The sequence below is a fragment of the Saccoglossus kowalevskii genome, chromosome 18 (assembly GCF_978046115.1).
Source record: "Saccoglossus kowalevskii chromosome 18, keSacKowa6.1, whole genome shotgun sequence".
Taxonomy (NCBI): Eukaryota; Metazoa; Hemichordata; class Enteropneusta; family Harrimaniidae; genus Saccoglossus; species Saccoglossus kowalevskii.
In genome coordinates, this window is record NC_140658.1 from 21,903,089 (window position 1) to 22,022,681 (window position 119,593).

General features: G+C 37.3%; 3 protein-coding genes across 5 annotated transcripts; all 3 read left to right on the plus strand.

The window, feature by feature from the left end:
- Positions 1–28,020: 28,020 nt before the first annotated feature.
- LOC144349677 (von Willebrand factor D and EGF domain-containing protein-like) lies at positions 28,021–47,408 on the plus strand. Its single transcript, XM_085492999.1, has 14 exons — positions 28,021–28,352; positions 31,058–31,248; positions 39,822–39,902; positions 40,440–40,808; positions 40,916–40,995; positions 41,484–41,547; positions 41,751–41,996; positions 42,957–43,189; positions 43,399–43,726; positions 44,173–44,331; positions 45,506–45,877; positions 46,206–46,368; positions 47,096–47,183; positions 47,348–47,408. The coding sequence occupies exons 1-14, from the start codon at positions 28,022–28,024 to the stop codon at positions 47,406–47,408; spliced, it is 2,766 nt and encodes a 921-aa protein (XP_085349125.1). The 5' UTR covers position 28,021.
- Positions 47,409–49,294: 1,886 nt separating this feature from the next.
- LOC100378251 (von Willebrand factor D and EGF domain-containing protein-like) lies at positions 49,295–81,354 on the plus strand. 3 transcript variants are annotated; one of them, XM_085493228.1, is made up of 15 exons: positions 49,295–49,631; positions 72,267–72,439; positions 73,097–73,162; positions 73,940–74,308; positions 74,536–74,615; positions 75,339–75,402; positions 75,566–75,811; positions 75,938–76,173; positions 77,180–77,546; positions 77,930–78,088; positions 78,259–78,630; positions 78,811–79,074; positions 79,337–79,394; positions 80,469–80,556; positions 80,707–81,354. In XM_085493228.1, exons 1-15 carry the CDS (start codon positions 49,307–49,309, stop codon positions 80,756–80,758), a joined length of 2,919 nt encoding a protein of 972 aa, XP_085349354.1. In that variant the 5' UTR covers positions 49,295–49,306; the 3' UTR covers positions 80,759–81,354. The 3 variants fall into 3 exon arrangements, with proteins under 3 accessions (XP_085349354.1, XP_085349353.1, XP_085349352.1); XM_085493227.1 differs by lacking the exon at positions 49,295–49,631 and adding an exon at positions 54,820–55,180; XM_085493226.1 differs by lacking the exon at positions 49,295–49,631 and adding an exon at positions 62,487–62,862.
- An 18,779-nt stretch (positions 81,355–100,133) lies between these two features.
- LOC144350680 (von Willebrand factor D and EGF domain-containing protein-like) lies at positions 100,134–113,972 on the plus strand. Its single transcript, XM_085493000.1, has 21 exons — positions 100,134–100,164; positions 100,586–100,705; positions 100,839–100,961; positions 101,972–102,091; positions 102,225–102,347; positions 103,987–104,106; positions 104,316–104,438; positions 104,875–105,065; positions 105,257–105,337; positions 105,748–106,107; positions 106,249–106,328; positions 106,507–106,570; positions 106,949–107,194; positions 107,411–107,646; positions 108,221–108,566; positions 109,410–109,568; positions 109,999–110,370; positions 110,498–110,761; positions 112,682–112,751; positions 112,999–113,089; positions 113,477–113,972. The coding sequence occupies exons 1-21, from the start codon at positions 100,134–100,136 to the stop codon at positions 113,517–113,519; spliced, it is 3,363 nt and encodes a 1,120-aa protein (XP_085349126.1). The 3' UTR covers positions 113,520–113,972.
- The last annotated feature ends 5,621 nt before the right edge of the window (positions 113,973–119,593 follow it).

The following is a 119,593-nucleotide window of genomic DNA, read 5'->3' on the forward strand; positions in this document are numbered from 1 at the left end:
CTACCAAAGAATGTTTATTCGCTATGATGAATTCATAAGTCCATTGTTTTACTGGTACAATTATTACTCGGCAATACATTAAAGAAAGTTCAGTGCTTTAGTACCTTTCGCCTAACTGTGCACGCTTCTTCAAATTGAGAAAAAATATCTACGAAAAGCGTATCTTTCATATTATAATATGTGTACCCACCTCCAGGAATCTGAAAATGCTGTTGGGATACTTCCCCAATAACTGTAATACGTAGGCCGTGTATTGCTATAGATAGTTGACGAAGCTCCGAAAGGTCCATGCAGAAAGTCATTACCGTCATCATTGTCATAACTTCCACAGAGACCACCGCCAATCCAACCGTAGTCGTCCGCAGCAGGGGAGAAACATATATTGATGTAGGACGAGTATTGATATGTGTAAACCTCTACGTACGCCCCGGTTGGGAGATGGATCTGGGAATCAATGAATGCATGCGCGTGATTCGTTAGAGGTATTAACTATCAAGGCGCCTGTAAAACACGCTGCTAGTCAGTGCTGGCATAACATATTGATGAGATGTCGAAGTGAGAACGAGAAAACACTGTAATAGACTTTCGTTGAATATGATCTGCAGAGATTATAACGGCGAGGCATAGTCGAATAAACACACCTTGGAAAGGCGGAGTTGAGATTAAACATTAAATATATATATACTTGATTGTCGGTCAAACATGATTTGATCACGATTTCCAAACTTTTCCATATATGAAACCACGCCGTTATCTAAGTTCACTTACCTTATACATCGTGCCAGAATACATTCTGATCAACTTAAATCCGGGTGTCATTTGCCCTATAGCTTTCACCTCAATATTCAATATAGCATATTTACGGTAATAGTAATATTGTCTGCCCCACCAGTAATAAACAGTCAAGATAGACACTGATTGACATTTGTCGATAATAATGATGTCATCTCCAGCTCTGACAGCAATGCCACAGTTACAAGCCACTGAGCCACATCGGGTGAGGCGGGTTTGTATCTGGAAAAATATTGTTTAGTTTCAGTATCGAAAGAACTGTATGGGAATCTTTATATCCCTGGTATATTACCCCTGATCACATTTCTTGAAGAAATGATTTTCCAAGATTATTAGTTACCTCATATGGCAGGTATTTATGCTTGTAGAAGATAAACTCACCAGGGGAGTAGACATGGAAATACCTGTAATATAAAAGAGTTGTGTAAACGAGTGCTAGACCAGAACACATTATCACTGAACCTAAAGTCATATGATAAATGTCTATATACATCTAATGTAAAAACCTTCCCATAGATTAAAATTGGTGGATATAATGCTCTCTTGTGGTATATCTACTCTTCGTCGTTAAATATTGGTAAATTCAATTATTCTGGTGTGAAAGCAATAGTTTAAAAGAAGACTTACGTGTTATCGAAAGATGTCAGGTGAGGGTCGCCGCTACTGCAGCACTTTCGTACAGGTCTGTCTCGATCATGTGTTCGTACCTGTTGGTTTATAAATGACACTCAGTTGACAGAATGAGACATTTCTTAATTATCAACATCGATTTGCAATTGACCATATTTCTTTTGGGAATATAACTATTTATACTATTCACATGCCAACAGATCTGTGGTCAAGCGACAGAAATGCTTTTCAACAACAGGTGTTAATGTCAATATTTCACTGATACGCAGCAAACAATTAATATCCAGACGTGCTAGAATAATAAAGGGTATGTTTGGGTACACGTTTTACGTGTACATCTATGCGTAACGTCACGCGTTTCTGCGGTGACGTGACCGAATCCCGAGAATGTCCTCGCTTACGCGTAAACATACCCGATAGCGATTTTTACGTGTTGACAGCTGATTCCATCTATCGTGTGCATTTAATTTCACTTTGGGACAAACAAGTATGTACACTCAGTAATTTGTTAATGTCAGCCATATGTTGGGTAACATTGTCATAAACTCAGACAATTATATTTTAGGCGTAATTCATGATTATGTAAGAAACTTGCCCAACATACCCACGACTACACGTTGGACTACACTGTCCCACCTAGGTATATTTCTATTTCATGTAGCAGGTTCACTGATTGCAGGCTGATTGATAGCAACACGAGTGTGTCACGCCCTCTCTTTTCATGTGTATTATGAATTTTCTTTTTCTTATTGTTTAACCTACTGTACCATTGACAAGTCCAGTGAGCGTTTCACAGCGATGCCAATTAACAAAAACAGCCTTGTATTTCGTAGTGAGGCTACAAAGGTGACGTAATTTTGTTTTGTAGCAGCAAAATCGCGAAATGTAATTTTTATTTTCGTAATACTCTCGTCACTGAATAAATGTATTTGTCTTCTCAAATAAAAAAAATCTGTGTAGCCGAACCTCTTTAAATGTAGGTTGCCAACGCAGCAACATTGTCATGCATTTGCATACGGTAGGATTGTTCGTTGCCTGGGATCTAACACCGAAATCGATTGGAAAGATATAATAGTCAGTCATAAGACATTTAAAAAGAACCAACCTGCACAACATCTGGTATCTTGTAGTTGTTCCAAACTCTGGAGTATGGTGTTTTGATGCTTGGAAACTCAACCGAAGTCGACCAATCACCATCATTAAAGAAGTCTCTTTTAGCTTTTAAGTATACCATATGCATACCCATGGAGTTTCCAGGCGTGAAAGTGGTACCACACTCATCTCTAGCAACCACATCTTCTTTGAAAGGCGTATTCCAACTGTTGCGGTCAGATATACTGGCTTGAACTTTCATCTGGCAAGGGTAATATGAAGGTACAGTTCCACTCCTACACACGAAGGGCACGGTAGATTCCATTTGAAATGACACCTCTCCATCGTTTTCATAGAGTTCTATAACTGACGGTGCGTGAATCTATGATATTTGAGAATATATGTATATTAATATCTTTATGTAGTAACTACACAGGTATATAAAAGAGAATTTTGATACTCGTAGAATGTAATATTAGAAACGTTATTTGTGACTGTGTGTTTTTCTTTTAGCAGCACCATTTTTTTGGAACGCGTGTTGCCGCTTTCACGGTGTATTTATGGTTATGGAGTCACTAAACTGTGGGCTAGTTCCGTGAGCAGATTTCACGCATCTTAACAGTAAATCAGCAAGCAGTAATGGCGGTACAGTGGAACCACGAGCTACATTAATGACAATCTATGAAACTGTCATGATTTATATTTCTATGTGTTTAGCTGAGGCCGTTTTTCGTAGTCATAGCGACATTCACTGATGACCCCTGGATAATCCATATCTGCTCGTAACTTGTCATGATCAGGTTCATTCGTATGTTAGGGAATTAGTAAATGGAACAACTGGCTGGTATAATGGTCGACTATGGAAGTTGATTAAGTCAACGAGGCGCCGATAAATATGAGAGTTATGTCCCGACATCGGGGCAATAAATCTAACATTATGGCGTGTTGACTACTTGACTGTTGCGTGATTGGCTATATGTGTGGAAGCCATGCCTCGAGCTCTTAAACTCATCTGTAATTGGTTAACAGTTGGAAAAGTGAATAAAGCTGATCTCAGTTAGTTTTGGCAAGCTCACGCTGAGGCACACACGTCTTGACGCGGTCTTAAGAGAGTTCCGACGTGGCGTTGAGATGAGAGGTTGAAACGATTCGATTCTCTGTGTGTTTTTGTTCGATAGAAAGGAGAATTCCCTGAACCTGGTACCTCTGACGTGAAGGTTTAATAACACTCAAATTAATCTGTCACAAACTATCGGTATATAGCGGGAACATTCAGACTAATCATAAAACTAATCACAGCTTTCACAAACGTAATTTGCCTAGCAATATTTTAGGCAATGATTAGTTGGTGGTGTCACATATTCAAGTTGCCTGAAGAACAAATCAGATTTGCATATTACATAGCTGTACGTCATCAAGATTACCATATTTCCACAATAGCAACTAGAACCATAGTGAGGGATGATTGATTACTTTACATGTACATGGACATTGCATAATTATTTAGTGAAATAAAGAAAACGTAAAATGATATATTTTGATCTTCATGCAAATTTGAATTACAGGCCACATTATACAGGTGACCATTACATAGAGGTCACTTCTTATGTAAATTACGTTGGACTGGTTTCTATGAGCAAGTAATCTTTATGCAAGGTGGTATAACTTGGCTTTGGCAATGTGTGTTATTGTCCTACTTACTACGTCATACTTACTATTATGCCTGCAAAGTAAGGATTACTTATCAACTCTCCTAGATATATACCACCATCAGTTATCTTAACTGAACACTTGATCTGAAAAATCAAACATAATCAAGTTTTGTGAATCACTGAATCATGGTTCCGGGTTTCGCTATTCTTTACATGTCCTTAAAGCGGAGAGTCGTCACCTGCACATGCGTCAGATGGCCATAGCGTTTCAATGTTTACAAACAAGCGTCTACCCATGAGCCTTTGACAGGCGCAGGTGACAACCATAACCGATGTTATAATCGAATGCCTGACAGAGTGACATAAATGGTTGACTTACGGAAGACCCCATTTTTCCTATCCATTTGTCTTCTGTTAGAACAGACTGTACTGCACCATTAGCAATGTTCTCAGTAAAAATAGTAGTGTTTTCAGCAAACCATTCAAATTCCAGATTCCATGTATCCGAGGAGTGTATAAATGTAACACCACAGGTAAATAGTATTTCATCAGTACTAGAAATAACTAGGGATGTATCTGTCAGAGGGAATTAAAAAAATAAATTACACCTCATAATACAGAAATATGTCAGTTGAGAAAACATATAATAATTGTAAAAAGGAGACAAGAAGAAATAAACAGTAAAACACAATAAAATATTTGTTTAATTTATCATTGAGGTATAGATGTATGTTTATGATCCATAAGAAACAGGTATTCTAGATGATGTTGGTGTTTAAGGTGAACCATTCTGAATCATAACGAGGACAAAGTCTTTACAGAAGACATACTAGTATTCTGCAGCAAACATGGAAGAACATTTATGTTACGGATAATTACAATTTGCTCACCAAAACATTACACCAGTTGATTATTTAAAAAAAAAAACCCTTGGCTGTGGGTGGTATAATGATAAAAATTCTCAACTAATTAACGAATGAATCACACATACCAGTTGATGAATGTAGTTCACAACACGTGCCATGGTAGTGTAATGGACATATACAATACTGAGCTGTAAGTTGACCACCATTATGACAGTTACGATTGCATGTTTCTTCCTCAGTGTCCATGATAACATTACCAATCACACAATAACGTGCGCGGATACCATGTGGACCACAGGTCGCACTACAGCTACCCCATGCATGCCAAGCACATACAACAGTTGTCTGAGCCGTGGTGGGCATGGTTGTCGTGGATCTGGTCGACTGCAAGCTTAGAGGGAGAGCCTGATGTGATTCGGTAGTACTTTCAGTTTCCTTGCTATCTTCAGCTGTTACAGTAGTTGGATGCGTACTTTGAGGTTTGTCAGTTGTATGCCCAGTAGGTCCAGTTTCATCAGTGCTTGATGCTTGTGATGCGGTTTGACGGCGGATATTTGGAGAAACTGTAGACATGTCAGTTGTAGTAAGGTTGGTTGTATCGGTTTCATACACGCCCATTAATATTGTTTTAATTGCACTAGTGCTGGAATAAGATGAAGTACCGCCTGTCTTTGTTGATACATGGGCAGTTGTCTCAGCATAGTTGCCGTTGTGCATTGTTGCAGCTTCAGTTGTAACATGTCTATGTGTCTGCAAGCTTGGTGAAACAACTAGATGGGTACCACTGGATCTTTCATCAGCTTTGCGTTCTTCCGCAGTACTCAGATGCACGCCTGTGGTTTGGCCAGATATATGTCCAGTAGTAGTTTCAATGTTATCAGTTCTTGGTGTTTGTGTTGAGGTTTGGAAAGGAATGGAGGTCGTAACTGGAGCTATGTTATTTGCAGTCATGCTGGTTGAATCAGACTTATACATGTATGTTGTGCCATAATAAGGTGAACTACTGTCAGTGTTCTTCGATGCAGCAGTCATTGTCCCAGCATTATTGTTATCACGTGTCATTGTAGCTGCAGTCATGAATGGTGTATTTGACTTATAAGTTTGATATGGATCAGTTGTACTTTCACGTGTTACGCTTTCTCCGGCTGTAGTCAGATGTATACCTTCTGTTTGATCAGTTCTATGCTGTATAATAGGTCCAGTTTCACCAGTGTTAGATGCATGAGTTGAGGTTTGAAAGGTTATCATTGGAGAAACTGTTGCAGACATGCTGGTTGAATCAGATTTATCCACGAAGCTTGGAGAAGCAGTTTGATGTGTACTAGCTGTATTTTCACTTAACTGACTTTCTGTAGCTGCAGTCAGGTGTATAACTTCTGTTTGATCAGTTTCATGCTGTATAGTAAGTTCAGATGCACCAGTGTTTGATGTTCGAGTGAGGTTAGTGGGCGAAACTGTAGATATGCCATTTTCAGTTATAGTGGTTGAATCAGATTGATACGTGCCACTTGATGTTGCTGTAGGTCTCTTCGTTATGTGATAAGATGAACTATCAACAGTGTTTATTGATGCAGAGGTCATTGTCGCAGCATTATTGTTGTTGTCATCTGCCATTGTAGTTGCAGTCATAGGTTTATTTGACTGAGAACTCAGAATTACAGCTTGATGTGTACCAGTGATATGTTCACTTGTCCTGCTTTCTTGAGCAGTAGTCAGATGTATACCTTCTGTTTGATCAGTTCTATGCTGTATAGTAGGCCCAGTTACACCAGTGTTTGGTGCACGCGTTGAGGTTTGAGAGTGGATCATTGGAGAAACTGTAGGTATGTCAGTTGCAGGCATGCTACTTGATTCAGATTTATCCACAAATTTTGTGGGATTGCCAGTGCTGTAATAAGGTGAACTATCTTCAGGTTGTGTTGATGGAGAAGAAGGCATCACAGAATTTGTGTTATAGTGTATTGTTGAAGTAGCAGTCATGATGGGTCCATTTGACTGCAAGCTTGAAGAAACAGTTTGATCTGTACCGATAGTACTTTTACTCGGCTTGTTTTCTGCAGCTGTAGTCAGTTGCATGCCTTCAGTTTGATCAGTTATATGTTGTATAGTAGATGCTGTTTTACCCGTATTTGATGCTTGTGTAGAGGTTCGAGTGAGATGAGTGGGCGAAACTGTAGATATGTCATTGGCGGTTATGGTGGTTAAATCAGATTGATTCATTTCTCTTGATATTGCAGTAGGTCTCTTCGTTTTGTAATAAGATGTACTATCAACAGTGTTTATTGATGCAGAGGTCATTGTCGCAGCATTATTGTTGTTGTCATCTGCCATTGTAGTTGCAGTCATGAAGGGTTTATTTGACTGAGAACTCAGAATTACAGCTTGATGTGTACCAGTGATATGTTCACTTGTCCTGCTTTCTTGAGCAGTAGTCAGATGTATACCTTCTGTTTGATCAGTTCTATGCTGTATAGTAGGCCCAGTTACACCAGTGTTTAGTGCACGCGTTGAGGTTTGAGAGTGGATCATTGGAGAAACTGTAGGTATGTCAGTTGCAGGCATGCTACTTGATTCAGATTTATCCACAAATTTTGTGGGATTGCCAGTGCTGTAATAAGGTGAACTATCTTCAGGTTGTGTTGATGGAGAAGAAGGCATCACAGAATTTGTGTTATAGTGTATTGTTGAAGTAGCAGTCATGATGGGTCCATTTGACTGCAAGCTTGAAGAAACAGTTTGATCTGTACCGATAGTACTTTTACTCGGCTTGTTTTCTGCAGCTGTAGTCAGTTGCATGCCTTCAGTTTGATCAGTTATATGTTGTATAGTAGATGCTGTTTTACCCGTATTTGATGCTTGTGTAGAGGTTCGAGTGAGATGAGTGGGCGAAACTGTAGATATGTCATTGGCGGTTATGGTGGTTAAATCAGATTGATTCATTTCTCTTGATATTGCAGTAGGTCTCTTCGTTTTGTAATAAGATGTACTATCAACAGTGTTTATTGATGCAGAGGTCATTGTCGCAGCATTATTGTTGTTGTCATCTGCCATTGTAGTTGCAGTCATGAAGGGTTTATTTGACTGAGAACTCAGAATTACAGCTTGATGTGTACCAGTGATATGTTCACTTGTCCTGCTTTCTTGAGCAGTAGTCAGATGTATACCTTCTGTTTGATCAGTTCTATGCTGTATAGTAGGCCCAGTTACACCAGTGTTTGGTACACGCGTTGAGGTTTGAGAGTGGATCATTGGAGAAACTGTAGGTATGTCAGTTGCAGGCATGCTACTTGATTCAGATTTATCCACAAATTTTGTGGGATTGCCAGTGCTGTAATAAGGTGAACTATCTTCAGGTTGTGTTGATGGAGAAGAAGGCATCACAGAATTTGTGTTATAGTGTATTGTTGAAGTAGCAGTCATGATGGGTCCATTTGACTGCAAGCTTGAAGAAACAGTTTGATCTGTACCGATAGTACTTTTACTCGGCTTGTTTTCTGCAGCTGTAGTCAGTTGCATGCCTTCAGTTTGATCAGTTATATGTTGTATAGTAGATGCTGTTTTACCCGTATTTGATGCTTGTGTAGAGGTTCGAGTGAGATGAGTGGGCGAAACTGTAGATATGTCATTGGCGGTTATGGTGGATAAATCAGATTGATTCATTTCTCTTGATATTGCAGTAGGTCTCTTCGTTTTGTAATAAGATGTACTATCAACAGTGTTTATTGATGCAGAGGTCATTGTCGCAGCATTATTGTTGTTGTCATCTGCCATTGTAGTTGCAGTCATGAAGGGTTTATTTGACTGAGAACTCAGAATTACAGCTTGATGTGTACCAGTGATATGTTCACTTGTCCTGCTTTCTTGAGCAGTAGTCAGATGTATACCTTCTGTTTGATCAGTTCTCTGCTGTATAGTAGGTCCAGTTTCACCAGTGTTTGGTGCACGCGTTGAGGTTTGAGAGTGGATCATTGGAGAAACTGTAGGTATGTCAGTTGCAGGCATGCTACTTGATTCAGATTTATCCACAGATTTTGTGGGATTGCCAGTGCTGTAATAAGGTGAACTATCTTCAGGTTGTGTTGATGGAGAAGAAGGCATCACAGAATTTGTGTTATAGTGTATTGTTGAAGTAGCAGTCATGATGGGTCCATTTGACTGCAAGCTTGAAGAAACAGTTTGATCTGTACCGATAGTACTTTTACTCGGCTTGTTTTCTGCAGCTGTAGTCAGTTGCATGCCTTCAGTTTGATCAGTTATATGTTGTATAGTAGATGCTGTTTTACCCGTATTTGATGCTTGTGTAGAGGTTCGAGTGAGATGAGTGGGCGAAACTGTAGATATGTCATTGGCGGTTATGGTGGTTAAATCAGATTGATTCATTTCTCTTGATATTGCAGTAGGTCTCTTCGTTTTGTAATAAGATGTACTATCAACAGTGTTTATTGATGCAGAGGTCATTATCGCAGCATTATTGTTGTTGTCATCTGCCATTGTAGTTGCAGTCATGAAGGGTTTATTTGACTGAGAACTCAGAATTACAGCTTGATGTGTACCAGTGATATGTTCACTTGTCCTGCTTTCTTGAGCAGTAGTCAGATGTATACCTTCTGTTTGATCAGTTCTATGCTGTATAGTAGGCCCAGTTACACCAGTGTTTGGTACACGCGTTGAGGTTTGAGAGTGGATCATTGGAGAAACTGTAGGTATGTCAGTTGCAGGCATGCTACTTGATTCAGATTTATCCACAAATTTTGTGGGATTGCCAGTGCTGTAATAAGGTGAACTATCTTCAGGTTGTGTTGATGGAGAAGAAGGCATCACAGAATTTGTGTTATAGTGTATTGTTGAAGTAGCAGTCATGATGGGTCCATTTGACTGCAAGCTTGAAGAAACAGTTTGATCTGTACCGATAGTACTTTTACTCGGCTTGTTTTCTGCAGCTGTAGTCAGTTGCATGCCTTCAGTTTGATCAGTTATATGTTGTATAGTAGATGCTGTTTTACCCGTATTTGATGCTTGTGTAGAGGTTCGAGTGAGATGAGTGGGCGAAACTGTAGATATGTCATTGGCGGTTATGGTGGATAAATCAGATTGATTCATTTCTCTTGATATTGCAGTAGGTCTCTTCGTTTTGTAATAAGATGTACTATCAACAGTGTTTATTGATGCAGAGGTCATTGTCGCAGCATTATTGTTGTTGTCATCTGCCATTGTAGTTGCAGTCATGAAGGGTTTATTTGACTGAGAACTCAGAATTACAGCTTGATGTGTACCAGTGATATGTTCACTTGTCCTGCTTTCTTGAGCAGTAGTCAGATGTATACCTTCTGTTTGATCAGTTCTCTGCTGTATAGTAGGTCCAGTTTCACCAGTGTTTGGTGCACGCGTTGAGGTTTGAGAGTGGATCATTGGAGAAACTGTAGGTATGTCAGTTGCAGGCATGCTACTTGATTCAGATTTATCCACAGATTTTGTGGGATTGCCAGTGCTGTAATAAGGTGAACTATCTTCAGGTTGTGTTGATGGAGAAGAAGGCATCACAGAATTTTTGTTGTAGTGTATTGTTGAAGTAGCAGTCATGATGGGTCCATTTGACTGCAAGCTTGAAGAAACAGTTTGATCTGTACCGATAGTACTTTTACTTGGCTTGTTTTCTGCAGCTGTAGTCAGTGGCATGCCTTCAGTTTGATCAGTTATATGTTGTATAGTAGATGCTGTTTTACCTGTATTTGATGCTTGTGCTGAGGTTCGAGTGAGATGAGTGGGCGAAACTGTAGATATGTCATTGGCGGTTATGGTGGTTAAATCAGATTGATTCATTTCTCTTGATGTTGCAGTAGGTCTCTTCGTTATGTGATAACGGGAACTATCAACAGTGTTTATTGATACAGAGGTCATTGTCGCAGCATTATTGTTGTTGTCATCTGCCATTGTAGTTGCAGTCATGAAGGGTTTATTTGACCAAGAACTCAGAATTACAGCTTGATGTGTACCAGTGATATGTTCACTTGTCCTGCTTTCTTGAGCAGTATTCAGATGTATACCTTCTGTTTGATCAGTTCTCTGCTGTATAGTAGGTCCAGTTTCAGCAGTGTTTGGTGCATGTGTTGAGGTTTGAGAGTGGTTCATTGGAGAAACCGTAGGTATGTCAGTTGCAGACATGCTACTTGATTCAGATTTATCCACAAATTTTGTGGGATTGCCAGTGCTGTAATAAAGTGAACTATCTTCAGGTTGTGTAGATGTAGATGAAGGCATCACAGAATTGTTGTTGTAGTGTATTGTTGAAGTAGCTGTCATAATGGGTTCATTTGATTGCATGTTTGAAGAAACAGTTTGATCTGTACCGAAGGTACTTTTACTTGGCTTGCTTTCTGCAGCTGTAGTCAGTTGCATGTCTTCAGTTTGATCAGTTATATGTTGTATAGTAGATGCTGTTTTACCAGTATTTGATGCTTGTGTTGAGGTTCGAGTGAGATGAGTGTGCGAAACTGTAGATAAACCATTTTCAGTTATGGTGGTTGAATCAGATTGATACGTGCCACTTGATGTTGCAGTAGCTCTCTTCGTTATGTGATAACGTGAACTATCAACAGTGTTTATTGATACAGAGGTCATTGTCGCAGCATTATTGTTGTTGTCATCTGCCATTGTAGTTGCAGTCATGAAGGGTTTATTTGATTGAGAACTCAGAATTACAGCTTGATGTGTACCAGTGATATGTTCATTTGTCCTGCTTTCTTGAGCAGTAGTCAGATGTATACCTTCTGTTTGATCAGTTCTATGCTGTATAGTAGGCCCAGTTACACCAGTGTTTGGTGCACGCGTTGAGGTTTGAGAGTGGATCATTGGAGAAACTGTAGGTATGTCAGTTGCAGACATACTACTTGATTCAGATTTATCCACAAATTTCGTGGGTTTGCCAGTGCTGTAATAAAGTGAACTATCTTCAGGTTGTGTAGATGTAGAAGAAGGCATCACAGAATTGTTGTTGTAGTGTATTGTTGAAGTAGCAGTCATGATGGGTCCATTTGACTGCAAGCTTGAAGAAACAGTTTGATCTGTACCGATAGTACTTTTACTTGGCTTGTTTTCTGCAGCTGTAGTCAGTGGCATGCCTTCAGTTTGATCAGTTATATGTTGTATAGTAGATGCTGTTTTACCTGTATTTGATGCTTGTGCTGAGGTTCGAGTGAGATGAGTGGGCGAAACTGTAGATATGTCATTGGCGGTTATGGTGGTTAAATCAGATTGATTCATTTCTCTTGATGTTGCAGTAGGTCTCTTCGTTATGTGATAACGGGAACTATCAACAGTGTTTATTGATACAGAGGTCATTGTCGCAGCATTATTGTTGTTGTCATCTGCCATTGTAGTTGCAGTCATGAAGGGTTTATTTGACCAAGAACTCAGAATTACAGCTTGATGTGTACCAGTGATATGTTCACTTGTCCTGCTTTCTTGAGCAGTATTCAGATGTATACCTTCTGTTTGATCAGTTCTCTGCTGTATAGTAGGTCCAGTTTCAGCAGTGTTTGGTGCATGTGTTGAGGTTTGAGAGTGGTTCATTGGAGAAACCGTAGGTATGTCAGTTGCAGACATGCTACTTGATTCAGATTTATCCACAAATTTTGTGGGATTGCCAGTGCTGTAATAAAGTGAACTATCTTCAGGTTGTGTAGATGTAGATGAAGGCATCACAGAATTGTTGTTGTAGTGTATTGTTGAAGTAGCTGTCATAATGGGTTCATTTGATTGCATGTTTGAAGAAACAGTTTGATCTGTACCGAAGGTACTTTTACTTGGCTTGCTTTCTGCAGCTGTAGTCAGTTGCATGTCTTCAGTTTGATCAGTTATATGTTGTATAGTAGATGCTGTTTTACCAGTATTTGATGCTTGTGTTGAGGTTCGAGTGAGATGAGTGTGCGAAACTGTAGATAAACCATTTTCAGTTATGGTGGTTGAATCAGATTGATACGTGCCACTTGATGTTGCAGTAGCTCTCTTCGTTATGTGATAACGTGAACTATCAACAGTGTTTATTGATACAGAGGTCATTGTCGCAGCATTATTGTTGTTGTCATCTGCCATTGTAGTTGCAGTCATGAAGGGTTTATTTGACTGAGAACTCAGAATTACAGCTTGATGTGTACCAGTGATATGTTCACTTGTCCTGCTTTCTTGAGCAGTAGTCAGATGTATACCTTCTGTTTGATCAGTTCTATGCTGTATAGTAGGTCCAGTTTCACCAGTGTTTGGTGCACGCGTTGAGGTTTGAGAGTGGATCATTGGAGAAACTGTAGGTATGTCAGTTGCAGGCATGCTACTTGATTCAGATTTATCCACAGATTTTGTGGGATTGCCAGTGCTGTAATAAGGTGAACTATCTTCAGGTTGTGTTGATGGAGAAGAAGGCATCACAGAATTTTTGTTGTAGTGTATTGTTGAAGTAGCAGTCATGATGGGTCCATTTGACTGCAAGCTTGAAGAAACAGTTTGATCTGTACCGATAGTACTTTTACTTGGCTTGTTTTCTGCAGCTGTAGTCAGTGGCATGCCTTCAGTTTGATCAGTTATATGTTGTATAGTAGATGCTGTTTTACCTGTATTTGATGCTTGTGCTGAGGTTCGAGTGAGATGAGTGGGCGAAACTGTAGATATGTCATTGGCGGTTATGGTGGTTAAATCAGATTGATTCATTTCTCTTGATGTTGCAGTAGGTCTCTTCGTTATGTGATAACGGGAACTATCAACAGTGTTTATTGATACAGAGGTCATTGTCGCAGCATTATTGTTGTTGTCATCTGCCATTGTAGTTGCAGTCATGAAGGGTTTATTTGACCAAGAACTCAGAATTACAGCTTGATGTGTACCAGTGATATGTTCACTTGTCCTGCTTTCTTGAGCAGTATTCAGATGTATACCTTCTGTTTGATCAGTTCTCTGCTGTATAGTAGGTCCAGTTTCAGCAGTGTTTGGTGCATGTGTTGAGGTTTGAGAGTGGTTCATTGGAGAAACCGTAGGTATGTCAGTTGCAGACATGCTACTTGATTCAGATTTATCCACAAATTTTGTGGGATTGCCAGTGCTGTAATAAAGTGAACTATCTTCAGGTTGTGTAGATGTAGATGAAGGCATCACAGAATTGTTGTTGTAGTGTATTGTTGAAGTAGCTGTCATAATGGGTTCATTTGATTGCATGTTTGAAGAAACAGTTTGATCTGTACCGAAGGTACTTTTACTTGGCTTGCTTTCTGCAGCTGTAGTCAGTTGCATGTCTTCAGTTTGATCAGTTATATGTTGTATAGTAGATGCTGTTTTACCAGTATTTGATGCTTGTGTTGAGGTTCGAGTGAGATGAGTGTGCGAAACTGTAGATAAACCATTTTCAGTTATGGTGGTTGAATCAGATTGATACGTGCCACTTGATGTTGCAGTAGCTCTCTTCGTTATGTGATAACGTGAACTATCAACAGTGTTTATTGATACAGAGGTCATTGTCGCAGCATTATTGTTGTTGTCATCTGCCATTGTAGTTGCAGTCATGAAGGGTTTATTTGACTGAGAACTCAGAATTACAGCTTGATGTGTACCAGTGATATGTTCACTTGTCCTGCTTTCTTGAGCAGTAGTCAGATGTATACCTTCTGTTTGATCAGTTCTATGCTGTATAGTAGGCCCAGTTACACCAGTGTTTGGTGCACGCGTTGAGGTTTGAGAGTGGATCATTGGAGAAACTGTAGGTATGTCAGTTGCAGACATACTACTTGATTCAGATTTATCCACAAATTTTGTGGGATTGCCAGTGCTGTAATAAGGTGAACTATCTTCAGGTTGTGTTGATGGAGAAGAAGGCATCACAGAATTGTTGTTGTAGTGTATTGTTGAAGTAGCAGTCATGATGGGTCCATTTGACTGCAAGCTTGAAGAAACAGTTTGATCTGTACCGATAGTACTTTTACTTGGCTTGTTTTCTGCAGCTGTAGTCAGTTGCATGCCTTCAGTTTGATCAGTTATATGTTGTATAGTAGATGCTGTTTTACCAGTATTTGCTGCTTGTGCTGAGGTTCGAGTGAGATAAGTGGGCGAAACTGTAGATATGTCATTGGCGGTTATGGTGGTTAAATCAGATTGATTCATTTCTCTTGATATTGCAGTAGGTCTCTTCGTTTTGTAATAAGATGTACTATCAACAGTGTTTATTGATACAGAGGTCATTGTCGCAGCATTATTGTTGTTATCATCTGCCATTGTAGTTGCAGTCATGAAGGGTTTATTTGACTGAGAACTCAGAATTACAGCTTGATGTGTACCAGTGATATGTTCACTTGTCCTGCTTTCTTGAGCAGTAGTCAGATGTATACCTTCTGTTTGATCAGTTCTATGCTGTATAGTAGGTCCAGTTTCACCAGTGTTTGGTGCACGCGTTGAGGTTTGAGAGTGGATCATTGGAGAAACTGTGGGTATGTCAGTTGCAGTCATGTTGGTTGAATCAGATTTATCCACAAGGTCAGAGACTTGGTTTAGAGCAGTTCCAGTTTCAACAGTGCTTGATGCATTAGTTAATGAAGAATAGATCATCGGGGAAACTATAGATATGTTATTTTCTGCCACTATGTGAAGAAAAAAAATGACTTTGTAAATAATGTTACTAGGAAGTGTGGACGAGAAGTTGGTCTATAAGTCACATAACATTTAGCAGAAGTACAAGGGCAAACGATTAGGAGGAGGAACGGGCATGGTATATGTTGAACAGGAAATGTTACAGAAATATCGAGGCAAGAATGTTCCATCTCCGCGAAGTATAATGGTTGGCCAATATAAGATAGAGGTGATTTTGAGATGTGTTGAAAGAAAAGCAATTTTCAATTAAATGATTTTGAAAAACATGCTTACAGGGAAAAGAGGTACGAAGGAATTTTACATGTAAAATTTATATCAGGGTTGGCTATTGTCCAACTATGCATCATCCAATCAACTATGTCATTTTACGCCAAGACATTCCTTTCCATTATGCGTCATGTCTTCGCTTATGCGCCACGCCATTTGACGCTACTACACGGCATTCTACCATGCGCCACGTCATTCCACAGTGTGTCATGCCATTGGAAGCAACCTCATTTACGTTTTCGCATTTTGCGTCATGTCACTTGTAGAAATCGCTTTTCATGCTTTCACATTCTGGATCGTGATTTGAGGAAACCTCATTTGACGAATGTCAAGTGTCTATAGCGATCTTCTTTGGATCGGACGAGATAATAGTGGCTCAAGTTTTATGGCATACTAATGGTGAAGGAGCTTCCCAAATATCAACATACCGTAATTTGGATCTCGAGCCCCTTTGAGTCGGTTAAGGTTCGCAGATGATTTGGTTCGACCGAGGATATCGCATTAAATTGCCATCACGCTATCACGATGGGAAGCTGGTCACAGTCCAGTCCCGAAACGTGAAACGTGATTGCCGAGGCAATATGCAATATATTCACTCTCGTCACAACTATTACTAAACAAATATCCTATTTATGATGGAACCAAATTAAGCAGTAATTGTCACATACTAGATGTGTATTAATACTCATTGAATATAGTTTATTAGTATACATCTGTCATCGTAACACAATACGTTACAGCGTGTCGCAATTTTGCGGTATTTTACGAGGTAATTTCATCCTACCATATTAGGAATGCGAATTCCAAATATGGCACGATTACGTGCGTAAGCTTCCTCTAATAATAATAACAAACATGGCTGCCTCCAGGGTTTGACCGGACACCACACAAAGAAGTTTACTCTGTTGTAAACGTTTTGGATTTCGGCATTTCCATGATGTATTCCCGGGAGGAAAAGATTTATAATAATAACTCAGACAGTACGCCGTCGCATTTACCTCCGCTGCGCGTCGGTCGATACCGCTATACTGTCTTCGTGCATACTTTTCGGTATCCTCGTAATAACCTCATACTATTTCTTGGGATACAGATTAAATTGTTAACATATTTATATTGCAACCAAAATACACATCGCTTTTCGAATAATTGATACCACCAATAATGTTTTAATATCAGATCTTTAGTTCTTAATTCAATGTGATAAGTTAGTTTAATTTCATTTTTTTTGTGGTTTGCTAAATGACGCTAGTAGCCTGGCGGATATTCCATGATTCGAACACATGCTATTTATATGTATATAACGAGTAATATGATTGGTTGTTCACTTCTCTATTTCAACTATGGCGGCACAACTAACATACACCAATTTCTAAGCAGATAATTCAAAGATAGTATGTGGAGGTAATAAAATTGGAACATAATAACTTGAAAATCTGAGATGAACCTCAGACAATTAATAAACTTAATTTTATACTTTTTGTTTTATTGTTACCCGGACCTCTTTTATGAATGTCTGTGGGCCCGCGACAATCACTAACACAAGGAAAATATGAAACTTCGGTCCGACCTTTCACGTCACTTCCTGTTGAAACGCCACAGTATCTCGAGAGGTCGTGCGTTTTCACGTGACTTTGTGGGCATTTTCTTATCTCCCCTAGTTCTTTATAAGCTTGAAACGTTGTCGCAAAAGTAAACACGAGACACACATTAGATCAAAAGAAATACCCGCATTGCCAGTCTGTTTATTAGTTATCTGAGGATGAACTCATCAATATCATGTCTTAAACGAGCGCCCCGTGCGTTGGAATACGTCTGGAGTACGTCTGATTTTCACGGCTTCGCTGTAGTCGACCATGCATGATCGTATCCACGAATATAATGGTGCGACGACGATCGAATAAGGGAACCTTGGCTGGCGAAGATGCGAGGAGGCGTTCAGAATATATATATATATTGAGCACAATAACTGACAATGCTTCATAAATCATTATTTCTCATTTACATAATGAACATTATGTGGTGCAATATAATGATTCATTCATTAATCAGTTAAAGGGCGGTAGTCGTCGCGCCACGCATGCGCGGGATATATGGGTCTCATATAAACAAATATGGCGACTTTGACAGCTGCGCAGATCAACGAGTACAAAATGAGAGGTTAATAAGCTTTAATTAGGTATTTTTATGTGATTGGAAGGTATCGATTCAAGAAGTCACCGGCTGTAATTAGTGCAAGTCGTGCCCAGATCAAACCTCATACTTGAGATTTCCATTATAAGAGCCCATTAAATTTTGGGTTTATCAATACAAATGTCGCACATGCGCAGCGAGACGACCACCGCCTTTTAACTGTACCTTGCACATTTTGCCATAGACCTTTGAAAGAGGTATATGATTTTACACACCCCGGCGAGCACCAGTGTACCCAGACCTTGACAAAATGGCGCCAGATACAGCTCAAACGCTTTCCAAGTAAAACAAAATATTATATTTTAAATTTATATTTGCCTAAAATCTGCTGAAACAGTCCGTGGGGCGATGCTCATTCTGTTCCCGCCAATGGCTATGATGTTATCACTAATCAATCAATATCCCTATGTATTGATCTATCACTCCCACACTTTCCCCTTTGAAGTTGACATTTATTGTGAAACTAGTGTCACTATAGCTTGTAATATATGACTAATATTTTCGCAGTGTCGTAAGAGAGCGCATTCGATACAAAGGCTGTCAAATGCGGTTGGTGGGAAGAACAGGTCAATGATAGACGCCTTATGGAATGGCGCGTCGGGGCATCAAAATAACATGTCCTGTCGTCAAATGGCACGGCGCATTGTAATATTGCATTTCGTGGCATTAAAGGGCAAGCCAAATAGTGGAATGGCATGTCGTATTGAGGAATTGCAATATAAATACTCAAATCTCGCATAGTGGGATCGCATAACGCAGGTGAGAATGACATAACGTGGGGTGAAATAGCATAACGCATTATAGAATTGCTGCAATATTAATATTCAAGTCTCGCATAGTGCAATTGCGTAAACGCATTACAGAATTGCAATATAAACACTTAAAGCACACAACGTAGAATGAAATGGCATAAAGTGTTGTTAAATGACATATATGTCAAGCCTTTAAAACACGAATGTGATTGGATGAGAACACTGGCGGTTTCAGAAGTTCAGTGGGGGGGGGGCTCCTAGTGACGTGGCCTTAGTAGACCTCCGATGGGCTGGGTTTGTCAATTGATTAGCGGGCTAAAGGGTGGGGAGGCGCCTGGCGCGTGAATCTAGTACTAGTGTGAAACTGGTACAAATCTCGTGGTACACTCGCTTCTGTGGGTGGTTATTCCCTAATTCTAACTGTTAAATGCGACGCCATACAGCCATCAAATAAGTTTTTTTTTTATATTCTAAGTTATAATCTGAAAGCACAATCTCCACAAGCAAACTGAGCGAAAACAAATATACGATATTATTTTCGTTATATCCCAGCACTGCGTGTTTTGCACTGGGGTCATGACCGTAAATATGACCCCCTAACCATATGCTAATTAGAATATTCTGGAAGATGGCGGTGGAAAGAAAACGTCTGTGGAATTCCCAAGAAAATGAAACCACATGTCTTAACCTAGCGCCGAACTTTGAATTCTCCACAAATTAAACAGCAGCACTATTGGGTAAGCTGACTCGTGGAACTCTGAGGCAGCGGCTATGCTAATACGCCGATCGACCTGTCAGCTCAGCCTCAGTTTCAACGCTTGTATGGACTTTATACCCCTCAAAAATATCAACATTTACTGTACTGTCCGACACAAAAATCGAATTTCACAAATGTCTAATCTGTTATTAGTTAATCACTCATTTTATGTCTTGCTGTGTTGTCCAATTAATTGTTGCCTAACTCATATAACGGTTTCATTACGTGCGGTCTAGACAGTAGCTTAAGTTGGAAATCCCACAACAATTTAACTGTATTAACATTTTCGAAGTGTTTTCCCAAACAAATTAAAATATTATTGGTGCATGACTTTGTTTGTAACTAGAAACTGCGCAAATGTGTCTGAAGAATTGCTGTGATACTCAGGCATTTTTCCTATTTATCATGTGCTTCTTTCAGGTTATTTCCGTCTTCAGTGTAATGATTAATGGGAGCCATTTCGAGCTACCAGTGACAGGTTACTTTCTCTCTTAGGTTTTCTACGAATGTGTTCCCAATTCTACTTCTAATATACGATACTACATTACATAACACCATCAGTTCAAATCTTGTTGCTTGGAAACGCGGTCATATTTGTTTTGAACAGAACGTCACGCCAATACGAGTTCAATAAGTCTTACATCTCATCATTTCATTAAGTATTACATCTTATTATCGGTAAAGCAATTAATATAGTCTCTGTTATGAAATAATCGTTGTCACGGTAAAACGATGGTCTTGCGTCTATTAATAGTTATATAAAATTTCCAGATGAATTATTTTCAAAATGAAAGATGGTACAGCCTAAGGCTGATTGTCTGGCCAATGTATTGTCCGCCCTTTTTTACCTAGTAATTTTCGATTGAATATATGAATGCATTGTTCAACTATAATATCACATCTAAGAGTATTACTACGAGGAATACAATATTGTAATTTCGGGGTTTACCCACTATTATCCATGCGTTTTGTTTTTGAAGCTGCAACATGCCCCGAATAGCAAATATTGATAATCAGTCCGTAGCATTCTAAAATTGGCTTCAATTCTGTTTAAGCTTTGAAAACGAACTAAAATGATAGGACATTATAATATATGGACAGTTCAATAAAGGGAGAGAGTTGCTTTTAATACCGAAACAATTTCAATAGACTGCCATCTTCACTGCGAGAGAGTGAGGATCGCAGTTGTCAACACATTCGTCACACCTGTGCGATGTAGTGGTGCGTACCTTGCATTTCAGTAACTGATATTTTTCAAAATATAGTTTTATCATGATCCCATCAAAAATATAATAAAATTCTTTGCAAAGAAAAACAAATAAATTTTCAAGAAAATGCTGATTGTATTTTAGTGGATAGTGGCCATTTTTGCCAGTATTATATAGTGTTTTACCACTATGGCAGAGATAATATGTCATATTTTAAATTGTAATCTGGTGACATAGGCTGATTTTGTTTATACATTATGAATGATAGGGTACTTTTTGTTGTTCTAAAATATTTCAAAAATCTTGGTTTTAAAAAGTGACAAAAAATGCAATTTTTCTTTAACAGTGTGTTTTAGGGAATTATTAAAAAAATATCGATTTTTGAAAAATATTAGAACAAGTTTCTCAAAATACGTCACTGTAACACACAAAAGTATGTTATTTAATTGTGTCATCTGACAATAGCTTCGTGATTTTACACAATAAATCAACGAAAATTGTCATACGATTTATGCCCAACTTCTCGAAAAATATTACTAGGCTACTACCTTAATTAAGGTTCAGGACAAAACCTATGGAATCTACAAACATCGCGTGGGGCGTGTATCAATTTCATGTATTTGATTTCTAGACGATCCAGCCCTGGTCGCTTGTGGCCCTGGTAAAAAAAGAACGATCCGGCCTTGGTTTGGACGTCGCGAGCGACCAGGGACAGACCGTTCTGACACCGTACACGTCACTATGGGTCCCACATCGAGCAGGAAGACGCACGACGACCACAACCCTTTAATAAATCTGATATCATGGTTCACTCAGCGGAAATATCCTCTATATATGACATCGATTTGGCTATTATATATCATAGAAATTGCTGAACGTTGTGTAGTACAATAAACTGTGTATTGAGTGTCTGACGATGACAATGCATATCTCATCAACAACGAGAACGCTTGCCGATGAGTATAAACAACGGATTCAGCGAATTCGAAATCACCAAGTATTCTACGAAATGCACAATACGTCATTCCTTTACCATTCCTGGCATAAGGCCAACTTCGAACCACTTTCTGTTCCTACTGTAATTTCAAAAAGGGGCTTTTGACCGGATTGAAACGTTATTTGACTGTTTAAAAACGATGCACCGAGTCCGTCTGTGATGTGTCAACGAAAATGTAGGGAATGTTGTCAGACAGGCGTTGTCTGTTTTTTTTTTCAAAAAAAAATTCAACTGTTCCGCAAATTTGAAATCGCGGCTACCAGCCTATGATTTTTTTCTGGTGATAATAAATAATTGTGTCAAATTTAACACGCCTCGGGATAGGCATCCAGACGTTCGACACTCTGAGCTTATATTCCGCGGTTTCGTCTTTAAATTTTTACTTTCACAAGGACTCAACTACCTCTGTCATAGAAACCAATGGTAAATGACTCAAAATTGTTGGTACTTGCCACATTTTTGTTTGCAAGTTACTGTAAAATACTTTATTTTAGCTGGAATTAATTTTCGCTGAAAAGAATTTTTGGGTGTTTTGTATGAAATTTATTTTCACTGATTTTTGACGAGTTGAATGTAAAATGTAGGACAAAAGATATATTCGCTGGATTTTATTTTCACTGAATCATCCAAGCAAAAATAAAGTATTTTACCAGGGGCGGATTTAGAGGGGGACCGACGGAGGGGGCCGCGGCCCCCCTATTTTTAACCCCCCGCGTGGCAAGATGTTAGGATTTGAGCTTCCTAGTTCGAACCCACATAGGGGCGTTACGTCTCGGACAATAACTTGAATTGGAATCAACAAGTTTACTAATAAATGCTATCAACATACCATAATTCTCGCAACAAACACCGGTAAAATTGTTGAAACATTTGCAAGCACTTCCTTCTAGAATTCCACTAATACAGTAGCGATTGCAGGCTTCTGTTTCTGTGTACGTTCCATTACACGAGCGATTCCGTACCCCACTCGGTCCGCACGTGGCACTGCACTCATCCCACGGCACCATTACGCAGCCCGCTTCCGTTGTCGACCCGTTAACACCATTAATTGGCACGAGAAGTAAAAACAAAATGAATATGAAAGCCATTCTAATCCTGCGGACATAAAGCATTCTGTTTCCAAGATGAGTCCTGAAAATTGCCGATAACATTACGTGTCAAAACTTGTGATTATCAAATTCTTGCTTCGATTCTTCGTCCACGTCGTTTTCTTGGAGTCAAACGCGTTACACTTCTTCGCGTTTAGCTTTTCTGGTAAATTCCAACTTATATTTTATAATAAACCAAACTGATCGCTAAGTTGCCTAATTTGATTGCATAGCGTAACGTGAGTGTTTTGTAATCGAACCATGCGTAATTTGAACAGGTTGTCGCTACGCGGCCGTCACAGCGAATGGTTGGAGTACGAATTGCTAATACGTGGAGGAGTGGCGCGAAGCATGGGGAAAAGCCTGCGCAGTGACCGTTATATATTGCGCCCTCTACCTTATATACGTCAAACGCGAGGCGCCGACCAGTATCGCCGACCAGTGTCACGATCATTATCAGCCGTGGTAGTGTACATGATCGTCATGTTGATTGGCCACATTGCGATCACGTGGCGGTCAATAAAACTCATTATTATCAATAATGAAAAATCCAGTGACCTCGATTTCGTATTTGCGCTTGCAATGTGGTTTACAACAGACTTCGATATTCGATTTGTTTGTATGTGTCTTGTGTTAAATTTATACAGTGTATTTAAACATATAGTTACCTCAGTATCGGTCATTAATTTTCTCTTCGGGTCATTAAAACCAAATATTGACCCTCACTATTTGTTTAATATTACATAAGCTATAGGGCATGTCACGTGACTACTTGACCAACAAGCCTTTACATGTGTTGTTTCTGTCAAAAGCATTCATAAATTATTATTTTTAAAAACTAAAAACTCGGTTTAGACAATTATCAAACAACCGATCTGAGCAACACATCTTCGAAACAAATCGCCCTTTTTAACGATGAACTTGCACATGAGGGTGAGAACAATGTATTTTACCGTATCTGTTTAAACCATTTGCAGCGCTAAAGGGATGTTTGTCAACGCAATTGACCCCATACCAGTACACAATGCGATTTATCATTCATTCACCGTTGATTTGTATATGCTAAAAAGGTCCCAGCATATCACAACATTTCGTTTCCTTATATAGATGATAAAAATCTATGTATTTATGAGATGACAATAATTAAATTAATTAGTAAATTATTTGGAAGTCCGGATTATTTGTAATTTTATAAATCATGTCAGAATGGGTTACTAATAAAGTTGTGCAATTTCCGACTTTTTTCCCCTCGTAAATTTCGTTTCGTGTTAGGTGAACGGGTCAAAGTTCAAATTTGTGACATGTGTTCAAATCAATGATTATTATGATTCCAAATCATGATATATCAGTCTACCACATTTACTAGGTCAGTCGCCCGCGCGTCTTAATTGTTATTGAATTAAAAAAAACACTTTCTCATTCTATATTCTTCAAAATGACAGAATTAGACAATGTTGAAGGCATATAACCGTATACTATTTTAATTTAAAGCGGGAGGGTCGTCACCTGCGCACGCGCGGGAATTAAGTCCCAAGCGACGATAACAACAGACGCTAAAAACACAAAGGCTCATGTGTAGACGCTTGTTTGTAAACAATGACACGCTATGGCCATCTGACGCATGCGCAGGTGACGACTCCCCCGCTTTAAGGTCGTTCGAAGTTATTTTAATATACATGTATCTTACATGGCCTTTCGAAGTGTTTTTACCAAGCACAAATCATGGTTTTAGAGAACATCGCGTGACGAAATACCAAAAATGGGCATTTTAGGAACAATTTTCATGGAATTCATGTAAAGGTCTTATTTAAAGAAAAATTAATGATAGTATTACCCAGAATTTCCTACTTATTCGTAACAATTAGAATTACCTATCTTATAACAACATACATTTTTTCACTATATTATACCGAATGGATTTTCCTCATATAAAACAATACAAATATGGCTCGAACAAAATGGCTCAAACTCTGCCGTTTTCATGGTTTTTAAACCATTTTTCCCAGCAAAAAGTAGTTCCGCCACGTTAACCACATGTTTTTACGTGACTGGTGTGAAATAAAATAAACACATAAAATAAAACCATAGTGTAAAATCTGAATATCCGATAATACCCGCGAACGACTTTAAGAGTAATACCTCCCTAGCGAGGCATGAAATGCAATGTGTATTTATAGTTTGAGTAGCCATGCGAGTGTATAGAATGCGCATTCTCATTCAGTGAGTAAAGTAGAGAGGTAAACTTCACAAGAATGTCCTCGAATAATAAAACAAGCTATGGAGAAGACATGGATTCGCCCGTCAACTTAATTGCACGGGACTTGCCTGTAGTCATGGAGACTGTTGTCTTACAGAAGACGACCTGACAACGTGCACCTTATCATAGCAGCCTTATTCAATTAATATAAATTTCGTTTCAACTACACTCACTTTGTTTGTTTCACCTTTGATCCCAACTCCGCCCCGAGCTAGTCTACGCCGCGCTTAATATTTATGATGGTGGGCGTGGCCTGCCTTGTTAAGGTGCATCCGATTACGTTCACTGTGATGTGTTATAGAAGGACTAATCTTGTAAATAATGTAGCATATAATATAACGTATCCACTCATACGGGCTTTGAGAATGAGTATTTGGTTCACACAATAGAAAAGTCGTCTTGTGGTATTCTTATTAATAAATTGGGCGATTTGTCGACATTGGAAAAGCTCATTGAACTAATTGGGTGACATTGCGCCCTCGTCAGTCAGAACATAGCTAGTTTACTACAATCCGTGGTCAGAGGACGCAACACATACATACAAGCATCACGATAACAATCTTAGGATAAGACGTATTCAACTATAGACTGTGTTTAACAAAGAATAGTGATTTTTCAGACATAAATACGAGACTAATTATTAAAAGTGTTGATATATAAGTATGTATGTCGTATATCATTCGTTTTTATTCTCATGATTGGGTCTCTTAGAACTTATTAATTTTATTACATTTATTACATAAGCTGTTTCACTGAACTAGACTAGCGAGGTAACTTTACTGATCTCTGCTTCAGATATCTTTTCTTGGTTACAAAATGTGGGGCAAAGGGTCATCCGAATAATTAGTCAACACACAACGCACCCACGCAGTAAAGCGGTATCAAATTATATATGTTGCGTACTTTAGAGGGCGCCCATTTATTCAGTTTTCATGAATAAGGTACCCGTCAACGTATTCCCACAGGGACGAGTGACGAGGACGTGGACGAATTGTGACATGTTCAATTAATTCTCACTTAATTTTGCAAAATGACGGTAGTTTTTCTTCAATCTCTCCTTCCCCAAAAATGCATGTTCATAGGCTGCTTATTGTTAAAACTGTGGAGCTTTACTATAAGCAGAATATAATAAATGAGTGCTTCACAAGAAAAAGAGAAAAATCGTAGGAGCTATTCAACTTTTAATTCCCCCATGACCAACTATTAAGAGTTAGGAAAGTGACTAATTTGCATAATCATTCGTCGATTGCCAATTTAACAGACGCTTACAGTGAAACGGTCACAATTCACGCATAAACAGACTGATTACTGTTATGTAAAAAGTTATGAATAGTAAAATACATGGAGAATCTGACACAGCTAAATTATATCATATAATTATATTATTTATGCAAATCACTGCAAATAATGCGGTGCATTACTTTCTATATATGGTATTATTATAGATCTGTCACCGTAACGCCACAAGTTACAGCGTGCCGTAATTTTGCGGTATTTTAAGGGGTATTTTCATCCCCTACCATATTAGGAAATGCGAATTTCAAATATGGAATGATTACGCGCGTAAGCTTCCTCTAATAATAATAAAAAACAAACATGGCTGCCACCAGGATTTGACCGAACTCCACGCAAAGAAGTTTGCTGATTCTGTTCTAAGCGTTTTGGATTTCGGCATTCCCATGACGTATCATTGGAAGGAAAAGATGTATAACAAATAGGGTTATTACGAGGATTCCGCTGCGCGTCGGTCGATACTGCCGCTGTACTAGTACTGTCTTCGTGCATACTTTGAGGTATCCTCGTAATAACCTCATATTATACTATTTCTATGGTATTTCCACTCTTTTGTTTTAGTATTTTCATCTTGTGCCAGAGCTCCGTAATTTTAACAATGCGAAGCCAATACTCAGGCTGTCTCCATAAAAAGGAAAAAACACACAGGGTTGCGTTTGCCAATGAACATGCATCTATACCTGAAATGAACATTTCAATTAACAATTAATGACTGATTGGAGCCTGTATATTTCAAAGTTGAAAATCCTATAGCATTTTATTGGATCTCCGATTTGGTATGCTAGAAGGTATTATAATAATTCGAAAAATGGTTTACCGGAAGTTGCGCCCTCTATCGGCGAACATTTTCTATGACGTAAATAATGTCACGAAGGCCGTTCAAAGAGTCGATTTCTTTTTGGTCTGTAGTCATCTATCAGTGAAGCATAATATATTCTAAATGTAGAACCACATTTAATCGAACGACATTGCTTTCACCATCTACATTTTGACGTCACAGGAGCTCTCCGTCTCTTGAGGGCGCACCATGTAGGAATAGTGTGTATTGTTGAGTGTGTACACTAATATTATATTCTCGACGCCCATAATGAGGACCATATCATGTTCAAATCAAAGTGGCTGAACGGTCTAAAGGTTATGTTGCTTTACATGTGGATTTCACAAGCTGAACATAGATCGCAAAGCTTTATCACTACTTCGGTGAATCTGTTCATCATTTTGAAGCGGTAAACAATTGTGACAAAACATGTATACATGAAAGATTTATACACTACACTACAAGGCACAGTCAAATCTTTTAAATTTTTGGTGATTGGAATTCTAATTTCATAATTTTAATGTAACCGTATTTGTTTGTACAATTCAAAGACTGTTTGCTCAATTCGGAGTAGTAATAATTTAGTAGCATACAGATAATCTGTTTTGTATGGCCTGCAATTTCATGGCCCTAAAAGGCTCTCTGCGTAGAATAATATGCAAGCAGCTTATCTGTCGTCATTTAACAGTGAAAGGAGTGTCAACAGGCATCTGTCAAAACACTGCATTTGACCACAAAAAATGGTTAGACATTTCCAAATTACCTGTTCGCTCATCGTTCTGAGTTTTGTTTCGAGGTTGGTCCAAACGCAAAAGGACTTCAACTTTGACGGAGCATGGCAATACGGAGAGATAGGACCATCGTGTACTTGGAGTTCGTGGTCGGAATGCAGCGCAACTTGCGGGCCAAACGGAAAACAAACAAGAGTTTGCACCGTGGATGGTAAATACGCCTACACCGAAACACAGTCGTGTTACTCAACGTGTTTCAATGGTGGAACTTTAGAGAGAGGATATTGCGACTGCCTCCCCACCGCGAGTGGAGTGTGTTGTGAGCTATCTGCAGATGCAGGTACCGATTTTAATTCAATATATATTATATAAATTAGTAAAAATAAAGGTAATATCACATTTCAAGATGTTTATGATTTGGTGATATCAGTTGAACGTATTTATATTCATTAGCCATTTCTGTTTGTTTCGTTAAAGAAGTTTAATATATATATTTCCAGTATACTTTTTTAACGCCAAATTAAGCTTGTATGCCATGTAGAGAAGAAAGAAAAATATGTCCATTTGTTCAAAGTTATCCAAAACATGACGGAAACTATATATAATACTTGCCCCAACATTTGGAAAGTTTCATTTTCCACACAACGACTTAACCACTAATTTGTTCACCGGGACGTTTGTATTATATTGAAGACCATCGGCGACTTCGGGCAATAATTACCTGAATGTGATAATGTTTTTTACAACTTGTATATCACAGATGGTTGATAATATTCAATTATGTTTTTGCTTATGGTTGGCAGGTTTGTCTTTGCTTTCCAACTATAAACTCTACCACAGATCTCAACAACAGGTTCAATGCATAACAGCATACATAAGTTAAAACAAATTTTTCGATCAAAGTATTCGCGAGGTTTGTCGTCCAAACACTGAACACACTGCCTTTTGTTAAAACTCTTTTAACGAAAGCCAAAGACACTAACATGACTTTCACTAAGTTATCAAGTAAGCACTATGGCACAGTAGACTGGCACTCCGTGTATGTGTGCCTCGTCTTCGTTGGCGCCAACTATTGTGAGTGGATACAATAATATTCATCCAAACGGGCCTGGGATATCATTGTACAAGTAGGAAAATCGACGCTATCAGGTCAATTAGATTGCAAGGAACGGATATCTGAAAGAAATTGAATCACACAAAGATTTTTATTTGTTGAAATGTGTGAACTTACTTTAACAAGAAATTAAAAAATTTAGTTTCTTTGTACCTTTTGTGGAAATGTAGCTCCGTACTAATAAAGAAATACATCGGTCACTTAATATCAATATCAATAATAATAATAATAATAATAATAATAATAATAATAATAATGATAACTTTATTGACATGCTATGCTATTCTAAAAATAATGATTTAAAAAGTAGTAATGTAACATACATATTTTAGATATGATAAATACATATATATAAATCTATTTCAGAAAATAACCCTTCCGTTAATATAAACTGCAAGACTTTATCTACGGATAAGACTGACTAAATCTGAACACCAACAGACGAATCTTCCTTTGTATACTTTTAATTACGATCGAATGGTCTTGTTTCTCCGCGAACAATACAATTTCCGATTACATCTATTTTTGTTGTTGATAGTACGTCGCCGATTGGCTGCTTCTCAGCTCTCATCAAAAGTCTATAGCAGCCATTCGTCAACTTTGATCAATTGATCAGCCTCGCTGTGGAATGTTGTTTTTTTCGTTGCGGCGAATATTTTAGCTTCACGTGATTTTATGCCGCAATGACGCTTACACGTTGACACAGTGAGTTTTTTCGTACACTTACGAAACAAATAAACCATGCAATCTGCCATTTTTTAACCGACCAGGTAACAAAGCATTGCTTGCGAATGTGACAATTCTTATGAAAGCATCGAAACGTAAACTCACCAAAGATTCTCGTGAATCTACACAAGTTCTCATTGTAGTTTTGTCACAACTGATGAGATCATGGTCTTGCGTTGTTTTAGCTGTTATAAGCAGCAATTTACACACACTTAGTTCAACATGTACCAGTGCAATCTTTCATACAAATAGCAATTTACATTCACTTTCTGACCTCAACAATATTGTTTAAATTATTACATTACCGTATTTTAATAATACAAATGTTCGAATATGTTCATTTTATTCTGTTCTGAAGTAAACTCTATATGTCATCGATTTGAATATCCCGAAATGTACAAAAAAATATTCTTTGCCCACTTCTACAATGGCATCCAGACTAACATTAAAGCATGAGTTATCTGTCATGCGTAATTCAAAGTGTTCGATTCAGTTTGTGAAAAACGCATTTTGACATATTGGAAAAAAACTAACTCAAAAAACAGAATGCGTATTTCTAATATGGGAGCCAGCATGACATTCATACTCATTTATTCCGTGTCGTTATTTCAGGTAGCCAGGTAGTCGTAAATGTGCATTTATGCGGAAATTAATGACAATCGACGAAATATTGTTTTTCTTCAATAATGATACAAAATATTAATTGTTAGATTTCACATATTCAATGAAAACTATTAGTGATCAAAACCTACCCTGACGAGACTATAATTTTAATTTTACAATGAGAACTAGTTATGATAAATACTTCACCTGTTGAGACTACATTTTCATTTCAACGCGAATTGACATTGACCTAAGCCCGACGAGACTTGAAATTTTAACTCAACAATGAGGACCTGATCAAACCTTATCTGATTTGATTATAATTTCAACTAAAAAATGAGAATTAACAACCTGGCCAGACGCGTCAATGATTTCTTCTGAACAATTAGAAGAAACATTGACAAAAAAACGTGGCTCGACGAAAATGTAATTATAAAATAAACAACAAAAACTGATAGTAATGACTATTTTTTCTTAATTTCAGCATTTTCTCCAAATAAGCAAATTACCTAGAGATATATGGTAATACGACTAAACAACTCTGATCATAGCGGATATGTAACATTGATTGTGAATTTTGACAACATTTGTGGTTGTTTCAGATATTTCTATTGAGATGATGGTGAGCAACACGGATGTCACTTTCCAATGTGACCCGAGAAACACTATCACCAGTGGCAGGCAGTTTCATTTCAAATGGTATGCAAACGATATTATTATCCGCGAAGAATCCACTTCAGAAAAAGTATCAACTTTATTTCAGACGAATTGGATTGGGTACATGGGATACTCGGTAAGTCGTATATTCATTCTGGATATGCATTGGATTCGATATGTATACAACCGAGGAAAACAGTGTGCAATTTAAAGCGCGGTGGTCGTCGCGCAGCGCGTGTTCGAATTTCATGTAAATACACAATGTATTTTACACGCGTTGTATACGTCGCTATGAGTTCCATATCGAACAGGACGCGGCACGACGAGCACCGCACTTTAATACATGATGATGGGAATATGAATGCACACACATAATCATTATCGGATATATGTTTGTATGCCAAATGAACAGCTTAATAGTCGTGTTCAGATTGACTTCAAGTACGAACTGCAAGTAAGATTTAAGCTAATCTCACATATCGGCTAAACCCAATTGCGTTCACGCGGGGGAGGGAAAAAAGCGGTTAGCACAGGCTAAGGAATACCCAAACTTGTTAAGAATATACAAATCTTCAGTCATTTTAACTATGATTACTTATTACAGTGATTGGAAAGGTATACATGTCAGTTCTACGTTTATAAAACAATCATTATACCAAAACAAATTCAGAAAGTGCAGATTGCAGGAAGTAGTACAGTGTCCCATCGTTATTTTTTTCAAGAACAATGTCCCATTGTGTTATCGCGCAGATTGTCATGTCGGAAATAGAATACCGAAATGAATAGTTATGACTATAATAGTATATCTTTTACATGAGCATTGAATACAATAGCGTTTTTGGCACTTAGCCCGACCTAAACGTTTACGCACACTTCCTTAGCACGTGCTAAGAATATTGAACTGGCTCATATAAACGGGTCAGATTTTACCCGTATTTACCGTATTTATCCGGGTAAGCGCCCAGGGTCCTGAACATGGAAAATTGGCAAAAATAGGGGTGGGCGTATGCCCGGATATTCGCGAACATTGACAATTGCGTGAATAGAATGGCAAATGAAAACATGCAACATTACACGTGTAACAAACATAATTTAATGTTTATAATGTGACAAATAAACCAAAAATAATAAAAATCGACAGTGAGAAAACATTTGAATTTAGGATTTCCCCACTTCCAATACGCGTGAACTCAAAACAAACTAAAATATCAGGGGTTAAACTGCGTAAAATTATTTCCGGTTTCGACAAATTACGGATCAACTGTCATACAATTGCAAGATCAATAGTAATTTACAAATTTACACAGTAAAAATAAGGAAAGTCATAGTTGTAGCGTTACTCAGTTTTCTTAGCACGGGTTTTGACCTGTTAACCCGTGCTAAGAAGCTGTGCGCGAACGTAACTATAGTCGACGAGTTTGGCGTAATTTACGAGCTCCATGTCTATGTTCGGTGGCAATGTTTATCACTATCAACAGTGATACAAGCTATGGAAGACTTGTGCAGGCTAGCCCAACGATTCGAATATTTTAACCCCAGTGGAGAATCGGGTAATTCATAATTGATCTCGGGATTTACCCATGAGCACGCATCGGTCGTCGCACCGCGTCGCTTTCGATACGGGTCCCACGCAACACGTACATTGTTTGTTTCACACGTTGAGTGACGACGAGGACGCTCTAATGCAATGAAGTATTTCAAAATATCTTACAAGTTCATAAAAAAATGCCTAAATTCGATAGATTGTACCAATTTCTGAAAACGAATTGCGTACTTTGAAGATTATCTACTTTGCACCCAAAGCTGATGACGTCCAGGCCAATGGCATGAATGAACTCAACTTTCTAGGTGCAGCAGCATCCCCTCCTCTGAGTTCTCGTACACATACCTTGACATTATCCACAAAATGGATCGGAATTTGTTTAGATGATTTTCGCGAAAAAGGGATTTTATAAATTATGTTAATTACTAAGATAGTCATGGAACTATGTCCCTCTTCAAATAATCAACAGTGGTCAAACTATCAAATTCGTTTCCACCATCTTAACGATTAAGTACACCAATATATGCACGCACGCATAAACTCAGACCCTGGCGTACTGCACTTTCACAAATTTTAAACGGGCTATATCTGACGGAACACATTGTTCAATGATCAACCATTCACCAAGCACTAAAATTTCGTCGTATGTATGCAACCCATTTATTTCGCTGTATTCGTCCTATTGTTGTACAACGCCTTTGTACTTCGAGTGAGCAACACTACCCCTTTCAGTACTTGACGCCACAATGGCATACGTATAGTAATGGGTCATTCCAATACACCGAGCGACATACCTAGCACTGCCGACGCGTTGTCATGTCAATGATAATCGCTCTGTTGGTGCCGTGGGAATTTGTCAGTATTACTTGTTAAACACATTGTTAATAACACTTTCGTGTTCGCTGTTCGGGTATTAGGTTAAAAAACCCGATTGCTAGGGTCGTGCATTCATCCATGATGGATTGCACAGATGCATGGCAAGTACGAATGATTGTTAGCAAGTGTATAACGCCGGGTGTTATACGTGGAACGATTGTTTTGTGTTATAGTCCAGGCGATGGGTGCGAAAATTACTCAGATGATGATAAAAGCATGAAAATTATCACAAATGTATGTCACATCATTCTAAACACTTTGAGAGGTGGAGCCAATGCAAACTGTAAATAACATAGCAATGGTTGCTAAGCAACATATTCCCCATAGCAACCGACATGTAAGATACCTGCAGACCATTTTTCCCGAACAATTTTAATGTATTTTTATTTCTACAGCTTTGATCTTCAAACTAGCACCACCCTGGAGCAAGTGTATACACATAGCAACAGTTGCTAGGCAACATATTTTCCTTAGCAACCAAGCATATTTGATGTTTGCTGATTTAAACAATTCCATGTATTTCAATATATATAGCTTTAGAATTATATCTTCACTCTGGGAAAAAGTAAACTGCACATGGTTTTATAATGGTTGCTAGGCAACGCATTTACCTGATTATATCACCATGTTGGCTTTTTTAACCCATCAATTGTTGTTGGCCTATTTTTATAGAACAATTATATAAATAGGTAATGCATGCTCCTGATGGTTTTTATTGAATCATAATCCATTAATTTTAGTGATCTTTTCAGGGCTGGAGGTGTAGTTACTTATTGGTGGTGGAAGATAGATGTCTTCAATTAACCTACTGGTGCATTCTCAGAAATGGCGAGCCCCTCACAAACTACTATCCAGACAAGTGACTGGTCGAAATGCATTGTTTGTCAACTAGACAGCAAAGAAACATTGACATGTCCCACAGATGCAGGCTATAAGACAATTGCTGAAAACATCAGTCAATTTAATGAACTTCAGTGCATGCCTGTACAAATAGATGTTACACGTTTGGACAATGGGAATGGTGTAGAATTAACATTTAAAGAACATAATGCAAAGTGGCACAAATCCTGTTATTTGAAGTTTGGCAAAAGTAAATTGGAACGTACCAAAGAGCGAAAGCAAAAGTCTAATGAAGAGCCAACAACCTCGGCAAAACGGATTTTCACACGCAGCATTAGTGGAGAATCATATACCACCCATGTGCAGAGCAAAACCCCAGTGTGTTGCTTCTGTTGCAAATCAGAAACTGTGAAGGAAAAACTTCACGAAGTCTGCACATTAAAGTTAGATTACCGTGTGAGGAAGTGTGCACAAGAGATCCAAGACGAGGCCCTTCTGGCTAAATTAGATGCAGTAGACCTTATCATGCTTGAAGCAAAACACCATGCAAGATGCCTCACAAATTTGTACAGCAGAGCACATGGAAAGATCTCACAAATTTCATGTGTATCAAGTGACCAAACATGTAAAGGTATCGCATTAGCAGAGCTGATATCCTAAAGGAGACAAGATGAAGACATAAAGGTGTTCTTACTAAGCTGTACACTGAGAGACTAGATCAGCTTGGTGTGAATGTTCCTACACGAATAAACAGTAAGCACCTTAAAGACAGAATTCTAATGGATCTCCCAGGTGTAAAAGCCTACAGGGAAGGAAGAGACGTGTTCATGGCTTATGAGGATGATGTAGGAACCCTCCTACATCAAGGCTACCAGACTGATCCAAATGAACAGAGTGTCAATATGACCCAAATTGCAGACTCAATCCGACGTGACATTTTAACACAGAAGGTAACATTCTCAGCTTGTCAGCATGCTCATCAATGGATCAAAAATTACGGATCAGACATGCAACAAGAACCTCAGTCAACCAGTGCTTACCATCGCTTTTCAACTGCATCAAGAGGCACAGAGACTACGGTAAAGTACAACATGTCTATCACGGCAAAGATCGGGAGACACCACTACCCGTCTATATGGGACTTAAGGCCCATGCATTAACGAGAGAACGACAGTTGGTTGATTGTCTTTATGCTCTTGGTATGTCAGCCTCATATGATCGAATCATGGATATAGTCACATCATTGGGAAATAATGTCTGTGAGTATTATCACCAGGTTGGCACAGTCTGTCCTCCCCAGATCCAGAAGGGTCAGTTCATCATCGTAGCTGCTGACAATATAGACCACAATCCAAGCTCAGCTACCTCCACTGGTTCATTTCACGGTACAAGCTTGTCCTTGTTCCAAAACATTACCACCGAGAGTAAAAGTGGTGATAACTACCGTGGTTTTACCCATTCAATTAAACCTTTGAAGGCACAGAGGAAGATAATGGCCTATTGTGAAATAAGACCGACAGGTCTGCCATCAGGTGATGTCTATGTTCCACTAACTTCAAGTAACCTGACATCTTCCTGCGATAAACTCAGTGAAGAGATGGAAAAAGAATACAACTGGCTGAATCATGTTAAGAATGAGAAGATGCATGCAGTTGAAATATCCTGCGAGTCTAACATATCCTGGGCCGCATACCATGCCAGTCGAATGGCAGAATCAAAGCTTTAACCACCGATCAATGCCATGCTGCCTCTGTTTGCTGAGAAGGCCAGCTCCCCATCAATGCTGCGTCACTGCTTTGATGTTATTTGATGTTGCCCGAGAATTTTTGCACGGCAAGTTCGTCATGGCCAAGTCCTTGAGAAAATTCTCCTTCATCGCAATTGATCATGGCCATGAGCAAAATAATGGTGTGATGAAGGGTGAAGGGGGAGTCATTGGACTGACACAGGATGCCGATGCTCTTTTACGATGGGCAGTAGCAGGGCCAGTCCATGTCATATCTGAATTGGAGTCATCCATGGTAGGGAAACGAGAGAGTCCCAGCCAGAGAAACCACCATGAGCAAACTGATGCTACCCAGAAGAAATTTCCTACACAGGTCGATACACTGGTCAGAATAATTGAGGGTATGGGAAGTCTGTTTGACGAAGAAAGCCAAGATCTTCTGAGACTGCATTCAAAGGACATCATGGACAAGCAGTCAATCGAGTGCCTTACTACAATACAATCAAAGGGTCAAGAACAGTATGGAACATTTGTAGACGAGCGTCTCCGGGCTAACATCAAACCAATAACAGCAACCATCACCAGGAACAAAGTAGTACTGTTCAACGTGCAAGCACACAAGTCAAAGAAGGGACACATGTCAATGTCAATGTCAATCTTCTCAAAAGCGAATCATCCCTTTTTGCAAGACTGTATGTTGCACGCCAGGCAAGAGATGGTGATTTGGACAATTTCTTCAGCCATGAAAATCATCAATTTTCACCATCCCTTTCTTCATATGGACAATTATGTTTGGGGAAAAAGTCAGATCTCATTGGCTGTCTTGAACAACATATCCAGTCTCCATGTAATTCAAGGCCAGATACGGATGTGAGCATCATGGATGGTGCTGTCCTCGTGAACATCCTTAGACCTGGAGGATGCAAGACATTTGGCGACCACGCTGCAAATGTGTTTGTTCCACACATCACAAGAGAACAGAACAAGACTCAACGAGTAGATATTGTGTGGTATCAATACTTTGACAACAGTCTAAAAGCACAGACCAGGGAAAAGCGTACTATGGGTCCTAGTCAACGTAGGCGTGTTGAAGTGTCCAGCCCCGTACCGAAGAACTGGCAGCAGTTTCTCCGAGTGAATAGCAACAAGATAGAATTGTTCAAACTTCTTAACAATGAACTGATATCAAGTGCATCAGCAGAGAACCCTCTTGTTGTCACTGATGGTGCTAATGTACTCTGTATACCTGCACAAGACACATCCAGCATTACTCCCTGCAATCATGAAGAAGCAGATTCCAGAATCATGGTACATGTTGCTGATGCTGTCAGACAGGGCTTTCACAAGACCCTTTTTCGGACAGTAGACACCGATGTAGTTTTTTTAGCAGTAGCGACTGTCCAGCAGCTAAGAAGGATAGACCTCTCTGGATTACATTTGGAAGTGGCAATAATTTTCACTACATCCCAGCACATGAGATAAGTGCCTCCCCTGGCCCACAAAAATCTTTGGTACTTCCGGTGTTCCATGCTTTCACCGACTGTGTCCCAATTTGTCCAAGCTGGAAAGAAGACTGCATGGAAAGTGTGGGAGACGCATGATGAACTCACCGGAGCCTTCTATGAACTGCACAGTGCACCAGAACAAATATCTGAAGAGACTGAGGCTTCACTAGAGTACTTCACCATCCTTCACTATGACAAGACAGCAACAAGTACCCCATTAACGAAGTCAGAAAGCTTCTATTCACACGAAAAGGACGTCAGATGTCAGCCCTTCCTCCTACCAAGGCGGCCTTACAGCAACATATCAGAAGGGCTCATCCGCTGCCTAGAAACAACCAAATTCTGTTTTTGTTTAATTGTGAGATTTGTAGTGGCTTTAGAACATGACTTAGATAGTTGTGATGCAAAAACACATAACATTATTCATTCGAAATGGATTAGATATGCTTAAACGGCTCATTGCTAGGATCAACCGGTTTCCTTGGCAACCATTGCTAAGAAACATGGTGTATCTATGGGCTCCAGTATATTCAGTATAGGCTCAAGTAAAATTGTGCCAAGTTTCATGCTTTTATCATTTACTGAGCAATTCAAGCTGTATTTTGCACCAATCGCCTAGACTATTACTGTGTGAGGCGTCTTGTCTCTGTAAGCACATGATGCGTGTACGTCGTTTCAACCTATGAACGAATTGCGTTTTTTAGTGCCACGTGGTATTTTAGCCCAAGCTCATATATAATTTGCTGTCTCGTTCGTAGAGAGTTGGTGCTATACTCACTAAAGTGAAATATCTATTTATTACGTAGCCCCATCTAGTTACCCGGCGTACAAATGTAATTAAAATAAATAGTATTATTATACATCTATCACCGTAACGCCATATGTTACAGTGTGCCCTAATTTTGCGGTATTGCACTAGGTATTTCCATCCTATCATATTAGGAAACGCGAATTCCAAATATTGAACGTTTACGCGCGTAAGCTTCCTCTAATAATAAAACACAAATATGGCTGCCATCGGAGTTTGACCGGACCCCACACAAAGAAGTTCGCTAAATCTGTTTTAACGTTTTGGATTTCGGCATTCCTATGATGTATTCCTGGGAGGAATGTATTGTGTATAATAATAAGGATACTGCAAAGTATGCACTCAGACAGTACGCGGTCGCATCGACCTCCGCTGCGCGTCGATTGATACTTCCGCTGTACTGTCTTCGTGCATACTATGCGGGGCACAATTTAGAATACGGCTCGAATTTATGAAAAAGAGGCAAACTAAAAAACTGGGTTATAAAATTTCTACAAATTTAGGGAAAATAAACGAACCATTGAGGTAAGATTAATTCAACGGCTAACGAAATTCGACCACATTCGGTGTTTTTCCGTGAAAGATTTTTTTGCATACACCTACCTGTGGGTCTATAGCTCTTCTTGTGTCGGTCTTTAGTCTTTGTGGTGATATTTTAGTCATTTCAGTGATATGTGACGGCTTTAACTCTTTATTAATCGGAAATCATTGCCACTTATTCAAACGTTGACACACATTTTAACCGAGTGCGATGTTTGCATGTTATTTCCGTGACAAATAAATTAAATTTATATCTCAGGTATGAGCTTAGATTAATATTATCGTAACCTATTTCATACAACAGTCTTGTTTAATAGACCATTTTCCGTTCACTGCGAGAATCACGCGTTATGCGTGAAATCGAACGTAAAAACAGGACAAACAAAGGTCATAGCGTCGTAGTCGCGTCAAACATCGCGAAAGTATTTCGGGGACATTTCCATGCTTAATAATGTGCTGTCCACAATTGATGATAGGCAATTTCGATTAAGTAAGGGTATTCGGAAGCAATATTCCTCTGTCGAAGATCGGCCGGTCAATGTAAGCTGCAAAATAAAGAAATTCTAGTTCAAAATCAAATCGTTCGATTTTTGCGGCAGACGTTCGACGCGCGTCTTTCATGCATCCCGCGAGATCTCGCAATAGTACGGAAAATCACCTATTGTGATCAAAGTATATTGTACTTGAGATTAATACTAGTGTATGATAGAAGATTAACTCGGTCTCACATCAAATTACGATAATATAACTGTATGAGGTAACAATTATGATTTGGTGAGAAAGGAGCTATTGCCGAATTCTATCACTTGCTTTTATTTATTGCATTACGAGTGAAAAATTCATTTAATTTCTTTAACAATGTTATTTATAGATTCATTGTGCTGTGGAAATCACGGAGAATGGCGTTGTCATTGATACGAAAACAAGCGGAAATCTCTTTGCCGGTGTTAAGGTATGGATATAAACACCGTGGCGTCAAATCGATGTGCACGTTGGTTGGGGGTAAAAAAGACTTTCTTGTAACGGCCAAGTATATAACTCGGCGATATGCAGCTTTTTACGTTTACCATATAAAGTTATATCATAGTGTATGCTGTATGCTCGTGTTTATAGTATTTTGATTTGTGTTAAAGTGCGTAGTCGTTGCGTAACTTTTCAAAAATACATTTACTTACTTGCGCAGCACGACGATCATTGTCATTTAGGATGCGTGTATCGATTGGTTGAATCATGTACGAGGCGGAAGACTCGAAATTCAAGCAACTAATTATACGCGATTGGGTTGAGGAATTCGCGCTATCAACGGTTAACATATTAAAAAACGTGTACATGTGTACATGTGCATATGGCGTACAGCCTGAACTTAATTGAAACGTTTTCGGAGATTCGAAGCGAAATTTGCGCTGAATCGATTTAAACTGCCTTGATTTTTAGTCCCAGAAATGTAACTCGTCAATGGTGGGTACGTATATGTTTTGCTCACTTGCAGATTAATATTCCATTTGGTGATGTCATCGAACTTGACGAGAATTCGGACGCTGTCACCATCGAGTTAGAATCCACCGTGCCATTGTTATGTGTCGATGACGTCACCGACTGTGAATTAGTCATACCGGTCATGGCCACAAATCGTGTTGGAACCTATTACGGTGAATACCCGGAAATTGTGATCAAAGAAGACTGTGGAATCAGGATTAATCCGAGTAATACCGTAGATGGCGCTTCATTCTCATTGACAGTGAAGGCAAGGCGGGATTTTTTCAAGGACGGAAATGGTACGGTATTTCTTGGCTTCCTGCCAATTGTTACGTCGGAAGGATCATTATGGGATGGATACCACATCTCGCACTCGATAGAGGTATGAACAAACATACAATTACATATATACCAAAAATACGATTTTTGTAAAATAAAAAAAACAAAAAACACATTCAACTATATATTGTTTTATTTCATTTATTTCAGATAGTAGTTCATGATCGAGACAGTATAAGAAGGAAATGCAGTAGTGGTGGTGACCCACATTATTACACCTGCGATGGAATGTAAGCGATTTGCGATATAATAACACCTTTCTGACGACCACGTCATTGATGTCAGTTGAAAAAAAAATCGAAGCAGAAATATTATACGCTGAACTATACCTGATGTGAATTAGAAAACATATTTAAAATGTTTCCAAAAGAGATTTGAGATGCACATTGAAAAAAATTGAGTTGGTTCCTGCAAATTTACTGTAGATTCATAGTAATTTTGTTTTAATTCCCGAATGTGTCCTATTTAAAAAATAGGTCCCTCTATTTAAGAAAAAACAACGTATTCTACGACCTGCATTGTATTTATAAAGTGAATTATACTGGTGAATAATAAAAAAATGCAACCATAGTACTTGACACGTGGTATTTGATGCTCGGCGGCACTGTCCCACTTCCCCAGATGTGCACATTTTTGTTAACTATCATGCGGTGCATGCTGATGTGCATTGAATTACTATAGCAAGGACGTGACGTAATAATTGTTTATCTTTCCATAGATTCTATAATGTCTATATGCCTGGTGAATATATTTTCTACAAACACGAGACAATGCCGTACGAGGTAATTTTGAGATTGTGTACACGGGATATATATACAGGTGGTACTGCTTAACTTGATCATCAGCAGTTGTTAGATATATATATTTATTGCAAATACGTACATAAAAAATAATTGGATAAAATGCAGTGTACATTTCCTAGATCTTAACAATTGAACAAGATCGATGAAATTTCCAAATGTTATTTTTTTTTTTTAAAACTAAGATTCAAACTCGTCTATCGGCTTGTGGTTCAGTGGCTTGTAATTGCGGCGTTGCAGTCCGAGTGGAAGATGATATTATAATTGTTGATAGGTGTAATATTGAGGAAGAACTTGTCAGTTACTTCTGGGCTGGAAGAAAATACGAATACTACAGGTCGACATCTAAGTTGTTAATAGAGGTACTGGTCACTGGCGATTTGACGGAAGGTTTCAGGCTCATCAGTAAAAACAGTGGACATACTCATGTGGTGAGCTTTTTTGGTCATTGTTTACATTGTTAGTTTCACAGTCCCTGAGAGACTGTGGTTAGTTTCACAAACATCGCACTTATGGCCCCGTCACACCATAAGGTTTTGGTCAGCGTTCTCTGAACGTTCCAATCGTCCAATTTCCGAGCGTTCTGGAACGAGGTAGACACATCCAGCGTTCGATTAACGAGTGCCCAACGTATGACTAGCTTGTTCCTAACGCACGAGGAGCATGTAATGAGCGACCAAGTAAGATACCCCTGGAAATCATTTACGTGTGCTAACGTGTCACTAGCGCGCGACGAACGACTTTTAAACGTTAAGTGAGCGTGTTGAGCGTGTATCTAACGTTAGGTCGTTAATTTGACGTTAGTCGCACGCTTTTATGTGCGCTAGGGGTACGTTCAGCGGTCGTTGACAGGTCGCTAGTGAGTTGTTCACTGCAAAGCGAGCGATTGGTAACAACTAAGTAACGATAGAGCAACGACTGACTAACGATTGTCGAACGCGTCGAACGTTAGCAAAACGATCGAAGAAAGTTATTTAACGTTTAACAGCGTTTAAAAATAAACGTTGAAGAACGCTGGTCTCAAATGAGAACTTTTGTGCATGTTCAAAACTTTTTTTTGGGATCAGCGTTCTCCGCCGATTCCCGACGATCAGCAACGATTACCGACGTTCACTAGCGTTCTCACGACGCTCTTCTGGCGCTGTCCCAGCGACTTTGGGCGACTACCAACGTTTCCTCAAAAGCCAGAGAACGCTAGCCAGAACGTCATGGTGTGACTCGGGCTTTAGTCATTTCTTAATACACCATTTTACAATGAGCGTAGTTGCTTTCATTGAACGTCGATTTCATGCGGTTTTTGAAGTCTTGAATCTACGAAAAGCGTGTATATTCCAACTACACTTTGATAAATATATTAAACATAATGACATGAAACATGTTAACCTGTATAGATTCTCCTGCCTACCGGGGCATATATAGAAATCCTAGGATCCTATTTCTTGGATATCTTCTACTCTCCTGCCACGGAAGACTATGGTTTCGAGAACGCTGGCCTGTGTGGTAGTTGTGACGGCGACGAAACGAACGATCTATTGAAAGGTCCATTTGGGGCATCCACAAAAGAATACGCCGACCCGTATACCGACTTTTGGATGGGACAGCATGATTTTGCGGAGACATGGAGGTTGTATTTTTTTGATCTCTAAATAGTAATTAAGATACATAATATATGTTGCAGAACATTAATATCATTAAAAGAAACTAGGGTCTTCGTTTACCATGTTTGACGCCTGACGTATATTGCCATCAAATAGTTAATCCTTTGTCGGTTTTTTGAATATATATACGTTACGTGGCGCTGTGAATGAAAATAATTTATGTTGAATTTTGCAGGACTCCCCAGGGAAATAACCTGTTCTACGGCGAGTTAGATGATATACCCTCAGTTGGCGTCTACTTGCCGGAAGTGTTCTGTACCTGCAGCCCAAACGATGGTAATACCGCTACTGTAAACCAACAATGTGGGTTCAACAAGGAATATTCCAGATCTTATTCAACTCCGGATGATGCAAATTTATCTGACTGCGACGCCCACTGGTGTGACATCACATATGACTATACTAAAAATCTACAGGAGGTGAAGAAACGGAGGAGGCGCCGACGAAGATCTGGAGATAACCAGACTTTTTTCTTTGTATACGACTCTGACTTTGTGTCTTCGGTGTGTAAAACTTACTGCATTTGTCAACCGAGCAGTTGGCATGTAAATACGCCCTGAAACTTGCGATTATTAAACGTCTTCTAGGGTGTATTGCCATTTATTATGGAGTTCGTTTCTGGTGAGATGTGTCAAAAAACAGACTGGTTTTAATCAGCTTGTTAACGTTATGTATTTTACATATTTTTATATTTGTCGATATTTTTTGTTATCACATTATTGTCGATTGGATGATAACCATAATCGACAGGAAAAAATAAGCAACTATAGCATTATTGCATTCAGTAAGAAGCTTAGTGTTCTCGACCACTTCAATTTTAAATTAGTGTAGTAGCCAATATTCGAACAAATAACAAATAATTAATGCAATACGAAAACATCACATACGTCATACATCATACATCATACATCATATGGAGATTTATGCATGGACTTTTCTTACGTTCCAGGTGCCATCATGGCCTACATCATCAGGAATAAATGAAACTACTGCGGAGTTGTACTGTGAAGACATAGTTAAGAACACACCCGCTGGGATCGAATGCTCGACCGTACTCTCTTTGTATGATATCGACAAATCTATTGAAGGATGCAAGACTGACATTCTGGTACTGTTTGCCAACACATTTATTTACTTTCCCTGTACAATATTTCATGTATCAACAACAGTGTATGTGATACGTAAAGTTGAACAGCCAGTTTCCGACTTTAAAACACCGATGATAGCGCCTGGCACAATTCACAAACATGTCATAAAAGCTCGAGAAGGCAGTAGGTTCCGTTTTTAAGACACACGAACCCTATTCAGTGTTATTTTCTCTGTATCAATTCCCTATTATTGTCAGAGTCAAACAGACATTGATTGTTTCAGCAAAGTTCCATCCGAACCTATTACTGATTGATTCGTTTGTCTTAAAATCGATATCAATTTACATACTGTCAATATATTTTGAGCGACGAAACCACTGGTGCATACTCCGTACGTGTGTTACGTAACGTATTTTGTGTATATATACAAATGAGTAGAAAAATAACACTTTACCAGATTGTACGTATCGTATCTGATCCGTGTAAGTATACTCACGGACTACTTTTTTTTTTACCACCAATCACCTGCCTAACTCAAAAATATAATAACTTGAAGATTCTGGCTTGAAAATTCAGAGCTCGGCTTTCGCGTTGTCTTTTTTAAAATTTGCACTGTAATTTTTTACAAAAAACAAACAATGTGAGATGCCGCATGTGCAAGAATCGAATATCATATTGTATAACAAATACCAAACCCGTAATACGGAATGAAATTCCATTCTTATTTTTTTTCTTATTCTTATTCTTATTCTTATTCTTATTCTTATTCTTATTCTTATTCTTATTCTTATTCTTATTCTTATTCTTATTCCATTCTTATTTCCATGCTTATTTTTAAATTTGCTATTGTTGATATTGTAAATGATAACATTTTGTACTTGGAAATATAAGATTAATTTAATTTATTTTATGTATTTGGTGCATTTCATTTAAAGAAGGAACTGCAAGTTGAAAAAAGAAATCATAAAAAAATAACATTAAAAGCAATTTAGCATCACCAAACAAAATAACACTTAATAAATTAGAAACTTTATGAAAATCTTATTGATTTTCCCGAAATTTTATTCGACTATGTTATCTACCCCACTAAAACAAATTATATGTTGTCTCGGGAAACGTTTTTAATCTCCTTCATAAACTCTAGATTTCTGTGTTGGGTGAGTAAGTGAGATATGATTGTTTGTTCTAATATAGGTTCTGGATTACCTATCTGCTGGCGATAACGCTGCCGATTTTATGAAAGGTCAATGCCAAGCTATTTTGCTCTCAGACCCTGTATATTGGGAATTACATGACGGTGTACTTGCGCCACCATCGACTATCCTGAGTTTGTTGTGCCCAGCCGACTGCAGCGGCCACGGAACGTGCGTAAATGCGCTGTGTGACTGTGAGACGGGATATGGCGGTACTGACTGCCGAGTAGACATGACACAGCCGCCTCAAGTGTACACTGCCCACCACAGTGGAGTGTGTGATATCGACATGGAATCCTGTCAGCATATAACAATATATGGTGTCAATTTCGTGGAATCGGAAGAAATATCATGTCATATAAGACCAATTGAGGTACAGTTTTTATTTCTATATGATGCAGGTGCTTCAATTGTAAACCAGATTTTGTTTAGATTTTTTGACAAATGCACAAACTAGAGTTATTGACATGCAACATTTGCGTAGCAAATTTTGTATTGCCTAGATAACACTTGATTTCTTGGAGTATAACAACGAACCAACCTTGGTCACTCATGTCGCTTATATGTGCGAGTGTAAGGCGTACCTGGCTTGGCCACTATCATGTCACCATAATTTGCGAGTGCATCTTGCTTTTTTGGCGATTAAAGCTGTGGAATTAATGAAAACCAAAACGATACTAATTTGTGACTAATGTCACCAGGTAATGGAACATGGTTTTGAAGAGACTGGCGAGATTGTGACAACACCTGCCGTTTTTAAGTCGTTCGAGGAAGTGACATGTTCCCCGAGATCCATCTCCACTCGCAGAAAACGCAGTGCAGATGAGAGCAGCACTGACCCGTGGGGTTTCCTGATTTCTATTAGTAACGACGGAAGCTTGGTCAGCCCCCAACTGATTGTACTGATATACAATTCTAGATGCGACGTTTGTAACGGAACAGAAGGAACTTGTGTTAAAAAGGTTGGCTTTCGAGGTTAAATATAGATTATACCGTATTTACTATAGCAAAACATTGTAGAACGATTACGGATCAATACACATTTATTTATTTATTTATTTATTTATTTATTTATTTATTTATTTATTTATTTATTTATTTATTTATTTATTTATTTATTTATTTATTTATTTATTTATTTATTTATTTATTTATTTATTTATTTATTTATTTATTTATTTATTTATTTATTTATTTATTTATTTATTTATTAGAAAGATATATGCATACAGAACGGACAATGTTATAACAATAAAGAACCAGTGTGTATGAGTAAGTACACTATACCACTATAATCAGTGTTTATAAGTTTGCTATTGTTAAATTCCATTAAGACATATTATCATACATCTGTCACCGTAACGCCATAAGTTACAACGTGCCGTAATTTTGCGGTATTTTACGGGTATTTTCATCCTACCATGTAAGGAAATGCAAATAGTAAATATGGAGTGATTACGCGCGTATGCGTTCTCTAATAATAAAAATAAACATATATTTCGTTTTTTGCTAATAAACTACAAAAATGTCTGAAGATCAACACTGTTTATACATCACGTGGGTAATTAGTACACATTTTTTTATGCTACAGAACACAGTTACATCATTATCGGCACAGTCTTGGGAAGTAGTGTGATTGTTATCATATTGGTTGCGATTGTGATCATCATTATTATGAAGTAAGTTATGCAAATCGTTCTTCATCTTGTTATAATATATTACCTCAATTTTTTTGGTTCGTATATGCAATGCACGAACCGCCATTCAATTGCACGTTTACTGTTATGATAATTGTAACTTTTGTATTTACGTTTATGAACAATCCATATTTATTATATTTCAGAAAAAAGAACAAAGCTAAAATTGCTGCATCAGATGAATGGAGTGAAGTGAACGCTAAATAATCACAAAATAACTTCTCTCCCCGGTTAGAAGGCAGTGAATAGTCGTAAGCATTAAACTTACAAGCCCGTAATAATCAGAGGGAATATATCCAACCACCGGTACAGGTGTTTTGCGACGATCTTTTTAAGGTGAAAATTATTTGGATTTCTGTAACGACAATTAACAATTTCAATTGCAATATTGGTCATAGTTGTAACTGGACCCCGAATAAGGTGTCAACAAAGAACAAAACAAGTCACTTGAAAAAATGTATTATTTTCTGTTACATGTCATCGTTAGATTGGTGAATTATAATCGTGTTTTTAAAGTAATAAACAATTTGAAATACAAAAATACTATCCGTGCACGTGCAATGACATTATGTAAACGCACTTCCTGTATGCCGTCACGTATAATGTACCTTGCAGTTTAGTAGTTTTTTGGGTTTTGATAGAATATTCGGTTCATTTAGCGATATCGATCTATTGTAGAACGTTGTGACCACGGTAGCTATTTATGTAAGTCATCAACATATTTTACGAATTACAGTCATTTAAAACATTGCTTTCCCCTGTGTTGTGAAGAATTACTATTAATACCAATGTGATATAGGTAGAATATATATCGTGAATGACATTTATTTACCTGGCACCGATTTCGCTAAACGCTGTGTATATTGTTTGTATTTCTTTAGTACAGCTATTTATCAACACCACTGAGCACGTTAAAACATATTGACGTGTACTGAACCCAGTCGTACATGTTTTTGTTAATGTTCTATTATAAGCGACCAAACCCGATTCGCAAGACGAAAGTTGTCCAATATTTAGCATGAATCATGAAATTTTGTACATAATAACATGTGCTATATTTGATATACGTTGTCGAATATATAACATGTAAGAGAGTGTATATTCCTTATATTCTTGAATACATCTGAAAAATATTTGATTAAAATTGTCATTTAAGTCAATTGCTTCATAATGTAATCCGCGAACCTTCTCATTATGTATTTTTGTATTATGTCTCCCACTGGCTATAATTAATATATCATCGACATAATTAAATACTGGGGTTATATAGCTTTATTTTTTGTTTTGAACTAGTGGTTATATGTTACTTCCTGTCTTGCACACATATTACAGTACGCATTTTAGTGAAATTCTCATTAAAATGTAAATGAACAAAAAAAACAAGAAAACAATAAAGAATTTTTTTATCAATCAGATCTCATCATTCAAGGGAATATTATCACCTACTATCATGATGAGTATTGTACTGCACAGGAAACACCCCTAATTGCTTACCGTCGTAAAACTCACAAACTAAACGAACTTATTGGGGCTAACGTTAAATCAATATACAATGTACAGTGAGGTAACAATCAATCATTTTCCTCGTAAGTTAACTGTTCACTTACTATTTAAAAACAACACATTGTAACCGTTAAGAGATTCAAACACCATTGAAATAGCTGTAGGTTAGTTGTTTTACAGTTGCGCATAAAATATTTTAATACGGATAACTGAATTATATTTCCATTGTTCAGCGTTTATTTAGGAAAAAAAGAAAATCATAGAACAGCCATCTGGTGTCGTCAGGTGTGAAAATGCTTGACTGACTACACTGACAATGCACAGTACTTAACCTGGTTTGGCAGTGAGACTTTCTCCAGTATGATTTATAATAGTTCCCCTATGCCCAAATCATTAGACATCACCATTAGTGAAATACCGCACAGCTCAGCGTCTTCACTTCACACTTCGTTGAAATCCATTCGTCTTTCGGCCCAGTGCCGGAAACCATAGTAACAGGACGCCTATGCATTGTTGTTACGTGTCAACTGTATTCTTAAGTCTTGTTTTCCTCTTCTACGTGTCACATAATCCATGAGTAGCAATCCAAACTAAGCTGAATAATGGAGGCTTTGTCGCACTTCTGCGTTATAATTGTCACAACTATCTTATATTTTTATGGAACATTTGGACAGCCTTTTCCAGGCAATATTGTTGGTGGAATTAACACGACAAACTCAGAGAACTGCGATAACTGGAGCGAATGTAGCGCAACATGCGGACCCGACGGGGTACGAGTTAGAGACTGTCTGCTGGCAAGTCAGATCGCGGTGAAAGAAACTGAGTCTTGTAATAGGATTTGCCTTCACGACGGTGTTATGCAAGACGGATACTGCAACTGTTCTCTGTACCTATCAGGGTTATGCTGCGATGTTTCTGACGATCCAGGTAAGTATTGATGCATCGTTTGCTGGTTGAAAATACTACATCCACGTCCCTGTACATCTATCATAATTACGGACCGGAATTCCTTGCTTGAGTTTCATTTTTCAAATGTATTTTACAACGAGAAACGCTTTCCAATATTTTTTTTCACCGCGAAACAGTTACAACAATGTTTTACGGCGCAAAACACCAAGTGCGACATTTTTACAACGAGAACATTGCACAATAGTGACTATTAGGACGAGACTCACATATAACAATGTTTAGGAACGATAACAAGTAATCAGGTGACTTTTACAGCAAGATCCCTAAATAACGATGATTTACGTCTCGATATTACAAGTAAACTGTTACGATCAGTCTATTTTACGTGGCTAACAAGAATATCTCATGAGTATAGTTTGCATATTTATGGGCGTACCGACTTTCGAACTTTGCTCAAGCAATAATTACTATCATTAATGAAAGGTGTTGAAACGTAGAACTAGTCTTATCGGTGTTTTGTAAAACTTAAAAAAAATGTTTGTACAATATATTTTTATGACTCGGTATTTGTTATCTCGGGAAAGACCCAGAACGAAAAAAAACCTGTCTCGAAACTGTGGCCTAACAGTTCTCCGGTATCAAATTGAAGATAAGATGTTATCGTGTAACATATATGTTTCTGAAATTCTGTATCATCGCTACAATTTAGGCGAACACGTAATCGTTAAAATAAACCTTGCACCAGGTTTGATGAGACTATTCATACTGTAGGATGACCGACAGAAAGAGCTAAAAATACGATCAACCTCGTCCTTAATAAAATCATCAAGTCTGGTTTAGTACACTGAAACGCAAACAATACTCCTATTAATTAGCGTTAATTTAGAAAAAAAAAACATAGATCAGCCACTGATCTGGCGACGTCACGTGTGAAAATTGTTGAATGAATACACTGAAAATACAAGACACTTAAACTGCTTTGCCAGTGAGGCTTATTTCAGTGTGATTTATAATCGCTTCTCTATGTCAAATCATTAGTCACAGGATCATTGACTAACCATTACGGAGACACCATACAGTTCAGCGCCTTCACTTCACAAAAAAACTAAAAGACAATAATATATCAAATTCCCCTGCTGAAACATTACCACCAATTCTGCCAAATCTGCAATTTTAGAGAAATAGCCAAATGCAAATACTCAGTAATTTGACTTCATTGGAAAAATAAAAAAACAGGTTTATACAGAGCAAATCAAAACAAACAACAACACTCTTATAAGCACATCAGTAGCATTCCGAACAAATGTAGGCGATATCGACACAATGTGTCCCAAAATTATGTATAAACACCGCGTTATGCACACGAGAAAGCGGTTGGTCTACAATATGGTTGTTGTCCTTGTGAATCTTGGGTAAAGGGTAGTCACACATTAAACGATATTTCGCTTATCTGCCAAATCATGGCAGTATAACCATTTACCACGTCGACTTTTTTGTTAATCGTTGGTGATATTCACATTTAGTGTCTAATATATATTACATTATTCTGTATTGTGAGTAAGATAATGCACTTGTGTCGTACATCGTTTAGATATTGAACTTCTGATTCTGAGTCAGTATTTTACATTATATCCTATACAGAACTGTTTCTCTGCATCCATGAAAGCTATGTTTTACACCATTCCACCAATGCTCTCAGTGTGATGATTTCAATAGTATTGTCGTTGTTCATACAATGGAAATTTTTGCTCGCAATGTCCCGCGCAGATTTATGCTTTTCAATTATAAATAGTTGTGAACGTAAATAAGTTGTTTACCACAGGTCTGAATTGACGGTAACACAATGTATAATTGTCTGACAACATCAAATGAGACTAATCCTGTTATCCACTACAATAGAAACACTAAAGCCTTTAAAAGTATAACATTCCACAAACATCCGTTTCACTATTGTCCGCGTTCTATGCTCCACGCTATAAGTTATCCATTACTCATTACTCTCTTTACCTCGCAAGGACGCGATGCAATACCACATTTAATAATTTACTTTGACCATTTATAAATTGTCAGTAGAATATAAAGTGCTTCTACTTCGCAGTATACCTCACACAATCAATCACAGTTGAATCACACACCACGTACCCGTGTGTTGCAAGGCTGTTGTACCGAATAGTCACTCGCAGAAGGCGTCTTTATCTACAACATCCAATCACCCTGAAATCTAAATTTTAAGAATGATTGCATTGTCAATATAAAAAGTGACGCAATGTGTGGACATGTGACAGCTTAACAGATTATTTCACAGTATGTTGAGGATTCCAAAAGCAGCCTTAGCTTTGAAAAAACAAACTTCGTCGCAATTTCTACTAAAAAGAAAGTCATTTTTTCCCGGAAAAATGAAGCAAACAAAACTTATTAATGGCTAGAACACATTTTATCTGTACAATATTTTTCTAAGAGATCCAACTAACAGTGTCAAAGACAAAACATGGAAACGTATTTGTATAAAAACCTGTATACATGATATATTGAATAAAAACCACGACTTGCAAATGAGCGTCATTGCGTTTTCAGAGCATGTATAATATTCTGAACATGTATTAACAATATAGTACTCACACGACCGAACCATTTGAATCTCTTAATTCAAGTTCACACTATTCACTTATTACCAAACTGACTTTGAAAACAAATCTAGTAAGCACACATATAGTTTCGAACCCACATTTATTAAATATTGTACAGAAAATTACCCTGGACATATTTACTTTCCACATACTTTAAAATGTGTGATATAAACCTATAAAACACACCAATAAACATTAAAAGTATCATCGAGAATTAAACATCAATAAACTTTTCATTAGATATATGCTTGCGTGAATATGTACACAAAATCATCATAATATCTGTGTGATTGAGTATCCAATTAATTCACATACAATGTCTGCTTTTCAGGGAGTATGCTACAACAAGGCAACACCACATCGTTGTGGCGTTACCAACTTATATAGTGACTGGTTCGTTTTTATTCTGAGATAATGATTGTCTAACTGCCACCATTTGTTGACATTGGCCACTCAGTAGTCTAAACCATGCATGTTCCACGGCACTGCTTAATTTTATATTTACAACAAAACTGAAAATTTTAGCTAATCTGTAATTTCACTAATTCAAGATGCAGCTAATTTAACAGAAAATACACTGTATTCTTACAGGGAGATAGTGAACACTTTAGCTAAATTAAGATTCTGTTAATTCATGCCAAGAGTCAAATCCGCTAACATTGCATATAGCTGTTTCTACGTGTTCTACAGTATTTAAATATGAACCCCCCTTGGTGACTGAAGACACGAACCGATGATTTGGGAGTTAATTTACAAGACATTGTTTGCCTTGTTTGTCTTAAATTCTATTATTTGGCGGATCAGTTGAGGCGCCTGAAAAGGCGTCATGTAAGTGATGTTAACTACACAAAGTAATATTATAATCATGTAGAGCAAAAGTTTAGATCACTCAGAGCACATTCAGCAACATTGACGAATACATGAATCATTATAACAGTCTATGAACTAATAATAATTACGTAATTTAATGTGCCCATTTAAATCCTTAATGCTAATAGCATTTAAGATGAAATTGTTGTTACCGTTTATTGAGAATGTAGAGGTCGTAGTGGACAATGTTTTCTAAACACAACTTATTTTTAATGTATTCAAAATTCTGCCCTGTCCTAATATACATAGTACAGTGGGTAGCGTGTTCACATTGCACCAGCAAGCTTGTCGATTGTATTTGAATCACACGGACCACCAAATACCCGGCATTAGGTCCCCTGTACTGCAGTTCTGTTTTACGTTAAGAAAAACATGCATCACATTGCAAAAAGATGATTGGCGTCCCTCTCCATATATGAGCAACGAATACATAAATACTAACATAGGGAAGAGTTGACCACATATTATAATTCATACTAGAACTATATTTCAAATAGATCCTGGAATTATTTTGGATATTGTATCACCTGTCTACGGAGATCCGCGCGATTCATTCGAACGTCATTCTGACCAATGGAGTCAGGTTATTCCAAGACAATTATCTTAAATGAAATTGTATTTTCAATGCCTAATATGCTTGTTTTTCAATAAATCTATACTCTCGAAAAGTGAATTATTTTAAAAAAAAGGAGAAATAAAATACATTGTTGCAATATCCACTCAAGTCAGTACTACATCACGGAAGTGAAACTATAGATTATTAATGTAGAAACCAATTCCATAAAATTATTAGTACAAATAAAATGGCTAATATTTAATACTTGCCATTAGCAGTATAACCGCAAATATTTCGAAGGAAAATAAATAAATAAATAACGACATATCATAAAACATCAATTTCAGTAGCAAAACGACGTGATGTAAACAGAGAAACAAGATGATCTCTTTAGAGAGGAACAACATAAATCATTCATAAAGCAATTCAGTTCAATGGGTTCAATCAAACAGCAAGAAACAAATGGAGGTAGCATGTGCACTTCGTTTCAAACCTGATCATACGAATATTAAGACAATGACATATGAACATCTGGATGTACGAACGAGAAGTAATATCAAGTGTTGACAAGTGTCAGTATAACAGTATCATCATCTACTCAACGCAAAAGACGAGAACTTCTTATTTTATTTCTAAGCGATCAATCACCACAATGTGTTAATGATTGCTCAGTGTCATCACCGTAAACTCTGCTCGCCTTCCGCTATACAGAACTTTATAAGACTGGATATGATCGTGTATACATACGCACCTTGCAAACAACGAATTGAGTAACATTGAATGCAACGGGTGACAATACCCAATTGAGAACACCAATAAAAGTATAGTGAATAATGCCATACACACCCATGTACATTGCTTTTTAGACATTACACAATATAACTGTGTTACGTATCACAAAATAATTATGCAATTTGTATTTGCGTATTTAACACAATCAGTGTACATGTTTTAGGATTAGACGATACACCTATAATAAAACGATGAGTGAGCTAAAAGAATGTGTAAATAAATGCAACAGTAAATTCGGACACACCCTTTTTGCTGATTCACGGTCACTTCAACTAGTGCGCACTCACGCGACCAATATTGACACTTTGCTAAGTCGGTGGCTATTTGTTATCACAGTGAAGTAACGGTACGGTGTGACACAACACGATACGCTATGAACCGCTTCCTTCTTAGCTCGGTACTTCTCGTCCTACAATGTACGTTAGGCGAAGCGCAAAATAATGTAACTGAAGAAATGGTCCATGGAAAGGCAACTGAGAGTTACTACCCTGGCGGTAACGAGGAGTGTGGTGCATGGAGTGCCTGCTCGGCAACATGCGGACCATCGGGCGTCAGAGCCAGGGTTTGCCAAGCATACCAAAGCGTTAATCAGTCATATGCTTCGATTACTCAAACAGAGCCATGCAACACAGTTTGTTTGAATAAAGGCGTCCTACAAGGGAGTTTCTGTGAGTGTCCATATACAGCTAGCGGTAGCTGCTGTGAGTTAGACTCTGATACAGGTATGGATTATCTCTTAGTGTTGTATTTAACTGATCTAACATTACGGTTGATGAGGTGCACTGAAATATTCAAACATGTTTGAATAACGGACCTTGTGTCATATTGATGTCATTGATTCGATAAACAATTTGGGTTCATAGTGAAAATTTGATTTCCATATCATCGGCACTGTCCTCGGTGTTGTCTCATGAAGTCGCAGTTTCCCATGCCCTGGGGTTTAGTAAATCCCATAGCATAGTAGCACAGTCACGTAGTGTGAACTGAAAAGTACCTCACTATACGGACACCATTGCGATTGTAATTAGTTTCTTAAGACTCGCGCCATGTATAGTTTACAGCATCTACTGACTGTTTTGTGCTCCATTGTCTGCATATTTTCTATTTATATACAATAGACCGCTGTCTAGAGAAAAAAAAACTGATCTTCTATTCTGTTTAGTTTCCCATCACTACCGACCTAACGGGTGTCATTATGTTGATCAGAAAACAACAGTTCACATCAGTACATATAGCAACAGGACACAATGCCGAGCTATGGAAATATACATTTGTTTGACCGGCGTTTTGCTTTAAATCAAACTTGCTTTAATCCCCAATTCCACTTTCATCCGACTCTCTGTCGCAAGCATTTACGACGTCCCAACACCAACAATGCATTTACAAACACACATATAGTGTAGCAGCGATTTCTCATGTTTACATTATTAGCTTGCATGATATTATAGAGGACGTATCACTTGAATACAAATTATATGTGTTCTGTCGCAGTTGTGTGCTTCACACAGTCGAAACAAACCCAGTTGTAAAGACTAGCTGTATACCTGAGCGCCTGTATTTTAAGTTCAAATGTGTACAGTCAATCACTGTGCTAGTCTTTCAAACTAAAAGAAATTTTCTCTCACCAAGCACGGTAATACTGGCCAATATTCCATTAAAATACTGGTCCGAAGCTCTGGAAGCAGCTGGCAAGGAACATAAAGAAACTTCATCAAAGCAACTACTTAAGTTCAAAATGAAAGAATTTGTTAAATATATATTATATTTATGCAGGATATACATGATATAACTTTAATTTTATAACATAATTTCCATTTATCAACGCAACGCGTATCGCTCTTAATACACGTTCTCTTTAATTGACCTCAGTACCAGTGTGACAAGGTACAATAGTGAAAGACGGTGATTGGAACATTTCAAATAAAAAGAGTACAGCAAGTTCAAGGTACCAAAATGCAGAACATCATTACGTTGGTTTAGACATATAACATCATTCTGAATGGAGTAATTAATAATCACAGGAGGGCGGCAATCGAAAAATGTTTACATGACATAAATGAAAACGTAATTATATAATTTATATATAATGTGTAGCCAATGGGACTTACCCTTCTTATGAGGAACCATGTGCACCTACCCCTTATTTATTCGCGGTAATGTGTAATGTTGGCTATAAGTCGTCACAAACACGCCCACAAGAAAAATGTCATATAACTTGAACTAAATACCTTTACAACGTTACCAACATTTGTTGATCACCCAGTAGTTTGCATTGTCGTTGGCATGTCCTTGGAAATCGTGACTATTACCTGTATTTTGGAATATCAATGTCTATGATGCATTGTTCGTTGAATTTGATAAAAGAATGGCCCTGGTATTCCGAGGTTGTCTATAATTATGCTTCCTGGCATTCAATGCTCTCTCACACTCTTAAACTGCTTTCATCGTACTAAATCATATTTACCATTACCGCATACAACAAAGTCGTATGCCGCATTATTGAGAGTTGTTATCTGTGGGTGTGTACATCCCATGTGTCACGCCCGCTCAACTATCGGGACAAATAAATTGTCAGTTTGAGGTTTATCGTGACGTAGAATGAGATAAAGTATGCATGAAAATCGTACTAAAACAATAAATATGGTTCACGCTTTCACCTGCGTTTTTTATAAAATGATTGCGTACATATTAGAATCGTATTCAAGAGCATTGCGCCGTGCTTCATGATATCGTCGTTAAATACACGTCAGGATATTTGCCATAACAAGTACCTGTCCACGTATGGGAGAACGACTATGGGATTAATTCAATTTACAAAGCCGATTTCATGCAATAATATCTCACACGTAGACACAAGCACAATTGTAGTACTGACTTCACCTCTTTGTATACCCTGTTGGCGAATTGTGTGGTTCAATGAACCACATAGACAAAAACCAATGAATGTGACAATAAACACTCCACATTGGCACCATTGTACACGGCGAAATGTTTTGTCTATTGTAGCAAACTCAACGCCCGCCTCTGGCAAAAGTTCACACACGCGACTTGTAACTTGAACTCTGATGAATAACATTGCTTATTTGAAGGTAATCCACTTTTCCGTGAAAATATCGACCTCGAGCTATTTGTTTTTAATTGCCTAAAAAAGACGGTACACAGTTCATAGTTCATACTTCATAGTTACTTCAATAACAGACACGTGATTATCAATCTTTCGATTAAGCTGTGTTTATCAAATAATTAATGTCCAATGTACGCGTGACAACCCCGTTACGGCCCCGGTAACTCCAGCGGCACATGTCGTATGTGTTTAGCTCTTTAGGTTTAGATGTACTTATTATAGTATAGTATAGTAGTACGTCGCGCATCAACAACAAACTAACTACGAACTACGGGTACATTTAGGATAGCAATACGACTGGATTAACCCGGGCGATGGTGCAATGAATATCGTGTTGGCCTCGATCGCATAAGGGAGGTTCCACCATCATATCGCGACTGTTCACTCAGCAGTTTAAGTCCGAATACAGTTTGTCCTACCTTCAAAACACACGGTTAGGTTTGGGAGGCTCGTTTACACATGGGGCTCGAGAGCCTTGGCTAAGAGAATGACAACTATGAACACAAACCCTGCGTGCTTCTGAGGAGAGGTTTCTGCGCCAGATGTAAAATTCTACTACCCATGAACCTCGCTGTTACCGTCCCAGCTTGCTAGACCAAGGCAGGGCATCATGGCGGCTGTAAATAAGCCATGCGCAGACTCAAGGGACAAGTACACTTCATCTCCATTTTTCTCCGCTGTGGACGGATGTGTCTATCTCGACAAACTCTCTCTGCAATTAATATAATAATGTTCCAGTTTCCCGTTTGTGATTTGATTCATGTTGTATCACCGATGCAATGTAACAGAGTGGGTAATACACATCATGAGGCAAAATTAATTTATTACAATTTACAAAGACTTGTTTTTTCGTGGCGACCCAACGGTGCCGCAAACAGATGGCTTACGACGATGGAGGTATACACTGCAACGATAAGATGTGTTGCCAAGCAACGCGAGCAGGCGTGTTTGTCGAACAATATAAAAACAACACAATCCGGCCTACAGATAAAATATGTGCTGTAATGCTGAATAGATGTTTTGAAAAATAAATGATGACAATATATACTAAGAGCATGGCGATTATTGCTGACCCATATCAATCAGTGACATACCAATAGTTCAAGCGGTTCACATCGCACCAGCATTACCAGTATATCTGTTTTGCTGAATGCATTTGTTTGTGCTCGTTCATGGGTGCAGCAGTTCGTTGTTGCCAACACAAGTAAAGATATATTTTAAAAGAAGACATCAAACCGTGAATTAAAAGAATTAAACTAACAGACTGAGTGCATGTCAAACAATAACTGACGTTGTTCACGATATTCATGCATTTAGGTGTAACACCAAAAAGTGCAGTGGACCTCTGAACCAAGTCTCTCTGTACAAAACAGACAAAGCGTGCTCATCTCGTTGCGTGCAAGTATTTTCAGGTTGATTGTATTATCGTACAATTTATTTCAATAACACAACACACTATTGTTGGACCAGGCGATAGTTCTCGACGATTACACATGACATATACAAGTATGAGGCATATTCCCCAAGTGTAGGGGTTGACATATTTATAGTGTTCACCTCCAAGCAAAATTTGGACCGACTGACTATAAACTTGTACACACACATTACCACACAAGCAGTGATCGCTATGTTATAACAGTCACTGCCATAAACCGATTTAGATAGAATGATAAATGGTAAAACATTATTTGTAAAATTTATTTTGTAATGTCCACAAAGCCATGCTACTATGAGGTATACAGACGACCAAATTGCAACGTCTATTCTATTTAAGGACTGGACAAACAAATAGGGCATACGATCAAGCTTCAGCTAATATCACGAATGTGTTTAAAGAAGTGCGATCTTCACAGACGAAAGTTTCACGTAGATATATATTCGTAGTATTATAACTAGTAGCTTGGCGATGATTGGCTTTTGCGCTGGTTGGCTTTCGCGGGAATACCATGTATAATTAAAATGATGCAAAGTATATGAGATATGTAATTATATGCATGAATGATACACAATAATGAGAAAACGCCTGTCGCGTTAAGTGTTTTTTACGAATTTTGTTTTCACAATTTTATAAACTGGCAGGGAAATTTTCACCACTAACAAAAATTAACATACTTTAGTTTTGTTTACTTTGCATGTGTACTGATGTTCATAAATAAAAGAAACTACAATCTGTTGCTATGACTACACGCTATAGACACGTCGACATTCACATATTTGATATTAATACACTTTTTTTTTCTTTTAATAAACCCCAGAGTGCGTGTGCAGGGCAAGATGAACTGTGCTCTTACTCCTCGTTTAGTAACATTCGTATGTTTTATTGTCAGCTGTTAGCAACCTCTAACAGACCTACAACAAGCATGTCAATTAACATCAACAGCGTGACCGGTATGTGCTCACCCAATTGTCTGTGTTGTTGTCCCCGGCATTCGTGACTATTATCTTTATCAACCTTTTATTAGTATTATACGTTTATCAAAGAGCGCTTTGGTTGATTGCAACGTTACTATGTCAATCAACCATAACATTTTACTTGTTTTGACAAGTGGATGGTGTTATGAATGTGTTCAATGGTTTCTGCCAGGAACATTTTGACGCAGTTTAAATTTGTATATGCAATAAGATTGTTTGAAAATGAAATATGTTAAAATGAGGACAATATATAAAATTATTATCACTTCAGAAACTTTTATCGTTTCGACAGGTCAGCAAATTTAGTTGGAACCATTCACTACGATGAATGTAGGTATTGAGCACGGATTGTGCGTTCATCCAACAGGAATGTCCATTGATCGCCTGAATGAGGTCCAACTTCACCTACGTTAATTGACAAAAAGAATAAGTCCTTGTTGTATGTGATAAAGTAATGTCACCGACCCACCAGGAGCCAACAATAGTTTAAAACCAAATCATCATCATCATTCAAAATCAAATCCCATGGTGCGATGTGAACTAACCAAACAAATCTACGACAAATACGCGTAGATTATATTCGTTCCTATGACTACGGCCTCTGCAGTGTCAAATACGCAACATGACGCAAAACAGTCTTGTTACAACTAGGAGCTTGACCTAATATGGTTATATATACACCACAATATATAAAACATGGTAATTATTAATTGTTTGTCCTTATTAACCGTGATATGTCTAGGTTCACGTTATTTTTCATCGTGCACAACGTGATTATTATATTTGCTAAATAATGTTGTTTGTTTACGTCAGCGGACGTGGCAATTCATGAATAAAGAGAAACCTTAATAGAAAACGTCTTGGTGGTGGATTAATTAAACTGGCCAAACGCCAAACCATATATTTGGCATTTTGTCAACAGTGACATCGCACTTGCAGATTTAACTGATTTATTGACATTCTTATTCATATTCAAGACAAATATATCAGTATCTGTTTTAAAATGCACGGAATTCTCGAACGAGTGCAACTGTAAACAATACCACATATACACAACACGCATAATAAATAATAAATTATGAAATTTATTAACTATTGTGCCCAGGAATAATCAAAACAGATAGAATAGGTGTTCATCATTGAAACGAATAGAACGAAACGAGTTCAGGGTATATATTTAGCTTACATGACACATGGTAATTATTTCTAAGGCTGTGTTGCTAAAATTTACCTAAATATTTCAATTTTTTTTTCAATTACTGTATCAACATCATCGACATATCAACACTACATTAACACGTCACGAAACGAGTAAGACATCTTTTATTCTGAACAACAGCAAAATTAATGCAACGGGTACATATAAGATAAATATATAACTAGTTCATTTATTGATCTGATTTACTGGTTTTCAGGTAAATCTGCCAGTGGTGTGTTATAAATCAATCAATCAAACCAGTACAGTATTTTGTATTCCAATGGTTATGACACAGCGATCATTATATTTGCACTCGTGTGACTAAGTGTTAGCAAACGCGTTGCCAAGTTGTGGAGAACTTTAGTGTGGGTATATTTAGTGAAAGTAATTGTCTGATACGATTCAATTGTTTGAACAAAAAAAAAAACACGAGTCTATCATCAATGCATTCCTTTATTTACAAAATGTGCTGCCTACAAAATGAGCATATAAAGCTGCATTCTGGGATTGATCAATACAGTGTCATATATGCATTCTAAAAGTATCCATATTGGTGAATATTAGAAACAACAAGACATGATTGTCACCTATATGAAATGACAACACAGAAGTATATGACCAAAAAGGTAAAATAATACCGTTTCAAATATACTATATATAAAAAAATACTTTTTTGCCATGTTTTTGATATTGTAGAAGTTGCTGAGAACAATAATTACTTAAATCTCTGTACTCATATAAGTGGTTAGCGTGTTCAATTACATCAGGAAGGTTGTGAATCAGATTCTCCTAGCAGACTGCTTGCACACTGCATTTGTGTAGACCTGCATATACGCGGTGGTATTAAATTCAGCGTTCTATTCTTTGAGCAAGAAAACAAATTGTCGGTCCCGTATACTGTGGTCCTGTCCTAACAGTACACGTTATGAAACACATGTATCAACTCGCAAAAATTTTCTAATTGTGTGCGTAATAATTACATTTTAAGAAACAGTAAGGATCATACAAAATATAGTTTTATTGATATTGATTTACAAACACGAGGAAAGAAATACGAAACCAACACTTAATTCAGCGTATTATATTGTTCCTTAATGTAGAAGCCTATTCATATTCTTTAGGAAATTTGTACAAATGGCTCGACAATATTTAATGTTGCTAAGTTACTTGTTTGCCAATGTCGACACCAATGAATTCTGACACACCTTATTTGCTGAGCCACTGTCACCTCAGTGTATTCACGCAATTGACGTTATCACATGTCACCGGTTCCTACCTGTTCACTACAGTGAAGTAACGGCGTCACACAACACGTCACGCTATGAACCGCTTCCTTCTTATCTCGATAATTCTCGTTCTGCGATGTACGTTAGGCGAAGCGCAAAATAATGAAACTGAAGGAGGAACCGTCCAAGAGGTAACTGAGAGTTACTACCCTGGCGGTAACGAGGAGTGTGGTGCATGGAGTGCCTGCTCGGCAACATGCGGACCATCGGGCGTCAGGGCCAGGGTTTGCCAAGCATACCAAAGCGTTAATCAGTCATATGTTTCGATTACTCAAACCGAGCCATGTAACACAGTTTGTGAGAATGGAGGCGTCCTACAAGGGAGTTTCTGTGAGTGTCCAGATACAGCTAGCGGTAGCTGCTGTGAGTTAGTTGCTAATACAGGTATGGGTTATCTCTTAGTGTTATATTTGAATGCTTTAATACCTTTTTTGTCGATGTCGTACACTTACCTATGGGCATCTCAATACAACGTAACAAACACGTGTTTATAACGATATCATATAGTGATGGAAAAGCTTGGATAAATATTTCGTTTCACAGTAAAGGTCTGATGAAGGATCGCCTCGTGATTTTAATCCGGGAAATGTTCATAATTTACTGACGCCTTTGGGACTGTGAATTGTTGTCAGATTTATGCCAAATTTCATGTTTGATTTAACTAAACTAACTATGGTTGGCACTTTCTACTAATAACGATAAATGTCAACAACATAACATTTGAGAAAACTTTACTTTATTATAATTTCAAATCAACTTTGCTATATCAATTGGTTTATTTATATGCAACAAGGGAGGGGGATATGATAACAAATCCATATTTTAACAGTACAGTGTTAATAAGTAACAATAAATGAACCTCGCCCCAGCCACCGCTCCATCCGACTCTTTCATTCAACCGTTTACGACTTTGCACCAATGCTATACATTGAAAAAAACAGAAAGGTTGCCACTACGACAAAGACTTTTCATTTTCGACATTGTACAATTTTTGGGGGGAGAAACCCCCCTGAAAAAACTGATTTTGACAAGATAATTCACATATTTATATTTAGCATAATCCATTATGAAATATTCCCTATGCATCCATCCATAATTTTCATAATTACCGATTACACAAGAATATTACAGAAAAAAGATAATTTGTTCAATTCTCTATATTTTTGCCTTTCATTTGTCTTGAATTATGACTGAAAGGAGCTGAATGAAATTACAAACTATGTAGTGTGTTCAACAACTCATGTATGAACAATAACTATAAGAATTTCACAATATCGAAAACGGAAAGACTTTATTTCAATATTAAAGGGGAACCGCTCAATCCCATGGATTGCACCAAAGAATCATAGGACACTATTGTTTATGTTGTTTACAATGTTAATCTATCTTTTGTTATCCATTGTTATTTTAATCCAGTAAGTAAATTTGTTGTGAGATTAGGCTTAACTGGAAGGTGCCCCTTTAAGAGTAGCAGTGAGGTCCCCTGTAACGATCATTTTGTTGCAATTAACATTAAGCGAGCCAGATTTGGTCAGATGAGTTACTTCGTCGCAATATGATGCACACAATCGGGGGGGGGGGGGCATAATAAAGACTAACCAACCTTGAGCGCGACTGAGCACAGATTTTGTGCAAACTGATACGCGACACGGTATGGTGTGTCCAGTTGGACGGTTTGCGACATACTGGCTGATAGAAACGGAAAACACATCTGATCCACTTCTTGTGTCTCACGCATTTTTGTAATTGTTATAGCACTGGTGTAAAAGAAACTGTTATACTACTACTGGCGTTTGTCCGTTTTTTATTATTTCATATTATTATTAGTATTGTTTACAGCGTTAAATTAGACGGTCTGTTGGCACGTCATAAGCTTGTCATAATTATTAGTATCCAAACAAACGAAACCCACACAATTCAGCATGAAACTAATCTTACTCACTGGTTTTTGCAGCAGAAAATTCAGGCATGCTTATATAAATGCACACCCGAAATGTACACCAGGTACACCACTCTTACGCATCAACGAGTATGTCTGTGATATTTTATTTATGTGTATTTTGTAAATACACAATTTGCTCAAGGTATAGTACTCAATCAGTTTTTTCTTAAATTAATTATGAACCAAACACGTTGATTGTCCTGCATGCAGAGCACAACGTGTACCTTTGTCAAACTCATCCACAACATATCAGATAGTGCAAGGTTTACACTGAAGGCTTGAGAGCCAATCAGTCAAATCTTTGGAAATTAGTTTACGTAACTTAATAGAAATCCTAATGATATGCTTTTGATTTTTGTTCATAAACTTTACTGTTCTTATTTTGGACAAACTTTGAAACTGTTTGGGCCTGTACATTGTTTAGTCGCAGTCAGATGTGTTATTGTTGGCCGTTATAAATCACCAAAGAGACCACACCAAGCAGGTTGAATAACATCAAAAGCGTGACCCATATACTTTATGTGATAATCCAATCGGTTGTGGTGTTGAGGACATGTCAATGACACTTGTGACAATTACCCGTAGCAACCACTTGCTACGGGATTTATTAGTGCGTTATGTTCGTCGTAAAATATTATGGTTAATTACAGCGTTACTATGCCAACCAACCGCACACATTGTATATGTTTGTAGGTCTCATGACACCAATTAGCCTATCAGCGCTCATAGTTCTCAAATGATATGGTTGGCAAATTGTTTCTTTCGCTGCGTTTTATCTGAAACGCGATGTGCGAGGACGCATTCAATTACGTCTGACTTGTGTGTGTAGCTTTGTTCATTGACCGGAGCCGGTGATCTAAGCAACTCTAGATCTAACACTTCAAAACTAGCTGCCTTTATGGCAATATTGAAAGTAGACAGTCTGTTTACATCGATTTAGTAGGCGTTTGAGCTGACAAACATGTGTTTTTCTGGCCAGAAATATATTACCTTTATGTGGTTTCAACAAATTAATGGGTGGTGGTCGTCGCGCGGCGCGTGTTCACATTTCATGTAAATAAACAATGCATTTTACACGCGTTGTATACGTCGCTATGAGTCCCACGTCGAACAGGGCGCAGCACGACGACCACCGCCCTTTAAAACAATATTTTAATCTTTGTAACCCGTTTCTTATTGAGAAATTCACCCAAACCTAACATTGACGTCTATGTAGTTCCAATTAGTGGTATGAGCCCTGAAAAGTTTAAGTTGAATAGATTCGGCTAAGGCTATCGCTATTTTTACTATAATAGTAAAAAAAAGATCAAATTGAGACAATAATAACATATGATAATAACATTTAATTAATAGTACATTTAGTGAGAATAAGTTGATCCGCCATTTATAACTCGATGACGAATGCAAATATTGAAATCCAGACAAATATAGGTCAATCAATCGATCGCTTGAAAGAAGGTCGCACTTCACCGAAGTAAATAAATAATTCTTTTGTTGTATATGTTGTAAGAGTGACCCTGGAATTTGAGCTTAATCATGACCAAGCGCGTTCTCTTAACTTACTTTTATCATATTAATTCATATACACCACATCCACACACATCACAGTTGGATATAATATCCGTTAGTGTGTGCATCACATGTGTAGTACCTGTCCGTAGGATTCGTACTCGAGCTGTAAATATGGTTCTTGTTTTCACACAGAACCTTTAAACATTAAATATAATTGAGCACCTGAGGGATTGATTCGCTGTATCTGTATCAAATAGACGTACTGCAGTTAGCCGTAAAAGGTCATATCGCTGCACACTTTGAATTTAGCAATTATTATTATTAAATACAATAGTCCACCGGCCCAAATGTTTATATTTCAAAAAAATAGTTATTTAAGAGAGTGATAATACTTAACCATGTTCATAGCATTCAATTACCTGCACTTACATTGAAGTCATTGTGTTACAAGCTCTTAGACGTCTGAGCAAGAAATATAAGTCTAGCCAGATAACGTATGAGAGAAAAACATTGTGACTGAGACTGTTTTCTATACTCAGTTCAGTGGACCGGAAAAAAATCACTGCAAATCAATGAATAAAACAAAAATCGCCCAACATTGGTGGTATATAATATCATTGGTGCCATTAAATTAACACAGTAACACGTGACCACTGTTCAACAAGTGGCTACCAAGGCAAGCCTTTGAGTACCGTGCTGTATTATTTAGACAGTGCAGTCACCTCACTGTGATCAAATGACCCTCACTTCACAATAGCAAATAGAAATCATGACGTAAAAGTCCTTTTGATATTTAACTCATCGCACACTAGATCACGTGACAACACACTGTAGTCTTTGTTTTGGACAACATCGTCTGTTCCCCTAGCATCAATACATTCTCTTTCTTTGCAGTGTGCTTGTCATCGAGAAAAGTTAAATTTTAGTTCAATTTTGAGGTAATTTTGTTTGACCGATGATCTGGTAAAGTGATTTCAACTACGTTATGGTATAACCAATTTGATTGGAAGATTTACGTTAACCATTGGTTGCTTAGGGAGTCAATGAAATAAAAAAAAATATCAGTTGTTTTTGTGGTGACCCAATGGTAACGCACACAGGAGAGGGAGCCTGATAACGATGGAGTAACACATCGAGATGGTAATATAGGTCGAGAGGGCGTGATTGTCGAACAACAGCAACCCCACCAAGGTATAACGTGTGATGTTGTGCTAAATGTGCTGTTTTTGTCTTGTAGAGAAAAGAAATATTTCCTAGGAATAATGTTGTTCACAATATATACGAAGCACGTGAGGTCTAAGCTGTTCTATATTTTGCGCATCGTACTTATTCTATGCATACTGTGCTCAATGCATTTGTTTGTTCTCCTTCGCGGGTGCGGCATTTCGTAGTTACAGAATCGCCAACGTGAATAAGAATACACCAACAAAGAAGACACCTTGGTGGCGTATCAAAAAAAACTAACAATGCATGTCAAACGACAAACAATGTTGTTGATAAGAGACACAACTGAAAAAAAGTGCATGCATTAAACTGAATACGAAAAAGTGCAGTGAACGCCTGAACGAGATCTCACTCCACCAAAACAGACTATTCTCGTTCTATGAAGGATAAACTCTGATACTCTGAAGTTAATCGTGAATAAGAGAAATTACGTAAATAAATATGTTTCCATACACATTTTAAAGCGCGTTATTCATCGAATTAAGAAACTACCTATATCTGTCTACGAATTATTATTATCATAGTTTAGCTCAGCTCACTACCTCTCTACTTTGTCATTTTCCTTTAATATTTTATATATAAACATATAATTCTGGGCCAAACGACATTTCCCGACATTGAATGTCCTTGATACACGTGACATTGAAGTCTGTGGCACATTTCCTCAGAGTAGAGTTTTTTTTTCTTATTTTGTGGACAAATTTTGCTCTAAGGCCCACCAATTATAGATCTGGTGCAACAATCACTACGCATCAAGTAATTCACATGCTATGACAAGTAAATAACTCTAAATGCATTGCAAAGTAAATACTTTTCTAAAATAAAAGTAAACATGTACTGTATGTGTGACCCGAACCCACTTTTGCGAACGGCACTCGAACGAAAGACATGTCTTATCAAAGCATATTCTCAACTTTAAATTAAAGCGCGGTGGTCGTCGCGCAGCGCGTGTTCGAATTTCATGTAAATAAACAATGTATTTTGCGCGCGTTGTATACGTCGCTATGAGTCCCATATCGAACAGGACGCGGCACGACGACTGCCGCCCTTTAAGCAATGTCTATTCTTTACGAAAAGCATTTTTCTGTGCGGTATACTTTCGATCAATTCAAAGCATGTACGCACGTTTCCTTTATTCTTGTATATTAATGTACGTATAACTATGGTATGAGTAACGACGTTCCCTTGTCGTGGCAGTTCACTTTAAATTCCAGCAATAATATGTATATGATCCATGTTTAGTGGATAGCCTTCAGAATCCACCGTGAAACTATATAATATAACCAATTCCGACTGACACCTATTATTACACGGTTCAATGATGAACAATCAGTGGAGCGATTTTTCACTCAATACCAATAAAATGGAACCATAAAAATGGCAAATAACCAAGTAACTTATAAAGGAAAAGTATACATCGATGTTTGCTCATGTTAGAAAAGACGCACTTCGTCAATCATAGACGTACTTATGTTGCAAGGTAAACACAATCAACAAGAATAATAATCAACAGTATAACTGACCTCAGCATAAATAATGATATATTTTACATTAGTTGTCCGTCATTAGTAACACATAATTCTTAGTTATTATCATGCTTGTCATTGTGTGCTAATTATAAAATGTATATTTATATGTACCGTCAATTGATCCAAATAATAAAATATGTACAAACATGTAGTCAATTTAATAAAACTAGGGACACGCGTTGACAAATCAGAATAAGCAGCTACTCGAATAAATATTATGAAACTCGAAATCTATTTAAGAAAGTGCCAGTCTCATGTGAGAGTTCTTGTACATGTCATCCAAGTAAAACACATTCTAGCGAAGCGACGCGGTAATTCACTCTTTGTCATCAGTTCAGGTTGTTATTATCGGTAATGTATTGTTGAGTAGTTATACCTCCGCTAACGAAAGAAACGAGCAGGAAGGATTTTATTGAAGATTCTCCAACATGCGGACCAGTCTAAATAACGCGGAATGTCAAGCCTATCGAGGTTACAATGTGACTGCCACCGTATTCATTTTAATTTACAAAACCGTGTCTGAACAAATGGTATTGGAAGTCATTAGTAGTAATCATAGTATGCTAAAAAATATCAAATTTTGTTTGAAGGAACACCAGATTTTCTCTACATCATCAAAACAAAATCTTCGTCATGCATATATTTTATATCAAATGGACGACTTCAGTACTATCACGTGACTGAATGCACGTACACCAGTTCTTTGTTGTACGTTTGAGCTGACACGGAGGATGGGAGTGTTATGCTGTTAGTATTAAACGTGGCGCAAAGCGCGGGAGGCATTCTCAGGCTTTTTGGCTGTGTTCTTTATTCTGGTAAACACACGAGTGGAAAAATAATGGAAGTAGGAAAAAAATAATAAGAGAATGGAAACAGGGAATGGCATGCTATTGTTAGTAATGTGGAATACTTGGACTCGCACACAATACCATGTTGTTGATGAAAAAAGGGAATTTAATAGTTATTTTATAAACCTATACGGTTTGTTATAAGTAAGCTTTTGATTAAGTAACGGATTAAAATATTAGAATATACTTTAGGGGTGTAATGGCAATGGCGATCTCCAGCAGTCGACTGAGAACGCCTTCCTACAAATGCAAATCAATAATGACACGGGTTGTTTTTCATTAGAGTTGTAAAAACTTGTAATTCCTATTTACGCCCCACCATTTATATTCTTAATCACCGTGCATCACCATGGCAAAGGCAGATCAACATTAAGAGTACATTCACATATATTGTATGTACGTTCGCCACCCTAGCGTACATAAGTGTGATAATTCCGATGTGTATTGAGTTTGATCTTACAGCATGGCCTTACTCTGTCGCTTTCTTTGTCACACTTTATACACTTGCAATTCAACATTGTTATTTAAGGAGCTACAAAGAAAGCACATGTGAACTATATATTTTGTTTGTTTGCAAACATTGTTGTTGAAAACCTAACAGGTGTAAATAAACCAATGAGCATAATTGTATATTTATGAAATGTACCATCGTACTTGTGAAATCAAAGCTACGTGTTCGTATCGTCGCGCGACTAGTAAACAGACATGTGCATCGTAATCTTTGTCGTTGCTATTACGGCAATTTCCTTCGGGAAAACTCAGGATCTTCCTTCTTTCATTGACGAAAACTGGCTGGACAACTTGAATATCACTGGGCCTACGATAGGCGTGCCCATCACGGAATACGAGTGCGAACCATGGAGTGTATGCTCGGAGGAATGTGGGCCCAACGGGGTGAGAACTCGAGAGTGCACTTTTGGGGGAGCTGGAAACTACAACGATTCTGAATCATGCAACATTTATTGTTTGAACGGTGGTGTGGTAGATGTTAGCATCTGTGACTGCTCAGCTGCATACGCAGGCACGTGTTGTGGACTGGTCGCTGATGCAGGTACGACCAGACATTATGTAGAAATTATGTTTGGCTTTTTTCGTCAAAGGTTCTTCGCATCACACTATCATGATTTATATTTCAGTCAGTTTGACAGTGATTGCCATGACATATACTGATAAAGGTTAATGACAAGACCAGATGGCGAGCTGGTCGAAATCAACCAAAAACATCTTATGACTCTGCAGTTTTTAAGATACAATACAGTAGCTGTAATCCTAAACCAATTTTGTTTGCGATTTTAACTAAGGTGGTATCTTTGTGGAATGTTAGTGCGAGACTATTACCCCATCAATATTAGTTAGTGTTGACAATATATAGAAGTGTTTTTTCTAGACAGCTTGACGAGTAATTAATTGATTATGATGTGTAAAACTTTCATGTGATTGGTTGTTTGTTTGAAGGCAAGGCCTTGGAGTCTCTTATACTGATTGTAATTGGTTAAGGAGTGACAAGAAATAAAGAGTGATTTAATGCTGTCTCGGGTGAAAACCAGGGACTTGGCAGAGAATAGTTTAGGGAACATGAACGAAGCTTGTGTGTGTTTTTGTCAGCCTAGCGTGGAAACGACTGAATCCCGGTTACCTAAGTGAAAGGTTTTTAATCATCAAAAATACCTATCACAACACACCTCCTCCGAATGGTGCTTACTTAAGTAAGACAATCGATTAAATTTATTGATGCAAATTCGTGGGCAGTCGTAGCTCGGCCGAAAGTGGTACATATGAAAAAAAAGATACTCAAATTACTGTTAAAAGGACAAACATGCATTTTCCGAACGCTCTGGCCATTTTTCAAAAGACCGTACACAAATAAAATATAATCTAACCGGAATCTCCATGCAGTTTACTATAAATAACATTTTACAAAAACAGTAATCGTCTATTATGTAAGTGTTAGAACCACTTTATTAGTGTCGGTAAACAGAAAATTGCACCGGGTTAATGATTATGCGAGTAAGTTTATTTATAAAAAAAAGACACCTGGGCTTGTTTATAGTGTACTTCGTTTTAGTGTAGCAATGTACATATACAAGGAAAATAGGATAATCAAGCCGACTCAAGTATATCACACTTCTGGCATCATCAAAACCCTGGACGTTCTTATCCTGAGAAACACGTAAACGGTGTTACAATTTCAAATCAAATAGACGGAAACTCCGGGAGCTTTTCAAGTTTGAATCCCCTGTTCCAAACTAAAAAATCATATAATATTCATTTAAAACTGTCTTGTGTCTCTTAATGTTTTGATACTTTCAAATCGCTTTTTTGAATCGCCCCTTATGTAAACATGTAAACGCCCTCGTTTTGTTTCAGAATATATGTTTTTGGAAATTTCAATTAAGGATATATGCTATTGTATGTTCGTGTCGTTTTTGTCTACAGAAGATCTGTTACCTGTTCATAGACGAATGCGCCAAGTTGCCATTCGCCACATAGTGATGACGCTGTTTCAGATATACGTTTCTATGCTCGGAACTATGTTAATTACTATTAAACTATGTTTATTTTTGTGTTCATAAGTAACGATGAACCCACACATGTGTTGCTAATGTTGATGGGGGTGATTGTGTTTCTGCTAAATGAAAACTCACTCCCAGATACGCACGCTATGACGAATACTGAACCGTCATGGAAACTGGGTAATACAAGGTATTGAGATTTCATCTTATTTTTTCATAGACATATCTATCGCCATGGTCGTGAGCGGAACAGATATTAATTTCGAGTGTGAGCTGACATCTGGTACTGGCAATCAGGTTGAATACCGTTGGTACGCCAATGAAAATATGATTCTCTCAGGTCCGGAGTCGACGTTGGCACAGTCGTCTTGGATTGGATACATGGGATCGTCGGTGAGATATTCTTGAATACTATTCATACTATACCAGTTATATGTATATGTAAAACAATGTATTCATTGATTCATCATTGATTTATTGAATCATTCACTTGTTTTCTCGTTTCCTTCCTTCCTTCCTTCCTTCCTTCCTTCCTTCCTTCCTTCCCTCCTTCCTTCCTTCCTTCCTTCCTCCTTCCTTCCTTCCTTCCTTCCTTCCTTCCTTCCTTCCTTCCTTCCTTCCTTCCTTCCTCTTCCTTCCTTCCTTCTTTCCTTCCTTCCTTCCTTCCTTCCTTCCTTCCTTCCTTCCTTCCTTCCTTCCTCCCTTCCTTCCTTCCTTCCTTCCTTCCTTCCTTCCTTCCTTCCTCTTCCTTCCTTCCTTCTTTCCTTCCTTCCGTCCTTCCTTCCTCCCTCCCTTCCTTCCTTCCTTCCTTCCTTCCTTCCTTCCTTCCTTCCTCTTCCTTCCTTCCTTCTTTCCTTCCTTCCGTCCTTCCTTACTTCAGTCAATTGACGACTTAACATTGTGTCGTGTATTTACACCCTTACTCACCACTGTAACATTTATTTCCCAACATGTTTAAATAAATACGTATTATGAATTCCTATTACAATAAAAATATCGCACTGCTATGTTTCTGGGGAATCATATTTTTTATATATTTATTGTTGGTAGATTCGTTGTGAAGCTGATGTTGATGGAGATACTAAGATAAGTAGCAACTATTTTGCTGGAGTAAAGGTGAGTGACGTCATATCAATCTTGAAATATAACATATGCGGGATTTAGATTCACGTGAAATATGTTGTTCGAGTACGCCAGTTACGCCACATTCTCGTTCAACGTTCGTGTAGGATGCGTTTTTGTCAGCCCACTCTTGTTTATCCGATTATTTACAAAGCGGCTGTACATTTTCAGCAGTCGAACGTGCAAACACTCGAGAAAATGCCGAATAACACAATAACACTGACACAAAACTCCGAAAGTGATATATTTATGGACCAAGTCACGATACATTGTGTGTGCTGATGGTTCGACGATAGGTGAAATAGAGGGAGCGAGAAATTCAGCCATTCGGATGTCTCTTTGTGTACATGCAAACATGTACACAAAGAGACATCCGAATAAAAAAAAAAAATAACCTCATCAGTAGGGTAAAACTAACCTGTCTCACGACGGTTTGCATTACTGTGTATGTGTGTATGTGTGAAAAGTAAAGGTGTGTAGGGCTATATATAAATATTCTATTGCATTTTTTTCTTGCTTGCTGTTTTATGAAGATGCGTTTACTGTAGCCCCTCTATTGGATGATAATTTACTGTATAAAATATGACTTAAAAATAAGCATCGGGCTCTTAACATGAACGTGTTCTAACCTATTGTAAGCGCAAATACAAGTACACGGTATATAGTTCCCGGGGTCAACTAGGTGATTAGAAATTGTTTTTAATAATTGCAAACAAATCAAATATTGTTCAAATATCCATGATTTAAACATTTATCGAATTTGATTCACAGACAACTGATATCGCATTTGGTGAGTCAATCGAGCTGTCGGAAGGCGGAGGTGGCACTGTCATCCAGCTGGAATCAACGGTGCCGTTACTGTGTACCGATGGAAGCAGTGAGTGTCAAGTCGTCATTCCAATTGTGGTAACTGATAGATTCGGTGTGTACGGGGAGTATGTCGATGCCGTGGTCTTAGAGCAATGTGGAGCGGTGGTCACTCAGGCCAACAGCGTTGACGGCAGCTCCTTTACTATTACAGTAAAAGCCAGGCGTGATTTCTTCAGGGACGGTGACGGCTCCGTTTACCTTGGCTTCCTGCCAATCGATACGTCAGTGAACCCCCTGTGGGATGGCTACCACGTGAAGCAGTTGATAGAGGTAGTTTTCGTAAAACACTAATCAATAATATATGTTCATCGATAATCACTATATTATATATATTATTATGATTAAACAAACGCATATCTACCGTTAAAGAACATCCACATATATTGAACGAGTCTATTGCACATAATCACGGGAATTTCCTGGACTTAAATATCAGTTGAATTATCTGATTATGGCTAGATCACAATATTTACTTTTGTCGGATTTTTTTTTCGCAGCTAAAAACGGTCGATAGAGATTATTCGTATAGAAAATGCAGTGGAACCGGTGATCCTCACTACTATACCTGTGACGGACAGTATGTATATAGATATTTATTTCAGTTCAGCATTTGAATTTACCTGTTTTTTTGTATTTGTCTTTGGATCCTGATAGCAAATTATTTAAAAATAATATGGTGAAAATGAGATTTGTTCACAAGTGATAGAAGTTGACCTTCACTTTCAGATATATTTTTCCTGAGATAAGCTAAGAATAGTGTGACGTAATCGTACATTGAGTGAACATGAAATCCTTCATAGTTTAATATGTTAACGTTTAACGTGTCTGACACTCTTATATTGCACACACTCCCCAAAATATTGCGAGGTTGTTTCACTTCACTATCTAATTGGTCACCAGAAACAAACTACTATTCGCATTATGCATGAATTTTACTTTAAAATGACTACCAGAGTGAGACTTAACGCTATGGGAAAATTATAAATCTACATAAATAATTATCAAGAAATTATAATCATTTTCTATTTTCCGTAATTATGTGAAATTAGGCTTATATAGAAACACGCCTCAGACTCGCACAAGGCAATATCATGTGCGTATATGTTTTAAATTATTTCTGTTCTGGAAACTACTCAACAGCAATCACTATACGAAACTAAATACTGAAATTCGCATCTAAACAGGAATCCGATTAAACTTAAGTAAGCACAAAGTATTTTGGCGATCAATGGAAATTTTACATTACACGAGAGTAAAATTTTCAAATATTAAACTCATGTGTATTCTGCTTCGCCCCCAGACGGTATGATATATACATGCCCGGTGAATACATATTCTATAAACACGAAACTCAGCCATATGAGGTAGGAAACATTCGTTACAACTACGTACACTCTCAATCGTCTTTCTGGGCATCAACTTCATCTCAGATTATATATGAATAACGCCCAGTGCATACTGAGGATAAAACAAAGCATACTCATATTGTGTATATAACAGTTGTTTTTATATATTCATACAAACTAGGTTCAGACTCGTCTTGCACCGTGTGGTTCCGTAGCCTGTAACTGTGGCGTTGCCGTGAGAGTGAATGATGACGTCATTGTCGTGGATCGCTGTAAGGTTAAGAAAGAGTTAATAGTGTATTACTGGAGAGGACAACAGTACAGCTACTACAGAGACATTTCCACTCTAACAATAGAGATTTTTGTGAATGGTGAGATGACACCTGGCTTCCGATTGATTCGTGAAAATAGTGGAAACACGTACAAGGTAAAACAAACAAATAAATCCCATTTTCTCGAATTCGTTATTGTGGTGCAAACAGAGTACACAAAATTACGAATTTCAAAACAGAGCTGAATCCGACCATCTCCCCATCATTCCTCTTTGTCACAGATCCATCTTCCAACTGGTGCCTCGATTGAAATACAGGGTACATATATAGGTTTCGGGGTATATTTTGCGCCCGCTCCCGATGACTACGGCATAATAAGTGGTGGATTCTGTGGTAGCTGCGACAGCGACAAATCAAACGATCTTCTCAAAGGACCATTTGGTTCATCGACCACGTCATACGCTACACCAACAAATTCTTTTTGGGATGGACTACACGAGTTGTCTGAATCATGGAGGTAGGCTATAGATCCTGTTTGCGAGGATTATTGATAATTGTCGTCATGGTTTTCATTGATAAATACTCGGTTTTGTTTTTTCAACTAAAAAAGTAGAATATAAACGGAGTATTACAATAATCAGGTCGACGCACGCAAACAGTGTCATATGGATAACGTAACTTTGCATGGTTTCTTCATAATATATACAAATAAAATACATTTAATGCGTTCGCAACGTGGTTTCTGATCACGATGACGTGAATAATCATTTTTAGTGAAGATGCTGACACAACTATATTCTCTGAACCTCGTGCATGTCGCCTACTCATTTTACTTTATTAAATATATATGAGGCTTATTTTGTTAGCATCTTTAAATATGTTTGATGATCACTCATATTGTGAAAAGTTTAATCTGATTGATTCATGCAAGCGACGAACAAATGGAGATTACTATTATACACAAGTTTAATACGTACTGTTGCGAAACTACGTTGATGCCATGTAACCATTGAACAGCTTTCACAAGCTAAAAACTTAAACAACAGTGGTCGTAATTTGAGACCGTGCAACTCCCATGTGTAATTGCATTATTGCTGTTTTTGGAGCCGTCATTATATGTACGATTTGGGGGTTGCATTGGTAACATAATTACGGTCATTGGGGTCATTTAACAAAACAAATCGTAGCCGACTCACATCCATTAAAATTCATACTGGACATGGGCGGATCACATTTACGCGCGCGGAAAGTTTGGAAGAATTTCAGATGACTTTAAAAATATATGCGGCTTTAATATCACACATATGTCCAATTCAGAATAAAGGAACAAACTTAAGCAATTGCAATGTGCTGAATATTCTAACTGAAAACATCCATCAATGAAGTTAACTTAAACATCTCTAATTGACGCTTATGGGCATTTGTCATTACACTCATGTTGTTTCAGAATTGTCATTAAACCGTGCTGATGTTTTAACTGCGTTGAATTGATTGACGATTGTTGAAAATATTTCTTTATGTAGAACTCCAGATGGATATAATTTGTTCTATGGCGAAATAGAAGACATAGCTGCTGATGTTGGCACTGATCCCACTGAGGAACCGGAGCCGGAAGAGATCCTCACATACTGTACGTGTAGTCCCAGCACAAATGCTATTACTCTTGATAATATGGACAGTGTCACGGTGCAAGAGGAATGTAGCGCTGAAAAAGACCGTGCTAGATCTCATCTGCCAACCGAGAACTCAGATCCCACTGATTGTACTGACCGCTGGTGCGACGTCACTGAGGATTACATTCAGACCGCAGAAGCAAGGCGCAGGCGCAGACGACGCTCTACTGGAAATAGCGATTTGAGTTTTGAATATGACCCTGACTTTGTTCCATCGGTACGTATACTCCTTCAAAAAATATGTTGCGTACCGCAGAGTTAAGTCCACATGGGACCATCATTTCTAATCAGTGACTGGAATACACTTTATACACAAATATTATGTATGTAAATATATGCACATATCTTTGTGCGTGTACTTCTTTCGATTATAGCTTTAGTGGTGGAATAATTGACCATTCCGTATTGTGTATTCTTGCACCATAACTGTAACTACTTTTAATGGCAATAATTTTGTATGCCATCGCGGAGTTTGTATCAGTTATCTATTGTGTTATTCCCTGGTGGTCCCATAGTGTATACGCAACCCGTCAGCGATTGGATGACACTTATATTTGTACCAACGATGCAATTACTCACGCGAGATGTTTTTATGCTCAGGTTCCCTCGTGGCCGACCCCGTCTGGTATAACGGAATCCGATGCAGATACGTATTGTAATGATATTATCATCAACTCTGCCGCTGGTGTGGCGTGTGCAGGTGAACTAGAATCTGACGAGAAAACTACAATGATTGACTTCTGTAAAACAGATATATTGGTGAGTGGTATCAGGTAATTAGTATAACCCACAGAGACATAGAAACAAATGTGGCGTTTGCGGCTTGAGCGAATCATAAAATGACATGTCATTGTATGGAATTGTATTTTAATTTATTGCCATTATTTATTGTTTGACATTCTATTTAATTTAATCAATCTTGTTTTAAGGTTATGGACTCGTTGAAAGCTGGTGATAACTCGGCAGAGCTTATGAAAGAACAGTGTGAAGAAAGTGTGTCGAAAGATCCCACCAACTGGGTGACTGTGAACGGCGCTCTCGTGCCACCCGCATCAGTAGTAGGTGTGCTATGTCCATCTGATTGCAGCGGGAATGGAACGTGTGTAGACGGGGTATGTGAATGTTACGCTAACCGCGGAGGCACTGATTGTAGTATTAACCTTCTTGAGGCCCCGGAAGTATTCATAGCACATGATGGCGGGTTATGCGATGCCAGTGAAGACGAGTGTTTATCAGTTGATATCCTAGGCAACAGCTTCGTGGCCTCAGACGCCCTTACTTGTCACTACACAAAGATTAAGGTACGAGTTTTGAAAATATTCCAAATATGGTATTCAGCGTCATATATACGCATGCGTCCCAGCAATACTAATCCATTACAACATGTGCGTTGTTCACCCGAGTTACGCATTGTATCCTTACTAGTTTCATTGCTCGCTTTTATATTTGGACTCACCTATTATAATACTACTTCCATTCAGATTGGAACAGATGGTTTTGAAGTAACTGACGAAGTGACTACATTGCCTGGGATATTTGTCTCTTTCGAGCTCGTCCGCTGTCCATCTGAACCAACCTGGTCGCGCCGTCGTCGACGTGCAGCCGAGGATGGCCCAGACGAACCCGAAGGATCGTTAGTATCGGTTAGCAATGATGGCGTGCTGACCAGTTATGAGCTGGTTGTTATTATACACAACTCCAGGTGTGATGAGTGCAATGGTACACAAGGTTACTGTGTACGACGTGTAAGTAACAAAATTGAGATCTCTGTTTGAGAGCGTTAATGATTTATACTGTTACAAAACGATCATCCAACATTTTCTTTTAGTTGCAAACCACGTAAAACTCAAAATGTAATATTTAGAATCAAATTGTTTAATTACCTGTCTAGTATTTTCTTTTATTTTTCTAAATATACCAGTTTTCTGTTCTTCACACATATAATGCTTAGAAAACCAAGCACGTAGACATTGTGGATGTTTCAGTGTGTTTGACTTTATATTGCAGGATGATATCTGTATTTCCGATGGAGAATGTTATGACGACGGACACATAGAGTGCATGCGTGAGTCAAATTTATAACTTTACTGTGGCTTAGTTTTGACCAATGTATACTCGGGGGCGGAGCTACGTCACAACACGTTCCACGTTGCTAAGACGCGCACCACTGTACAATGTATTTCTATGGGCTCTGCGTAAGCTGGTGTAGAACGCCGGTCGATGAGCCGGTGAAAATAGCTAAATTCGACACAACAGCACAAAATAAACCAAATTTATATATGTTGGACATGCAGGAATGCACTGTTCAGGGGAGTTTCAACAAGCACCTCAAAGTACCGATTTCTGAAAGTTTTCGGCCTTTGCTATCACCGTGATGGTTGCCAGGCGGTGAAAATACCGGTTGACCGTCCCCGGGAATAGGCATTTCTGCGAGTATTACTATTACAATGACTGACTGCACAGGTACGAGGTACTTTAACCACCGGTTAGTGCAAGACTATTGATAAATACTTCGCGAAGAGGTCAAAGTAACAATATTGACAACATATAAATTTATGGGGTTCCCCCGGGTGTACGGCCAAGAAAATAGATTTATTGTTGAGTATTTGTTTATTACTACTATTAAGTATAAGGTTTACTTAGTAGTAGTTTGGTAAGGCTTACTCAAACTAAGTTATCACTCTAATTGAACGACGTTTTAGATAGACAATTTCTGTAGAGCATAGAAAATACGATTTTTATCAGTTTACAACCGATAAAGTTTTCCTTTTACGTAATTTTTTTTTTTGGGGGGGGGGGCATTTATTTCCTGTACTTGTTAGTGGAAAAGAACTTATCACCGACTTGTCATGGTAATTATGTTAGGTATTTAACACAAAGAAACATGGGTATTTTATTTGAGTCGCCCAACGACCAAGTCTCACTGTATCATACAGCGGGGGGGGGGGAGTCGAAATCCTTTGCCAATAACATACTTAATTCATGTTCCTAGTGTTGTTTTACACTGCCCAACTCTGGGCGATTAATCCAAAACTGCACAAAGTTTAGCAAATCGCATAAAGGCTAAATTTTTTGTTACAAGATTCAATTTATTTGGTTGAATTTCACACATTACTATTGTAAACTTGTTTGTTTCCAGGCAACACTTACATCATAATTGGTGTGGTTGTTGGCAGCCTTGTCATATTGGCAATAATTGTCGTTGTTGTTGCCGTCGTGTGTACAAAGTAAGTAATCTAGTTTACATATGTTGTGTGTTTATGACAGACTGTCACGATTACAATTTAAATTATTGATATAATGCGTGAAACGAGAGAACAATTCCGTCTTGTTTTCTCGTATATTTAATATTGTTATAATTTCAATCGCTATTCTAGGAAGAAGAAACGATCTAAAGTGAACGCCTCGGACGAATGGAACCTACATTGACAAGTCACCGGAACAGACACATTTGCACATAGTTAATCGATCAATACAAGTAATAGCGTAAGCGAAAATATTGTACATTTCGAAGACAGCCATTATTAGTATTTCGTTCCGTATAGACACTATTATTGTAACGTATCGATATGATATGTAAAAATCAGACGTTTTCAACTTCATATGCAATTATATCATATATTTTTATATTCACCGACTATTATCTATAATATTGGGTAACATTCAATTCTTTTGTATATTTAAATGTAATTATAATTCAAAACTTAATACTGTTATTTTGTTTACACTTAACATGCACTAACTCTATATGACATAATGAACACGAATATCATCTACAATATGATGGTATAACTTGTTTATTGCAATACCATTTGCATATATACTGTATAATTTTAATATTAAACGGAGAGACTCGCATAATAGCCAGAGATCAACACATGCAATCACACAATATTTTTTAATCGGATTGTAACAAATACGTCTCCACACGATGCGTCTCAAAAATATTTACATTGTTTTTCAACTTTATAATCACTATGATATGTATTGTAATATTTTGTTAATAAAACACAATATTCCGCTTTTTTGCATTAGTTTTTCTTTGAGCAAGTTAACGATGTTTTGCGTATTACCATTATATTTAGCTTAGTAAGTAATATTTCAGCCGGATTGGAAATTGAATATATTTTATTTTCATATGATCGCAGATTTGGGATTACAGTGGCTATGTACAATACCGTTATATGTTCGGATTTGCACTCTCAACAAAGAAACGTAAATAATACTTTACTGATTTATTTCTCATTGAGCCGCCAACAGTTTCTGATTAAAAAGAATGTATATCCAATCCTAGCATTAATGGTATGTGGCGATGAGTATATAATAAAGTAGACATACAATTATCAAACGTAGATCTTTTAATAACATAAATCGTAAAAGGAAATCTACAAGTTCAAGAAACCAACTGTAACTGTTTCGACTCAGGAGCAAAAAGCTGTTCGGCAGACTCATTAGAAATATAGTAGATGGGTGTAAGATCTGTGTCTTTCAGCAACCAGTCTGTCGCCATATTTTGAAAATAAAACAGTAGCACAAGGAACGATTACACTGCCAGATGACAGATTGGAGGGCATTACAAAAGGAAGATGCTGAAGTTGGTCTAATAGAAAGAAAGTACTCAACCATATGGACTAGCCAATGGAACAATTCAAAGAAACTTAATTGATATGCTAGGGACTTCGCACAAAGCTCAGAAATCAGAGTAGAGGAATTATACAGCACCCTGGTATATGCACATAATTGCACGCATAGTTATAGCACCGGGTTTGTCCCTATTATCTAATGTATGTATACCATCCATGACTACCTATTGATATTTACTCAATAAGAAAGAAGCAAGCAATGGCAGATAGGTGAATGAATTGCGAGAAAGACTAAAAAGGCTTATGTAAGTCTCCTTGTCGTCAGGTCATTTCTAGTGGGATCACGTATTAATTTCATAAAGGCATTAATGAAGCCTGGGAGGCAAGCATCTTAGGTGATGAACCTCTTGGTGGAAACGATTTGGACACACAATAAAAACGAGTCTGTGGGACTACTGTCTGTCCTTCAAAGCATTTCCACAGCTGGTAAACTCGAAGGAAATTGGTGTATATCCGTTGGAAATAAAATTGCTGCTCAGGATGACCTTGTTTCGTTTATTGGAGTACGTGACCATTTAAAACTGTGATCATCGCGGAACGTGTTTTACTTATTTCCATCGCGAGATGGCGCTGACCTGTTCAATCTTGTTTCGCAGGAATTGGTCCCACCCAAGCGATGTATAGTACGTGAATTCACTGCCGTGTATCACTTTTTAAGGAACGTTAATGATATATAGTTCTTTAAAATCGGACGTTTGAAATATGTTAATTATTCGCGGAGTTGAATGTTACTGTTTAACTCGTATGTTATGAACAGGGCAATCTGAGCCGAACTTAACACGTTCTTTAGTTTGAACGACAGTATACATATATGAAGATCGCCCTCATCGATAAACGTTATGTGTGCTCATGTTTAAAATCTGTTCTTTCATTGTATACGACGCATGACTACATTGGCTTTTTACCAGATTATTATTATATGTTTTTGGTAAATGTTAGCATGGATCGTCGCCATGGCAGCGGTAACTTGCTTTGATCAATCGAATCCGTTAACCCTTCATGGTAATCGTGGCCTAGAAATGGCAAAAACTAAGAAGGCGGTCCGGTCCTATTTATTGTTCAGTCTAGCGATTGCGTCAGTGAATTACTCAGGTCAGATCGGCATATTGCATTTTACTGATGCTGTCTAAATCTCTAAAAAGCTTATTTTGAGATTCCGTACACATATCGCCAGGTGTGTATAACTCAAAAAGAGCGAAGTAGCGGCATCACTTCCATTGAGCTGTTTCAAAGTTTGAACAGAGTCGTAACTGACTTGCTGCTACATGCGCCAGTGTCTCCATGACAACCTAGCGGTGTCACAGTAATCCACACGTAACCCAAATAGGACTATGTGTTTTTGAAATGCCAAGTGATACTTTAACTTTAACTGGATAGCAATCAGAGTTATTAACACTTTCAATTGTAGCGAATTCTGTCCTTAAAAGTTGCAAGATGTTATCAAATATAGATACGATCAAGAAGTGCATTGTTGTTGATATTTTCCCACGTGTACTTTTACCTCCTTGTATTATTTTGTGAAAATTCGATCAGAAATATGATGATACTTATTTTACTGGTATTCCCTTATACATTCGAATCGGACTGAATGGTTACACATCCCTGTTCTTACAAATTACTGAAAATTCACACGCATTAATTAAAAGTGTCTGTTAATTGAAACATTACAGTTCAATTGTATTCAATGAATATACCAAGTTTGTTCAATAACTTCCAATGAATGAGATCAGATCGGATTGTCAGAAATGTTTGAATCATGAACCGGACGGTGAAATGAATGCATCTGATTTCTTGTGACATAATGTGTATGACAAGTTTGAATACGAGCGAGAGGTAAAGCTTTGTAACAGCATTTGTTGAAACAAAATGGCTGCCAGTAGGTCAATTTGAATCAAGTTAAATAAAACACACAGAAAGAAATGAGGTGAAACATAGATACATTAAGTTCAATGTATATAACAATCCATATACAACAAATGATCCAGAGTTATGGGGAACCAGAATTAGAAATTAGTGAAGTTCATTGAAGTAGACATTCATGTTCTGGATATTGTGCCAACATTGTAGAGGAAGATCTGAAAATGAAAGTATAAAACTGTATGCTGATTTTCACATGACCTCTGGCTACTGATCATGTGGTATGTGGCGAGTTGTCAATGTTGATAGTTGTGATTGGAGTTGCGAATGAATAGATGATGATGTCATACTTAGGTAGTAAAGTTCAAAGGACAATCTCACTCAGTGAAAGTGTAGATATGGAAAATACACTATACAGATAACCATAACAAACTTTGTACACAACATGCTAATAACTTAATAACTCATGAATATTATTTTAATGTGCAATTATTATTAGAAAGCATTCATTATGAAACACCGGAAACACGTATATTCGGTCTTGACCCACACTCTGTCTATTGTGGTTATTTGAAGACTATACACGCTTTCTATCATACTAAACTGGTCACCAAATTTAACAAGTGTCTGTGCTTTTTACACTGCGCGCCGGCGTGAGCGTTGACAAGCCTAAATAGGTTTCGACTGTATGCAGCACCACCAGTGACAGCATCCGGCTTCATGCGTCCATTTCCTGAAAAGCAGAAAAGCTTGATTTTGCTAGATTTTCAAAAGTGACATTTCCACCATGTAAATATGTAGTGTGAACGTGTTTGGTCAACGCACGTCAGAGATAAGGACCAATAACACCATTTGGTAAAACAAAAAAATGCCGCCAGTCAGCCGTTTTGAAACCGATTTGCAAAAGACAATGACGTGCATCAATGTCGTATTTTGTATAATGTATCTATCAACTTGAAGTTGGAATGAAAGCCATTCATACATGACCGATATCCCGTCCCAAATTGTAGAAATGCTTAAGCTTAAAAATGTTCTAAAATCTTAAATCGGATTATAAAAAAATGGACGCCTCCGAAAATGTATGGTGTTAAGTTGAAAGTCTGAATGTAATGGGCCTAGGTATATCCAAGATACAAGCACGGACGCACATACGCAAATTACTCTTCCGGATCACTCGTTAAGGCAAGCAAATATCGCCACTCATAGCTTCCAAGAGTATAACAATTCACGCATCGAATCAATTGTGACTGCTCTAGATGGTTACTGAGGAAATCGCCTTTACTAATAATCAGTTTACGAACCATTGGGGTAATTCTCCCTCTAACATCTAAATTGTATGGTATCTCAATACATCTGAAACATCGTACCTCTTTCGTTTTCACTAAGAGCTGAGCCAACAGCAATCTAAACAAGGGGATTATATCTAGCTACATCATGGTAAATGAATCAACTTTAGTATATTTTTTTGGCATTTTGATTTTGATGGTTGCAGTTGCATGCGTACAACTAACCACATGCAAATAATGAAGTGTCTGTTCTTTAACAATGTTCACCTATTGTCACAGTTGCTATTAATATTCCATTTTTACTGCACCATATTTAGCAGACAAAAAAACAAAGCAAAATTAAAGGTGACATGACAACGCAGGACGAGCAAAAATAGTTAGTAAGTAGTCCGTGAGTAGAATAATGTAAAAACTCGCAAGCCAGTCACCTCAAAACATACACAACAACGAGTTATGGGGGGGGGGGGGTCACATGACACACACCACATCACACAGTAACGAGCAAGCGTTGTTCAAGCTTTGTATTGTGAAGACTGTCAATGAATGAATTATGGAAACTTTACGATGAAACAAAAGCTATCCAAAACGAAATTTAAAGAGATTTGGTCACATGATATTTATTAACAACAGATTAACGCCCAACTATTTAAGAGCTGGAAAAGAGGATTGCCTGTAGTCCAGATACATGTACGCCTGAAAAGCAGACATGGGACGAGCTGTGCAGTCATTTGTGTTGGTCATGTTATTATCTATTGTGGGCGAGACATGGATCACCACAGATTTGACGCCAGAATATAATACAGGTAATTTCCTCTATTTTTGAATGTCTTTTTGAATCAAAATCTGTATATAATTAAATTGTGTAATATCAATATTATCAATCAATATTATATGTATTCGTTTAGCTTCAATGTTTATATGCGTAACTGCCAAACTATTAATAATGAAAAATACATAAAATGGTATTTTAACAGCGGTTTTCATAGACCGCAATACATTTCGAGATGAAAAACTAAAACTAAAAATAAGTATTGGTGTATTTATATAAAAAGAAGTATAGTATCAGTTTTCACATTTTGTCAACGAACAAAACGCTGAGATTTTGAACTGAATCATTGCCATGGAAAACACTAAAACAACCCAAACTCCAAACTGAGTACAGTAACTCTATAATTTTATTCATTTATCTGTATTCTTGTAAAATGAAATTTTAAATATACCAAAGATATTGAGAACCTTATGTTTGATTGGACTAAAATTTAAATGACCTATATAATCCAGGGTCGAGTGTGTCAAACGATGGTGTCTAAAACTGCGTGATCAAATTGTAAAAGAGTGAATTCATACTGTTAAAATGGCGTTTGCCAGAGTAATGTGTCTTCAAATAGTTTAACATCATAAGCCACTTAGAGTGTATCTTATATAATTCTAATGAAAATGAATCTATATGAATGATTATTAAAATAAGAAAGCTAGTGTAAGATTTGGTTGGTAATATCCAAAGAAACTTTTGAGACTGCAAGCTAATTTATGTGTCAGCTGTTATTGTCACTGTTTCAGTCATTGCACATCAATTGTTAGTGGCATAAAATACTTGCACAATTGACTATTGTATTTAATTGAATGCCTGAGGAGAGACGAAGGGACGATTACGTCCACACGACAGATAGTTTTATGTCTGCAATTATACTACAAAATTGTAATTGTAAACAGAATAGGTAATTTACAAAGACAAATTGAGCCTACAGGTCATTTTCTCCGTGTGTGTCATCTTCTTATTGTGACTGTTTTACTCGAACAAAAGGTATTTGTGCCAAATTGCATTCCTTAGATAGTAACAAAAATGGGCCCACGAGGCAAATAAAAATCACGCGATAACATTGTAACCTAGTGGAAATACGTGGAGCAATAATTCTAAAATTATATTTGTTAATTTCCTAGCAATGCTATACAATTAGAAGTTGTAATTCATTGCTATTTCAACTGACATGGCTTACTTATCGTATTATTAAATTGCTAATTACAATTGCTATTCTAGGAAGAAGAAACTATCTAAAGTGAACGCCGCGGACGAATGGAACTTACATTGACAAGTCACCGGAACAGACACATTTGCACATAGTTAATCGATCAATACAAATAATAGCGTAAGCGAAAATATTGTACATTTCGAAGACAGCCATTATTAGTATTTTGTTCCGTATAGACACTATTATTGTAACGTATCGATATGATATGAAAAAATCAGACGTTTTCAACTTCATATGCAATTATATCATATATTTTTATATTCACCGACTATTATCTATAATATTGGGTAACATTCAATTCTTTTGTATATTTAAATGTAATTATAATTCAAAACTTAATACTGTTATTTTGTTTACACTTAACATGCACTAACTCTATATGACATAATGAACACGAATATCATCTACAATATGATGGTATAACTTGTTTATTGCAATACCATTTGCATATCTACTGTATAATCTTAATATTAAACGGAGAGGCTCGCATAATAACCAGAGATCAACACATGCAAACACCCAATATGTTTTAATCGGATTGTAACAAATACGTCTCCACACGATGCGTCTCAAAAATATTTACATTGCTTTTCAACTTTATAATCACTATGATATGTATTGTAATATTTTGTTAATAAAACACAATATTCCGCTTTTTGCATTAGTTTTTCTTTGAGCAAGTTAACGATGTTTTGCGTATTACCATTATATTTAGCTTAGTAAGTAATATTTCAGCCGGATTGGAAAGTGAACATATTTTATTTTCATATGATCGCAGATTTGGGATTACAGTGGCTATGTACAATACCGTTATATGTTCGGATTTGCACTCTCAAAAAAGAAACGTAAATATCACTTTACTGATTTATTTCTCATTGAGCCGCCAACAGTTTCTGATTAAATATAATGTATATCCAATCCTAGCATTAATGGTATGTGGCGATGAGTATATAATAAAGTAGACATACAATTATCAAACGTAGATCTTTTAATAACATAAATCGTAAAAGGAAATCTACAAGTTCAAGAAACCAACTGCAACTGTTTCGACTCAGGAGCAAAAAGCTGTTCGGCAGACTCATTAGAAATATAGTAGATGGGTGTAAGATCTGCGTCTTTCAGCAACCAGTCTGTCGCCATATTTTGAAAATAAAACAGTAGCACAAGGAACGATTAGACTGCCAGATGACAGATTGGAGGGCATTACAAAAGGAAGATGCTGAAGTTGGTCTAATAGAAAGAAAGTACTCAGCCATATGGACTAGCCAATGGAACAATTCAAAGAAACTTAATTGATATGCTAGGGACTTCGCACAAAGCTCAGAAATCAGAGTAGAGGAATTATACAGCACCCTGGTATATGCACATAATTGCAGGCATAGTTATAGCACCGGGTTTGTCCCTATTATCTAATGTATGTATACCATCCATGACTACCTATTGATATTTACTCAATAAGAAAGAAGCAAGCAATGGCAGATAGGTGAATGAATTGCGAGAAAGACTAAAAAGGCTTATGTAAGTCTCCTTGTCGTCAGGTCATTTCTAGTGGGATCACGTATTAATTTCATAAAGGCATTAATGAAGCCTGGGAGGCAAGCATCTTAGGTGATGAACCTCTTGGTGGAAACGATTTGGACACACAATAAAAACGAGTCTGTGGGACTACTGTCTGTCCTTCAAAGCATTTCCACAGCTGGTAAACTCGAAGGAAATTGGTGTATATCCGTTGGAAATAAAATTGCTGCTCAGGATGACCTTGTTTCGTGACCCTTTAAAACTGTGATCTTGTACATTTCAAATTTTATAAAGCTTATAATGAGTTATATCATCGCGGAGCGTGTTTTACTTATTTCCATCGCGAGATGGCGCTGACCTGTTCAATCTTGTTTCGCAGGAATTGGTCCCACCCAAGCGATGTATAGTACGTGAATTCACTGCCGTGTATCACTTTTTAAGGAACGTTAATGATATATAGTTCTTTAAAATCGGACGTTTGAAATATGTTAATTATTCGCGGAGTTGAATGTTACTGTTTAACTCGTATGTTATGAACAGGGCAATCTGAGCCGAACTTAACACGTTCTTTAGTTTGAACGACAGTATACATATATGAAGATCGCCCTCATCGATAAACGTTATGTGTGCTCATGTTTAAAATCTGTTCTTTCATTGTATACGACGCATGACTACATTGGCTTTTTACCAGATTATTATTATATGTTTTTGGTAAATGTTAGCATGGATCGTCGCCATGGCAGCGGTAACTTGCTTTGATCAATCGAATCCGTTAACCCTTCATGGTAATCGTGGCCTAGAAATGGCAAAAACTCAGAAGGCGGTCCTATTTATTCAAAGTGTTATTGTTCAGTCTTGCGATTGCGTCAGTGAATTACTCAGGTCAGATCGGCATATTGCATTTTACTGATGCTGTCTAAATCTCTAAAAAGCTTATTTTGAGATTTCGTGCCCATATCGCTAGGTGTGTATAACTCAAAAAGAGCGAAGTAGCGGCATCACTTCCATTGAGCTGTTTAAAGTTTGAATAGAATCGTAAGTGACTTGCTGCTGCATGCGCCAGTGTCTCCATGACAACCTAGCGGTGTCACAGTAATCCACACGTAACCCAAATAGGACTGTGTTTTTGAGATGCCAAGTGATACTTTAACTTTAATTGGATAGCAATCAGAGTTATTATCACTTTCCATTTTAGCGAATTCTGTCCTTAAAAGTTGCAAGATGTTATCAAATATAGATACGATCAAGAAGTGCTTTGTTGTTAATATTTTCCCACGTGTACTTTTACCTCCTTGTGTTATTTTGTGAAAATTCGATCAGAAATATGAAGATACTTATTTTACTGGTATTCCCTTATACATGCAAATCGGACCGAGTGATTACACATCCCTGTTCTTACAAATTGCAATTCACTCGCATTAATTAAAAATGTCTGTTAATTGACCATTTTATTCAGAAATTTGAAACATTATAGTTCAATTTTATTCAATGAATATACCAAGTTTGTTCAATAACTGCCCATGAATGAGATTGGATCGGATTGTCAGAAATGTTTGAATTTAGTACATTTTTAAATGAAAACGTTCATCATGAACCGGGCGGTGAAATGAATGCATGTGATTTCTTGTGACATAATGTGTTTGACAAGTTTGAACACGAGCGCTCAAGGCATGTCGGAGATACAGCTTTGTAACAACATTCGTTGAAACAAAATGGCTGCCAGTAGGTCAATTTGAATCTATTTGAATAAAACACACAGAAAGAAATGAGGTGAAACATAGATACATTAAGTTCAATGTATATAACAATCCATATACAACAAAAATCCAGAGTTATGGGGGAACCAGAATTAGAAATTAGTTCATTGAAGTTCATTGAAGTATACATTCATGTTCTGGATATTATAGAGGAAGATCTGAAAATGAGAGTATAAAACTGTATGCTGATTTTCACATGACCTCTGGCAACTGATCATGTGGTATGTGGCGAGTTGTCAATGTTGGTGGTTGTGATTGGAGTAATGATTGAATAGATGATGCTGTCATACTTTGGGAGTGAGATAATTCATTGAAAATAAAGTTCAAATGATCATCTCAATAAGTAAAAATGTAGTTATTGAAAATGTCAACAAGCATCTCAACACTACTGCAACACTATACAGATAACCATAACAATCCTACACCGCATGATATTATCGACTTAGAATTGGGCAAAAAATGGAAGCTAAGGAAGTTTGGGAACCGCTCACACACATCTTATAACTGAAAAAGAAACGTGTAATAAAATGGAACTGATAAGTAACAACAAATCTTTACTTTGCATAAAACGTAAACTGCAATTGACCTCACTGTAATGAGGCATGCGCACTGCGTACACAATATGTTAATAACCTTAACGAGGCTATGACGTAGACATAACTCGTGAATATTATTTTAAAGTGCAATTACTATTAGAAAGCATTTATTATGAAACACCGGAAACACGTATATTTAGTCTTGACCCCCACTCTGTATATTGTGATAGGTATTTTTGATGGTTAAAAACCTTTCACTTAGGTAACCGGGGTTCGGTCGTTTCCACGCTAGACTAACAAAAGACACACACAAGCTTCGTTCATGTTCCCAAAAACGATTCTCTGCGAAGTCCCTGGTTTTCACCCGAGACAGCATTAAATCCATCTTTATTTCTTGTCACCCCTTAACCAATTACAATCAGTATAAGAGACTCCAAGGCCTTGCCTTCCAACAAACAACCAATCACATGAAAGTTTTACACATCATAATCAATTAATTACTCGTCAAGCTGTCTAGAGAAAACATTTCTATACATTGTCAACGCTAACTAATATTGATGGGGTAATAATCTCGCACTAACATTCCACAAAGACACTACCTTATTTAAACTCGCAAACAACATTGGTTTAGAATTACAGCTACTGTCTTGTATCTTAAAAACTGCAGAGTCATAAGATGTTTTTGGTTGATTTCGACCAGCTCGCCATCTGGTCTTGTCATTAACATTTATCAGTATATGTCATGGCAACCACTGTCAAACTGACTGAAATATAAATCATGATACAACCCCCTGTTTTACATTCAGCATGTTCTCCGAACATACCGTTCCAATACCAAGGATGTCATCACATTTATATTTCACACGTCAAATACATCAACAATCGTTAAGCAAGTAAAATACACTCTAATATAACAAAATACATAATTTCAAATGAGTAAATACAATGATTACATATGGTAATTATAATTTCAAATAAAAAGCTATAAATTTAAACACTACTGTTATGATTCTAAAATACAATAGTTATATATATTTAAATAAAAAGATTATGAGGTTAAATACATTGGTTATATTTTCGAATATCCTACTCTATCAAGGAGAGGTGCCAGCACTTCACTTGCTATCCCAATTATTCAGTATTGGGTTCCCTATCTACTGCATACTAGTAATATCCCTGGGAATCTCGGTATATACTTCAGATAGACCTACCAATAATCTATAATGATTCCCTACCCCTTCCACAGCCATGCACTTACTATCTTTCCACTTTGGTATCTTAACGGCTTTGGGCAAAGGAATTACACGTTCTACACCATGAAATTTGTATTTTAAATCACCCCATTCGATATTCAACACGGACGAAATTATACCACGTTCAACTGTTAAATTCTCGATCACGGGTCGCTTTGCAAAGGCCAAATGACTCAGAGACACGTACAGGGTCATAACATTTACCAAGACATACAGCTTGTCATTGGATATATCTAAAATTAACTTAGTACGGGGCAATTTAGGTGCACGATACATTATAGAGCGATTACGATAACACTTGCATAATCGAATAACCGCCAATATTAATAAGAATCCTGAACACATTAAAATCAGAATTAACGTTTCATTTCGAAGTTGGATCATGGAACTCTTCAAATCTCGCAAGGGATGATCCGTAATTAACTCGTCTACTGGCAAATATAATGTTTTAGCCCGGACCCTGGGAAGGGATGCAATCAATATGCTCAAAGTTCTCACCTTACAAACTGTATATACTGACAAAATCAGTGACCCTGTGCTTATAATAGCCAGAATGGTTTCAATTATAGTAATAGTTTTGACTTCCAAAAACGGTAAGGCAGGGGTTTCATCCGTAATGTCGCTAAATAATTTGTCTACTTTAAAATAATAAATTGGTTTATTTTTCCTTAATAAATCTGCCGTTCTGTTTAAATCTACCACCAAACGTGCATCAGAACGTACAATTTCCTCGAAATTCCCTCTGTTAATGGTGATGTTAGGGAGTTGTACTCGCCACGGGTTTTCATACATCGATTCCCCCGTAATTTCTGTCAAATCATCTGGGTCATAAAAGGGTATTAAAAATGGCAAATTTACCGGATGCAGAAACGTGGGGGCCTCGTCTTCTGTGCAACTGGTTAACAATGGCGATATATAGAGATTGTCGGATTTTATAGCGCATCCACAGGGCAATTTAATTATACACATTGTACAACCTTCAATAGGCTCAGGGCTTTTATCCCTGCATGCTATTAACCATTTAGTATCATTGCTATTTACCAAAATATTCCCCTGTCCGATTTCGAGAATCTTAGGGTCGTATACTGGGTTGAGTATTAAATCTATTTTACATGTGTTATGAATTTCCTCTTTATTATCATAGAACACGGCCTTCGTACACGACGACTAACGCATATTTATCATGGTAATCACAGAGGGACAATCTTTTACTGTCAGACCAGTACAAGACGAAATTTGGTCTGCACTCATTTCAATGTAGTAAGTTTCATCTTCATTAACCCCAAAATACTCTGCAACTAACGTTACCTTCGTGCGCCCGTTCTTTGCTGTATTATTGTCGAAATACTGAGGTTTATCACCTAAATCATAAGGGAGGGGCATAGGCATGACTATCACTTTATACACTTCGAATATGTCGTTTTTTATAGTAATGGAGATTCCAATCTTTATGTACACATTATTGTCTGTACGCCGAAATGTCACTCTCGCATTATGGTAATAATAATTCAAATTCGTGTATGCTATCTCAAAATTAGGATATTTCTTTCGTAGTTTCTTTCGCACTGCCCTTAAAGCATCCCATAACACTCTCGGTCCTATCAACTGCAAAGGTAACCTTTCTTGTAATAACACGTCAATCGAACTCACCCTACGTTGTGTCTCCCTTTCAAGTAACTGTAACGCTTGTAGGCGTTGAATAGCATATCGAAACATTAAATGTGTGGATCGCCGTTCATAATTTAATTCTTTTTCTAACGCCTCTTGATTTAGTTCCATTCTGTTCAAGCGCTTTCTCCATTGCGATAAATCAGATACGATCGAATAAATGGCCTCATGATTTTCCTTAATCCCATTCAGAGCATTCCCTATTCTTTTATTCGTTGTGAAAACATATGAGTTTAAATCATCTTCGTACGCAACAATTTGATCTGTCATAACCTTGGTGGAACTTTCCAATGCCGCTACATGTCGTCTCAAAATATTTACGTCGTTCGACGTGGCCGTTCCGAATAAAGATTTCGATACCTTCCCTACAAAGTCTAATAATCCCCTTTTCTGCTGTTCATTTCCCAAATTCTTTTTCTCTATCCTTGGAAATAACACACGAATCGCTCGTTCATCTTTCGAAATATGATACATATAGAACTTATTCTGTTGTTCGACTAACTTCAAAGTTTCCCCGTATTCCTCACAAAACTTCGGAATGAGGTGAACTGTTTCGTTCGAACATAATGACTCATTCACACTCATCATAGGAATATCTAAATAAAGTATTGCGAACGTATGATGCCAGTACGTTAGGCTGTTATCGATGTTTGCTACCCGTTCAAACAATACTCCATAATTGGGGCGCAGAACATAATCTCTCATCTGCACAGACAGTTTCCATCGTACGACCAGTAATACACTAATAAATATCAACGCTATTCTCATCTTGACATCAATTTCTCGGGAGACGCACTATAAATTAGTAATGAAATGAAAAGAAAGGGGTATGACACATGATAAATGAAAAATTCGTGGCCAATTCTCAATTTGCGTGGTCGAATGGTAGAATTAAGTACCCACCTAAAGCGTTTCCTATGTTCTCATCAAATTGTCCATGGCGTCACCGCCCGGCGTCTTCATGAAAGTGTGACCCCCAACACCAAACCCGTACGTAGCTATAGTGCGGACATAACACCTCCATGTAATTTAAACTTAGGCTTTATCATGGATTCTTTCCACGCTCCTTGAGAAATGATCTCGTATGAATGAATTCGTTAAGTATTATCGTTAGTAATGAATGATGTGCGTCCCAGGGCCTAAATAACACTCGTCTTGTCACACACTAATCTCTTTTTAATATACTTCTAAACCATTAATCAACTTTTCCCGCCTTCTTTTGTTTGCTTTCGTCGATCCCATAAGGGGTATCGGATGGTCTTCTAAAAATAATCTCGCCTGTTCGTTTAAATTCTCATAACATTCCCAAGAATTTTGATCTTTTGGGTACCCCACCCATTTAATAAGATACTCTTTTCTACCGTTCCTTAGCCTACCCTTAATAATCTTTTCGATACCAAAATATCCGCTATTCTTACTATTCATCTCTGTGTCTCTGGGCATACATACAATTCAATACCACAAAAAAAACGGTAAAAAAAAGAGAGAAAAGCAAGCAATACATTACATTACTGAGCAATAGGGTTAGGGTTCTGGAAAAGAGTTCAACGTCCTTATTGAGTTACACAGTGTCAGTTACAGTGTCCAGCGAGCAGTTCTCTAAGCAATACACAGATAGCTAAAGTTCTAATTCAAAGTCTATATAGCGTCTTCTTCTTTCGTCGCGTTAGTCCGGGTCGTTCTTTCATCTTCTTCTTGTCTTTAATGTCGCACAATTCTTAATTATACAGTCCTATCCGGTACTGGTCCTTCCGAAGGGGTTCTGAAATCTTCATCTCTTCTGCGTCGTTCATCGGTGCCATACTGTTAACGGTGTTAGTCGTCAAGCGCGGTTTCTGAGTCGTTTCTGCCATGAAGCTGTTAGTTCGGTTCACAAGAAAGACACCTCTTCGTCATTTCACTTTTCTTCACAGGATGATTTTTGTGTTGAACACAATGCCCGGGTTCTCCACCACGTGTGATAGGTATTTTTGATGGTTAAAAACCTTTCACTTAGGTAACCAGGGTTCGGTCGTTTCCATGCTAGGCAAACAAAAGACACACACAAGCTTCGTTCATGTTCCCAAAAACGATTCTCTGCGAAGTCCCTGGTTTTCACCCGAGACAGCATTAAATCCATCTTTATTTCTTGTCACCCCTTAACCAATTACAATCAGTATAAGAGACTCCAAGGCCTTGCCTTCCAACAAACAACCAATCACATGAAAGTTTTACACATCATAATCAATTAATTACTCGTCAAGCTGTCTAGAGAAAACATTTCTATACATTGTCAACGCTAACTAATATTGATGGGGTAATAATCTCGCACTAACATTCCACAAAGATACTACCTTATTTAAACTCGCAAACAACATTGGTTTAGAATTACAGCTACTGTCTTGTATCTTAAAAACTGCAGAGTCATAAGATGTTTTTGGTTGATTTCGACCAGCTCGCCATCTGGTCTTGTCATTAACATTTATCAGTATATGTCATGGCAACCACTGTCAAACTGACTGAAATATAAATCATGATAATATTGTGAAAACTGTACACACTTTCTATCATACTAAACTGGTCACCAAAATTAACAAGTGTCTGTGCTTTTTACACTGTTCGCCAGCGTGAGCGTTGACAAACCTAAATAGGTTTCGATTGTATACAGCGCCACCAAAGACTGCTCCCGGCTCCATGCGTCCATATCATGAAAGGCAGAAAAGCTTGATTTTGCTAGATTTTCAAAAGTAACATTTCCACCATGTAAATATGTAGTGTGAACGTGTTTGGTCAACGCACGTGAGAGATAAGGACCAATAACAGCATTTGGTGAAACAAAAAATGCCGCCAGTCAGCCATTTTGAAACCGATTTGCAAAAGACAATGACGTGCATCAATGCCGCATTTTGTCAAATGCATCTATCAACTTGAAGTTGAAATGAAAGCCATTCATACACGACTGATATCCCGTCTCGAATTGTAGAAATGCTTAAGCTTAAAAATGGTCTAAAATCTTAAATCGGATTATAAAAAAATGGACGCCTCCGAAAATGTATGGTGTTGAGTTGAAAGTCTGAATGTAATGGGCCTAGGTATATCCAAGATACAAGCACGGACGCACAGACGCAGATCACTCTTCCAATTTTAAATCTTCGTTCGAAGAGGAACTAGTTAAGGCAAGCAATTATCGCCACCAATAGCTTGCAAGAGTATAACACTTCACGTATCGAATCAATTTAAACTGCTTTAGATGGTTAGTAAGGAAATCACCTTTACTAATAATCAGTTCCCGAATTATTCGGGGGTTATTCCCTCTCTAACATCAAAATTGTATCCTATCTCAATACATCCGAAACATCGTACCTCTTTCGGTTTCACTAAGGGCTGAACCAACAGCAATCTAAACAAGGGGGGTCATAACTAGCTACATCATGGTAAATGCATGGTTGGATCAACTGTAGTATGTTTTTTTGGCATTTTGATGGTTGCAGTTTCATGCGTACAACTAACCACAAGGAAATAGTGAAGTGCCTGTTCTATAACAATGTTCACCTATCGTCACAGTTGCTATTCCACAAAACACAAAAGCAAAAATAAAGGTGACATGACAACGCAGGACGGGCAAAACTAGTTAGTGAGTAGTGAATCAATTAAAAACTCGCAAGCCAGTCACCTCAACACATACACAACAATGAGTTATGGGGGCTCACATATCACACACCACATCACACAGTAACGAGCAAGCGTCGGTCTTGTTCATGCTTTGTATTGTGAAGACTGTCACTGAATGAATTATGGAAGACTTAATGACATTTAAGTATTCGATGAAACGAAAGCTATCCAAAAAGAATTTTAAGAGATTGAGTCACATGATATTTATTAACAACAGATTAACGCCCAACTATTCAAGAGCTGGAAGAGAGTGTTACCTGTAGTCTAGGTAAAGGTACGCATGAAAAGCAGACATGGGACGAGTTGTGCAGTCCTTTTTGTTGGTCACTATATTATTCGTTGTGAGCGAAGCATGGACCACAACATATTTGACGCCAGAATATAATACAGGTAATTTTCTCTATTTTTGAATGTGCACACCACCGACATCTGAAGACATTTTAACGACAATAATTATATTTGAAGCTGTTGTTATATTCGTAAATGTATTCGCAAGAAATGTGCTGCGGAACTACAGAATTGTACACGCTTAGGTATCAGTCTCAGATATTAAAAACACCTAATTGATTACGACGCATTGTGAAGGCAGCGATACTTCAATATGTACATGCTATAACCACTGAAATAAAACTTGTTCTTAATAAAAGAAGAATAAGTGAACATCATTTCCGAAATACAATTCAACACGTGTTTGTAAGAAGTGGCGGGGGAGGTGATACAGAAAGAGAAATTGAACCTGCAGGATATTTTCTTTATATGTGCTCGGCTGTTAGTGTTACTGTTTCAGTCCAAGCACAACAATTTGTGAAGACATGAATTACTTCTACAAAAGACAACTGTATCAAATTCTTAACGTCTCGAGTATTTTTGACATGTATGTAGATATTTTTGCGGATAACGATATGTCGCATCAAAATCCGTATATACTAGTAATTAAATTGTGTATTATCAGTATTATCAATATTATACGAATTCGTTTAGCTTCAGTGTTAATATGCGTAACTGCCAAACTATTAATAATGAAAAATAAATAAAATGGTATTTTAACAGCGGTTTTCATAGACCTCAATACATTTCGAGATTAAAAACTAAAACTAAAAATAAGTATTGGTGCATTTATATAAAAAAAGTATTATATCAGTTTTCACATTTTGTCAACGAACAAAACGCTGAGATTTTGAACTGAATCATTGTCATGGAAAACACTAAAACAACCAAAACTTGCTATTTTATCTCCAATTTACTCCAAACTGAGTACAGTAACTCTAAAATTTTATTCATTTATCTGTATTCTTGAAATTTTAAATATATCAAAGATATTGAGAACCTTATGTTTGATTGGACTGAAATTTAAATGACCTATATACTCCAGGGTATGTGTCAGGGAATGTGTCAAACGATGGTGTCTAAAACTGCGTGATCAAATTGTAAAAGAGTGAATTCATACTGTTAAAATAGCGTTTGCCAGAGTAATGGGTCTTCAAATAGTTTAACATCATAAGCCACTTAGAATGTATCTTATATAATTCTAATGAAAATGAATCTATATGAATGATTATTAAAATAAGAAAGCTAGTGTAAGATTTGGTTGGTAATATCCAAAGAAACTTTGAGACTGCAAGCTAATTTATGTGTCAGCTGTTATTGTCACTGTTTCATTCATTGCACATCAATTGTTAGTGGCATAAAATACCTGCACAATTGACTATTGTATTTAATTGAATGCCTGAGGAGAGACGAAGGGTCGATTGCGTCCACGCGACAGGTGGTTTTATGTCTGCAATTATAATACAAAATTGCAATTGGAACCAAAAGTAGTAATTTACCAGACAAATTGAGCCTACAAGCTATTTTCTTCGTGTGTGTCATCCTCTGATTGTCACGGTTTTAGTCATTGCACAAACACTTGTATTGACATTAAATACTTGAACAAAAGGTATTTGTGTCAAATTGCATTCCTTAGATAGTAAAAGAAATGGGCCCACGAGGCAAATGATTTTCTGTTGAGAATCAAGCGATAACTTTGTAACCTAGTGGATAAACGTAGAACAGTAATTCGAAAATTATATTTGTTAATTTCCTAGCAATGTTATACAATTAGAAATTGTCATTCATTGCTATTTCAACCCCAATGCTGTCGCATGACCATGTACTCTACTCTACCAAACCCTAGTTTGTAAAACTATAAGTGAAAACATAGTGTCGGAATTGCATATTTTGGGAATTACTAGTTTCTAAGGTAATTTAATTATCAATTTAGGGAAAAATAATTTAGAAGAACGAGGACAAAAAGAACGAGATATAACACTGACATAATTGAGCTGGTTACATCTCTTAAGGCCAGTATCATGATGCTATGTTCAGAGTTTATAAAATGAGAGAAGGAATAGATTAAGAATAAAGATGGTTGTGTTTTCCATGATTGAACTATTATCTGTTATTAATACTAGAAACAGGAAAAATAACTATTTCATCTTCACTGCTAAGGTTGTTTTCATGGTTGCTAGGAATGGACCTGATGATTTATCGATGACATTTTTTTAGTTGCGCTATTTTTATCTTCACATAGATAAAATAAATAACTAATGTTCTATTTCTATTAGGCATGGATGAAGCACGGTTCTCGATGACCACAGGTATGTTATATTATTCCTACCTACATATTCAAGTCAGATTGCCCTTTCTGGTTGAGCCGTGCACTTTTTGAAACAGCCTTTTGAAATAGGCACATTTGTTTTTGAATTGATTTCCTATGTGTTTAGTTTTTAATTGTTTGCAACAATTTGCATATATATTATAAATAACTACAAATCTATTGTGAACAAAACCGAATATAAAAGTAAACACTTAATTCTATGCTTATTTTTTTAAATAATGTGTTAAGTGGCTCACAAATCTAACAAAGAAACGATTCCGCATCCGGTATATGGCTTTGTAGGTCAAACAAAATTGTTACGTCCATTTAGTAACGAGTTTCAAGACAAATTATAGACAAATATAATACAACACGGAGACGTCAAAAAACGACACATCCATCGAAATACAATTTTGTTGCAGATGTAGATGAATGCGAAGACGCTGATTTGTGTGAAAACGGCGGGACTTGTGTGGACAGCATTGCTTCCTATTCCTGTGAATGTGACGGCACTGGATACAACGGATCCCATTGTGAAATAGGTAATACTTTTTATATATCTCACGTATTTTGTTCACTTTTATTTATTCGTGGCCATTAGCTACAAGTTATTATTATACAGGTAGACATAAATGTACCGTTATATGCTGCATAATAATCACGTTCGCATTTTAGATATTGACGAGTGTTCAAGTTCTCCTACGATATGTCAAAATGGTGGTACGTGTACAAACAGCCCTGGTTCGTTTTTGTGTGACTGTACAAACACGGGATATACGGGGACGTACTGTGATACAGGTATGTCACAAGAAATTGACTGAGATCTACAATAATTCGCGCATTCATATATTATGCACGCTTTAATATTATAACCATATCGACCCGAATCATTACTTAGACCCATGATGACGTTAATTGTGCTAGTAATCAGAGTGCTAACACACGATTCAATGTAATAGACTGCTTTATTCTCGTCCGCAACCGAATCAATTATTGTTACTTAGTTCGGCCGGGTTCATCCACGGAAATATGTCGTGTAATTGGGAGTGCGAATGCGCAATACTAGGCGGGACGTAGTCAATATTTGAGCGAACGCTCCCGTCAGTAAATACAGTAAGTCAATATGAAGCGAAACTTTGAGGTGAAAACTAGTCAAGTATATACTCAAACCACCGCTTGCGATAATAATGTCTTAAAAAATATGTATGATATCTATTTTATATCCTCTTTGCTACACATACAATGTCCTAATTCCTTTCAACATACTGTTTTTGATAAATTACGATGTCGATGTGTCTAAAATGATGAAGCACGGGTCACCCCACATCCTTATGTATTTCCTCTGATGTATTTACATTTAAAATATTTGCAGTAATTTGCATATATACATGAATATACAAATGTCAGATACCAGCACACGGGGAATTCCTGGCATTCCTTGCTGAGTCGTACACGTTTAAAATCACAGAAACAGTTTTTGTTTTGAAATGTTGCGTAAAGACACATTTTTTATATGTATTTCCTCTGATGTATTTAGTTTTTGATTGTTTGCAGCAACATGGCATATAACATATATAATATGCAAATCTATTGTAAGATCAATCGAATATGAAAGTAAACACTTAATTCTACGCATATGCCCACAAACCTTACACAGAAACGATTCATTAACCGGGATATGGGTTTGTAGGTCAAACCAAATTTGTTAAGTCAATTTTATTAACGAGCTTTAAGACATTATAGACAAATATAATACTGCACGGAGACGCCAAAAACCACAGATCTATCGAAATGCAATGTTGTTGCAGATGTAGATGAATGTGAAGATGCTGATTTGTGTGAAAACGGCGGGACTTGTGTGAACAGCATCGCTTCATATTCCTGTGAATGTGACGGCACTGGATACAACGGATCCCATTGTGAAATAGGTAATACTTTTTATATATCTCACGTATTTTGTTCACTTTTATTTATTCGTGGCCATTAGCTACAAGTTATTATTATACAGGTAGACATAAATGTACCGTTATATGCTGCATAATAATCACGTTCGCATTTTAGATATTGACGAGTGTTCAAGTTCTCCTACGATATGTCAAAATGGTGGTACGTGTACAAACAGCCCTGGTTCGTTTTTGTGTGACTGTACAAACACGGGATATACGGGGACGTACTGTGATACAGGTATGTCACAAGAAATTGACTGAGATCTACAATAATTCGCGCATTCATATATTATGCACGCTTTAATATTATAACCATATCGACCCGAATCATTACTTAGACCCATGATGACGTTAATTGTGCTAGTAATCAGAGTGCTAACACACGATTCAATGTAATAGACTGCTTTATTCTCGTCCGCAACCGAATCAATTATTGTTACTTAGTTCGGCCGGGTTCATCCACGGAAATATGTCGTGTAATTGGGAGTGCGAATGCGCAATACTAGGCGGGACGTAGTCAATATTTGAGCGAACGCTCCCGTCAGTAAATACAGTAAGTCAATATGAAGTGAAACTTTGAGGTGAAAACTAGTCAAGTATATACTCAAACCACCGCTTGCGATAATAATGTCTTAAAAACTGTATGATATCTATTTGATATTCCTGTCATGAATTTGTTTTCCCGTATCTGTTGACCGACTTTATTAGTTGATTATTAGCGAATTGCTGTGTTATGTCTGTCATCGTTTAGGCTCATTTGAAGTTTTGGATAGAACTTGGCTCAGTGATTTGGAACTAATTACGAGATATCCGTCGCTATTTCTGACAGTTAGCATTCCGTAGTTATTAATGTAGTGAACGATTAACCAAAAGATATGACGTATTCAGTGCTTAGTGTGATTGGCTTTATGATTGAAGCTTACGCCCTAGAGTCTTTTTACTGTTTTGTAATTGGTTAGAGTTTTGAAAATGAATAAAGAGAGTTTTACTTGGTCTTGACGAGTACAGCACGATAGACGCAGTCGAAGGCAGTCCTGGAGAGCCTTGGGGCGAGTCTAAGCATAGTCTTGGGCTAGTCTTGGGTCAGCCTTGCGATAGTCTTGGGGATTTTTCCCCAGGGCGCTGTGTTCAACAGACCGACTAAGACGAGAGCTGAAACGTATTTCGTTGTGTGTGTCTTATTTGACTGTAGAGCTTGAGTGACTTTTCCGATCCCGTACCTCAAGGGGACGCGATAGAGAGACCAGACGAGATTTCCCCCTGGCAAGTGTGGAGAACCCCAGAGAGAGGATTTTCCCCCGTGATATTCCCTTTGCTACACATACAATGTCCTAATTCCTTTCAACATACTGTTTTTGATAAATTACGATGTCGATGTGTCTAAAATGATAAAGCACGGGTCACCCCACATCATGTATTTACATTTAAAATGTTTGCAGTAATTTGCACATATACATAAATATACAAATGTCAGATACCAGCACATGAGGAATTCCTGGTATTCCTTGCTGAGTCTGAACACGTTTAGAATCACAGGAACAGTTTTTGTTTTGAAATGTTGCGTAAAGACACATTTTTTATATGTATTTCTTCTGATGTATTTAGTTTTTGCTTGTTTGCAGCAATATGCATATAACATATATATATATGCAAATCTATTGTAAGATCAATCGAATATGAAAGTAAACACTTAATTCTATGCATATGCCCACAAACCTTACACAGAAACGATTCATTAACCGGGATATGTGTTTGTAGGTCAAACCAAATTTGTTAAGTCAATTTTATTAACGAGCTTTAAGACATTATAGACAAATATAATACTGCACGGAGACGCCAATAAACCACAGATCTATCAAAATGCAATGTTGTTGCAGATGAAGACGAATGTGAAGATGCTGATTTGTGTGAAAACGGCGGGACTTGTGTGAACAGCATCGCTTCATATTCCTGTGAATGTGACGACACTGGACACAAAGGATTCCAGTGTGAAATAGGTAATACTTTGTATATACTTCACGTATTTTGTTCATTTTTATTTATTCGTGGCCATAAGCTATAAGGTGTTATGAAATATACAGGTATACATAACTATGCCGTTATATGCTGCATAATAATCAGATATATATATATATATATATATTATTATACAGGTAGACATAAATGTACCGTTATATGCTGCATAATAATCACGTTCGCATTTTAGATATTGACGAGTGTTCAAGTTCTCCTACGATATGTCAAAATGGTGGTACGTGTACAAACAGCCCTGGTTCGTTTTTGTGTGACTGTACAAACACGGGATATACGGGGACGTACTGTGATACAGGTATGTCACATGACATTGACTGAAATGTACAATAGTATGTGTATTTATATATCCCGCACACCTTACATACACTTTTTTCTGTGTTACTTACTTTAGTCATGTGCTTATCAGCGATAGACGTTAGATGTTTGACTATCATCTATCAAATCTTCTGTCACAAAATTCCGCTTGTGTTTTTTTTATCATATTCTTGAATTGAATTTGCAAAGATTTCAAATTAGAAATAAACAGTTTTCGCACAACTTTTTGTCGAGTAGGTCCTGGCACATCATACATAATTTAAAATGATAGGAGTTCTATGCCTGCTTATTCTGTTTAAAAGAACGTGTGATTAATTAAAGCGACAATAAATTCCCACTATATCAATATACACATATACACGTCAACAAAAACTATCAGAGTGGCCACATTATCATCTAAAAAATCTGCTTCTCAGATGTTTCTATTGAGATAGAAGTGAGCGACACCAGTGTCAATTTCAAATGCGAGGTAGCATACAATCCATCTACTGGAACAGAGTTTGAATTCAAATGGTATGCAGATATGGATTTGATCTATGAAGAAACGATCATGGGAACTGTATCTACACTGTCACAAAATTCCTGGAGTGGACACATGGGGGAATCGGTAAAGATTGTTGACCTAATATGCATACAATATTCATTATATTCATAATTTTTTGTTTACTGCTTAATCTGTTTTTGTTAATTGATACTCTATGCAATATGCAATTTTCCTTTCAAAATGTTACCGGACTATAACTATAGAGGGCATATTGGTTTTTACCATAATCGTATTACACTCTTTATATTCTACAGTTAAGTTGCAAAGTAGACATTTACAATGGTGGTAGTATTGTACACAACAAGACCAGTGCTGACTATTTCACTGGATTTCAGGTAACATTTTAAAGCGGGAGGGTCGTCACCTGCGCACGCGCGGGAATTGAGTCCAAAGCGACGATAACAACACACGCTAATAACGCAAAGGCTCATGGGTTTGTAAACAATGACACGCAATGGCCATCTGACGCATGCGCAGGTGACGACACCCCCCGCTTTAATATATGATACTGTATTTCATATTTCTGTATATCACAGTTTTGACATTGCAGAAACGTCCTTAATGGCGTATAACCGCAGTGAACATGTTAATCATGAAAATAATCAATTATTCGTTATTTGCAAGATACCGCGATTGCAATGCCGATTAGGGAGGGGCGTTAAACGGAAACGTTATTCAAGTGTCGGTCGCTACCTACAGTTTTTTTCAGAAATGTGCAATATATAATATTTTTATATGCTTATAGATGGTTACTTCAGATGATGTCATCGAACTCTCCGAAAGCTCGAATGCTACTGTTATAGAGTTCAAATCAACTGTGCCATTGATATGTGCGGACGGTAGCAACTACTGTGAAATCGGTGTCCCGGTTGTTATAACGGATAGGAATGGAAATTACGGAACGTACCCGGAGGTCGTAGTTGAAGAGCAATGTGGTGCAGTGATCACGCCCTTTAACACCGCAGAGGGCGCTACTTTCAGTATAACCGTGAAGGCCAGGCGGGATTTCTTTAAGGACGGTGATGGCACTGTTTACCTTGGTTTTCTACCAATTCAATCTGCGAATGCACTATGGAATGACTACAAATACATCCAGATTATAACGGTACGTGATTTTGCATGTATGTTGTGTGGCATAAGTTTATTTCTGTAAAGATATGAAATATTATATAGTGTACTACAACACCACCTACAACGTAATTATATGTTTTTTTATATGTTTTTTATATGTAATTATATGTTTCAGTTCAACGTTATCGATAAAGACTATATTACCCGGAAATGTAGTGGTACTGGTGATCCACACTATTTCACGTGTGATGGGCAGTAAGTGAATCTATATAATATAATACAGTGTGCTTTTAAACATTTTTTTTGAAAAAAAAACTACACGTATTTTAAGCACCTTTCATAATGGTGACTCAATTAAACTACTACGCTATACGTGGTACTGTTTAAAGACATGTATTTTCTGAATCAGTTTACAAGCGTTTTCATTTCTTAGGCGATACGATGTCTACAAGCCAGGTGAATATATATTCTATAAACATGAATTTTTGCCCTACGAGGTACGTAAACTTTGCCTCTACTACAACTATTTACACTGGGAATTAATCTTCTACACGTGGATATTACACCTACATGTTCACTGATTATTGTCGTGTCTTGGTGACTGAGGAGGCAATGTAAATCGTCGAGATCAATAAGAGTTATGCTATAATGCACTTACTAACGTTTTTACACAAATATATATTTCAGAAAAATCAGTAAACATGACCCTGATAATATTATATCATTTTAATAATAGAAAACTGCGATGAATTATGTTGTCCAATGCATGAATTCAATAAGCAATATTTTATAAGTTCGTCGCATTTTATTACACTATGTTTAGTCCATAAGCATGTGTGAGTTACGTTAATCTAACAATTCCTTTTCCTCTCCAGGTTCAAACACGTCTGGCACCGTGTGGATCCGTTGCGTGTAACTGTGGGGTTGCCGTGAGAGCGGAAGATGATGTCATTGTCGTAGATCGCTGTACAATTACGAGAACACTGGTTGTATATTACTGGAGGGGTAGACAATACAGTTACTACAGAACTAGTTCCCAACTGACAATAAAGATTATGGCGACAGGCGAGATGACGCCTGGTTTCAGATTGATACGTGAAAACAGCGGATACAATTATAAGGTATAACCAAGTGAGAGTTTAAATACTCACTGAAAATGTCTTGATTTTGATTAAATTTACTTCCTGACATACGCCCACTAGGTAACATGTGTTGGAAATAAAAGAAAACACCGATGCATAGCTGTAACTGATTAAAAATCGTTATTATAAGCGACTGCTTCATCGCACGTACATAGACTAACGGCATATGATGGGAATAAATGAGTTCATTTGCAGATATACTTCCCAACCGGAGCTTATGTAGAAATACAGGGCACTTACGTTGGTTTCGGTGTATATTTGTCACCCGCTAGTGACGATTATGGCATATTAAGTGGCGGATTCTGTGGTACCTGCGACAGTGATAAGAGCAATGATCTGTTGAAAGGACCTTTCCATTCTTCAACGACATCTTTCGCTACGCCCACGTCATCGTGGAGGAAAGGGTTGCACGAACTCTCTGAAACATGGAGGTAAAGGAGATATATAAAAAAGTGACAGAGTAACATTTATTTGGCGGGGTGATCTAATAAATTGGGAGTTATTCTGTGCTGGTTATTTTGTTGATGCATACCAGATATGAATTACAATGACTCGTTTCGGTGTCTAGTGCATTTACTATGATCTCACATATTGATGATATTATTGCTCGTTTTACACTGTATATTTCTAATTGGGCGTGGAGTACAGGGTCGATACCATAATGACATCATGCGCGCACATATGGTTCACACCCGGTTACAGTATTATTTAGAATCAACAACTTGCATGTTTAAAGTAGATAATATAAACATATACTACATAAATTTGACAGAAATAGAATTGTTTACTAATTGAATTCATTAGTGACAACGTCACAATGGTTTAATCATAAGACACATCCATGCTAATCACGTGATCGTGTCAACGGCTGCAGCGATTGGCTAATCGTGTATTTTCACCGCAACGCCGCTTATTGTTTTATGATAGAGTTTGTAAGATTTTGCAAGAGAAGAGAAGTATTTCATAATACAAATTTATCTATATATATGTCGTATACTTATTTAGGACACCGGATGGCACAGTACTATTTTTTGGTGAGTTGGACAGCGTTCTACCTGTCACAGTTGGATCACAGTATCAAAAGACATTTTGTACCTGTAGTCCCAATGCACACGTGGGTAACGTTGTTGATTTCGATACATTGACACTCAATGAGCAATGCGGATATTACAAAGACCGCACGCGATCACATCTGCCTAGAGAAGATGCTGATCCCACCGATTGTAACAGCAGATGGTGCGACGTCACGGATGATTATCTTGAAACCGATGACGCGAGGCGAAGGCGAAGACGGGCCACTAACGGAGATGATAACCTGTCCTTCGACTATGACCCCGATTTCAATGCAACGGTTTGTACAAATTGGAATATTAAATATTAATCTAGGTAACGGTTATATATAACCCCACAACGGTAATCACGAGTTACCACTAATGTTTCATCAATACTCGCCCAAGGCTCGGTACTCACTCGTGTGGGTACCGTGTGCGTCAACCATACAAAAACCTGTCGTGGGATTATTATTATTATTATTATTATTATTATTATTATTATTATTATTATTATTATTATTATTATTATTATTATTATTATTATTACTATTATTATTACTATTATTATTATTGATTTAATTCAAATCATAAGATCCATAGCAGAACAGAAAAACAAAAGCATTTTTAATTTTATAAATTTTATGGAAGTTCACCTGTGAATCATAGCAATGTATCCGTTGCTTCACTCCAACTACATAACGCCGTTTAATCAAATGAGCCTGAGCATATTGTTGGGAAAATGCACGTTTGTTTTTATGGGCGTAAAATGCATTATCTTTGAAAATAGGATTTTCTTTGTCGACTTTTGGGCATAAACGTCAGTCTTCTATCTCGGGATATCTGGTTTATCGCACATTGTTTTCTAGAAAAAAAAGGTTATCCTTCAGGGTGGTAATTAATGGCCAAATAAAAAGGAGGTTTATTACTTACCATTTCGCTTGAGTGGCGCGTACCTTTCGTTTTCTCGTTCGAAAGTATTCGGTCTGTGGCGTAAAAAAGATCGAATACACGTAATAAGAGAAGAAAACTATTGTAGACTCCACATCTAGTAATTAATAACTGTTATTTAATAACCAACCTGTTTGTGGTAACGTTTACACCAGTTACACAGTATTTTTTTTTTTTTGCATATTTAATTTCAGGTTCCAACTTGGCCCACTACATCAGGTATAACTGAAACAGACGCCGAGGTTTATTGTAACAACATTATCATCAACTCTACTGCGGGCAAAGCATGTGCAAACGCGCTTGAAACCGACGACAAGAACGCGATGGTGGATTCTTGTAAAGCAGATATACTCGTAAGAATATATTAGAAAACATTGGAAATTGAAACTTATTTGTATTTTTGATGAGCGATGTATATTAAAATAATGCCCATCATTTCGTATTAAAAAGGCAATGTTTTACTAACTCACAAATCGACACCAATTCAATATTATACAATTCATCGCCAGCGCATGCGCAGTACATGTGACATAAGTTCAGTGAAATATCACTGATATGATTAAGTTCCTGACGCCCCTTTATTTATTTATTTATTTATTTATTTATTTATTTATTTATTTATTTATTTATTTATTTATTTATTTATTTATTTATTTATTTATTTATTTATTTATTTATTTATTTATTTATTTATTATTATTTTGCGATGATGTAAGCATTTGAGATGCATTTTTTCGGGGGATTACATACATTATATACATTGCATTTTCTTATATATCCAAGGTTCTTGACACATTCAAAGCTGGTGACAACTCAGCAGACCTAATGAAAGAGCAGTGCAAGGAGAGTGTCCTAAAAAATCCAACTTTATGGGAAACAGAAAATGGCGTACTTGTGCCGCCTATGTCCATAACGTCTGTAATCTGCCCGGCTGACTGTAATGGTCATGGGACATGCGTGAACGGTTTGTGTGAATGCGCCCCTGGTTATGGTAGCACTGATTGTAGTGTTGATTTAGCAGAGGCACCTGAGGTGTTCATTGCACATAATGGTGGTCTGTGCGATGTAAGTGAAGAACCTTGTCTTGTGATTAATATCCAAGGAAGCAATTTTGTTGAATCAGACGATCTGACATGTCATATCAACACCATCACGGTATGTGAAATTCTCAGCTGATAGTGTGTTATTTTGTTATTATTTTTTCCAATTTAAACAATTAAATTATTCTTTTTAATAGCGTGATTTTCAAATGATTCTACTTTCCTCAAATTACATCCATTAGATTCGTACAGACGGATTTGACGTATCTGAAGACGTGTATACAGTTCCAGCCACATTTTTGTCCTACGAAGTTGTTCAATGTCCTACCGATGTTACGTCCTCACGACGCCGACGCCGCGACGCCGAGGAAGTAGCCAATCAAAAACAAGGGTCGTTAGTTTCAATTAGCAACGACGGTACTCTAACCAGTTATGAACTTATTGTGATTGTGTATAACTCCAGATGCGATGTGTGTAATGGCACCGACGGTTACTGCGTCCAAAGGGTTAGTTAATCACAACATAAATACTGTAAAACACGTTGAAAAAGCGACATGCAATTTTTAAATTAGCGAATTGTGGTAAAATAACTTTATAGCGAAATGTTGATTTAGCGAATTTTCTTGTCATTGTTGATTTCCTGTTTTCACAATACTTGTCTGTCGCGTGCCACAACAAATGTGCAGTTATCACCTCCATAAAAACAAAGTAAAACTGTCAAGTGTAATTAGGAAGCGCCCCAGATTTCGTTGTACCGGATTTCTGTATACAAATCCCCAAGCCTTGGCCATTTTGAATTTATAATTAAGTCATTAGCGTCATCTTGAATTAGCGAATCAATTCTCTCGCTATATTCGCTAAAAAGACATGCTCGCGAAAAAGACATGTTTTACAGTATACTATTAGCTCAGTCCAGCCGTTGTTACTCCCTTGCATCGTCAGCTGTGCCTTTGTTTTTGACTATTATTTTCCGTAGTCTGTTCAATGTGAGTAATACCGCTGATTGGACGCATTAACCGCGCAGGAGAGTGGTAGTATCGACACAGTTTACACTGGTGACACTCAATAAAAAAAGCTCATTTGAAATATGTTACTTGTACTTTGAAACTGCCGAGTGGACCCCGTTTACAAGGGATACCAATCTACTATGGTGTGGGGAGAAACTTTTGAATGGCGTTCGCGTTCCAAGTACAGCTGACAGTTCAAATATCTGTACGCCAGATATATCTTGAACATCCTATGACTTATGACGGCTTTTTGCGTACAGTAATAATTTCCACGATAAGTCATCGAAGTGATCGTCCGCTTTATATTGGTATTAACTTCCGGCTTTGTTATTCTGCATATCTCAAACACTATTTTCAACTGAAGCTTGATGACCCGCTGATGGTGAAACTAAAATTTAATGTGCAAACCAATCACGTAACGACTTTTATATTTCATATTCTTCGACTTGTTAAATCTTAGCTTGCATACATAACACTGTTATACGTAGTAACGCGTCTCTATCAGAGTCAATGCCTTGCACGAACAAAAGCGCCACTCAGTCACCTCATGTTTAAAAGGCGGTAGTCGTCGTGCCACGCATGCGCGAGGTATATGGGTCTCATATAAACGAAGATGGCGACTTTGACTGTTGCGCAGATCAACGAGTACAAACTTACACGTTATCAAGGTTGACTTTTAAAATATATGGGTTGGATCAAGGTGACATAAGAGTATTCCACTGTTACACCTAAACTACGTTCTGTTCATATTCTCCTCAAACTACACTTACCGTACAGACAGGCCGACAAGCTTCACGTTCGATGAGCTCAGAATTGTATGTTTCTAGATACTCTGAAGTCATCTCTCGTTTTTGAAAAATGAGATTGTTCTCATAAAATTTCGCCCTTTTGGCGCGCATTCAACGGTGCCTCGTGGTGGTCCTCCAGGTCATGCAAAAAAAAAAAGCTTCACAAAGAATGTTCCGACTGACTGTTCACGATACTTTTTTTGCATGACTGTGTCGAGTACTTTGCTGACTTATGATTTGCGACAGTGGTCCGATCTTTTGACACAATGCTTGAGGCTCATTCGCGCGTGCAGTACTATACAATAATGAGCTGACTTATACATTGAATTTTCTGAGCGCTCATTATAATTAGAATAAATTAGAATAAATTAGAATAAATTAGAATAAATTATGTCTTGCATTTGTCAACATGGGAAATGTATTTATATTTTAAGCGTATGTTACAGTAACTTCGTGGTCATTTTACACTGACAAATCCCAAAAATTGAAATATTTTACTGATGTGTGTACTGGGGCAATTTATAGCATTATGTCACAAAGCCGGTTGCTCATTGGTATACCTAGGCCTTCATTTACAAACTTATATTTCGTACTGCATTTGTAAGTAATCCGTCTGCTTCTGTTTTTTCAGGATGATATATGCATTGTCGACGGGGAGTGTTATGAGCTAAGTGACCCAAAATGCAAAGGTAATGTTACTGGTATTAAGATGTGAACTATATGATGTGATAACGAAGTCACAATGTCATTTCATCTGAGGTATAACATGATGACATGATAACACAACCATACGTGAACTTATAGTTATTTCCAAATTAACCGGAAAGTGGACAACAACATACATTCACACGTGCTCGTGCCACAATGTGCAGAACAAAAAAGGATGCAGAAGAAAAACTGAATAATAATGGTTGAATAACGTTACCTCTTTCTCTGTTTGTTCTCCAGACAACACATACATAATAGTAGGAGCGGTGGTTGGCAGTACATTGTTTGTTCTGATATTGATTATCATCATAATCTCCGTGATATGCATCAAGTAAGTACTCACATTTGTAGCCAAAATACCTAAAGCGTTAGGCTCGTCTCGTCACCTGTGCACGCGCGGGAATTGAGTCCCAAGCGACGATAACAACACTCGCTGAAAACGCAAAGGCTCCTGATGGGTAGACGCTTGTTTGTAAACAATGACACGCTATGGCCGTCTGACGCATGCGCAGGTGACGACTCCCCCGCTTTAAAGACTATTATCCACGAGCTTTGCTCTAGGCTTCGAAAATATGCCATCATGATGCCATCAACATCGTTAACATTTACAAGAATTTATAATGTGCATATGTAGGAAGATATGCTGCAAATTAAAACAAGCAAGAAAGCAATTTGAAACAGTTATTGAAGTAATTCCTATTATATATTCGTTTTTCAGGAAGAAGAAAAAAACTAAGATTGGCGATTACGACCGTGACTGAATAGTCCTTTGTAATTGAGAACAGCACAGAGCGTGTGAAATACCCGTGGACCCACCCGCCTATTTATACAAGAACCACAGTACAACAATGAAACTAATTGCCGCTTAACAGCACTATTTCAGTGTGTCTTTGAGGTTATTATAATCAAGAGCGATATTTACATATATATACATAAACGGGAGATACTTTGTACATATGTTAATGTCAAGTATAATTGTCAAATGTATTTGATACAATATGTATATAAATGATTATAACACAGGTGTTTTGTTTTTCAGAATGCTGATTTTTGTATCAATTAAATACAAATTCTTCGTATCAAAACTATCGTTAGATGAATAATTATTGAATTATTATAACATGTCTCCTGTTTATTATTACAAAAAAACATATATAATAATAATATTGTGCCGCTATCGTTTGTCTTTGCAATAAAATGAATGATTAAATTAATGAACTTGAATTAATATATATTGCTTGTGTACGCTAGGTTGTAAATTAAAAAAAGAGTGTTTTAGTTTTGAGTATTCTCTGTTTCGAATTCTGCGCGAACATTTTAGTTGTTCCCGGTGAGTTGATAAATTACAGTCCCATTTAACTTCGACTTCGTCACACTGGGTCACCTCTCACCACATGCCGTTACACAGGTCACTTTGCCCAAGATGGTTAATTCGTACCAAGCGTTCACTTCGTACCACAAGGTCATTTCGTTACACAGGATCACTTCGCACCATATGGTCCCTATGTGCCACGCGTTATAAACTCCCACGCGAATCACTCGTAGGGCACTTAATTTTAGATGGTCACTTTGTACCAGACGGTCACTTCAATGCACGTGCATTTAATTCGACCCCTAGTCAATTCGTAAATTTATGGTGACCTAGTACCAAGTCACTTCGTATAACATCTTCACTTCGAACCACACGTTTTAACAATCACTAATAACGACTAAAATGACCACTGGAGCTGATATTAGCATTTTAGGAAGTTTTATTATCTTTATATAGTCACCTTAAATTAATCCTGAAACCGAGTTATGTATTTTCGTGAGAATGGCATTTTACCGTTTTTTTTTTCTGTCCTTGTATCTTCATATGTCACTCACCCAAATTGCCATCGTGGTGGGAAACTGACACCTAACTGCCATGGCGTGTCTGTAACAAAGTGACGAGTTTGCTTAAAAGTAGAACTAAGTTTTGAACCTGCTAACAATACCGACTGATGAAATTCGACTAGTCTTATACAAAAGTTACTAGCGAAAGCGTTTATAATAGGGTGGTTGTTATTTACAGTTTTGTTTTAGCCGTTTATATACGTACTTGTGATCGCTCTTTAAATTAATTTGTCAAATCGTATGGTACAAACCAACTGCAGCATGCCGTGGCCATGTGGCGTGAAACAACATAGAACAAAAGTGTTCACGTGGTGCGATAGTTCTTGAAACGAAATGACTGTGTAGAGCAGTTGCTAAAACAACAACATAGCAACAACAACAAAAACAACACCCATCTAAAGATAGGTCTGGCAACATTTCAGCTTGTAATCAATTAATTTTTTCCAATAGAAGTCTATAAATGCTGTATCGTAATATTATTTGCCATAGGTATATCATTTTACCAAAACAAACTGGTCATAGATAACATTAAACACGAACAAACTGGTCATAGATAACATTAAACACGGTCAGAAAATGCTAGCTAAGATAAATAAATATGAATTTTTAGTTGAGATACTTGTAAGAAACATGTTAAAAAATCAATCATCTAAAATTGATGTCCATTTCAAACATTGGCAATACATTTCAACTCTTACCAGAATCACGTGAGAAAATCATGCGCTGTAATGTCACGCAAAAAATCATTTTGACCTTTAACAACAACTCTAGCGTCCGAAACCAAATCGCTTTTCCCCAATTCAATGATAAGTGAAGACACATAATTAGTCTCACAATAAATAATCATATGCCAATTAATTATGAGTGATAAGACTAAGAGTTGGACTACTTGTTGCCACATAACACAAACCGAAATAGTAAACAGGCCTCATTTGAATAAGACACCCTACACGCTATTGAATGTCGTTCACTGACGTCAACAGAACAAACAAAAGAATTTGGGTAAGAACACTGAGGGCAGTATGAATCTTAGAAGGTGTCTTTCTAAATAAGGTGTATTGATATATCTGTTGTATACATGATGTCACATCATTGTATAGTTAATGCACAAAGTGTCATCTTGATTTCCGACATTTATTTGTAATCATGCTTCATTATATACATGACTGTTAAAATCTAAATCCGTGATTTGAATTCCAAGCATATGCTGTTTTCATAAGGTCTTTTTTACCAGCAAATCAATTTACAATATTGTGAAAGACTTTGTATATTCTAACTAACACTAGTGCTAAGTATTTTGATTTTTAAAGGAAGTGAATCTACGATCTAGGCACTACTGCTCAGTTCAAACATACATAATATATAAAATAACATTAGTGATAACACAATCAGAGCACACAGTAGTTGATTGTGGTGGGTTCCACAGTGTTTCACCAGGTTTGTTTCTGTGGACAGCAGTCATTTGTAATGGGAACAATACAGTATTTTTACCAAGTAAAACCATGTTATTTGTCATACATGCTTTTTTCAGTAATAATTCAAGACAAATAACATGCAAAAGTATATAGAGAATATATAGCGACTTTTCGTTTTCTTTCCAATATTCTTGTGTAACCAGGTAATTGTGAAGATTATCATTGGTGTGCATCTGCAATACATTTCATTATGAATTATTATTCACATATTTCGGATTTCTTTGTCAAAATGAGTTGTTTTCACAATGTTAGAAATGGAAAGGCTGTATCGTATCGCATCTCTTAGGAAACGAAAGAAACAACCAACAAACGACTGAGTAGCTATGTTCGGTGAATCGGACATTGCCACAAGTTATTAGCTTTCTGTTCACTTTAATACATATAGAGACTGAATTGATGGCACGGAAGTTTGCGACCGTGGGTTAACCCCCGAGACCCCGGTGTTCTTACCGCAGCTGCGTCAAGAGTTCACCGGATGCTTAATCTGCTGAGAATACGTGAGCCACTCAAGTGATTGTAAACGAATGCATGACGCAATACATGACAGCGAGTTCACAATGCTACAACATATGGTAATAACATTAATAGGCATTCCTCAAGAATAAAATTGATAACATTCTTCATTAAAATTAAAAATAAATGTAAATCATAGTATTAATTGTGATTTATATTGCATAAAATTATTGTCAGAGTAAAGCATGATATACAAGATATTTAAAACATGCAATGTGATATTCGTTTTGAAATTTCCATATTGTAGAAAAGATTCACTAAAGACAAGAGTCTCGAAAATCATGACCCGAAACCGATTATCAGGTTTATTATTTTCCGTTGTTAACTATTATTGACTATGAAATTCGATGACACGCAAACATATTCAGAAACAAACAAAAATCGTCTGATTTAAGACATACAGTGTTCTTTGTTCTTCACTTAAAAGCCACCCACTGAAGACGCGCGTCTTCAAAGTTGCCAGCGTGTGTTCTAATCATCGAAACAGGTGATCTGGTTGCGATAGTAATTGAATGTCCGAACCGACTAATGGTTAACTGAATGGCTGATTTAATGAATTAATGACTCAATGAACGTATTTCCCTTCTTTCAATCAAAGACAGTATCGATTTGTGTTGCCACGTTGTTTTGAAAAGGGTTGGGGTGTCATACTATCGTGTCCGGTGAAACTATTCGATTTGCCGTGCTGGCAGGCATACTTAAAACAATAAGTACCGTCTTACATCATTAATTATCATAGGATGTGGCCATTTATGTTATCACAATGAGTATGTATACCTGAAACAGAATGTGACAGCGCCCTCAAACGTCAACAACGCACTCATTTATTTAATTCACCTGGCTGTAATACGGTCTTTATATAAAGGCTATACCGCCCTTAAAACCCACAGCAAGTTGAAATGAAAATTCGATCAGTTTGATTATTACTAGGCATATGATTCATTGAACACCAGACACTGGTGTCGTCCCACAGAATGCAAATACTCGAACCAATTGCACGAATAATCAACGAGTCTAGAAACCACGACTTCCCAATCAATATGTATCGAGAGCGGAGGATCTAGTTTACAAAAAAAGAAAACCAAGTCATCACAGTAATGAGATTATCTGACAACTTAAATACAAATTAACTCCCAAGGTGGAATATAACTGTTTGATTTCGTTATCAATGATAAATATTTATAGACCGCCGTGGTCAAAATATGAATTATTGTATCTGCATATCAATATAATATTATACAGTTATGACGCGTAAACATCAAAGAATTCATGCCCCAAATGAGCAAAGCGCTTGCATATCTTAATTGTTGCCTAGCAATTAATGATATTTATATTCATACTGTAAAACATATTGAAATATTTACATGTCATTTTAGAGAATTTGACTCAATACATGAATTAACAAAATCTTAATTTAGCTAAAATGCCAACAATCTCATTGTGAGAATATAATTTATTCTAAAATAGCGACATATTGAATTACAGGTTAGCTAAATTAGCTAAAAAGGCATGCTAGCTAAAAAGACGTGTTTTAAAGTAATTGTTATTTTTATTTCAGCCTTGGCATAAATACATCGCGTTATCCGATGCAACTCCACTCACGTGAATTTGACGAATGATAGTACAAGTACGGAAACTGCTTTGATTGATTTAATGTAATTTGTATTTATATGGCGACATGAGACAAACACAATTGTTTTTTATGCATCATATATTATTTGTGCCCGGGGAAATGCAGTTTTTGTATGCAATTATTTTGCTGTTTGTCACCGGTTTTCAATTTTTATGTCTAAGTGTCACAGGAATAGGACACATTTATTTTGATTTTGACAATAATTATCACGCCCATGGTTTTTCACGTAGTTAAACCCGTAAGGAAATCAATCAATGTCTCAGTGAGATTACACGTCTATTGAAACCACAACAACGGGAAACACGAATATACGCAAGTTACATTTGTACGAAGACATATTCTACAGGAATAGCGGGAAATCATAAAAGTGTAATCAAGGATAATGTAATATTATATTTTAGATACAAATCTTGTCTTAATGATCTGTTCTGTTTCATAGTCAGTCTTAAGGTACACATTCCGGACCTCTTATTAATATTAGATTTTAATATAGATGAAAGACGCCGAATTTACATTTCGCGGTTTTGACAATTGCATAGTTGCAAATCCGGCTGTGCTGACCCGGCCTACATACACATTCGAGTAATACACATGACTTAATTGAATTGCGCCCTCACACACCCGTTATTCTTCATGATTTGAATTGTCCCCTCATTGTGCTTGGTGATTTAACTATTATTATATTCAAATAATTGTAAGAGTTTTGAGGTATATATTTATCCATCGATCTCTAATTTGTTACTATATCAACTACATCCATTTGCAGGGCGATATTGCCAAACAGTAGGCATTGCTACAGCTGTTGCTTTTCCTATACCGACGTTGATATATTTGAATTTTGTGTATACTAGCTTATTCAATTATTATACGCATGGACAACCACCGTTATTTTAACTTAACAATTAAAAACAATTGATAAATTCTAACAACTTGTCACATGTTATATATGTCGTGGTCAGTTCATAATCGAAGTCGGCCTTCAATGGGATTTCTCACACGATTTTTTGTCTCACATAAACTGTAGTATCAGACGGCAGATTTTCAGATTCATACCAATGCTTTTGGCAAGTGAGTTTTTTTTTTCACATCAAGTCATTGAATAGAAAGGAAACAAGCTGATGTGTTTAAAGTAGATGCAATACGGCTCAAAGTAGTGGATGTTATTCCGCCTCACAAAACATGCAAACGTATCATCTGCTAAATATAGAAAGTATAAATTTAATAACAATTTACTTTGAACTTCGCTGTATAAATACGTGTGAATATAAATACTAGTACAGTGAAACGAACATTGACATAAAAATACGCAACACAGGATTCGAACTCGTGCATGCTCACT

Excerpts from the sequence above, each read along its gene's own strand:
- LOC144349677 (XM_085492999.1), top strand. The coding sequence starts at position 28,022 with ATGGTTAGACATTTCCAAATTACCTGTTCGCTCATCGTTCTGAGTTTT. Across the intron at positions 31,249-39,821 it reads TTGGGTACATGGGATACTCG|ATTCATTGTGCTGTGGAAAT; the intron begins GTAAGTCGTATA and ends TGTTATTTATAG. Across the intron at positions 39,903-40,439 it reads ATCTCTTTGCCGGTGTTAAG|ATTAATATTCCATTTGGTGA; the intron begins GTATGGATATAA and ends GCTCACTTGCAG.
- LOC100378251 (XM_085493227.1), top strand. The coding sequence starts at position 54,832 with ATGAACCGCTTCCTTCTTAGCTCGGTACTTCTCGTCCTACAATGTACG. Across the intron at positions 75,403-75,565 it reads ACGAAACTCAGCCATATGAG|GTTCAGACTCGTCTTGCACC; the intron begins GTAGGAAACATT and ends CATACAAACTAG. Across the intron at positions 75,812-75,937 it reads ATAGTGGAAACACGTACAAG|ATCCATCTTCCAACTGGTGC; the intron begins GTAAAACAAACA and ends TCTTTGTCACAG.
- LOC144350680 (XM_085493000.1), top strand. The coding sequence starts at position 100,134 with ATGGATGAAGCACGGTTCTCGATGACCACAG. Across the intron at positions 100,706-100,838 it reads CGGATCCCATTGTGAAATAG|ATATTGACGAGTGTTCAAGT; the intron begins GTAATACTTTTT and ends TTCGCATTTTAG. Across the intron at positions 113,090-113,476 it reads ATCTCCGTGATATGCATCAA|GAAGAAGAAAAAAACTAAGA; the intron begins GTAAGTACTCAC and ends TTCGTTTTTCAG.